General features: G+C 43.6%; 4 protein-coding genes and 2 pseudogenes across 6 annotated transcripts; 3 read left to right on the top strand and 3 right to left on the bottom strand.

Annotated features, from left to right (window-relative positions):
• Positions 1-9,006: 9,006 nt before the first annotated feature.
• ANP32B (acidic nuclear phosphoprotein 32 family member B) lies at positions 9,007-34,157 on the bottom strand. The gene is made up of 7 exons (XM_029203134.1): positions 33,749-34,157; positions 21,968-22,117; positions 18,640-18,762; positions 14,793-14,982; positions 11,775-11,899; positions 10,673-10,748; positions 9,007-9,459 (listed from the first exon to the last, which is right to left on the bottom strand). Exons 1-7 carry the CDS (start codon positions 33,800-33,802, stop codon positions 9,392-9,394), a joined length of 786 nt encoding a protein of 261 aa, XP_029058967.1. The 5' UTR covers positions 33,803-34,157; the 3' UTR covers positions 9,007-9,391.
• Positions 34,158-46,119: 11,962 nt separating this feature from the next.
• Positions 46,120-77,311, top strand: HEMGN (hemogen). The gene is made up of 5 exons (XM_029201503.1): positions 46,120-46,194; positions 67,686-67,811; positions 69,553-69,646; positions 73,765-74,825; positions 77,202-77,311. The coding sequence occupies exons 2-4, from the start codon at positions 67,733-67,735 to the stop codon at positions 74,822-74,824; spliced, it is 1,233 nt and encodes a 410-aa protein (XP_029057336.1). The 5' UTR covers positions 46,120-46,194; positions 67,686-67,732; the 3' UTR covers position 74,825; positions 77,202-77,311.
• A 5,101-nt stretch (positions 77,312-82,412) lies between these two features.
• Positions 82,413-94,557, top strand: TRMO (tRNA methyltransferase O). Of its 3 annotated transcripts, none has more exons than XM_029203087.1 (5): positions 82,413-82,560; positions 88,116-88,290; positions 89,106-89,263; positions 92,191-92,853; positions 94,106-94,557. In XM_029203087.1, the coding sequence occupies exons 1-5, from the start codon at positions 82,425-82,427 to the stop codon at positions 94,363-94,365; spliced, it is 1,392 nt and encodes a 463-aa protein (XP_029058920.1). In that variant the 5' UTR covers positions 82,413-82,424; the 3' UTR covers positions 94,366-94,557. The 3 variants fall into 3 exon arrangements, with proteins under 3 accessions (XP_029058920.1, XP_029058921.1, XP_029058922.1); XM_029203088.1 differs by having other exon boundaries at positions 82,438-82,560; positions 89,142-89,263; XM_029203089.1 differs by lacking the exons at positions 82,413-82,560; positions 89,106-89,263 and having other exon boundaries at positions 88,237-88,290.
• Positions 94,558-105,231: 10,674 nt separating this feature from the next.
• Positions 105,232-106,087, top strand: LOC114884395 (annotated as a pseudogene).
• Positions 106,088-126,259: 20,172 nt separating this feature from the next.
• Positions 126,260-126,656, bottom strand: LOC114884467 (annotated as a pseudogene).
• Positions 126,657-135,580: 8,924 nt separating this feature from the next.
• FOXE1 (forkhead box E1) lies at positions 135,581-136,702 on the bottom strand. Its single transcript, XM_029203799.1, has one exon. The coding sequence runs from the start codon at positions 136,700-136,702 to the stop codon at positions 135,581-135,583; it is 1,122 nt and encodes a 373-aa protein (XP_029059632.1).
• Between the last annotated feature and the right edge of the window lie 7,477 nt (positions 136,703-144,179).

Here is a 144,179-nt window from a genome sequence, read left to right as displayed (position 1 = left end):
GAATATAAGCATCATTTTTATACTGTCCCTGAGCGAACAAGCCCACCATCACACCTGGGGCAGTTTGGGAGGTGAAAGTCACCTCATACTGTCTCCGTGGAAGGATTTTTGACCTGGGATACACAACTTACCTGCCTCCATTTTCCAAATGCTACCTCACTCACCCATCCAGCAAATAATTCCTGCATGCTAGGCATCCCGCCAAGCACGAGGAATAGAAAGGGGAATGAAGAATGTGGCCCTCTTTCTGTAAACTGTATTTTACAGTAAATGTAGTTTACGACAAAAGTAAACTATGTTCACGCACTGCTGTAAAATCATGGACTATAATAACGAGGGCAACGAAGGAAACAAATTGAGTGCTGTGTGTGATTAACAAGGGGACCTTCTTTACACGGGTGATCAGGAAGTGTCTTTCTGAAGAGTCGACACTGAAGCTGAGACCCCTATCCCAAATTCCTTCCAAATGATAATAATCTATTCCCACACTGGATCCCCACAGGAGGTTGAAACAGTATAGTGTCCTGAAAAAATCACAGGGTTTGGAATAAGTCAGGCCTGGGTTCCACTCCCAGCTGTGTTCCTTCCTGCTAAAGAACTTCTCAACTTCCAGCCAATGGAAACAACCACCACCAGAGGCCGTAGTGAGGACCATAGGGGATGAGAGGTGTGAGACCTCTAACAGCCTGGACCTGCGGCCCAAGGTTCATACCCCAGATACTTAGGGAGAAAGAAGTCTCACCCTGAGCTCCGGCTCCCTGGCCTGCTTCCACTGCCTGTGGCTTGGAGGACCTTCCCTATCCTCATACCTCATCTTGACAGTCTCTGCCTGTCACCAGCCTCATCTCCTCTTCATCCCCCACCATAACCCCCTGTCTGGGAAGTCCTGCCCACCCCCTCCCCCCAGTTAAGACAGTGGGTCTAGGGAATTCCCTGGCGGTCCAGTGGTTAGGACTCGGTGCTCTCACTGTGGTGGCCTGGGTTCAATCCCTGGTCAGGGAACTAAGATCCCTCAAGCTGTGTGGCGTGGCCAAAATAAAGACAGTGAGTCTACGTTGTCTCACCTCCTCCTATCACTTTTTTAAATTTATTTTAATTTTTAAATTTTTTTTCCTCCTATCACTCTTAACTTCCAAGAGTCTCCAAAGCTTTAACAACTTTCACTCTTCTCCCTTACGCTGTCCTTGGGAATATCGTCCATTCACAGAGCTTCAAGATGTATGTTTTCATGGGTGACCCCCAGATATTCATCACTAACCCCAGTCTGACTGCTCTCCTAGTTGCCTGCTCGGCTCACAACCATCTCTAGAAACAGCCCCAGTACACCAGAACGCTCCATAGCAACCTGGTCTCAAACATGTGATACTGCCAACCCAAGGCCAACCAGATTGATGCAGACGTGTATTAAAAGATAATATTCCAACCAATAAGCACGTGAAAAGATGCTCAACATCATTAACCATCAGGAAAATGCAAATCAAAGCTACAATGAGATTCCACCTCACACTCAGTAGGATACCTAGAATTAGAAAGACAGATAATAACAAGGATGTGGAGAGATTGGAAACCTCATACACTGCTGATGGGATATAAAATGGTGCAGCCCCTTTGGGAAACAATCTGGCAGTTCTTCAAAAGGTTAAACATGGCATTACCATATGACTCAGCAATTCCACTCCTAGATATATCCCCAAGAGAAATAAAAACACGTGTCCACACAAAAACTTGTACACAAATGTTCATAGCAATATTATTCATAAAAGCCAAAAAGTAGAAACAACCCAAATGTCCATCAACTAATCAACAGATAAAGTATAATATAGCCACTCAGTGCACTATTACTTGGCAACAAAAAGGAATGAAGCACTGATGCATGCTACAACATGGAAGAACCCAACATTGGAACCTTGTCACATGAGTATTCAATAGGTGAAACTTTCAAGAGTATTCATCTGAGATAAATTGTGAAGAAGAGAGTCTGGGGGTTAGGGAAGCCACGATGGACATTGTCAAATATTTGCAAGACTCCATTTAAAAAGCTAAATTGGATTTTTCCCCTCTGCAGCTCCATGGGGCAAAATTAGAACCAAGAGTGTTATAGGAAATTAGATAAATAAGAGCTTTTTAAGTAGACTGCTTATCGAGTTAACAACACCCATGATAATAAAAAATAAAGCTGCCTTACTATTGTGGAGATAAAGAACTTTCTGTTTTTCTAAGATGGTAAATACATTGCCTTATAAAGTGTGAGGTCCCCATCACCAAGGTATCCAACAAAAGTCAGGTAGGCATGTTGCTGAGGGGTTTCCAACATCAGTAGAGGAATTTGACTAGATGAGATCTGGTTTCTTCCTGCCTGGGGATCCTGGATTTCATTGCATTTTAGAAGTTTCCATGGGTGTCTGGAGATACAACTTTGTTAGCTCCAGATTGGTGGGTTCTGATTTTTGGGACTCTAGACTCCCTTCTGTAAATTTGTATCATCCACTGCCATTTTAGCCTTCTGCCCCTCAAAATAAAATAATTTTTCCCAGTTCCAAGTTCAAAGGGGGTGGGGATAATTAATGTGAATTAGTGTAGTTTCAAAGAGCAGTAAAGTTTGGGATAACTGACTTACACAAGATCACAAAACTGGTAGGAAGAGGCAAATCAGGATTTGACTCTCCTCTCCAAATCTGTATTCCTGGGTTCGACTTTTAATCACATTTATGTCCAAACACCCAACTGTGGGGCCTTTTAAGGTCCTGACTGCCATTCTCTGCCCAGAGGTTTTCACAATTCACGTGTTTGGTGTTCTGAGTTGAATTGTGTCCCCGCAAAATGCATATGTTGAAGTCCTCATGCCCAGTCCCTCAGAATGTGACCTTACTTGGAAACAGTGTTGTTGCAGATGAATTAGTTGAGTTCATTAGGGTGGGCCCTAATCCAAGATGATTAGGTGTCCTTATAGAAAAGGGAAATTTGTGCACAAACGCATACACAAGAACCCCACATGAAAGACACAGGGAGAAGATGGCCATCTACAAGCCAGGGAGAGAGGCCTGGAGCACAACCTTCCCTTGCAGCCCTCAGGAGGAACCAACCCTGCCGACACCTTGACCTCGGACTTCTGGCCTCCAGAACTGTAAAACGATAAACTTCTGTTGTTTATGTTACCCAGTCTATGGTACTTTGTTATGGCAGCCCCAGGAAGTTAATACACGTGAGGAAATGTCATTGAGGAAATATGCACTGAGGGCTGGTGGGTGAGGCACAGCAAAGGGACTCAGGCCCATGGCCCTGAGCACTCACTCTGGCAGGGGAGACAAGACAGGGAGCAGAGTAGCCAGTGCCAGGGCCATGAGAACAAGTTATCAAAGTCACTGAATGAGGAACCCAGGGAGGGAAGTTTCCTGTCCGCTGGCCTGCTGGGGAGGCTAATGCCTTTGCACTGGTTCTTGAAGACTGGGATGGTTGGCTTATGCAGGTGGAGGAAGAGTGCAGACAGAGGAGGCAGCATGAGCAAGGTGAAACACACAGGAATGTTCGGATGGCCAGGTAGGGCATATGGAGATTAGGTGCAGGAAGTAAGGCTGATGGGGTGATTTGGGATGTTGTCTGTGTGTGCACTTGGGGGGTGTGTGGCACTGGGAAGTCACTGAAAGTTCCTGAGCTGCATCAGGAGAACCAGGCTGTGGGGAGATCCCTTGAGCAACATAGGGAGGACAGGTCCTGGGTGAAACACTGAGGGGCCTCAAGTGGCCTATGGTGTGGGAACTTGGATTTCCTCAGCCTCATTTCTTCCATTTCCCTCTTCCTCCTGCCGAAGCACCCGCACTGTGGAGTGCTCTGGGTATCAGAAGTTCCCATCCACAGAGGGATCCTCTGAGATGAGCTTCTCCCAAGTCCAGTGGAATAGTCTACTGTTACTAGCTCATCCCTGGCCTTTACCCCGGGATTAGCACAAGGCAGGGAGAGAAGTCGACCTTGCTCTGCACTCTGGGGCCTTGCAACAGTCATCCTGAGCCCCAATTCCCTCATTTGAAAGATGGGGTCAGAATCCTCACACTGCCTCCCTTGAACAAGATAATGGATGTGAGCTATGCGAACTGTAGCATGGTATGGACGCATTGGGGGCCATCATTCTTTTGTCAGAAGTGGGGCTCAGGACGGGTCAGACTGGAGCTGGTCAGGCCTGAGCTTGGCAGAGTGGTTGTAGGTAGGATTTGGACAGGTAGCTGTGGGAAGCACCAGGTGGCTACAGAAACAGGAAAGCAATGGGCTGATGTGCCAGCAGGAGTGAAACCTAATGGCAGATCAGGGACAAGGTAGGGCCCTGACCCAGCACTGGTATGGACAAAGCCAAGGGCCTGACAGGAATTCCTATCCCCAGGGGCTGGCTGGGATCCTGCGGACTACTCGCTTCCCCAGAGTCCATGTCACCCACTCCCAGACTCCCCCAGTGCCAGGTCACCCACTCTGCTCAGATGCCCACCTCTCACCCACCTGCTGCTGCTGCAGCTACCAGGTGCACAGCTGTGCAGAACCCCCGCTGCACGCGTGCTAGCCTAGTCGGCCACTGAGAGAAGCCCATGGTGTAGGCTGTTCCCAGCAGTTCTCCACATCACCCCTCACAGTGTCCAGCACTCTCACACTCATTAGCTTACCACAGCGTGCTCAGGGCACCCCCAATTTATAAGTGGAAAACTGAGTCCCGAGAAGCAAATGGTCTTTTGCCAGTTCACTAAGATGGTTTATGGCAGGGCTGCCTCTCACAATGTGAAATTATTATGATTAAGAGCGGTAGCTGTATTTATAGAGTGCCCACTGTTTGCCTGCACCCCTAAAGCATTTCATGGTTCTCATTCTAAAAACTAGCTCTGTTCTCACTCTGTTTTCGCTCTGTCCTGAGCCTCAGGGTCTTGTGAGCCAACATCTACTTTGCTCCGGAGAAGAAAGAAATAGGTCCACTAACTTTCTCATTAGAACAGAGCCAGGAGCCAGACAGCCCTACGGAGGAGCGTTTGGCAAACAGCAGAAACTGAATTCGGGCAGAGCTGGGCTGGAATAGGCTGCTATTCACTGGCTACGTGACTTTAGAAGCACTTCACCTCTAAATCCTTCAGTTTTCACATCCGTGAAACGAGGATTACAGTTTAGCTCCCTCCCTCTGATTCAGAGCATTAGTGCCCCGCTAGGGGCAGATATACATCCTGCTCATGCTAAGGCGAGTCTGTAATTCTGTCTTCCAGTCTGATTAGTCTGACTAGTAAAACAGATTTACTAGTATTCCTGTTGCAGTTTTTGGATGACACCTCATTCACCGTCAGTCTTGGGGGTGCAGCCCTCATCCAGCCTTGTCCAGGTAACTGTAACAGCCTCCTCAATGATCTCTTGCTACAGGTCTACCCCTTTCTACTCCACCAGCCTAAGGCACAGCTCTGACATTTCCCACTAGCCCAAACCCTTACCTAACTCCTCAGGAGGGTGGGGTAAGTGGAAGTAACGGCATGTAACTAACTACTAGCATGTCTACTGCTGGTTAGCACTTGGAATATATACCCCCATTCCGATTTGTATAGCTGGATCAGAGCTGCAAGCTTGCTTAAGCTTGGGCCCCATATTTTCAGCCGAGGAACTGAAGGTTCACAGAAAGGAGGTGACTCAGGAGGGTCAAATACCAGCTAGTGGCCAGGCTGGGGCTAGAACAGTTCTCTGGGTTCTCTCTGAGGCCTCCCTCACCACACCTCCACTCCTCTTCCCCAGAGCTGGGGTGGGGTGACGTAACGAACCACGTGCTGACCTGGGTCAAGACCCCTTAATCAGACAGAGTAACTCTAAGGGTCATTTTCTTTTCTCTATATGCCCTTCTGACACCTCTGGGACAAGTTATAAAATACTTGGTCAGAGATTACGAAGCTGACCTAATTGGCTCTAGGAAGAACTTCAACACTTGCTTCAATCTTGGTGGCTTTCCTGCAGAGCAACTGTTTGGCAGCTGAAGTCAGCTGGTAACTTGACTCCCTTTCAAACTGTCAACACAGTGGTATCACCAGTCTCATTAAAACTGATGTCAGCACAACTTGACAGGGCTGGAGAAAAGGGAAGGTCATAGCCTAGGGATAGAACCACCTCTGTGGTTCTGTCTCACCCTTCTCTGATGGGAGGGTGGTGTAGGCCAAATAGGAATGCCAGAAATGGAAACCATTGACTCTGCTGTAACTCTGCTCACATGTGTCCTAGTTAGGAGTCCTGGTAGTGGTGATGAGTGGGGGCTAGCGTCTTACACAAGGTGCTCTGCATTTCCATCAGAAGTGTCAGTCACTCTTCAGGGCCTGGATGCCTAAAGCAGGAATAAACTAAAGGTAAGAGCAAAGTTGAAAGCAGGGCCACGTTCTTTCACTACTTCACCAGGAAACCTTGGGCCAGTCCTTGACTCTTTCCTGTGCCTCAGTTTCCCCATATCTACAATGAGCAATAGTTCTAAGCCCTTTTATTTTTAAAAGACGAATGCTTCAAATGCATGCCAACATATCACACAGGAACAGGGCCATTGCTCTGGCTGGAGGGCAGATGTGTGTGGAAGAGACCCCTCTCCCAACCCTGCAGGAAGGAGCAAGTAGGAACCAGTTATCCAGCCCATCACAGCTCCCACCCAGCTCAGACATTTATAACTTAAACATTCACTGCAAAAGCTGGGAGCAAACCCACTCAATGAACGTCTCATTCACATGGGAATTAACTCCAGAAATATGGTCTGCTCTGTGACCTCATCACCAAAAATCCTGTTCCTCAAGAAGTTTAAAATAGTCTTTAGTCAAGAGCAGCTAAGCCAGGGACTTCCCTAGTGGCACAGTGGTTAAGAATCCGCCTGCCAATGCAGGGGACATGGGTTCAAGTCCTGGTCCGGGAAGATCCCACATGCCAAGGAGCAACTAAGCCATGTGCGCCCCAACTACCGAGCCTGCGCCCTAGAGCCCATGAGCCACAACTACTGAGCCTGCATGGTGCAACTACTGAAGCCAACGCTCCTAGAGCCCATGCTCTGCAATGAGAAGCCACCGCAATGAGAAGGCCGCGCACCGCAACAAAGAGTAGCCCTTGCTCGCCATAACTAGAGAAAGCGCACGCGCAGCAACGAAGACCCAACACGGCCATAAATAAGCAAGTAAATAAATAAATATTAAGAGCAGCTAAGCCTCAAGGCCCTCCCAGAGGTCTGAATGTCACAGGCTTCCGGAAAAAAACAAGAAATAGGGCTTCCTTGGTGGCGCAGTGGTTGAGGGTCCGCCTGCCGATGCAGGGGACACGGGTTCGTGCCCCGGTCCGGGAAGATCCCACATGCCGCGGAGCGGCTGGGCCCGTGAGCCGTGGCTGCTGAGCCTGTGCGTCTGTAGCCTGTGCTCCGCAACGGGAGAGGCCACAACAGTGAGAGGCCCGCGAACCGCAAAAAAAAAAAAAACAAGAAAAAGCATGATAGAAATGAAAAGCTGGTTTGATAGTTCCCTAGAATCCTCACTGGCCACAGGTAGATCAAACTGACATTTTGCAAAGTGAATGCAAAAGAAAGGTCTGCCGTTCAAGCCCCCTTGGGATAAGGTCCCAAATCACTGCTCCAGTCTCGCCTGCCATTCCTCTTCCTCCTCATTCTCTAGTCAAACTTGCCTTTTTGAAGCCAAGCGTACACAACTCCCTACCTCTGACCTCTGTCCATCATGTTCCTCTCTACTTTCTCCATTTCTATTTCTAAACTCTACTCACATCCGCACGTGCGCCCCAAATACTTTCCTTTCTAGGAAACTTACCTAATCTTCCCAGTTGAAAGCTACCTTTCCTACCTCTAAATTACTCTAACACTTACTGGACCACTTGTTCTAGGTCTTGGTAAATATCATTCCCATGTGTCTTCTCTTCCCTACTAGCTCCTATGAGCACCCAAGGGCTGGTTTATCTTTTTTGCTGTTTGCAAAAAGCAAACTCCACTCTAAAGCCTAGAGGGGACTTTTAATGTAAAGTACATGATTTGGGGGCTCCACTGACACTAAAATGACATAAATTCAGATTAGTTTCCAATCTTTAACATTGCTTTTACATGTGTAAAAACACACTCCAGTAGCTTATAGCTAAGAGTTACCAAAACAATCCTCAAGTCTTCCACTACAAAAATTGACAATGTAGTCGCACATGTATTAAATTGTTGAGACACTGCATAAAGACCGCAGAATCTTACCCCTCCCCCAAGTCCCTTTAAGATCTGTAAGAACAAATTTCCATCTTCCGCAAAAAAAGCTGAGCTGAGGCAGTGTGTACCCATGCCCCTCCCCCACCCCAGCCAAGCTTTTCACACGTCATTCCTCCTTAGCTCACCTGTCTTGATAACAAACTATACCCTGTTCACCTGTCAGTCGAGCCCTACATGTTTCAGCCTTCGTGCAAAGACCCATTTTTTTCTTCAGACCTTCCTGTCAGAAGCCATTTGGTCACACCTCCTCAACTTTACAGACTGGGAGGTAGTCCAGAGGGCAACACAAGGTCACACAGGAAATCAGTGGCAGAGCCAGAACTAGAATTCAGATCTCCTGGGACTCAGAGTAAGGCCTTCTCCTTTATACTACCTCCTTTACTTAATTCATCTATTATTTGAATCTAGCATTATTTTTACTGGCTTTCAGGGGCTCCAGAGCACTGAATTTCACACATTATTTTTCAAAAGTCTACCTCATTACTCTCAGTCATCAAGAATGAGGATTAGAGTTAAATGCTCAAAGATCCTACATACTTGTGTATTTCCCCTCAACAACCACTAATATAAAAACACCAAAGAAACCAGTTCTTTAGTGTTTCAACACAGGCTTACAATCAAAGTCTTAAATTACAAATGTAAGCATACAACTAGGCTTTACCAAAGAGGAATGTGTTTATTTCACTTAAATTCTTAAAAATACTTTTTTGGCAGTTGTCACATAAAATGTCCTAATGTAAAAAAATTTTCATTAAAAAGAAAAGAAAAGCATGAAAAAACAGACCCAAAATGTTAAGATTTTATTTACAAAGCTTCTTTGTTGTACAGAAAGTAAAAATGCTGTTACAATCTCAGTGTAACTGGCAGCCACAGACCGTTGACTCACCAATCACAGCTATCCACACTACAGCAAGAGTCTTACATGAAAACCTAACAATGCTTACAATTTTGTTGGGGTGAAGTCCCCAAGCTTGGTGGTGGATTTCCAAGAGGGACTAAATGGAGGAAGGCGGAATGTCACAGGAACTATTCTTTGGCTCTTTGGGTGGGTGGGTGTCCTGGGGTTTGTATCACAGCTACTTTTTTTTTTTTTTTTTAAACAGCTACCAAATCCGTGTGAGCAGTCCAACCAGTACTGAGCAGTTCTGTTTTTGCAGGTTATTCGGGGTCTTAATCATCTTCTCCTTCATCGTCTGTTTCTCTCTTCCTCTTTTCACCTTTCCCGCTTTCTTCCTCTTCTGCACAATAATAAAAATTCATTTTGAGACAACTGGAAAGGCATTTACTTTGCCTAATTATTGCTAACAGAGGTAACAAAAATGCATTTTTTAACGGTTGGGAGATAAAAAATGATGTAAGCTTGATCAAATCAACAGGTTGTTAATTAAGAAGTTTTAATTCTAAGAAGCATAAATAGTAGCCACGGAACCAAGAAGGGTAAAATGCACAGCAGCACCTCAAATCACAGCAAAGTTAACTCAGTTTTCTCAAGTTAAGTTGCTGTCTAACCAAATGTTTATTTTTCTTACACTTGCTGGTCACCAAAATCAGACATTAGCAGTTATTAAAATAAATAGCAAGGACTCTGGAGCTCCTTAAGCCTATTTCCTCATTTGTAAAATGGGGACAATGGCACTGACTCCATAGGGTTATTCTGAGGATTAAATGAAATAGCACAAGTATTTAGCCTAGAACATGGCAAGACTCAAACTGTTGCAAGTTTACATTAACTAAAAAGAGATTTCTCAGACTCCTTAAGTATTTGAGACACAGAGACCTACACGTCGTTCTGTTTTTTCAACTAGTAAAAACTCACTGCTACTTTAATGAAATTAGCTAAATCTGCACTAAATTGTGTTCCAAAAAGCTCCCTGAAGGCAGAGACCAGGTCCTAATCATTGCTGTATCCAAAGTAATTTTAGTCCTGTGACTTGCACTGAGAGAAGATGCTGCTGAGAAAGTATGAACCAACAGAAAGCACAGCAACCAACCCAGTACTCTGAAACTTACACAAGCGTTAGAATCTACTTTCTAATAAATAAACAGATGTTTCACTGGTTCTGGTTGTGGTGGGGAAAGGAATAACACCAATAAAAACTAGAAAGGTGCTATTTATCTACCCTGCAAAGATTACAATCCAATTAAGATTTTTTTTAATGAAAAAATTCCAAACACAGAAATCTCATGCCTAACAGTAACACAAACGATGGGGTCTAAAAACACATGTGGGGACTGAGGCTGGGGCCGCCTATCCTCATACAGGCACTACTAACTGCTGTAGAGCAGGTGGGTGAACCAGTACACACACACTGATGGGGCTTTACAAGTGCTTCTGAAGACCACCAGGGCCAAAGGCATTTTATTTTCTTCTCAGTGATTTCAAATTCTAAATTAACGGACATTTCCCTTGATCTTTAACTGAGAGGGACCAAAGTGCATGCAGTAACCCACCTTCATCCTCATCCTCATCTTCATCCTCATCGTCTTCATCTTCATCAACTTCTCCATCATGTCCAAATTCTTCTTCCTAAAGAATGGTAAATAGCATATCATTATTAGATTAATTCTGCCAAGTTAGGAAGTACGAAGAGAAACAAGAACTGTCAATTAAATTTAACAGTTCATTCAAAGAGAAAACTGTAATGTTACTTTTATCTACTTTAATATAGTGAGAACTGCTGGATTTTCTTAAATTAATGAGCTTAATTAAAAATTTTCTTTAAAAATTGCTTTTCAGAAGTAAGCATTAATTAAAGACATCTTTAATTAGTATACAACTTACGATGGGTAACTCCGGAAATAATTTTAAAAACTTCAGAGCATGTTTGGACAAAGACTTCCATATTCCCTTTCCTATAAAAAGCTTCTTTCAGAAACTTTATTTCATTAGACACCTATGAGATTATACAAATGCTCAGCCTTACGTTTGTACTACAAAAGAACATTTTTTTTTTTTTTTTTTTGATGTCTAATTTTCTTGGCCTGTATTCACAAGTCCCCTTTAGGGTCAAAGTCACTCCTTTCTCCTATCCTTCTATGGTATTCAGCTCCTCAGAGATAACTGTTATTACTGCCTGTCCCATAAATTACACTACCTGCCTCTTTCAGAGCAGGACCACATTTTTCTTCAACTTTTCATCCTCAACTCTTTAACACAGCAGGTACATAATGCATTTACTGCATTAAGCTGGATATACAAGAAGTTCAGACTTGGTAAACATACCCTTCACTTCAGTACAACAAAGGGGAGGACATCCCATCAGTTCTCAATGTTTCCAGTTTTCTCACCGTACTGAATGAATACTCAACTTGCTGCTGCCTCCCAAAGTTAAAGGGTCAAAACTTACTGTGCAGAGCCAAGCACTGCCTAGTTAGCATTCAGTAAGTATTCTATTTAGTATTTACTAAAAGGGGGACAAGAGCTAAATTAATCAGATGGCCATTAGTCTATTTACAAGCATACTAATTTCTTCAGAAGACTTTTCTTTTTTAAACAGTCCACACTTTTATTTCAATTACAAATGGGAAGCAGGGCAGCAAGAGGTGCACTGACCTCCCCACTGACTTCATCTTCATCCTCCTCCCCTTCTACATCTTCGTCTTCATCTTCATCCTCTTCATCATCAAACTCTTCTTCCTCACCATCCTCATCCTCCTCCTTGTCCTCATCTTCTCCTTCTGAAAACCGTCCAAAAGGAATACATCAAATACCCTGTGTGTCTCACAAGGTACACCTACTCAGGTGGTGGGGAGCTTTGGGTTGGTCCACAGGACAAATGCTGGGCCACACCAATGTCAGAGAAAACCACGAACCACAGTCACCTCCTTTCTTGCAAGTTGCTGAGGCTCAGTCCCTTTGGCCTGAGCCCCATAAAATCCAGATGCCAGGAGTCCTGGCAGACCAAGTGTACACTACAATACTTACCGATGAAATGACACAATGCCTAGGATTTGCTTCAAAATAAGGAAGGGGAGAAGTGGGTGGGAGTGTGTGTGTCTGTAAAATAATATCAGGCGTGAACAGATCACAGCTGAAACTCAGTAATGGGAAAATGAAAGTTAAAATTAGTTTTACTGTTATTTCTACCTTTGTCTATGTCTGAAATTCTCCATAGTAAAAAGTCACACACACACACACAAAACAAAAAAGACCCACCAACCTCCTCTGGGGTAAGGGTACCAGCACAAACCAGCTGTGCAAATCAGGAACCTGGGAAACACCCATAATAACCCCATGATGGGGATGGGGGTGGGGGCAGTGGTGGTAGCCAGGCAGGCTGAAAGGCACCTGTGTCCTGTGTTTCTACTCCATTTGGTGCAGGCCTCTCATCAACTAGTTCTTACCTCTCCAGGTCCTGGAGCTCGCTGTGCTCTCTCCTGCCTCTGGACCCCACATGCTCTTCCCTTTCTTTTCTGTGTGGCTAACACTGGCTCAACCTTTGAGTCTCAGTTAAACATCACTTCCTCAGGCCAACTTGCCAGACCCCCGGTCTCAGCTCCTATGCTCTCACACACCTGGTGCTTCTCCTTTACCACACACTTTGCTCACCTGTGATTAGTTATTTAGTTATGATTACTTAACATTTCTCTTCTTAGTAGACAGTAAGCTCCAAGGGACAGGAACCATGTTTGTTTTTTCTTAAAACTATTTTTAGTCTAGTTTTTAGATAGTTTTAAAAGCCTGGCACATAGGAAATTTTTTTTTTTAGATAGTTTTAAAAGCCTGGCACATAGGAAATTCTCAAATACTTGTTGCCTGACTGATCTTGCTCTCGAGAACTGCCTTCCACTCTCCAAGGAATTTTCTTTACAGGCTCCTGCACATGGGTGGCTGCTCAACCCATTTAAGGTGGACTTAAATATGGACAACCAGACTGGCTTTTAAGAAAAACTGAGAACAAGCAATGAAGGGACTAAGTGATGTAAACATTTGGAACAAGAGGAAACATCCTATTCAGTGTCCACTTTACCATCTAACATCCCATCTCTTTTTGCCTTGTCTCAAACCTGCTGCAAAACAAAACTGTAAAATGCTTCCAGAGTACTACCCCCCTAATTGCCACCAAGGTGCCTGATGATGTTCTCCACTTTTCTTAACCATTTCTGTCTTATAAACTTTCATCTTTAAAGAGATATTTAAAATAATACTTTAAATACAGTAATGCTGCAAATTCTAGCAACATCAGGAATTCTCGGAGAATAAGTTTTCTTCATGCTGATTGATGTGATCACTCATAGCTCTGCTTCCTCTAAGCCACTCAGGTGAGAAACCTTTTATCCTAAGAGTGACTCAGAGTAAACAAGTCACTGTGCAAGGAAAGCACAAGCTAATCAGGAGGGATAGTTTGGGTAGAAAATATACAAAGATTCTTAAAGATAACAGGATGGGGCTTCCCTGGTGGCGCAGTGGTTAAGAATCTGCCTGCCAACACAGGGCACAAGGGTTCGAGCCCTGGTCCGGGAAGATCCCACATGCCGCGGAGCAGCTGAGCCTGCGTGCCTAGAGCCCGTGCTCCGCAATGAGGGAGGCCACTGCAATGGGAGGCCCGCGCTCCACGGCGAAGAGTGGCCCCCACTCGCCTCAACTAGAGAGAGCCCACGCGCAGCAACGGAGACCCAATGCAGCCAAAAATAAATAAATTTATATATTAAAAAAAATGTCAAAAATAAAAAGTATATTCTAATTCCATGTTATAGCTAGAAATTATTTCCTTTATTAATGAAAAATGGAATCCAACACATAGTGCTTTCAAATCATTACCTTTTAAAACTCTATAGTCATATATCAAAGCAGGAAAGATATTTATATTTGAATGTAAAAACATGTACCAAGTGCTAGGCCCTGTGAATAAAGAGGTAAGAAGATAATCATAGGGACTGCCCTGGTTGTCCAGTGGTTAAGAACCCACCTTCCAATGTGGGGGACGAGGGTTCGATCCCTGATCGGGGAACTAAGATCCCATGTGACGTGGGACAACTAAGCCACAGCTAGAGAGCTGGCATGCCAAAATGAAAGATCCTGCGTGCCGCAACTAAGACCTGATGCGGCTAAATAAATAAATTAAAAAAAAAAAAGAAGGTAATCATAGCATAGTTGGAAGGGACAAGAATAGCAGAGTGACAAGTGCTACGAAAGAGGTAAGCGAGGGGATGCTCTGGCACATACAAGGACCTAGGTCTCCAGCATCATAAAATGCTTCCTGGAAGTGTTGACAAAGCTGAGTTGGTAAGGATAAGCTGGCATTAGCCAAGAAAGGGAAACAGCTAGGAGAAAGGCAGGAGACCTGAGGCAATGGTCCTTTTAGTAAACCATAAACCACAAGTACTTCAAAAAATGGATTGAAGCAGTCTATGATCTCTAGGCTCCAAATTCAAGACTAATGAGCTAACAAACCATTTTCTATTTTGATCATTTGAAGACTTCAATGCCCTAAGAGTTTCAAATTTAACAGAACGCCTACATGCATGGATATAAATTATTTTTCTCAATAGCAAGAGCATTCAGTGGCCTAATCAGGACCTTTGGAAAGCAGAAATTAAGTTCACTGCACGTTGCTTTGTGCCCACTCACCTTCATCGTCCTCTTCTTCATCCACACCATCCACCTCGGCATCTGAGTCAGGGGCTTCACGATCCTCTCGGTCATAGCCATCCAGGTAGGTCAGCTGGGGAAGGAGCTTGAAGACACTCTCTCGGTAGTCATTCAGGTTCGTAACCTCACAGTTAAACAGATCCAGGCTTTTCAGACATTCCAACTTTTTCTGAGGAAAAGGATCAAGAAACATACCTACTAAACCAAAGGAACATAAGCAACAAAACCCATCTCCTAAAGAGGTAAAATTCTAGGCTCTGAATTCAATTAGCTGCTACCTACTCAGCCTTGTACATAGGAAAACATTTCAAGTCCTTTGCAACCTTTATATTAGGTCACTAGATTTTTAATTAGTCCTTCCCTTCTACCTCTATCCTCTCAGAGAACTGTTTTCTTTTGGCAGTATGAACAGTCTTAAGAAATATGAATTTGAAATATTTATTAAAACTGGACCTTTTTACAATATGAGACAAAACAGAGACTTTAACAAATTTGGTTCAAAACTAGGTTTTAATGTTTGAGTAATCAAATGACCAATAAGAACTTGCTGGGTTATCAAGCAGTCAGTCTTCAGTGCTCTGGGGTGGTAGAATAGGAAGGGAAAAAAAATTTTCAATGAAATCAATCAACATCAAGATCCTTGACGTTTCTACTTGGGGACATAGATGGGAAACACTCGAGAACAGAACCTAGTAAAGCACAAAGTGTGGTGATGCAGATATTTTCTGGGAAGACAGGAGTCAGTGCAAGCTGGGGGAAAAGAAGGGGGACTCAGAGTTGAAACTTCACAAGTAGAGAAACTTTACACTCTTTTCTTCTTTTTTAATTTTGGGGGAAAAGGCTGACACTATTACCAGAACTTTCTGAAGTAAAATTCTTCTGATTTTACCATACCTTGAAGTTTTGTTGTAATACCTCTTTGTTCGAAACCTCAGTTTCATCTATCTAAAACAGTTAAGATCTAAAAACTTGGCCCAAGAAGTTTTCTGAGCAGCCAAAGCGAATAGGAAAATGTCCACGTATTCTACTCAGATCTTCATTTGTTATTACATCAGTGTACTAGTATTTCAATACCAGGTCTATTAAGTTTTGATTAAGGGTGAATTAAGAGATTGGGAGGGCAGAGTTAGTATTACAGGCAAGTAAGGAGACAGCAACAGAAAGTGACAACAGACCCTCATATGGAGCAGAAGAGGGGGCAAACCGATAAACAGTAAACACAAAATGTGAAGTACTGTGAGGCCTGGTGCCTTTTAAATAGGGGCTTGGGGGGCATATGGATATACGGCTTCATAAATTTAACTTTTAATGGTTCTGAGTCAAGAGAAAAGTTTGCCATTCTCTAAAAAATTACTGAGAGGATCTCTGTATGAAGCAAGTTGTAAAAAAATAAATGTTGATGTTTAAAGACTTCGATGCTTTATTGGGAAATCTATTTCAACATTCACAAGGACCTGGGAAGAAACAAAGATGAAACAAAACCTTGTCTGCAGGACTTGAGGTATCTGTGTAGTTCTTGGGAGTTAAAAAATCATTTGAAAATCTGTGCTCTAAAGCAGGCCTTGGCAAATGACAGCTGGCTGGCCCACTCCGGCCTGCCTCCCGTAGTTGTAAACCAAGTTTTACTGGAACACAGCCACACTCACTTGTTTATGTATTATGTATGGCTTCTTTTATGCTACAATGGCAAAGTGGAGTAGTTGTGACAGAGACTGCATGGCCTACAAAGCCTAGAAGATTATCTGGTCCTTTAGAGGAAGGGGTTGATGATCCCTGCACTCACAAATCTTCGTCTTCCTGTTCAAAGAGGTTCCCACACTGGTTTTATTCTCACTGAACAGCCCTTGGGAACATGGAGCCAAGCATGGAACACAGAACAGTGTTACAGCAACAGACAAATGTACTCCTCAAAACACCAAGGTACAGTGATCCAAGAGTTTTGTGGATCCAATAATGTGCTTATGTAAGTCAGTACACTGAGGTCTTAAGAAAGCTGTCCCCAGCCCTTCTGATCATAGGGAGAACTGCTTTTCTGTCATGTAGCTTTCAGATTAGGTTCCCTACTGGACAGCCCCTGACCCCCAGAAGCCCAGGGATGACTTCTTGACAAAGAGGGAAAAAAATGCTGAAATACCACCCCAGACAACTGTAGAACTCTTTTCTCTTCACAGAAAGGTTGACTCTATACCAGCTAAGATAGAACCATGAATATATTTAGGCAGCTTTCCCAGAGGCTCAGTATAAATTCTCCACTCAAAGGAATGAGCCATTTACTGTTCAACATTATTTCCTAGGAATGGATGTGCAAAAATACATACAACTCCAGATCTTTAATGCTCAACAGTGCCCCAAGCCCGTTTTCTAATTCTATCAACTAGCCTAGTACACAGGGCCTCCAAGGCTTTCCTGTTTCTGCAACTCTGAATCTGTGACATTTTTTGCTACTTCTTCAGAAAGGACCCATTATGAATAATTCGGACATGCCAAACAGTATGCTAGAAAACAAAGCGAAAGCAAATAAACAACAAAACCCCCAATAACTGTAGGACTCTAGAATTGTTTAAAGCAGTAAAATTGTGCTTTAAGGCCCAAAATACACTACACACAGATTATTCAGGATCCCAATGTAATGTGTAAATACTGCTTAAAAAAAAAAACAAAAAAACAAAAAAACCACAACTCTACCATTTCAGAAATTTGGCCTAAAACTAATAGGCTAGCCATAATAAACATTAAACATTTTATTAACAATAATTTTGCTTGCCTTCTTAGAATTTAGAAGGGCTTTGGGGGATGGTTTGGATGGCCCAGGTCTCTTAAAAAAGGTGTCCAAGGAAGTTTGAATTGATGCCTTCTTTGTCTCTCGATTAATGTCCCTGTAGTAAGCAGAGGCATTCACAATCATTGCATTGACTGTAAGAACTGGGCTCAACGTAGACGGAGTTCAAAATGTATGTGGTTGATGAGGATGAGGATGGTGTTTTCCCCACTGAAGAATACTTTCAGAAGTCAAAATGGACCCAACATTTCCCCCTGCATTAACCCCTGCCTCCAGAAGCTCTTTTCTGGTCACTACAAGTTCCACTAGACTGGACCCCCATTAACACAGCTTCCCAACTTAACAAAGCAAAGTAAGTGCATTACCTTATCTTATTCTCAGAACTCCTAAGTGAGGTAAGTTAGGCAGGGATTATTACCCTTCCTGCTTCGTAAGTGAGGAAACTGAGGCCCAGAGAGAAGAAGCAATTTGCCCAAGGTCACACAGCAAGTCTATAACCCAACTGGCATTTAACTTTCCATAGCTTATCCCAGGATGTAAGACTGAGGAGAATCTGGGGGTTCCCATGCAAAACTTTAGGCAACAGTGATCCAGCTACAACACAAGATCATGAATTAGAAGACCTAAAACTCATTGGAGCTGCCCTTGGTCTGTTCCATCTACAGATCAGATATGTCACCCAATATAAACAGCCTTTTCTGTAAAAGTATAATATAGAACAGTCTGGCCAGTCTGGGGAAACAATTTTAAGATAAATGTTTAAGGCTATAGTTAATATATGACATTTAAAAAGGACAAAAAAGAAAAGAATTCCCCTTTGAAGGAAGATACCACAATAATAAGGGACGGAGAGCAAAGTCACAGGAACACACACGTATGGCTAAAGAGGCCCTGATTCTTTAAAACTGGACTCTTTCTATAAGAAGTACTATAAAAAACCACCATTTTCTCAGTCAGTTATTATTTCCAATTATTTCCCTCACAATAAAGAAATATGAAAATGAAAATGACCAATAAGTCCTGGTTTTCAAATTCTTGATTACTTACCAAAGGTTCCAGGGTGCTGATATCTTTCAGTTTATTTCCACTTAAGTTTAGATGTGTAAGATTTGGAAGTTTTTCTGCTAACATATCCAGACCTCCAAAGATTCTATTGTCACTGAGCTCAAGCTGTTAAGAGAAAATGCACACAGCACACAAACACACACAGAGAAACACATATCATTAAAGTGTTATAAATAATGAATACAGTTCTCAAACACCAAGATCAAATGATCTCTATTTTTTATTAGGGCAGGTGTGTTCATTTTGTTTGACTAAACCCAAATAAGTAGTTTACAGATCCCAGGAACACTTCTGGGAAGGAGAGACATGTTAGGATTAGAAGAGTTGTATTTTCTTAACCAGCTGCTAATTATAACGGTTTGCTGGCCCCCAACATCAGCAAATACATTTTCTAACCTAAAAAGTGGGTCAAAGCAAATGAGAATTCTTTGAGAAGTTGTAATACTCTATACCTGCCAGGAAGGGTAAATGGTCTGCATTCTAAGCGGCTATTCTGTGTGCCAAGCAAAGCTCACAATGCCCACTTGAAACCTAACCTGGTTCTGTTCAGTGTTGGCTCGCCATGGAGTTCTACATCTGGAAGCCACCAGGGAATGTTGCTCTGAAGGCTACAGGAATGGTACAAGCCCTTAAAGAAGCTCCATGACTTTGGAAAAAGGGACTGGGGCAACGGCTTCGAAAGGGCTGACGAAACCAACTCCCCAGAGGACACTTCTTACACAAACCTGGCACCAGCCTTCGTAAGAACCCACTCTAATTTCTTAGCTGCAGGTCAAGTAGCACAGCAAGTGGTATGCCAATGAAGGAACGAGCCTTCACCAAGGAATATTGGACTCTTAGAGTGAAAGAAATTGGAGCCTGGAAAAATAAGATGGTTGAGAGCATCTAATTCAAACTCTTCATTTTGCAGATGAAGAAAACTAAAGCCAGACAGCTAGTTTCAATTCTCTTTTAACTGCCAACAACAATGGTAACTGTATCTAACCCTTACATAGTACTTCAGGCACTGTTCAAAGCACTAGAAATCCATGAACTCATTTGATCTCACAATCACCCTATGGGGTAGGCAGAATTATTACCCCCATTTACAGATGACAAAAATGAGCTATGAAGAGACTATATAAGTGCCACAGATCACACAGCTGTTACATCGGTGAACCTATGATTTGAAGCCAGGCAGGCTAGCTTCAATGTGCTCCCCGCTATGCTATGTGCCTAGAACAGCATGACAACTTATGCAATTTAGTCTGGCATGCAATGAAATGAAGTACATGATGCAGAATAGAGGAACTTTTAAAAATTTAAATATTCGTTGAAAGAATGAGTTTAAAAAACAGTAAGTCTGCTGCTTTGGTGTTATTAAGCATTTCGGAAGAGAAAAATGCAACATTTCAATACATTTTTTTCCTTCTGATGGGACAGTCCAGTAAAATATCTAAAATTTCTCTTGGTTGGTTAGAATATTGACACATGTAGCATTCACACCCTTTCAACATGAGTATCTTAGGGAGTAGAGATAACAAGGCAATCTGCCAAAGCATTTAGTGGCATATTTATTTTGAAATGAAATCAATGTGTAAATTTAGGAAACCTGCGACATTTATACACCAAAATTTCTTTCAGAACCTGTTTCTTGTTAAAAAAAAAAAAAAAAAATCTGTGCTCTGGGGTAGGAAGAAAATCAGCTGTGAGAACACGCAATGTGCCTTTAAGTTTGGTTTACAGATATCTCTATTCCTCCCTCTCTGACCCTACAAGGTAAGTGATTGATAGGACTTCAGAAGGATTTGATACACTGATACACTGTTCCCTGATACACTGACTTTCTGAATAAGTGTGGTAGTACACAGACCATGGTAATTCAGGAAAATGTACCAGGATGCTAGGAAAGCAGAACACAATCACACACAGTAGGGACCTGCTAGCATCAAGTTTATGTAGATACAGGCTAAAAAACCATCAGTTTTTTTATAGGCTTATCAGAGCTTCCAATGTCACAATAACCTATGCAAACATAAAAGGATTACACTTGAACCTCTAAAGGAAATGACTGTCAGAAAAAAGAAAAAAAATTTACAAATTTAAACATAACAGAATTCTTTCTGACAGGAGGGTTGCCCTGAAACTTATGAGGACTTTCTGAGCATTTATTACCTAAAAAAGGCAAGTAAGTAAAAAGCACTTCTGGATTTTAATTCATGTACTTAACCAAAAAACAAGTCCCTCTCAGAATTCAAGCAAGCAAGTTACAGGAACAGCCTACTTGTCCTTTGCCTCAATTTGATTTGTTTTCTATGTGTATCTTTTTTAGATGAAGGTTCAACTTAAACTCCCTAATAAAGAGATTAGGTAAACAGTGGAGAATTCTGCAACACTGCCATGACCACAAACATTTTCGTATGTAATGGAAAAGATACTGGATTAGCAAATAGGAAGATATGGGTTCTAGCTTTGGTTCCAGTACTAACCACTTCTGTGGGTGGCTTTAGGCAAATTACTGTACGTTTCTGTAATTTCTGGGTCTACTGCTGTGCCTGTAAAACAAGGCTAGAAGATCTAAGTTTCTTCCAGTTCTGACATTCTGGGGCTTTGTGACAGGGCAACGTGCAAGGACATGAAAAAAACATTTTCCTTGAGGTTTTTTTGTTGTTTTTTTTTGGGGGGGGGTTGTTAGGGGGGATAGCGATTGGTTTATAATTAGACCAATAAAGCCCTAACAATGGGCCGTCAACTAGGATAGGAAAGTACAGCAGTTTTGTTAAAATGAACTCTTGCAGTCAATCACAACACATTTTAAACTTCCTAGTCATTAAGAATTACATAATGGGTTTGAAATAACATAGACTACAAATTTGAAAGGTCTATACTTCAATTCTCCCTTAATCAACATAAAACACGAAGAATGGGAGGCACCTGTGGTTCTTAAACCAGAGCATACTAAGAACAATGAGTTAACATCATAGCAACAGATTCATAACAAGTAATAAATTATTCACAAAATAATTATTCTTCATAACTACTCTTTATTCAGCACCCTACATGTATTATTTCCAAACATCACAGCAATTCTGCAAGGTCAGGTGGTATTACAAGTTTACAGATGAGGAAACTGAGTCTTAGAGAGATTAAGTAACCTGAGGAAGATTTACCCATCAGGGAAACGTTAGAGCTGGAATTCAATCCCAGATCTGCCCAGTTCCAAAGGCCATATGCTTTCTGCTACACTAAACGCTTCCTTATAGATAGAATCATATATTTTTCCCTTCCGCAGGATGGTTCTCTCTTCTACTGTTAAAGAAAAAGCACTTACCTTTTTCAATTTAGGTAGTTTGGGGAGATTTGAAACTGAAATCAAGCCTACATTTATTAAACTGAGGAACTCTAAGTTCACAAATTCAGCTGTTAGGCCCTCAATTTTCCCATCATTTGATTTGCAATTGTCCAGGACAAGTTCTCGAACCTGTGGGTGACAAAGTGGGGAAGAAAAGCTTTAAAAAACATGCAGAAAACAATGCAAAAACTCCAACCATAAATACCCACCAAACCACCCACATATAGTGGCAGCCTCAACTTAGACCTACATCACACTTATAAATAAATGAAAAATGATTAAGCCTTTAGTAACAATATTCTAATAGATATCAAGGGTGGAATGTCACACCATGATACAAATAAAGATTTAAACTCTATTTTCCAGGGACAGAAGCTACAGTTCTTACAAGATAAGTGAAGAAATGATACCCCCCTTATTCCTTTTCCCATGTCTCTTCCGCAAGGGGCAGCTTTAACTACAAATGCGGAGTGAAGATACCCCACAACCCCTGCAACCCCTTTAGGCCGAGTCTTCCTCAAGGCCCAGGAGACTGACACAAGGAAAAGAGGAAAGCTTCACTTTTCCCATCAAGGTCACTAAGAGATTGTGGCTACAGGTTTCTGGACTATACATTTCTACTTTTGGTCTTATTAATCTTTACTAAGATTATTCTAACACTAGGAAAAGATCAAGATGCAAGAGGCCTTAATTCAAAACAAAGATCATTTTGTGTTACATGTAAGAAAGTATTTCTAGGGGAGAGAACTGTTAGACATTAGGTTCCTTTTTCAGGCAACAAAATCTCCTTATTTGGAGGTCCTGAAATTCAGAATTCAAATCCATCCAAAGGTATCACATCTGAAGACTGTGAATACTAATTATTTAATAAAGCCTACTGTGTGAATATCTACCATGATAATCCCTACTGCCATTCTTGCTCTGTGGTTGACTCTGAAACTTGCAAGTTTTAAACACGTTTTGATAAATTTACACTGATGCAAATTAGTTTTAACTGCCAAAGGCATTCTTGCAGTGAATCTAACACGTTTAATAGCATTAATCAAGCATGTATGAGGAGATGCTGATAGTTCTAAAATGAAAATAGGGGCTAGTAGTATCTTTATTCTCTCATACAAAATCCAAGGATACTACTCTAGCAATTGCTAACATTTATGGAGAATTTACTCATTTTTCTTTGTACCACCATACCCTTCCCTCAGTTACAGAGAAGGAAACTGATTTAGAGTCGGTGACACCCACAACACCACAACTTCTTGCTCGCTTCTTCACTACTTCTCACTACTCTACTTCCTCTTCAGAAGCCTTGCTTTCAGGATGCATACAGGCCCATTATATCTTTTGTTTCTTTATTCCCTTCCTTCCACTTTTCTCTAGCTACCTCGGACATTCTTTCCTCTTCTGATGAAAATTAGCGTATCTGAAAACTTAAGGTAGACTGAGGAGAGCTGGGCTCCAGAGACAGATGCTTAGGGTTGAATTCTGGCTTCGCCACTCACAACCTGTGTGACCTTAGGCAAGTCACTTAACCTATCTGTGCCTCAGTTTCCTCATCTGTGAAGTAGAACTGTTATAGAAAGTAGTGCTTGGGGCATAGTGAATACTGGGAAAGGGTGCAGGAGAATGACAAAGACCTTTGCTATTTACTTTATTCCTATCTGTACTAAGTTTTCTACAAACATGTATTTCTTTTGTATTAAAAAAAAAAAAAGTAGGACTTCCCTTGGTTGCACAGTGGTTGGGAATCCGCCTGCCAATGCAGGCGACACGGGTTCGATCCCTGGTCCGGGAAGATCCCACATGCCACAGAGCAACTAAGCCCATGCACCACAACTACTGAGCCTGTGCTCTAAAGCCTGTGAGCCACAACTACTGAGCCTGCGTGCCACAACTACTGAAGCCCATGCGCCTAGAGCCTGTGCCCCGCAACCAAAGAAGCCACCACAATGGTAAGCCCACACACTGCAACAAAGAGTAGCCCCCATTGCCACAACTAGAGAAAGCCCAGGTGCAGCAACAAAGACCCAACACAGCCAAAAATAAATAAATAAAAAATAAATACATTTATTAAAAAGAGTAAAACCAGCAAATCATTTTTTTTTAAAAAAAGGTCAACTGTAATCACCCACCAACCTAAGTAGTATACTGCACTACAACTAAATGTTTCTATTTGATTTGGGGGGTTTTCTATGACTATATCTGACAGAGAATCCAAAAACGTTATACAGAATGACACCAATATGCCAAAAGCCAAGTAAGGAGAAATTTAGATAGCCATTTTGCCTCCCAGCCCATGGGTGTACCTCTTGGACATTTCTCTCAACTGGTAAAATTCTGCTTTAACTAGAGTCATCAAAGAGTTAGAACAAGTCTGCTGAAGCAAATAGCCGAATAGGAATCAAGGAGAAATTGGGAGGGAAAAAAAGATGTTAAAGTGGTCCAAATCTGCAAATCTAACTGCTGAGTATGAAAGATGATGGAGAGGAATTGAGGTTCTGGTTTAAAGAAATGGGAACTACGTAGCTGGATGGAAATAGGAAGGCACAGCTTTGGGGATGGGGTCGGGGTAGAGGGGGAGCAGGTATATTATGAATACCACAAAGAATACCAAGTTTAAAGTTCTCATGAGAAGTCCAGGTGAAAGTATCCCCAGGCAGCTGGACATGAGGGTCTGGAGTTCATGGGAGTTCTAGTTTTAAGTTCTGATTTGGAAGTCATCAGGGTAGAGACAGTAGTGAAAAGATGGAATTCCTAGGAAGAGAACCAAGGATGGAACCTGGGGGATCCTGCAAAGGTGACTTGAGAAGAATCAGTAGTACCCAAAGGTGAAGCATTAGTTTCAAACACCCAGAAAGGTTTATGAAATAAGGCATAAGAAGTTACCGAGGGGGGGAAAAAAAGGATTGAAAAAAATTAGATAACAATATAACTGTCCATCAACAAAGGACTCATTTCCAGGATACAGTGTATGATGAAAAAGGCACAAAATGTATAAAATGTTTTCATTTATGTCACATATCACACATTCACTTTCTTATATTCTTCTCAGGGAGAGAAAGTGACTGGCTGGGGGACTTTTCCATAACCTTATTTAACATTTCTATGATGAGATTAATCTATTAAAAAAAAATAAAGGTTAAAAAAAAGGTCACTCCTAGGGACTTCGCTGGTGGTCCAGTGACTAAGGCTCCACGCTCCCAATGCAGGGAGCCCAGGTTCCATCCCTGGTCAGGGAACTAGATCCCCCACGACACAACTAAGACCTAGCGGGGTCAAATAAAGAAATAAATATTAAAAATAAAATAATTTTAAAAAAAGGTCACTGCTAGCCTTGAAATTTCATCAAGCTTCATGATGGCAGGGTCATGTCTATTTTAGTTACCACCATACCTCAGGATGAGAAGGAGCCTTCACAACTGTCAAATGCAGAAAAAATGGCATTGGGGTTTGTGTCCGGATTGTAGGGGAATGAGCACATGATGAAACAGAGGAAACCTGGGTATGAAGAGAACCTACTTTCTGATCTTAAGCATAATCACATTAATGCAAAGCATACTGCCGTTTGTCACTTAATACTTTGGGTTTTTTTTTCAGTCTTTGTATATTTTAAATACAGCAAGATGAAACAATATTACTTAGCATATTTTAACAATTATAAATATTTTTAATGGCTAAAGAAATTAAAGTGTATGGATGCACCATAAATTACAATGCTCCCTACTGAACATGTTTCCAAGTTTATTATATATAATGCCATGCTATCTTTTTATGTGAAATTTCTTTTGTAATAAGGATTGTTTCCTCACAATCTATTGCTAGGTGAAAAAAAATATAAACGTTAGAGTCTCTGAGTTTTGAGTTCTTTATTTAAAATGGCAACCAATCCCTCTTAACACTTTTTTGTGACCTTTCTTGACATATGGAAATTCTAGGTATTTGCATATAGTTATCTTTTTCTTGAGGATACTGTTTTTACCCTAAGTGAGGAAAAAACCAAACACCCCAAAAGAAATGACAAAAAAGCAGACAAGCCATAAAAATATAAATCATCAGTAAACAAAAAAATCATTCAACAACAACAAATTATAAAAGATACATATTAAAAATGAGATGTTATTCTACTCTTATTGAGGATGGGGCAGCTCTTTCATGGAGAAGAGATGGCTAGGATGGGTACAGGTGCAGGTAAGTTTGTAAGTGGGAGAGTGAGAAGTCAGGGAACGCACACCTGAGACCTTTAATTTTCTCCTTGAGTAGGAGGCAACACAATGTATTGGGGTGAGTACAGGGAAGGGCTGGGCTGTATGGCTCAGCAGTGAAATCATGTCCCTAGACTTTTCCAGGAAGGCACGTAGTAAAGAAATGGGCTAACCCCAGAACAAAGTTCCAGAGGCACAGTAAGAAGATGAGCCACAAACAAGCACAGAGCAGAGTGAGAAATTACTGCAGAAAGCAGAGACCAAAGGAGGGTCCACTTAGGGCTGTGCCCAAGGATGACAGGTCTGGAAAGCCTGCCATAAGCAGCGTTCTAGCCAGTCTAAAGTTCTAAACAGGACCCTGGTGAAAAGGTGTCTGCTCTCAGGCATTGTGTCAGCAGCACTTGAGATAACTAAGCCTCCCCTCTCCCCCAATTCCTTCTTGAGGGTGAAGGGATCCAGACTGCCTTACAAAGGAAGGTACATGGGGTGGGGGACATACAATGCCATGGCATCCCAATCTAGACCCAGAATAAATGGGAGGCTCTAATCAAGAAAAAGCGGCCCTAGTTTTTCCTCCTTATGTCCCAAATCCTCCCAGGAGGGAAGGTTGCACAGGCACTTGTACATTTGTGGGCACAACTCAGGGAGCTATCTGATCCCAGGCAGAGTTACCAGGCTTTCTGATTGAAGAAAGATGACTTAACTTTGGGGGCCAAATTCACTCTTCTTCATTCCTCATCTTCCAACTAAACTAGTTTTTTCTCAAACGTTAATTTAAGGTAAACACTTAAGAGCTAAAGACAAAAATCCAAACGGTTTCCTATTCAACTTTTGTTTTTGATAGTTATCAGCAAAGCTGATACTCTAGTTTTTCAATGCAAATTTTGAAATATATTGCAACCAAGTTACAGGGATTGGGGCTAGGAGCCCCATAGGAGATCAAGGAATTTTCCTTTCATCCTCTCCAACTTGCTCTCATTTCCTACTTCGCTAGCTACTTTTTTTTTTTTTAATTTATTTAATTTATTTATTTTTGGCTGCTCTGGGTCTTCATTGCTGCACGCGGGCTTTCTCTAGTTGTGGTGAGCGGAGGCTACTCTGTTGCGGTGCGTGGGCTTCTCATTGAAGTGGCTTCTCTTGTTGCGGAGCAGGGCTCTAGGCACATGGGCTTCAGCAGTTGTGGCACGTGGGCTCTAGAGCTTAGGCTCAATAGTTGTGGCGCACGGGCTTAGCTGCTCTGTGGCATGTGGGGTCTTCCTGGACCAGGGCTCGAACCCGTGTCTCCTGCATTGGCAGGCGATTCTTAACCACTGCGCCACCAGGGAAGCCCCCCTAGCTACTCTTTAAAAAAAAAGAAAATAAATTTTCCGTAACTGGTTGAGTGACCTTCCCCAATCATCAATTATAATTGTTATAAGAGGGGAAAAGAAGATACAGAGGATTAAAAATCACTGAGTTATCAATTTTTTGTTAGAAAATACATGATTATTATAGTAAGCGAAATATGTGGAAATATGTCCAAAAATGTGGAAAGTAACTCTTTCTGAGTTAATCAGTCTTCAAACCTTCCACCCTACTATTATTTTAAAATAATGTTTGCAAAATGACAGTAGAATAGAACATTAGCAGTTCTCAAATGTGTTTGGATGGCAGAACTGTTGGTATGAAGGAAGGAAACACTCATACCCTACTGGTGGGGAGAACCATTCTAGAAAGCAATTTGACAGAGATTCACATTACAAAATGTTCATTTCAATACTACTTACAACAGTAAAAAACCTTCTAACCACCTAATGGGGATGGTTAAATTATGGCCTATGCAGGGCTTCCCTGGTGGCGCAGTGGTTGAGAGTCCGCCTGCTGATGCAGGGGACACAGGTTTGTGCCTCGGTCCGGGAAGATCTCACATGCTGTGGAGCGGCTGGGCCCGTGAGCCATGGCCGCTGAGCCTGTGCATCCGGAGCCTGTGCTCTGCAATGGGAGGGGCCACAACAGTGAGAGGCCCGAGTACCGCAAAAAAAAAAAAAAATTATGACCTATGCAGACGTTAACAATGAGGCTGTAAAATAATAAACTGTGCCAGAGAAAGATAAAGATGTTTACTATATTTTAACAAGATATTATATGCATTAATAGTATGATCTGAGTTTAGAAAAAAACATTCTCGTGGACTATACACCAGAATGTCTAGATGGTAGGATGGGTGTGTATGAGATTTCTGAGTTTTTAAATTTTTCCTTATCTATATCTACTATTTTTTTTAGCTTATCTGTATCAAATTTTTCTTCAATGAAGACTGTATTCCTTATACAAGGAAAAGAACCCAATTAGCTGCTATGCAACCGATTAGAATATTCCACGGAGCTCAAAATCACATCACAACAGACAAAATAAATGCCAAAAGCTGGGGGAAAGGTTCTTCTCACGTTGTCTTTTTTTTCCCTTTTTTTTTTTTTTAAGGCTGCACCATGCGGCATGTGTGATCTTAGTTCCCCAGTCAGGGATCAAACCCGTGCCCCATGCATTGGGGCAGTGAAGCGTTAACCACTGGAACGCCAGGGAAGTCCCCTCATGTTATTTATTTTTAAAAGTAATTTTTTTTAGTAAATTGGGACTAAGGAAAAACTACTCTTATTTGTGGGATATGAAATGTCTCAGTCTAGCATACAGCCCACCAGTGTTCCACAGGGGCATTGATTGTAAACCACAGGAACTGCATCACTTTCTCACTTTGAACACAAGACTGGAACAGAGCTAACATCAAGGCTAGATACCCCTAGATTCATAGTTAATGAGGTGCTCGTATCACTGGCATGTTTGGCATAATAGAAAGATTAGGGCCTCACATAAAGAACAGGTATCTTCTCAAATTCTGGAATATATCTAAATTACAAATTTAGATATAGATAATATCTATATCTCGCTACTGCATGTCTCTTCTCACATCTGACAACACCACCAATTTCTGTGGTATACATGGTATGTTCTAGTACTATACAATTTTCTCTCAGTGAAATAACTGACAACACCAATAATATTTTGTATAAAGTATTTCCTATCCTTGCCTATATTTAAAAACAGTGATCACTGTTCTTTTTGAAGATTATTTTAAAATGCCATCTTAAGCCATTTTTTCCACTATGAGAACAAACCTCTGATATAAAGAGGTGCTTTGGACTGAGAAAAAACTGAATTATTATAGTTCTTTATGAGTCACCCCCTTAGGGAAATGAGCATACCGGTTTATAACAGGTGAAATGGAACCTATTATCTTGGTCTGTCTCATGTACTTTGACTAAAGAACACAAGAAGTAAAGTGTTACCAGGGTCTTCTTCAAACCCCAAAATAAAATAAAAACAAAAAAGCCACATTCACAATAAAAGCCCATCTGGGGATTTCCCTGGTGGTTCAGTGGTTAAGAATCCACCTGCCAATGTAGGGGACACGGGTTCGAGCCCTGGTCCAGGAAGATCCCAAATGGCGCGGAGCCACTAAGCCCGTGCACCACAACTACTGAGCCCGTGTGCCACAACTACTGAAGCCCGTGTGCCTAGAGCCCGTGCTCCACAACAAGAGAAGCCACCGCAATGAGAAGCCCGCGCACCGCAACAAAGAGTAGCCCTTGCTCGCTGCAACTAGAGAAAGCCCGTGTGCAGCAACGAAAACCCAACACAGCCAAAAATAAATAAATTTATTTAAAAAAAATTCCACTGAAGAAAAAAACAAGCCCATCTAGTCTTAAAACAAAAACACTGATGATCAAGCCTCCACTTACCCTCCTCAAACAGTCTTAAAGCTCACTTGATGACATCAAGGTCAACCAAGGAATACACTGTGCTGTGCATTTAAGAGCCTCCTGTCATTATACCAATACATTCAATAGAGACAGGGTTCTTCTTCTTTCCCCAAATAACAAGAGTCTGCAGGATTCCAGAGGTCAAGGCTACTCTTTAACAGCTGGCTCCACAACATATGGAGCCATGTGACTAGCTGACTTAGAATCATCTTGGAACTTCTCACTTACCTTAAAGATGATGCTTTTGTGCAAAACATTTTTAAACTCTTATTTTAAAATTTCCTACAGCTTCCCCTCACCCCCCAAAGCCTTTAGTTTAAGGTCAAAGCTTTCCCCTCTTAAGAACCTAACTCCTACTCAGTCTCCCTGTAAGAGTTCCTAGGGAAGCCATTCTTTTTTTTTTTTTTTTGCGGTACGCGGGCGTCTCACTGTTGTGGCCTCTCCCATTGAGGAGCACAGGTTCCGGACGCGCAGGCCCAGCGGCCATGGCTCACGGGCCCAGCCACTCTGCGGCATGTGGGATCCTCCCGGACCGGGGCACGAACCCACGTCCCCCGCATCGGCAGGCGGACCCTCAACCACTGTGCCACCAGGGAAGCCCAAGGGGAGCCATTCTTTACCCCACAATCCTGGCTGGCTCCCACGACACTCTCCCAAGGCCCCCTTACTTGCACAGTGCAACAGGCACCACTAGGTTCTGAGGCTTCAGGACGGAAGGGGCTGCTCTCTGCATTGTTCACACTGCTTTTCCAGGCCCTGCCATACTGTTGGTACTCAAATATTTATTTAATAAAACCAGTGGATTACGAACTTCCCTGGTGGCAGAGTGGTTAGAAATTCGCCTGCCAATGCAGGGGACACAGGTGCGAGCCCTGGTCTGGGAAGATCCCACATGCCGCGGAGCAACTAAGCCCGTGCGCCACAACTCCTGGAGCCTGCATGCCTAGAGCCTGTGCTCCACAACGGGAGAGGCCACCACAGCTAGAGGCCTGCACACCGCAACAAAGAGTAGACCCCCCACCCCAAGTAGAGAAACCCCGCGTGCAGCAAGGAAGACCCAACACAGCCAAAAATAAATTAATTTTTGAAAAAGTCAAGGGCTTCCCTGGTGGCACAGTGGTTGAGAACCTGCCAGGCAAAGCAGGGGACATGGTTTCGAGCCCTGGTCTGGGAAAATACCACATGCCGCGGAGCAACTAGGCCCATGAGCCACAACTACTGAGCCTGCGCGTCTGGAGCCTGTGCTCCACAACCAGAGAGGCTGCGATAGTGAGAGGCCCGCGCACCGTGATGAAGAGTGGCCCCCGCTTGCCGCAACTAGAGAAAGCCCTCGCACAGAAACGAAGACCCAACACAGCCAAAAATAAATAAATAAATTTTTTTAAAAGTCAAGATATTTTTTTTAAAAAGGTCATATATTAAAAAACAAAAACCAGTGGATTACAGTAGGAGAGTGCAGCCCAATACAGTAGCCACCTGTGGCTTTTGAGTTCCTGATATGTGAATACTGCAACTGACAAACTGACCTTTCAGTATAAGTTAAATAGCCTCACGACTCTAGCCTGTTTTGGGCAAAAGGGCAAGGCTTAAACTGATTTCTTGAAAAATTAACGCTTCCACATATATATGTTTTAAAAAAGCAATATATTAGTTATTTCATATAAGAACAAATTCCACATACAACTAGCCCAGCTGTACTTCCCAGAAGGAGCAACAGTGCTCTTGGCTGAGTATTTTAAGAGTACATTATGCACCCTCTAAGAATTCAAATTCCAGATTTTAAGGCACTTTGAAGACCCATGTGTACTTTTCTTTTGGAAAATTTGGCTAAATCTAATTCCTCCACATTCTCATTTGGAACTACGCAGTAATAATTCAGACGTCTTAAATTACCAACTCCTCAAAATGAGATCACAACTCTACAAGGTTTACAGTATGAACAAGCTTAACGGTTCAATATACTAGCACGTGGCCGACACAAAATGTCTGACTGATGGACCGAAGGGACCACTGAGGTCAAACCTCAACCTTAAAAACCCAGAGCACCGAGTCGAGACGCCCACCCCCCGAGGTCCTCAGGGACAAACGGGGAGGCTACGAGGTGCAGCGACCCGGCACCTCATTTGTGAAGACCTCAGGAATTCAAAACCTCATGCACGCAAGGGAAAGCCGGTTGACGAATTCCCACAAGTTGGCAACTTGTTACCCATAGCTCCCTGACTGCACGAAACGCGCCCATCGCCAGCATCGGCTGCCCCAGGGCCAAAAGACGCCACTCACCCGAAGAAGGGGTCTGGCAGAGGCACGGCCTCCCCGCGCCCGGCCACGGGAAGGCGCTCTAGTTCGCGGGGAGGGCCAGGGGAGAAAAGAAAGCCGATTCTTAAACGTCCACCCGCCGCTCACGCAGCCGCGGCGGGCGAGTGCCGGCCTGGGTCGGCGGCCCTCGAGCACGTGCGAGGACAGAGGCCGCCCAGCCCGCGAGCCCAGCCGAGGCCCGCCCGTGCCCCCGACGCTCGACCGGGGCGGAGGCGGTCGCCTGGCGTTGCCCTTTTAAGAAGGGGGGAGGGAGACGGCAGCGCGCCCAAGAGATGAGTCGGCGGCAGCCGGAGCGCGCGGCTCCAGCCAGAGCGAGCCAAGCCCTGGCGAGGCGGGCACCAAACAAGCCGCAGGCTCGGCCCGGGGAGCGGCGGCCCACAGCCACCGCCGGTGCGGACGGGCAGGGCTCGGCGGGCCGAGCCAGCAGGCCGGCTCACGCGGCGGAGGGAGACGAGAGTTCGCCAACATGGCGCTGTGTCGGCCTGTGGCGCGCCCCGGCTGACGCGAGGAGCCGCCGCCGCCCGCCCACACCGAGGGGCCAGCCTCTCAGGCAGGGGCCCCAGGGCTCCGCTACGGCGGCACGGGGGAAGGGAGAAGCCGCCTACGCCACACCGGCGGCCCCGGGCCGAGCAAGGCCCGCCCTGGGAGGCCGGGACTGGGGAAGGCCCGGGGGGCAAAAAGGGAGCGAGAGAAATGCCGGAGAAAGTTTTATTTTTAGGCTTGAAAAATGGCGGGAACCGCATCCTTTTTTCAAACTTGGCCTGGGGAGGGGCGGCGGTTGCGCCACCGACGCCGCCCGAGCTCGCCCCTCCCCCGCTCCGCGCGCGCCAAGCCATGCCCGCTCAAGCCCCCCAGCGCTCGAGGGGACCTCCCGTCCCCCTCAGAGGCCAAGAGCCCCCTATTCGCCCCTCGGCCCCTGCCCTAGCTAGGCCGGCGCCAACCGCGAGGCCTGGCCGGAGGAGCCCCCCCACCCCGCCCAAGCCCCTTCCCCGGCCGGCCCGGGGCGCGCGGAGCCCGGCCTGGCCCGCAATGGGCCCAGCCCCGGCTGGTCGCGCGGCTCCTCGGCAGACCGGGCCTCAGCCCGGCCGCGCGTCCCGGGAGGCTGCAAACATGGCTCCCAGCGTTACACAACCCCCTCCTCCCTCCCTTGCCGCCGGCCACACGCACACGCGCTCCTCCGGGAAAGGACCCCGGCGGGTGAGGAGCTCAAAGTTTGCTTTCCCCACCCCACCGCCTTCCCCGGACGGCCGCGGGGGCCCGTGGGCGCCAAAGAGTTAATCCCCGCGCGCTCGCTCCCCCCTCCGCGCTCGCCCGCCTTCCCAGTCCGAGCCCGCGAGCTGCGCTCTTCCCCGCGCCCGGCCGGCGAACCCGTGGTCGGGGCCCCGCAGGTGGCCACCATTACATGCAAGTCATCGGGGGAGAGGGCGCCCGAAGGGGGCTCTGCTTACAGCTGCCGGGGTCCGGTTCCTCAGCTCCAGGTGGATCCTCCTCTTCATGTCCATGTTTCTCTCTTCCCCCCTCTCCAAACTTAACTTTCCGCGGCGGGGGCGGAGGGGGGAGAGGCGTCCCAGCCTGCGCAGCGAGGGCCGTCAGAAGGGGTCTGCTAGTAGCAGAGGCCGGCGGCGCGGTCCCGGGCGGTGGGCGGCGTGCGGGCAGGCGAGCAGAGCCCCCGGAGCCAAGTTACTCACGGGAGCGGAGAGAAACCATGGAGGGAAAAGGGGGCTGGAGCGCAGCGCTGTTCTCACTACCGCCGCCCCCGGCCGCGGCCCCGCACTGCGCTTAAACCGGCGACGCGTCGCGGGTGGCTGCTCGGCTCGACTCGGCCCCGCGCGGCGCCGCTCGGCTCGGCGGCCGCGGTGCACGAAGGACGGGGCGGGGAGAGGCGCGGCGGGAGAGGCGGAGGCTGGGGGGAAAAAGCGCAGCCGGGTGGACGGGAGTGACTTACTCCCGCCCTCAGATCGCACGTGGGGGTGGCTGATGTAAGGCCCGCCTCGGGAGCTTCCCCGCCCGCAGTTAAGCTGAGACCCCGGGGTCCCTCCTCGACGCGCCCGGAGGCGGGTCTCCAGCCCGCGCTTGGACGTTTGCCGGGAGGGCTGAGGGGGGACTTTACAGCCTGGCTGAGGGGGTACCTAAGGCCAAGTCCTTCCGCGGAGGCTCGGCCTGGCCAGCCCGACACCCGCGAAGGCGGGAGGCTTGTAGAGAGCGCGGGACGAGGGCTTTCGGGTTCACCTCCCGCTCCTCCGCACCGTGTAGGGCCAACAGCCCGAGCCCCGCGTCTCCTTGACCGTGTGGGGCTGGAAGTGCTGCGAGGATCCTCGTCGGGGGCAGAATCGCGGCGGGCCCGCGTTCTACGGCGTGGCACCGGGCGGAGTCGGCCTTCGTGGCCGGCGGGGACACGGCAGCCCCGGCCGCTTGCCCAAGCCACAGGGGAGCCGAGCGTCCCCAAGTCCGGGAGACTCTCCCTGGGTTTTCTAACATTTAAATATAGGCTAGCGAAGGCAGCAATTAGCATCTCTAATGGGGCCTCGGAGTTTACAGTTTCTTCGAAGACTTTTATCTCGTTTATTTTTAAGGGCACCCCTGTGAGGTGTGTGGATTCTCGATGGTCTCCATTTCGGGGATTGGCAGGTAGCCTTTGTAATGGGCTGGCTCAGAGAGCTCCCTGAGAGACAGGGTTAGAGCACTAAGTCGGCTTTGCAGACCTCAGAGAAATAATGTTACATTCAGCTTAAAATAAGTAAATACGTCACGTGTCAAATCAGATACCATCTTAATTCTAGTATGGACAAGAGGCTCCAAGATTGAGAACAATTTATGAAGAGAGAAAAACTTACAATTCTATGCATTAACCTAAGGTTTTCTTCAAGTTAAGAAAGACTGCACTCTTCCATTTCACCTAAGTTCATTTAGTGGCAAACAAAACTACCTATATCAACTTTTTAAATATCGGATGCATTAAAATGTCAAAGCAAAAAAGTTTTAGAAGGATTATGGAAAAAGGCAAAAAAAACCTTTCTAGTATGTTGTTTCCTGAGTCTTGTATTTAAAATGTTAGTCTCAGCAGTCATCTCTGTGACGGGAAAATGATGAGGGAAGTGCTCTTCGGGATGTTACACTAGGTCTGTAACTGTAAGTTTATGAGAACCGCAGGGCCATGAGATGAAGGCTTTTACAAAAAAACTAGCAAATTAGTTCCATGAGCTAACAAGCAATGATTGAGCATCCACTTTTAGGGCTTAATACGTTCTTTCTAATTTAATGCTCAGACGACCCTGTGAAGTAGATTGTATTTTAGTCGTTTTACAGATGAGGAACTGAAGCTGTGTGGCCAACAAGAGGTGGAGCTAGGGTTTAAACCCAGATGGGTATGACTCCAAGGCCTGTGTCTCTTCTGTGTGGAATGAAATCGTAGCATGGGGGTCTGCTTTGAAACAGTAGGTTGGGAACAATTGTAGAGAGGCTTTAATACCAAACAGAGGCTGCAGGCACCATCTTGTAGGTAAAGGGGAGATGCTGAAGGAGACTGGGACGTGGTAGCTCTGTGCTAGAGAGAGTGGGAACCTGGTGGCTTGTGGGGGAGGTGATATCAATCCTTAGGGAGAAAGAGGGCAGAATCTTGGGATCCTGTCCTCTCTTTATGACCAACTCAACGGTATGAGGACTCACAAGATAAATGTGTGTTTTATAAGATTAAGCTACAAAGTAATTAATAAACATAGCCACAATGCGCAGCAAATAAAAAGAAAGCAAAAGAGCCAGAAGAGAGACTACAGACCCGGCACTGTCCCTTCTGACACAGCCGGTGCTGGCATGCACCTCTGTGAACAAAGAGCATGTGTTCCAGTGACATGCTTCTTTGTCAGGGGCTTCACTGCCAAAGGCATAAATAACACAGGCAGAACAGGGTGTGTCTCACTGCCCTGCCAACATCTTCCACTGGACTGTCAGTCCACAGGCCTGAAGGGGCTGTTGTCACAACTGTCCTGGTTGTGAATATTGCTGTACTTAACATCATTCTGTGTATGCATCTGGGTGTGAGAAAGAAGTAGAATATTGAACTGTATCTAAGCTGCAATCGTTATCATGATTTTGGATTTATGGATTTGAAGGACTGGAAGGGAATAAGGAAAAGCGAAAACATCTTAGTTTGTGAGGGAGTCTGAACTATGGGTAAATCCCTTTTACTTCCATTGATGTTAATGTTTACCTAATAAGTAATACAGATATCAAACAATGCCTGGTTTTGGCACTCCTTTGACCCTTAAAACTGCTTGTTAATCAGAATGTGTGTATTCCAGTAAGCTCCAAAATGTCTGAGAACAGTCGGAGCTAGTTTGTAACTCCTTGGATCTGCTCTCCACCCCACTGCCTCAGCAACGTCATCAGATGATCAGAGCCTTCCAGAAACTTTGTGTCTGTGAACAGACTTCAGCAAATCTGAAGATGAAACAGGCCCACTCAGGCATTGGCTTAACTGGCCTTGAAACCAGTTTAGCAGAATCGGCACCTTTTCTCTTTAAGAAAGACAGTATATGAAGGTGATGCATAAGATGGGGTGAAGAAATCATTACTCTAAATATTAAACACTTCCATTCTTTCCCTCCTCTCCCATACATTTGCATACACTGGTAAATCCATCCGCTGAGTCTCCACAGTGTGGTCTGTGTGCCTGTTATAGCAGCTAGGCAACACGTGGGAGTTGTTGAAGGATCTAAATTCTCAGCGAGACTGTGAGCTCATACAAATATTTCTGGATGATATGAATGGAGAGCAGGAGCCTGGGGCCATCTTTAGAACATAGGTGCCCTGCAAATGTGTTATGTTGAAATAATGTCACGTGTACTCAAAAAGATTACCTAGAAACAGCTGAGACACTGAGACAAACGGAGAGAGGAAGGCAAATAGTTGGGTGAAAATGGGTTAAGGAATAAGATCCTGTTAGTCACCAGATGGTAAAAAAAAAATGAGGAGGGGAAAGTGTCAGGTGTGCAGGCAGCTGCAGGTCCAGTAAGGGGCCCCTGCCAAGACAGCCAGATTCCGTTCTGCTCTCTGAAACAGCTGTAGGTGCGTGGCCTTCCTGGGGCAGCAAGGAAGAGCTATGACCACCAAGAGTCGGGTTTAACATTTACTAAACACTATCCTTATGCCAAGTACTGTGCTTGGGACTTTTGTGTACATTGCATCTCAGTTAATCCTGGCACCAGCTCACCGGGACAAGACTATAATTCCCTTTTATTGTTTAGGAAACAGGCTTAGCAAAGCCAAGTGGAACTCACATAGCTAGTAAGAACCTGGATTTCTCTGTCATTAAAATCTCACTGTAATTCATTCTCATTACTTTGATCCACTAGTCTTCACAACTGCTTCTGAAAACTTTGATCCACTGGTCCTCACAACTGCTTCTGAAAAGCCTTTTTGTTTTCTCTGCTTTAAGAAGATTTACATGCTCAAGGAGGGGGTGCAGAGGAAGTTAAAAAAAAGAAAAAACTAAAGAAAATATTAAATTTTAAAATTAGATTCCTACTATTGAAACATATCCACCATTAAGGTGTATGTCCTTGCAGCTTTTTTTTTCTATATTATACATAGTTTTTAAGAAAACAATATTGGGGGGACTTCGCTGGCAGTCCAGGGGTTAAGACTCTGCGCTTCCTCTGCAGGGGGCGCGGGTTCCATCCCTGGTTGGGGAACTAAGACCCGCATGCCACGTGACGCAGCCACAAAATTTAAAAAGAAAATTATGTTTCACGATTAAAAAAAAACAATATTGGGATCAGATTGAAGATTTTTGCTTGAAACTTGTTTTTCCAGCTAACACTATGGTAAGTAATGAGTTAATACTCATGACAAATATGAGTGTTAACTTTGCTCAATGTTTTTCCCTTTTTAGAGATGGACTCTAGTAATGTGGGAATCCACTCCATCACTTACAGGCTGTGTGCTTTGGGACAAACCACATAACCTCTAGGAGCCTCAGGCTGCTTATTTCGGGGGACTGTTATGAGAATTAGACATGATCCTGTGGGTGAAGCTCCTACCTGGCGCTGTGCCTGGCACTCTCTCTGTGCCCCAGTCACAGTTGCTGCAAGGCAGAGTCCCTCCCTTCTAAGCAGAGGCCCAGAGCTTGCTAGCTTCCTCAGGGGTTATCGAAGTTCTGCTGTGGCCATTAGTCTTCCACTTCTGCTCCATGCCCTTCATCTCCTGTAGTTACCTTGCCCTTTTGGCTGAGGGATGGGCTCACCTCAAACCAATGTAAGTTGTTTTATTTATTTATTATTTATTTATTTATTTATTGGTTGCACAGAGTTGCTGGAGGGATCTTAGTTCCCCGACCAGGGATTGAACCCAGGCCACCACAGTGAAAGTGCTGAGTCCTAACCACTGGACCACCAGGGAATTCTCTAATCAATGTGAGTTTTGACTTTCAAAAAGGGTGGACTCATTTTCTGTTTCATGCAGGCCTTGATCTCTCTTGAGTAACTGAGAACATACTCCTGGAAAATATCTGTGTGGCCCCGCAGTGTTGGACATCCCTCTCCTCCATAATTAGCCAGCATCCCCGCCATCTGGGCTCACTCATACCTCACAGGGATTTCCTTGTCCACACAGAACTAAGATTGATCCAAGAGCCCTGCTCCCGCTGACCGAACTCTACCATCTGTTCTCAAGCTTGCTTTGCCAGCTCCTGCCCAGCCAGGGGCCCCTCAGTGGGCATGCAAGGTGGTTTGTGTGCACCCTAATTTGCTAGTCTCTTATTTTGGTAAAGGCCCAAAGTCCCAAATACCGTCACACTCTGCTTCTTCCTTGAAAAGCAGGGCAGCCGGTTTCCTGATTTCTTTATGTTTATTTATGCACGTACTACAGAAAACTTGGAAACTATACTTAACCAGAAAAAGAAAAAAAAGAAAAAGAAGAAGAAAGAAAAAGAAAAGAAAAATCTCAGTTCAGAGCTAAACACTGCTCACGTTTTGGTGTCTATTCTTCCAGTCTTTTCTCTACACACATATGGCACTTTCTCAAGTCTCAGATTGCCAGAAGCCTCATCTCATTAATAACAGCTTTTCAGGCAGGCAGGGAGGGGGGAACCACTACATTAAATATTCATATTGATTGTAAGAGACATTTTTATTTCAGAAATAGTAAGTGGTGGAAAAAAAGTATCCCAGTACCTAGGAAATATGGTGTATATTACATTTAAAAAATTTTAAGTGGGATACTATAACCTGCTTTTTTCAGTTAACATATTATGAAAATATTTCCATACCATTGAATAGTCTTTTACAATATATATTCCTTGAGGACATTCTTCTACAAAATGAAAATAGCTTTTCTTTTTCTGAATATAAAGACAATATATATTCATGTAGCAAATGCATAAAATGCACCAAAAGTATAAAGAAGAAAATACAAGCCAGCCAAAATCCCATTATCTAGCAGCAACCACTGTTAACATTTTTGTTAACAGTGAGCTATTTCTATGAATGTAGATGCATAAGTAAAATATATTAAAGTGGAATACTACTATAAAGAGCACTTTGTAACATGCTTTTATTTTTCACTTAGCAGTAGGTCACAGGAATTGCTCCAAGTCAATAAATCATTTCATCATTTTTAAAGTCTGCATCATATTTCATTGTACAGATGAAATGGTAGCACAATTTATTCACCTAGTCTTCTACTGATAGACATTTAGGTTACTTCCAGTTGTTCACCATTATATGTAACATCTTCCTTGAAATAAATGCCTAGAAGTACAACTCCTGAATCAGAGTACATGTTTTTCAAATCGGATATACATGACAAATTGCCCTTCAGACGCTGTTCCTCTTTTATGCTCCCATTAGCAGTGTGTAAGACTTCCCCTCAGTCTTGCCTAAACTGGGTATTATCTTTTAAAAATCTTTGTCAATCATTTTTCAACTAATGTCAAGGTTGAAAACCTAAGGGTGCCAAGACAATTCAATGTGAAAGAATAGCCTTTTAAACAAAATGTGCTTGGACTCATATAGCCATATGCAAAAGAAAGAAGTTGAACCTCTGCCTTACACCATATATAAAAATTAACTCAAAATGGACCATAGACTTAAATACAAGAGCTGGAACTATAAGACTCAGGAAACCTAGGAGTAAATCTTCATGACCTTGTATTAGGCAAAACTTTCTTAGATATGACACCAAAAGCACAACAAGCCAAAGAGGAAAGAGATAAATTGGACTTAATCAAAATTTAAAACTTTCGTGCTTCAAATGATACCATCAAGAAAGTGAAAAGACAATGCATGGAATGAGAGAAAATATTTGTGAATCATATATCTAATAAGGGACTTGTATCCAGAATAGATAAAGAACTATTAGAGCTCAACAACAAAAAGACAAATAACCCAATTAAAAATGGGCAGAGAATTTGAATAGACATTTCTCCAAAGAAGATATACAAATGGCCAATAAGCACAAAAAGAAGCTTAATGTTATTAGGCATTCGGGATATGATAATCAAAACCACAATGAGATACCACTTCGCACTTACTAGGATGCCTATAATTAAAATGATGGACAACAGGTGTTGGTGAGGATGTGGAAAAATTGGAACCCTTGTGCATTGCTTGTGAGAATGTAAAATGGTGCAGCTGCTGTGGAAAACAGCTTGGCAGTTCCTCAAAAACTTAAACATAGAGCCAGCAGTTTCACTGTTAGTTATATACCCAAGAGAATAAAAATGTATGTCCATATGAAATTTGTACATGAATGTTTATAGCAGCATTATTCATAATTGTCATAAATTGGAAACAACCGAAATGTCCATAAACTGGACATTTTGGTTGTTTATCCATAACAGAATAGATAAACAAAATGTAGTATATACATACAATGGAATTTTTTTCAGACATGAGAAGGAATAAAGTACTGATATGTGCTTCAACATGGATGAACCTTAAAAATATTATGTTAGCTGAAAGAAGTCAGGCAAGATGACCACATAGTGTATGACTCCATTTATATGGAATGTCTAAAAAAAGCAAATCCATAGAGACAGAAAATAGATTAGTGGTCGCCAAGGGCTGGGAGTAATAGGGAGTGACTTCTAATGAGTATGGGGTTTCTTTTTGGGATAACAGGAATGCTCTGGAATTTGATAGTAGTGATGGTTGCACAACTCTCTGAACATACTAAAAACTACTGAATTGTACACTTTAGAAGTGAACTTTATGGTAACTGAGTTACATCTCAATAAAACTGTAAAAAATGTTTATCAATTAGGTAAGATGACAATGATATCTCATCTTTAATTTGTACTTGTTTATATAACTAATGGGGCTGAATATTTTTTCAGGTATTTATAAGGAATTTGTTTTCCTTTATAAGTTACCTGTTTATGTCCTGTTGGTATTTTTAAATTATTTATTAATAAGTGCTCTGTATATATTAAGAATATTAACCCTTAGTCTGACATTCATGTTCAAACTATTTTCCCCACTTGTTGTTTGCTTTTAAAATTTTATTTATGTATGTATATATACATACACAAACACACATACAGGGGAGGGTGATGAAGAAAAATTTCAAATTTTTATTTAGGATAAAATTGATCTTTATGTTTATTGCTCTCATGTCATGAGAGCCTTCCCCACCCCAAGACTATATCAATATTCACCTATATTTTCATCTGATACTTCTGGTTTCATTTTTATGTGAAATCTATAATCTATATAGATTAATATTTTAATGTATGCCTTGAAGTAAAGGTCTAATTTTCTTTATTTTTAATGGTTAGCTACTTGTCCCAATACCATGTGTTAAGTAATCATCTTTCCCCCAATGAACATGAAATGTGACCCTTAACACATACTAAGTTCTTACATATTCTTAAGTCTATTTCTGGACCTCCTTCTCTGTTCACTTATTTTTCTATCTCACCAGTACCCCTCTGGGACAGTTTAGCAAATGGAAAGCCAGTGGACAAATGACAGAAGACCAGAAGTTTATTCTCTGGAGACATGGGCTCAGAGCGGCACTGGACTTGGGGACACAAGGCCCAGGTGAGAGTGCATCTCCATTAACCATGTAGGTAAGTAGAGAACATACCTTTCAGAATGCACAGTGCCACCACTAGTCCTATGCTACCCTCCATATTATCTCCCTCCCTATTTATTATCATTCTTCCCCGGAAGAATACACAGTTGACCCTTGTTTTTTTGGCCTCACTATGCGGCGTGTGGGATCTTAGTTCCCTGACCAGGGGTTGAAACTGTGCCCCCTGCAGTGGAAGTGTGGAGTCTTAATCACTGGACAGCCAGGGAAATCCCCACACTTGACCCTTGAACAATGCAGGTTCGTACTGTGGGGGACCACTTATACGTGAATTTTTTTTCAATAAATACAAATTACAGTCCTATACAATATAAGGTTCATTGAATCCGTGGATGCAGATTGGATGTGGAGGGCCAACTGTAAAGTTATACATGGATTTTCAACTTCAGGGAGGATTGGCAACCCTAACCCTTGTGTTGTTCAAGAGTCAGCTGTACCATCAGTCAAGATGTAAAATGATATCAGAAGGATTTCTGGTTAGTCATGATGGATTTAACTCATATGCTTATCTCCACATCCTCCCAAATCCTTAAAAGGATTTAAAGATAAAGTTGAGGAAATTTTCCCAGAAAGTAGAACAAAAAGGTAATGAAATATACTAAATGACAAATAAAATCAAAGGATCAGTCCAGGAGGTCCAATATCCGACTAATCAGAGTTCAAGAAAGAGAGAAAAAATCAAATGGAGGGAATTAAGTGGAAGTCTACATCCCAAATGGCGAGATACCCCTCCAACTCCCCTTTCCCCACTTAGTTCCAGAATGCTAATAGCTAATCTCCAAAGGCAGGAGATTGGAGGATTCTTTTCTGAGGAAAGTGACTGGTTTATTTTTTATTTTAAAAAAATATTTATTTTTGGCTGTGTTGGGTCTTTGTTGCTGTGCGTGGGCTTTCTCTAGTTGCGGTGAGCAGGGGCTACTTTTCATTGACGTGCATGGGCTTCTCATTGCGGTGGCTTCTCTTGTTGCAGAGCACGGGCTCTAGGCACGCGGGCTTCAGTAGTTGTGGCTCACAGGCTCTAGAGCGCAGACTTAGAGTAATTGTGGTGCATGAGCTTAGTTGCTCCGCGGCATGTGGGATCTTCCCGGCCCAGGGATTGAACCCACGTCCCCTGCATTGGCAGGCGGATTCTTAACCACTGTGCCACGAGGGAAGTCCAAAGTGACTGGTTTAAGAGTGAACATCTAAGATAACCAAATTTCTTTTATTTTAGCTATAATTTCCAAGGGCACTTTTTTGTCTCTATAATTATTCATTTTTCATAGCATCCTGTTTTTATTTCATTGATGTAACATCTCTTCTCTTTGAGAAGATAAAGTTTTATTCTGATATCTGAATTGTCTCCATTTTCTCCAAGTTCCTTTTTACTAGCTCAGATTTCTGGCTCTAGTGTTAGAGTCTGTTAACCCAAAACAATAAAACAGCCAGTTATTTTACCAGCAAAACGAGTTTATTTGGGAGCAGCAAAGAATTGCACCTCAGGACACACAACTATGGTGAACTACGTGCAAGTCTAGTTAAGAAAAAGAAAGGAGACTCTTTTATAGAGAAGGGGAAATTGGGAGTGGCTGTTAAAAACAAAAAGTCCATTGGAGGAAACTGGGACTTTGAAGTATAGCGGCCTTTCACTGGCTGAGCTGTTGCCAAGCAAGGAGAAATCTTTCTTCCTCCCAAGGTGGTATAGTAGTGTCACTTCTTGCTAGAGATGCAAGGTAGGTCTCTACCTGTCAGGATCTCTATGGATGTTGCGTGGTATGTACATGAGAGCTCCCCCTCTGGCCTCCCAGCTCCATTTTAGTGAGATTTCCTTTTGTTAATTTTCACAAGTCTTTCCTGAGTATCTGACCATCCTGGAATGTCCGTTCATATTTACGAGAGAGGGGCTAAACAGATGACTGGAAGCGCTGATGTACTGATAGGTCTTAGAGACTTGTGGGTATCACTCCATGGTGATCAGGAAGCAAGCAGGCATTTCCATTGAGAGACCTCCAAATGCCAGTATTTTCAGTACCTACGGCTGTAAAGGATGAAATTATCAAGCAATAATACAACACAATTCCTTTGGATTTCCAGGTTGAAATGGCCCATCAAGGCATATTATAATGAAAATCAGAAAACCAGAGATCCTGAAAGTGTCCTAAGAGAGAAAAAAGTCACAATGAAGGCTTCCCTGGTGGCGCAGTGGTTGAGAGTCCACCTGCCGATGCAGGGCACACGGGTTCGTGCCCCGGTCCGGGAAGATCCCACATGCCGCGGAGCGGCTGTGTCCGTGAGCCATGGCCGCTGAGGCTGTGCGTCCGGAGCCTGTGCTCCGCAGCGGGAGAGGCCACGACAGTGAGAGGCCCGCGTACCGCAAAAAAACAAAACAAAACAAAACAAGTCATAATGAAAGAATCAAAAATCAAAATGATATGAGACTTAATAGACCATGGGGAGCTAGAAGACAGTGGAGGAATTGATGCCTTCTGAGGAAATTCTGAGGAAAAGGATCCTCCTCTTAGAACCTAACACACAGCCAAACTGTCATTCAAGAGTGAGAGAAGAATAAAAATATTTTCAGACATTCAAGATCTCAAAATATTAACCCTCCACGCACCCTTTCTCAGGAAGCTACTGGAGAATACCCTCCCTTAAGGGTAGCTGTAGTGGGCCTCCAGGACAACCGAACACAGATGGAAACAGAGGACAGGGGCTCCAGGAGGTATGCTGGAAAATAAACATGAAGATTACCTCCTGTGCAGCCGCATTGAGAGGTGACTTTGCAGCTTTGACAGAGAAATGAAAACAATAAAAAGAGGTCATTCTTAACTCCAGGAAAAATAAAAAGTTGTACAAGAAATATAATTACAATATGTTATATGGCTCATCTGTAAACATTATGTAGTCACATAACATAAATAACCAACACCGAAAGGAGGTGGGAAGTCAAAGCTGTGTGGGAGTGAGGACCTGAGAACTAAATCCTTATTTTTCATAGTAGGAAGTCAATATTTAATGTTCAAAAAACATTGGATGTAATATAACCACATTATATAAAAGAAGGCAGACACCAGAGACGACAGCTAGAAGAATTGAAGTTGCTCTCTCTGGAGAAGAGGGAGGAAAGTGGGAGGGGCCAGGCAGGAGCATGCTGTTTTGGTAACAAGCTCCGTAGTAGTCTTTTTTTGCGTTTAAAACTCTCTCCTTGTATTACTCGGAAACAAATGAAATTTAAATCAAAAAGCTTGCGAGCTGTTAGAGGTGGCCCCTGACAGTGGGTGTGGATGCTGGGAAAAGGTGTTCTGCCTGCCTGAGATCTATTCCGAAAGGGCTGGAGGTCCCCAGAGCCCAGAGGACAGACGGTGTGGGAGAGGCCAAGGGCCTTTACGCCTTTTCTGGGGCACTCTGCTCCTGGGATGGAGGTGGGTGTGATAGGGGCTCAAAATTGGGTTGGATTTTCTTCATACAGCTGCAACGTGCACTTTATAAGGGTAGAGCTGTTGCCAAGACTCTGACATTACATTTCTGTCAGATTTTGTACAGTGTTGGGAGATTCCTAATTTCCCGATGTCTTCAAATGTGTTTTATTTTTTTTTAACATCTTTATTGGAGTATAATTGCTTTACAATGGTGTGTTAGTTTCTGCTTTATAACAAAGTGAATCAGCTATACATATACATATATCCCCATATCTCTTCCCTCTTGCGTCTCCCTCCCTCCCACCCCTCTGATGTGTTTTAGAGAGAAGTTGAGAGAGTGCAGGGGGCCACTCAGAAGCCACCGTGTTTGGACATCTGGGTTCTTCTTTCTACAACAGCCTGAGCAGGTCAGCCTCCCTCTCGCTCTCTTTTTCTCCTCTCTCTTTCTCTCTCTCTTAAATTGAGGAGTAATTACAGTAAAATGCACAGATGTTAAGCATATAGTTGGTGAGTTTTAACAAAGGTGTTCACCAACACCCCAATCAAGATAGAAAGCACTGCTATCGCATCCCCCTGCATCCCTTCCAGTGCCCCATCAGAGGCAACACTTGTTCTAAATTATATCCCCAAGAGACGATTTTGCGCATTCTTGGACTTCATATGAATGAAATCATACACCTGTACTCTCGTGTGTCCGACTTCTTTCCCTCAACATATTTTTGAGATTCATCTGGGTTGTTGAATGCATCAGTAACTCATTTCTTTTTTTGATGAGTACGATTCCAGTGTATGAATAACATTGCTATTTATTCATTTTCTTAACAAGTCTCTTCTTTCTCAAGACTGGCCTTGTTTCTGAGCTGGAGCAAGTCTTCTTTACATGACTCTTTTTACTAACACACTAATGAGGTTGTTTCCACTGAGTGGAGTTGAAAGATTAAAATTTAGGCTTTATGAAGGACCAGCATCATTTACCCACATGTTATAAATGGAAATTGGATGTAATACATGCTCATTTAGGTTGAAGCTATTTGTGCACCAGGAGACCAATTAAAAGCCTGTGACAATAACCCAATGTGAGGTAACTGAAGTTTGCACCAGAGTTTTTGCTGTGAAAAGAGAAAGGGAGGAACAGATGGGAAAAATATTTCACAGGAAAACTTGACAGGGCTTTGTGACAGATTAGGTGTATGGGATGAAGGGGCAGGATGAAACAAATGCTATTTCCGGGTGGACATCTGCCTGGTGGGTCCCTCTTCCCTTTCACCTTGGGCCAGTCACTCCCTCTGCAAGCTCTGTCCTGTTGGGAAGTTTAAGGAGCTCTGATTCAGTGGCTCAGCCTGCCTTCCATGCCCACTTGTACCTTTTATACACACCTCGCAGCTATTGAAAGGCATAGTGAAATTGCGGAAAGAACACTGAGTTTGGACTTGGTTAGTTTTTCATTCTTTCACTTGCTTAGGCTCCCTAAGTCTCAGTTTCCTCATAGGTGAAATGAAGGTGAGTAAATATCCCCACCCTACCAGATCGTTTTGAGAATCAAGGGAAGTGACTTCAAATTTCTTATAATGGTTCACAAGAAACTAATAAGAGAAATCACCTGTAGGGGGGTATGAGGGATGGGGGAAGAAGTGGGAATTAAACTTTTAGTGAACACCTTTTTTTTTTTTTAAACCATGTGAGCGTATTACCTTTTAAATAGAAAATCCTAAACAGAATCGAATAAGCTATCTCTACAAATGATTAGGCATTCTAGACTGCTGAAAAGGACAGAGCCTGGCTACCTCCTGTCTGTGAGAATCTTGAGGTCCATTAGCCCAGAAGCCCTATCACTCCAGGATAGCTGACAATAGCAAATTATTTCACCTTAATGACAAAAAATGGGTTTTGGGTTGCAGTGAGAGAACTCTGCTCCGAGAGTAAGGAGATCTGGATCCTGGTCCTGGCTTTTCTGTGTCATTCAGGTGTGTTCCTTCTCTTCTCTGTGTCTTCTATTGAATGAAAGAGTAAGACTGCATGATCTTTGAGATGCTTCCAGCTCTGACATGCTAGAATATAATGCTAACTTCTAAGCAACAGAGGGTCTTATAATGTGATATCTGTAAAGGATTTGCTGGCGACATTTTTGTATCTAAGACAGGAGCAGGGCAAAGAATCACGTGCTTCTCTTTTCACCTTTTATTTCCTTTGATACTGAAGTACCCAGAAGAAATGAGTCAAATGGAGTGTGTTTTCCAGAAAAGAAAATTGAGCTGTGTTTCAGTAGAACCATTGGTGCAATCCCATTGCTGTTTGCTACTGACATTAGCCAAAGGGTGTATCAGTGGTATTTTATGTATACACGGCACTTTATATAGATAAAGTTATATCCACTCTATATGGATAAAGTGGATCCACTTTATATGGATATCTACTTTATATGGATAAAATTCCTATTCAGTGAATAGGAACTCAAAGATCATATAGTTCAAATTCTAACAAGACTCAAACAATGGCCTTTGGGGCTTCCCTGGTGGCTCAGTGGTTGAGAATCCACCTGCCAATGCAGGGGACATGGGTTCGAGCCCTGGCCTGGGAAGATCCCACATGCCGCGGAGCAACTAGGCCTGTGAGCCACAACTACTGAACCTGTGCATCTGGAGCTTGTGCTCCGCAACAAGAGAGGCCGTGACAGTGAGAGGCCCGTGCACCGTGATGAAGAGTGGCCCCTGCTCGCCGCAACTAGAGAAAGCCCTCGCACAGAAACGAAGACCCAACACAGCCAAAAATAATAAATAAAATTAAAAAAAAACAAACAAAAAATCAATGGCCTTTGTTGCCAAGGAACTCATCTCCTGAGGTGCTTCATTCCGTTTTCATCTTGCTCAAATCATTAGGAAACTGTTCCTTAGGTTGAGCTGAAATCTTGACTTCATGATCACTATTAGTGCCAGCTTAGCTCTCTGGGGCTACAAACTACACCTATGTTCTCTCTGGCCAAGGTTGCAAACTGCTGAAATGCAGGCAGTATTAGACCATGACTTGTTGGCTCTTAATAGTGTTCAAAAATATCTCAATTAGTTTTTGACATTAAAACATCATGAGTTTTTTGTTTGTTTACATAAACTGGTTCTGACTTTTCTGGAAAGATCAAAAGGTCTGTGCAGCTGCCTCCCCAGTATGATTCTTCCCTTTTTAGTAAACAATTCAAGGCTTTGTTCCAGTCCCTATCCTCTCTGGCTCAGCCTATGTGCTGTTGGGAGAGGCTGATCCCACCCCTGGTTCTAGAACAGGGCATGCAAACTAGTCCTAATTCATCAGCATAGCCCTACCTTTTGTCACCTTTGTTGATTCAGAAACAAGCACTGCTTCAAGACTGGGTTCCTTGGAAACAGAATCCGAGATGGAGAGCTGCATGCAGAAGGCTTACTGAGGAGTGTCCTTAGGACACACACCTATGGGGACCTGAAGAAGATAAGGGTGGGGGTGGAGAGAAGCCGACCAGCAAAGTAGGTGCAATGTAGTTACAACCAAAGCCTCAGCTGATCCCAGGAACTCAGGAATGGGGATGGCCCTTCAGAGTTGTCCCAAACTGAAGTAAGGGGGCCAGACATTTGTATTCCCACATCAGCCAGTCACAGGCCTCAGGCTGCACCCTGGAAGGGGGTGTAAAACCTTGGGGGAAGTGGTTTCCTAAGGCTCAGAGCAAGACTATTCCCAGCAGCTGAGGGATTCATGTGTTGCCCCAGAAGAGGGGACCTGGGCTGAGCCCCATAGTATTTCCTACAGGCATAAGACTCAATCCAGATTAATAGAGATTTGCTAGGACTCCTGAGAAAGAGGCTTCCAGAAGTGACCTGTATCTCTCTGGATATGGACAAGGAGCTCTGGGACTTGTCCTTAGCCATCTCACATCAAGGTCAGCTTTGATAACACTGGTGCTCTGCTGAATCAAACCAACCCTGAAGCTTAAATTACCTGGACTTTCAGTGTGAGCTTCATCGTTAAGTCAGTTTTCTGGTTGTGTTTTAATTACCTACAAATGAACATACTTTGACACATTCTGCATTGCAGAGCTACATTCCCTGGCAATAACCCGCTGAATAGCAGCTGCCTCCCTTTAAGATGGGTCACTTGGCTTCCAGTTTACTAGTGCCCACTTGGCTTTTAGAGGTGGTAGCCGAGAGCTAAATCCTAGTCTTCTAATAATATGAAGTCAATAGATAATGTCTAAAGTGGAAAAACCAAGACATAGAACAGAGCATGTGTCTATAAATAGGAGGTAAACATCAGAAGAAATAGCTAAAAGTGTTGGCAGCAGTTGCCTCTGGGGAGCTCTGTCAGGGTGGGATGGGACAAGGCACTGCCACTGGTTTTTGTGGGAAGCTTTGAAGGGCTCTTTAATTTGAAACTCTGTGTATCCCCGGTTGCTAATGCATGCCCTGGGGCATCTTGCCCTGCTCTGGGACTCTCCCATCTCCTAGCTCTCTTGCCTTCCTCTGGCCTTTCTTCTGGGTAGGGGGTTTCCTAAATGCTGGTTGATAATCATCTTAAGCAACCCTTTCTCGCCTTATTATCTTATGCATTCTCTCCGCTCCTGGGAGACTTTGTTCCCTACTCCTGATCTCTCCTCTTTAGCTCCTGATCCCTATTTGTTCCACAGGATCACCTTGGAATTCCCCTGCCCTATTTCCAACTTGCATGAGGAGGTAACCAAGGTCTCTCCTAGCCCTAACATGCTATGAGGTCTGAAAAATTATATGGAAACATTTAACAAGTCATAAGAATGGATCTCTTTCATTTACTTAATATCATTAGCCATTTTTTTCTTTTGTCATGTTGACTGAAAAAATGCACACCCTAAAAGTTGAGAATTATGTTTTATTTGGCTAACAAAACTGAGGATGAAAGCCCAGGACGAAACCTCTCAGATAGCTCTGAGGAGGTAAGGGAGGAGCCGGGATATAGAGGAGTATTTGCAGCAAAGAGCAAGGTAGTCAGAACTCCAAAAGATTACTGTTTTTCGTTTTAATGCTTTATTTATTTATTTTTGGACTGTTTTTCACTGTGGTAAAATTTGTATAACATAAAGTTCACCATTTTAACCATTTAAAATTATACAATCCAGTAGCATTTAGTTATGAAACCACCACCACTACTTAGTTCCAGAACATTTTCATCACCCCGAGGGAAACCCCGTACCCATTAAGCAGTCGCTCCGCCTTCTGGCCTCCCCTTACCCTGGGCAGCTCCTTATCTGCTTTCTGTCTCTATAGATTTGCCTATTTTGGACATTTCATATAAGTTGAGTCATATAATTTGAAGTCTTTCAATACTGTGAAAAAGCCAAGTAACATCTTAATATTATTAGGAAAATAATTTTGATCTTATGGACCTCCTGGAAGAGTCTCAGGATCCCCCAGAGATCTGCAGAGCAGACTTTGAGAACTGCTGGTCTAGGTCATCCAAGGTGTGGGGCACCAGCCAGCTCCCCATTACAGCTTCTCTCCCAGCACAAGGTGATTGTCATGTCCCCACGTCCAACCTGAGGCCTCCACACCTCAGCTTCTCATTTCCCGTGAAAACTCGGTCGGCCACTTCCTGCAAAGTTGAGATTACAATGGATTCACATTCAAACTGCCCAGAGGAACCAAACAACCAAATGGGAACAGGTTTTTATAAGTTATAAATCTGAATGTGGTAAGAAACTATACCACAAACTGGTTTCCGGTAAAATTCTGATCACTTCCTGCCACTGTCATTACATTTTATAATCACAGTAGTTACCTTTTACCTGTGATGAGAGCTGTCATGTACTTTTGAATATCAAGCAGCAGCCATGCCATAAATTGCTAGCTCCTTTTTCCTCTAATGATCACAGCTTATTTTATTCTTCAAGTATTCTTCTCAGAGTAATCATCACGCTTATTATACAGCATATTCAAATGTTAATGCATACATTGAACTCATGCTATTGTGAGACCCATTTGCTCGGGAGCTAAAATTGTGTTGCCATTCTGCTTGGTGCTAGAGGTTCTGTGCTCGAAACCGGTTTTCCACATACGAGGAGCCCAGGTTATTTAACAAGAATGTGAGCTAGAATGAGGAGTTAACACTTAGTATAGAACCTGGAAGCTAAATGGGATCAGCATGTATGGGGCCTACACATTTTGAATTAGCTAGCCATCACTGTGGAGACAATCAATATTTGAGCAGACTGGCTTTGGGGCATGTTTAACATCGTTTCTGCAGGGTCTCTACCAAACTCTGCCTCTGCAGGTTAAACTGCCCAAATCACAGCTCTGACAACTGGAAACATTTTCCTCATACTGAGCTGAAATCTGCTAGAGTTTTCGCTCATTTTTAAAAAAAATTTCTTTCCATCTTTCACTCGTTTGTTTTTGCTCTGCCCTCTGGAGCCACTTAAAGCATGCCTGCTTTCTGTTCTGTGACTGCCCTTTAGAGATTTAGGACAGTGACCTTGTCCCCATGGTCTGCTCTTGTAAGGCTCAATTGTCCCAGGTCCTTATAGGACAGGTTACCAGTCCCTTTACCACTGTGGTCATTCAGCTTGTCAATGTTCACCCTTTAAAAAAAGAGTGAGGTGCTCAGAATCTGAAACAGTGATCAACGTGTGGTCTGGTCAGGGTGGAACTGAGCACGTCTCTGTTGGATGTGAATTCTCTTGTTGGATATGATTCTATTAGTGCTTTCCAAGAGGATATTATTGCCTTTCTTGTTATCCGTTACTGATTCCTAATTAGCTAAAACTACCAAGTCTTCTAAGCCATATATTGTTACTTAGGCAATTAGCCATTTAGACCCCAAAGCAGGATCTGAGATTTGTCACCATTACACTGCATCCTGTTAAATTTGGCCCAATGCTTTGGCCTATCAAGACCCTTTTTTGTATCCTGAATCGATCCTTTCCATCCACAGGTGTAATCAATCTATCAATATTGCTATCTGTATATAAATCAAAGTTAAAAAGGCCTGACAGAAAAGGCCTCAGGATGGAGCCCAGAGACCTCAAATCAAAGTATTTGTTCAACCAGTTATAAGCCTCCCTCCCCAGCCCCAATATACACACCTCCATCCTCCAACTGTTCCATCCTCTAACTCAAGCTGTCAGGGAGGGAAAACACCAAAGAATATTTCAGGTTACTAACTAGCTGGTTAAAGTGGCCTAGAAAAGAAACTGAGGAAAAGAAGGGAGGGAGAGGATAAGGCCTGGTGGAGAGCCCAACGTGGCAGGACAGGTTCTCTGAAGTTACTTCCTCTAGGCCCACACTCCAGCACAGGTTGGGGAGGTATTAAGGTATGAGTCAAATGGAAGATAGTCCAGGGTTCTGCTGTGATGAGAGAGAGAGGAAATCAATAATCAGGAAACAGGTCCAATGTTGGAAACTAGAAGATAGTCAATTAGTATATCAACCTGGAGGGACTAGGCAGAAGAGAACAGACAGGCGTGGAGAATGAAGCAAAGAATAAACGTGAGAAACAGAATCTAGGCTTGCTAAGTGGGCTTCAGCGCTGTGCTGTTCAACATGGTGGCCACTAGCTACAGGTGACTATTTTAATTTAAATTCATAAAAATTAAATTAAAAAATCAGTTCCTGGGACTTCCCTGGTGGCGCAGTGGTTAAGAATCCACCTGCCAATGCAGGGGACGTGGGCTCGAGCTTTGGTCTGGGAAGATCCCACATGCCGCAGAGCAACTAAGCCTGTGCGCCACAACTACTGAAGCTTGCGCGCCTAAAGCCCGTGCTCTGCAACAAGAAAAGCCACTGCAATGAGAAGCCTGCGCACCACAATGAAGAGTAGCCACCACTCGCCGAAACTAGAGAAAGCCCGCACAGGGCAACAAAGACCCAACGCAGCCAAAAATAAATAAACGAATGAATGAATGAATAAATAAATAAATAATTTAAAAATAACATTAAAAAAAATCAGTTCCTCCGTCACATTAGCCACATTTACAGTGTTCCATAGTCACATGTGACTAGTGGCTACCATATTGGATCATACAGAAGAACATTCCCATCATTGTGGAAAGTTCTATTGGGCAGCTCTGCTCTAGAACATTCTAGGTGTACTTCTAAAAAAGGGCCAAACCAGGTAGGATATCATTTTAATGTGCTTATTTTTCCTTTGCTTTCTTCAAGACCCAGCTCATATATCAATTCTTCTGGGAATTTGCCACATGTGTGGTCTGTGACGGTATGCTATAGGCAGCCAAGCATTCTGAGCTATGCAGTTCTTTGTGGTAATGCGTGGATCTAGCTAGGACTTAGTATGGAGATCCTGGCATAGCTATTTGTCAATCCTTAACCAAAATGTGGCCTTTCTCTATCTGGGGAAGCCATCCTCCTTGACAAAGCAATTAGCTTTGGGGCAGGAGGGAAAGGAGGGAAACACTGGCCTAGCCAGCCAGTTCTGCTGAATCCACTTCTGTAGCTGTAAAAATAATTTGTAATGAAAGCTTTTGACCTCCTGTCCATAAACATTACATAGGCCATCTCGGCCAGGCCATCAAGAAATGGAAGTCAGGGTGTGACTTGCTTGATACAAGATATCTTGTCATCTTACCTGTGGACCCTCACTAAATTTTTAGTCTGCTGTCTTTCTCTTTCAATTTTCTGTGCTGGAGCTCTTAGAATTTCTCATAATAAGATGTCATTTCTACCTTCTAAATCTCTCTAGAATCTGTGCTTTCCTTTAATACCCTCAGTGAATTTATCTTCTCTCTCCTTTCCCACCCAGACCCCTTATTGTCACCTAAATGCTCTAAGAACATTACCTGATTATGGCATTCTCCACCCTAAAACCCCTCAGTGGCTCCCCATGACATCATAAAAGCCTCTCCTTGGGCCCCCAGCTACCTCTCTGGTTTCAAATCTTTCCATTCCCTGGTGTGAAGCACACATTCCAGCTTCTCTGTTACTGTGCTCAGAACCAAGATGCCTTTTCACATCTCTGTGCCTTTGTATACTCACCTCCCTCTGTCTGAAATGAGCCCCCCACCACCTTTAATCCCCCTGGAGAATTTCTACACTCTTGTTAAGGTAACATTTAAATCTTATCTCTTCTGAGAAGCCCAGCCTGAGCCCTCAGACAGACTTAAGTGATCCATCAACTGTGCCCAAACGCTGTGTGGGCTTTGGTCATAACCCAGTCTGTATATGACACTCATGAGTCTGTTTCTCCCACTAAACTGTGAGGTCTCAAGGACAGGCAGCACATCTGACTCATCTCTTACCCACTGTGGCAAGCACAGGACCTGACTCACAACAAACACTTACTTAAATGCCTGTTAGAATGAACAATAATCTGTGCCATTATGAGGTTCTGCTATGAGGGTCCTCTGTGTGGAGCTGCCGGGCTCCTTAGGGTTCACCCTTGCTGATAGAGGCCTAGGGCCAAGTGGCACTGGTAGCTGAGGATGTGCAGAAAAGCAAAAGGCCTGCAGCTGCTCCCACTGAAAGCCTCCCTGTATGCGTGCAGCTCGTTCCTTCTCAGACTTTGCGACTCGCACAAGCCCATTCCTTGTCTTTCATGAAAAAAACACAGGACCCCTTGGAGAATGTTCCTGTAGGGACCCATCTGTGGGTGATTCTATGGGGGAGAATTATGGGCAAGGGGGAGAAACATCTTAATAGAATGGAGAGGGATGAAACATTGCTACTCTTGCTTAGCATTGGGATGTCGCTTGAGGGGGAATGTAGGAGCTGGTAGCAACACTTCTTATGTTTTAGAAAGTACCCTGTGGTTACCAAAACCTTCCACTTTTATCACCTTCTTGAGCCTGTTATCCACCCTGAGGGGCAGGCAAGACAGAGCTGGGGTTATTTGTAGGTAAGGGAACTAATATCCAGAGAGGTGAAGTGACTTGCCCAAGGTCATGTTTTGAGCAAAGGCCCACAAAAATAAAGTGACTTTCTCGGAGTTGTGAAGTAATATTCAGAACTATAACATATGGGGTTACTTGTAAAAATTTCTGCGGGTTTTAAACTATTTATTTATTTATTTTTGGCTGCGTTGGGTCTTCGCTGCTGCACGTGGGCTTTCTCTAGTTGAGGCAAGCGGGGGCTACCCTTCGTTGTGGTGCGCGGGCTTCTCATTGCAGTGGCTTCTCTTGCTGCAGATCACAAGCTCTAGGAGCGTGGGCTTCAGTAGTTGTGTCATGCAGGCTCAGTAGTTGTGGCTCGCGGGCTTAGTTGCTCCGCGGCACGTGGGATCTTCCCGGACCAGGAAGAACCCATGTTCCCCTGCATCAGCAGGCGGATTCTTAACCACTGTGCCACCAGGGAAGTCCCTCTGTGGGGTTTTCTTTAATAAAATTTTTGAAATCAGAAACATTTTCTGGTAAATTGAGTCCACACGGGGCTTTCAGACATCTCTTGGGAAATTTGACTAGACGACATTGAAGATTTCTTCCAGCGGTGAAATTCTATGAAATTTAGTGTTTACTGTGTCCCAGGTTCATGTAACTCCATAAAGTACAATTACCAGTTTGCAAGTAATTTACAAAACAAAGAGCTCTCCTGCCCAGTCAAGCATCACTGTCTGACTTACTAGAAAGTCTCAAGCCCATTACTTACATATTGTATCACCTACTCGTCAATCTCTTCTTTCCACTCCTACTCCCTACACTGTAGCAACTCTATTACTTGATCAGTTGTTCACTTCCTCTGTCAGAGATAACTAGGGTTTAGAGCTAAAGGCATAATTTCTATATAAGACTAGAAAGCAGAACTGTTGTGTCTTATTGAGATCTTAATTTAATTCCCATTAAAGGGGAATTGAATTGACTGGATTAGTGAAGTTTCATTCTACTCATTCCTCCTCAGAGAGACGACTGAATCCATGTGGGTGCCATATTTGGTAGTGGGATATGGGAATGGAGTTTTCCATAGATCAGGGTAGGGGTAGTATTTTCTAGAAAGGAAAATCTGTCTTGGTTGGATGGACCAAGTTATTTAAATTCTGCCTGATAATTCTGTCCAGTCTCTTTGCATGAGCACAAAGTATTGTACACCCATCTGAACTGGGTAAAAACAGAAGTTAATAGCAGCTCTGTGGAAATAGATACCCTACTTATCTTCTGATCCAAGAGTCCAGGCTCTATCTGCTGCACCACACACTCTTCAGGGTGATAATTGCTCCTATTAGTTAGTGTTTCCTGAGAAGTGAAGCATAGTATCCAATTTTAATAATGAAGGCTATGGCAGTAATAACGTGTAACATCCTATTTTATTTTCATCAAGAAGACCAAGCCCATCAGATAGAAGGATTATGGGTAATTCTGGGTATTGATGGCAGTCTCTGAAGATGGCAATTCTGTCTGGGTTTAATTTCTCTCTTGATTACCAAGAACATTTTGATACTTAAGAATAGATGTGCTTGTTGCTGACAGGGAGGGGAGGGCTCATTACAAAGTGCTGGGGCAGACCTGCACCCTCTTTTCTTCCAGTGGAACATCAGACTTTGCTACATGACTCCCACACAGGTGTCTATCACAGCTGAGCAACTCTGGCTTCCCTAAAATGAGAGTGCTAACAATAAAGGGTGACAATACAGAACATAAAGAAGCACAAAGGAAGTCTTCATCCTCACGTTGAACTTGCCCAGGATGTATGCTGATGAAATCAGATCTGATCACATCCTGAGCTCCATCTGTTAAAGGTGCTCACAGCCACTTAGGAGAATGCCAGGGAAGAAAGACCTGACAATACATTTTCTGCCTGCTAAAGTAACTCCTTCTCTTCTCTCTGGCTAAAAATACAACCAAAGTGTCACTAAAACACACACACACACACACACACACACACACACACAACACAAACCCAAAATACAAGAAAGCCTAACATTTGTTGAACAGATTGTGTCAGAATATCAATTAGCTAAGTGTTTGGTATGCAAACATCCCCGGTGCGAACTCACCCAGAGGAGGACTTGCAGGGGGGGGAACGGAGAGTGTCAGAGAATTAGGGAGCAAGGCAGGCTGCCTCCAAGGGAAAGTGCTTGGAACCAAAGCTCAAGACCTTGTTGACAGGTGAGAATGGTGCAATTGCCTTTTACGTCCACCTAGTGGCAGAGTTCTAGCCAGAGTCATCTCTACCTCAACTGGTTCAGGTGACGACCATTTACTTGGACGTATAATATAACATTCAGCACTGGCGCTGAACCATTTGGAAGGCTGCAGTTCTTCAGCAGTGTTCACTTTTGGGCAGGGACCCATCTAGGTTATGCTAACTCTAAACTTCAAGCCCAGGGGATAGAATCTGCTGGAAGCAGGGAGTTGAAGTTTCCAAATTAATAAGACTAAAGCATCATGTTAGGTTCTAGTACATATTCTATGCCTGAGTAGCTAAAACTCCAAGGAGTGAATAAAGAGCAAAAATAGGAGAGGTTAGCGTTCAAATAGAGACCCTGTGGAGAGTAGCTGACATGAATAACAGTGGGCCAGTGGCAGGCCAGGGAATGAATGGAGTCTTTTGCTCTGTCCCTTTTGAATTATAAAACAGTTCCTGCAAAGGGCAGTTTGGTTTTAGGATAATTTGGACATGATCTAGAAATTCTGTGAAATGAAAAGGATTCACTGATTAATTACATAGGCCAGCATTTTCCAAGAGGTGATATGCATTCATTCCACTTGGGGCAGTGCAGATAATTTCAGATGAAACATCTTTTACTTTAATAGTTCAGTATTTATTTTAATGTACCTTAGAAGAATTATAATTTGTTATACCACAAACCTGTGATTTCACAGGTGATATTGTTGGTTTTCCATTTACATTGGTGATATAAAATTTCCATTTTAAATACTTTTAGGAAAAATGTTTATTTGAAGGAAAACATTAAGTAAATAATAATACAGAAGATGTTATTACAAGAATATGGCAAAAATCATGAAGAGAGAATGTAACAATTGGAAAGTTTGGGAAATACTTCATCAAACCAGGGGACAAGGTAGATCGACTTGTAGACAGAAGAGTTCGGAATAGCAGGCAGGTAAAGGGAAAATGATAGAACTCTCAGAGGATCTGGATTCCGGTTCCAGCTGCCACTAGGCCTGTGTGACATTGGCCCTCTCTGGATCTCCTTATCTATAAAATAACTCTCATGCCTTGCTTAGCTTTATTATTTAGCAGTTCTATTTCACTTACTGTTATTGAGATTATGAACAATCATAATGACAGCCAGAGCAGTAAGGTCTGCTATGTGCCAGATTCTTTCCAATAGTCATCATTCTTAATCCTCATAATAGTCATGAAAGGTAGGTGTTATAATACCCATTCCATACATGAGGGAATTGAGGGTGGAAGATCCTGGCCACACAGAACCTGATTTGAATGAACTTAGGTCTGACTCTGGAGCCTGTGTTTGTTCCTCTGAGCCTGGTTGCGTCATAGTAGTTAATTCCTATTCACTCTCAAAACTAAGCTCAAGATCACCTATTCCAGTAAGACTGCTTTGACCTTATCTCTTCATCTGGGTTAGATGTCCCTCCTCTGTGTTCCCTTAATTTTCTATGTATGCTGTTTTTACTATTTGCCTTTATATTCCCAGCACCCTACACACTTTTGGGACACAGATTATATAGTCAACAAATTGCAGAAAGAGGGAGAAGATGAGGGAGAGGGAAATGGAAAGAAAGGAGGGAGAGAGGATCAAAAAAGAATATATATTGCTGCCTTATTTTATTAAATATGAAAGAAGTAGAATTGAGAGGCAGGAGAGCAAGGAGGTTAAGCATATGGCCTCCTAGATCCAAACCACCCAGCTTTGCCACTTACTAGGTGTTTGACTTAGGGCACAGGTTCAATACCTGTGCTTCAGTTTCTTCATCTACAAAATAGGGATATTAGTAATACCTACCTTAAAAGCTGTTGTAAAGACTAAATGAACTATCATATATAAAGTACTTAGAAGACCGCCTGGAATATGATAAGCAGGTGCTCAATAAATATTGTCTATCATTATTATTTCTGTGAAATTAATAAAAGGGGAAAAGTTTAACACTAGTGTAAAGTGAAAAAACCACATAATACTATTACACACATAGAGCCTCATCATTTTTCCAATTCTACTTGTTGACCAATGCAGAGTGATTTCAAGGCAGTTATGAATAAAGAGGATTATAGCTAGAGGATACACAATATAATATCTTTATCTTTCTGCTTCTATGACAGCAGAATTAAGCACTCCACCTCTATTCTTAGAACATTTGGAAATATTGATGTTAAAATTATCATACTGTATTCTAAATTCAGATTTACTTATTGTCTATCACCCTCAATTAGACTGAGTTCCTTGGAGGAAAGGACTCCTGTTTGATTCTTCTCTATGTCTCCAATTCTTAGTAAAGGGGCTGGCAAGAAATAAATGTTCAATAATGTTTGCTGAATGAACATGATAGAAAAGAAGTGTACATGTGAACAATAAAATAAATATTATGTGATATTTATCATACAAGAGGCTCAGATCAAGTGACACTATAGCTCAAAAAGGAGAGATCACCTCTATGTAGGAAAAGGTAGTAGAAAAGAATGGTTAAATCTGTGAACTTTAGACTCAGACTGCTTTGGTTTTGAGCTCTAACTACGGCACCTGTGAGCTTATGTGACCTTGGGATGTAACCTAACTTCTTTAAACCTTAATCTCCTTATCAGTGAAATGGGGATAATATTAGTTAGAAGAACTCAATGAGATAATGTTTGTAACATGTCAGGTACCTATTATGTGTTTGTAGAGTAGCTAATATATCATCATCATCACCAAAGGCTTTGTGATGGGGGCACTCACCATCTGGATGGGCAGACACAAGTGAAGAGCACTGAAGAGCTAGAAGGTGTGAATAAAGGTACTGTGGGTGTTAGGAAGAATCAAAGCCAAACAGGGAGGGCAAGTGGCACTATTTAATTGGAATATTGGGTATTTTCAGGAAAGTAATGGGAGACAAGATTGGGAAGTTGGCTTTAAATGCCAGACTGACAAGTTTAGTCTTTATTCTACACGTAATGCTGAGACTTTATGGGATTCTAAGTGGGGTAGAGACCAGTTCTGAGCCAGTTTTATGGGGAATGTTCTGGCTGTTTGTGCAGGACAATCTGGGGAAGGTGAGGGGAGATAGAAGAAAATAAACCACTTAGGAAGCTTCTCCAATACTTCCAATGAGAAGTTGAGGTTCCCCTCTGGGATGGTGGTATGGGAAAGGAAAAGAGGGAATAAGCATGTGGGACATTGGGAAGAATAAACTCAGAACTGTGTCCAACTGGATGTGAGAAGCAAAGTGAGGAGGCAGAGGCAAAGACAATTCTGAACTGGATTGCCAATTAGAACTGGATGTCCAGGAACAAGGTGCCACTCTTCTATAGTAGAATAGTTAAGAGTGGCAGAAATAAAGCGTAGGAGAGACTGGTTTTAGGGGGAAGATATATTTGTGTGTTGTTTTTTTTTTTTTCCACTCCGCGGCATGTGGGATCCTGCCGGACTGGGGCACGAACCCATGTCCCCTGCATCGCCAGGCGGACTCTCAACCACTGTGCCACCAGGGAAGCCCTATATTTGCTTTTTGCTATGCTAAGTTTAAGGTGCAGTGGGATATTCAGGTAAAGAATGATATTCAAGAGACACTTGAAAATGTGATTTTTCAACTCAGACTGGTAATTATTTAGAAGATATCTGCATAAAGGTAATAGCTAAAGGTATACAGTTGGGTTGACTGTCTAAGAGTGAGAGAGAAAAGACTCAGAGGAGTCATCCTTGGGAAGTACTTCTCATAGCTAGAGGAGTAAAAGAGAAGTGTGTGGAGGTGCGGGGGGGAGAGGAAGGAGGGATGAAGAACACATTACTAGAGAAGCCAAGAACAGAGCGACAGAAGTGCTCAGAGGAGCCGTGAGCTACAGTGAAGTCACAGAGAGAGATAAGTGAGAAGGGACCACTGGACTTGGCCATTAGGAATCATTGCTGACTTATGAGAGAACAATATGTGGAAGAGAAAACTAGATTGTGGATGCAAAGGAAAGAAAAAGTTATGTGGGGAAAGGAAGCAGTCGACTTGAGAGTACACTGTTAGTTCCGGAAGTTCAGGAAAGTGAGGACAGAGATGTGATGGGGGCTCAAGGTGGGAGCAGACTTGTTCTTCCCCAGCTAAATGACCACACATCAATGTTTATTCAGAGATGCTTATTGTCTATTCATTAAGAAATAGAAAGCAATATTGGTGGAGGAGGCCGGAGGAGGGACTTTGGAACAAACTAAATTGAAAGTCAGGTTACAGCCATTCTAAAGTCATAGACTGTGTTATCTGTATGTGTACAGTAGCATCTGTTTCAGCAGAGACAGAACTTATTTATCATGCATCAACAGGCTGTGAGAGAGAGGGAAACCAGAAACTCTCCTTCTCCACTAAGGAAAACAAAGCATGATCAACTCTTTGAAAATAATTTAAAAGGTTTGAAAAACTATTTTAGCAAGGAAAGAACACTAAGAAAAAAAAGTGTATGATAGCTTCCCTTTCTTGACTTTTCCACCCAAATGCACTCCAGGACAATGCCCAGGTGCATAATTAGAACACTTCTAATAATACTATTAACACTGCCCGAGTTTATGGCATGTCTATCTGCACAGTGCTTTTTATTTTATAGAAAGCTCTCATGATCTCTTTTATCCTCCCAGAATCCCTGGGAGGTATTACTTTTTCTCTGTTTTATAAGGGAAGAAACTGAGAATCAGAAAGAATTGAGAGATTTTCCCCCAAATTACACAGCCAGGAAATGGTAGAGTCCCAAATCCCTTGCTCTTTTTTTCTACACGTTTTCAAATTCCATTCACACGGTCTTCACAGCATAACACTCCATGTATGGGATGACAAACCAAAGTGTAGCAAAGTGAGCGCCCTCTTTTCTATAATTCTATCAATATGGCCTAAAACTACGTCAGTTTGGGGGCACTTTTATTAGGTCAAGTTTCTCACTGAATAGTATCCAGTGCTCCCTTTTCACCCCCATCATAAAGAGCCCCAGGGCAGAAGTTCTTAGGAATGTTTTTCCCTCCCTCCCACATCTGCCCAGTTCAACCAGGCCTCTGAAATGCATGAACAAGGCCTCAATACTTACTTAAACGTGCTCCAGATGGGTCAGGAGGCAGGAAAGCAATTCTCTCCCTCAATATCTAGTTTGGTCTAGTAGGAAGAAGGCCAGACTTGGAGGCTGCAGGCTCAGGTTTCATGCTCAAACTACCAGTCTAGCTCTGTGACCCTAGTAAAATCACTTTACACTCTGAGCACCAGTGCCTTGATCTGAAAAGTGAGGATACTAATAGCTATTTTATAAGTTTGCCACAAAAATTCAGGGAAGCACTTGTGAAAGTGGCCCTGTGATGGGTTTGACATTCTGATATTCTGCTGTAGCTGTCTTGAAATTCTTAATAGTTTTTGAAGGAGGAGCTCTGTATTTTCATTTTGGACTGGGCCCTGCAAATTATATTGCTGGTCCTGCCTGTATGTCCTTGGCCAAGTCACTTAACCTTTCTGGGCTCCAGTCCATAATTAATTAAATTCTTAGGAAAGAAATTGTTAGGAAAATTCTCAATCCTCCTTCTATCTACCTATTAGCAAAATTTGACAGGTTGATCACTCCCTCCTCCTTGAAACATTTTTTCCACTTGATGTCCAGAACACTACACTTTCCTGGTTATTCTCTGCCTCACTGGCTGCTCCTTTGCTGTTTTATCCCTAATCTATTAGCATGTCCAAAACTAAACTCCTGATCATCTCCTGCAAGCCTGCTCCCCCCAGTCTTCTTTGTCTATTAATGGTATCTCCATCTTTCCAGTTGCTCAGACCAGAACCCTTGTCATACTCTTTGATTCTTTATCACTCACTGCATATCCAGTTTGTAAGCTACTCCAGAGTCTGACCATTTCTTCATCACTCCCATCACAGTCCAAGCCTTAACCATCTGTATTCTGCAGGATCCTTCTAACTGGTCTCCCTGCTTCCACCTCCTCCCCTGTCCCCATGGTCTGTTCTTTATATAGAATAATCCTGGAAAATTTGCCAGGGACTTCCTTGGAGGTCCAGTGGTTAAGACTTCATGCTTCCACTGCAGCAGGAGCAGGTTTGATCCCTGCTTGGGGAACTAAGATCCTGCATGCCAAGCAGTGTTGCCAAAAATTAAAAAAAAAAAGGCAGATGGCATCAATCCTCTGTTCAAAACCATCCCACGACTATCCATCTCAATCAGAGTAGACATGCCTACAAGGGGCAATAAGCTACCTCTCTGAACCCACCTCCTACCACTTTCTCACCTCAGGCCATTTGCCAGTGCCTCTCTGCCTACAGTGCCCTCCCAGATGGCAGCCTGGTTGGCCCCTCACCTCCTTCAGTCCCGAACAACTGTCACTCTGTTTAAAATAGCAACCACCATCAACTTTCCCCCCTTGTTCCTTATCCTATCATTCCATGCTCACTTTTCTTTCTTCTTTTCAAAAAATTAATTAATTAATTATTGGCTGCATTGGGTCTTCATTGCTGCGCAGTCTTTCTCTAGTTGTGGTGAGCAGGGGCTGCTCTTTGTTGTGGTGCGTGGGCTTCTCATTGCGGTGGCTTCTCGTTGCAGAGCATGGGCTGTAGGCACGTGGGCTTCAGTAGTTGTGGCACGTGGGCTCAGTAGTTGTGGCTCACTGGCTCTAGAGCACAGGCTCAGTAGTTGTGGTGCACGGGCTTAGTTGCTCCTCAGCATGTGGGATCTTCCCGGACCAGGGCTCAAACCCGTGTTCCCTGTTTTGGCAGGAGGATTCTTAACTACTGTGCCACCAGGGAAATTCTAACTGCTATATCTTCAGCACAGAGGTCAGTGCCAGTGAATGACAGTAGAAAGAGCTCTGGAACAGATGATGGTATTACTAAGTGACAGCAGCATCAGCCCCTCTGAGTGTATAAAGTACTTTCACAGGCTGCACACCCATGAGGCTGGCCCTGCATACAAGAGTGAGGGCGTTTATGGGGACTGCTCTGGGCTAAGCCTCCTACTAGATTATACTGTGGGGATAGAAAGGTGAATCAGGAGTGGTAACCACCCTCAAAGGGTTTGTGGCCTAGAGAGAGGTATTATGTATATATGCAAATAACTTTAGAACAAGGCAGCTTTTGTTAAAAAAATCTGGACTTTAATGCCTAACATCTCACATACTGCTATGGACTCTAGACTTCACTACAGAGGGAAGGGACAGTGAACTATGGCTTGTGAATTTACTGACTGGCTATTTTTGTCCCAGACAAGTTCCTGCTGTGGCCTGCTTATCACAACAGAGACACCTTGCCTGACTTCCAATCTAGTTTGCTCCAAACTCCCTCCACCTGCCCCCTCCACCCAATATTGCTCCCTAATTACTGTTAACTTGAGACCCCACCCTCATATAGTCCCTCCACATTCTGCTCCTAGATATCAGAACATGGGGTGGAATCAACTTAGGCAGGCTGCAGCAGGGTGTAAAGGGTCTAAATATTATTTCCCTCCAATAAAGATGTGCATATCTCTATGGGCCTACAGTACACAGAACTCAGGGACTAACATCTGTCCACCTTCGTCCACCTTTGTAGTCTGACAGCCTTGCTCAGTACATGGCACAGAGGAGGCATTCAGTAAGGTTTGCTGAATCGTTGAACTGGGTCTTATAAGCTTGAAGGATAATTGTATTTAAGAAGTAACTCTGCATCTTCTGTAAGGCATCCTAGAAGTATTCTAAAAGGTTACCTTATTTCATTATCATAAGAAATAACCTAATCAGTAAGAATTAAAACATATCAAATAAAGTGACTAATTTAAAATGCCAGTTTAAATTATAAGACACTCCTGTTTTATAATTTTCAAAGCTACTTTAGTTTGTATTGGAGTTTTTAAAACCCTGTATCTGAAAATCCAAAAATTATCATGAGATAAATTGCAAGTTACACTTTCCATTCCCTATAGGGAATTCTTGGAATAGGGACTCCCTGGAGTTATCTGAATTTTTAGGTAGAGATTAACTTACAAGAAAGACTGGGTAACCGAGAAACTTAAAGCTAGAGCTTAGGATCTAGTAATTAAATACCACATTAAGTTTTGGTGGTAAGCGCCTGAGTGCTTGTTATATAATTCTCAATATTTTTCAGTGTGTTTGAAAAAGCTGCTTCTCTCATATGTTCACACCACACATACATTTTCATACCCAGGTAAGATCAAGCATAACAAGATGACCCATCTTATAGTCAGTAAGATGTGGTGCCACCAGTAAGTAAGAAAATTTGGGGCAGGTAAATCTTTCCCCTCCTTGGTTCTCAATTTCTCTGTGTATAAAATAGGGGGAGGGACTAGATGGTTTAGGAGGAGATGCTAATGCCTTAAGAGTCTATGGAAGTAGAGGGCATCTGTTCACATTATAAAGGTTTTCTCTTTATAAAGGATTCCCTTCAGGTTTTCTCTGAGTTCTTTAGTGCATTTAAACTGTGACTTGACTTACCAAAATCTTGTCACTATATTTTTATTACTAATAATAGCAACTAACACTTACTAAGCATGTTGAATATGCTAGGCACCCTGTATTCAATATGACAGGCACATATGAAATGCATTATTTGATTCAGTCATCCCAATAACCTCATGAGGTACATACCAATATTGTCCCATATTGTAGGTAGGTAAACTGGCTCCAAGACTAAGTGGCCTAAGGTGACTGAATTAGGGAATGTGGCAACACTGGAATTCAAACTCTCTTCACCTCAGTATCTGACTCCAGATACAGTGTTAACCCTGCATCTCACAGACTGTTTGCCTGTAATAGGAGGTGGTCAGTGTTCCTTTCCTTGGTGAACAATCCTGATTCTCTGTACCTCTTTGCCTTCACAAATCGGGTGACCGATTGAAGATGGGTGATTCCTTTGGTTTCAACTTAATTTCTGTGACATAATGTGCAGATATTTTCATTGAGAAATGATTTTTGGGGCTTCCGTGGTGGCGCAGTGGTTGAGAGTCCGCCTGCCGATGCAGGGGACACGGGTTTGTGTCCCGGTCCGGGAAGATCCCACATGCCGCGGGGCGGCTGGGCCCGTGAGCCATGGCCGCTGGGCCTGCGCGTCTGGAGCCTGTGCTCTGCGGCGGGAGAGGCCGCAGCGGTGAGGGGCCCGCGTACCACAAAAAAAAAAAAAAAAAGAAGAAAAAAGAAATGCTTTTTGACCTTCCCTGGATGAGTCACAGTGGATTTCACTAGCTTATCTTGAGTCAATTGTGAATGATCAGGTGAGCAGAAGAGGGTTCAAATTTGCTTTGAATTCCTAATTTAGTTCTTTATGTCTATTATCTAACAGCAAGACTTTCCATTACTTTGCATCAGGTTAAGATGAAAAAATGCCACATGCAGGAAAACAATATAAGATTAATTTCATATCTTCATAATTTTCACATTCATAATATTCACTTTCACAAGAACTGTGTGAGGTGGGCAAGTCAGGAATTATTCACCCACTTTGCAAATGAGGAAGGATAGTCACGAAAAGGGGAAGTGATTTGTTCAAGGACATCGAGCTGGTTAGGTGCTAGACTTGGTGTTCTTCCTATACTATGCCACCTCTGTATGTAAAAAGTAACATCGGACTCAGGTACTTCTTAGCAGACCCAAATGACTGCCATACTGGAGGCTGTGACATACCAGTCTGTGGCTGCGGGGCTGCCTGTATAACTAGCCACTATGGTGGAGGAGGACATAGCACCAGCTGTGCCCCCTGCTCACACCTGTGCAGTATGATAAAGAAAGTAGAAGTAGCCAGCAGCTGTGGTCCAACTAGATAAAACTTTTAGGCAGGAAGTCAAGTGACAAGTGAACTCGGGTATGTGTGTGTTTTTAACTGTTAGTTACTTTTGACATTTTAAAAAAGGGTTCTTGTGGAAGTCAGACCAAACAGCAGGAAGGTATTGCAGCAAGATGGATTTGGGAAAGGACCAGTCTCACTTGATGCTCCATCAGATACCTGATCCTCATCAAGAAGAGAACCATGTACCAGGTAATGAAAGAGACCTTAAGAGGTAGTGGCTGTTGGGAAGGATTGGACTATGATTATTTTCCTCTTTTTATGGCTCTGGCAAAAAAAGGGGCATAATTGGATACGTTCATATATTAGAATGGAAGAATTGGGGCTATATAACTTTCTGAGGTGCCTTCTAGCGCTAAGATTTTAATAAGCCAGAGGAACACAAGGAAATAATAAATAAATTATTAATAATATATATAAATTAAATATAACGAAAATACCCAATACCAGATAGTTGTGGTAAAACAAATACAACCATATACTTCTTTGGTAACGTAAATATAGTGAAACTTTTGGAAAGGGATCTGGCAATAAGTAGCAAGAACTATAATAGTGTTTATTCTTTTGACTCACTAATCTTAGTCTTTGGATCTATCCTAAAGCAGCATTTCTGCTGCTTTTGCAGAACCCTAGGCCTTGAGGCAGTGATTTAAAACTTTTAAATGCCCTGGATCCCTTTGGCATTCTGATGAACCTCTAGACCCCTTCTTAGACTAAGAAGTCTAAATACATAAAATTAAATACATAGGATTATAAAGGAAGCAATTATATTAAGATAAGTTATCAAAATAAAAAACTATGATATAATAATATATGTGCTTATTTACAGATGCATTAAATAACAAGGTCCAGTGGTGGATCTAATTACCACCGTATCAAATCAAATATATCATCTCAAATAAATGATATTTTAAGGTATCTGCAATAACTGTCATGTTATATGAAGAAAATCTGTAATTTCTTTTTGTGACAAAATCACACACTGCTAAAACTACTGTGGTTTGTTACCTACATTCATAATTGAAGGAAATGGTCATTTAAATTAAAGATGGTAAAAATAAAAGTATAATTTTCCCCCATCCAAGTTCACCATTAAGGACTTCTGTCCTAAAAACAAAAGGTGCCATGGTCCAAGGGGCATTTTCTCTTTTGGGGGTCCCGGTGCAAATTTGAAATCATTCTATAGTCTCTAAGAAGTTCTACATCAAAGACCCAACGTTAACTTTTCACAAACTTGGATGGCAACAGAACCTTTCTTGATAATAACTTTAGTATTCCAAAGAACTTGGAGAAACGTCATCCAAAGGAAAAATATACAAAAGAAAAAAAAGCTGTTGTGTACCTGAAATATTTATTATAATTTGATCTACAATGGCAAAAAAAAATAACTGGCAACAACCTAAATGTTCAATATGAGTGGAATGAGTGGATAAATGAGAATACATCAACTCGATTAAGTATCATGCAGCTGCTAAAGTTATAATTATGAGGACGAGATGATGGAATATATTTTTGATGTATCAGGTTAATAAATGATAAAAATGTGGTACGCCATCATTACAACTTTGTTTAATATAGGGACTAGATGAATATGAGGAATAAAATGAAAACAGGTTATAGGATGGCAGAACATAGCTGATTTTTTTCTTTTATGTTTGTACAATATGTACACTATTTTGAAAAAATTAATAGGTTGGTAACACACTTATGTACAAATACTGACCTTTTCATTTAAAAAATGTCGACTGAATGTTTGCTCCCAGGCATTCTTCAGAGGTACAAGAATAAATAAGATATAGTTCTTGTCCTCAAAAGGCTAGGAGAAAAACTTACACACCCAGTAAAGGGATTCTACCATTTTTCTATAGGACTCTTTTCCTGTTAATGCCACAACTCATCACTATCTCCCATAACTTTCATTTTGATCCTACAGAAGTCATTGGAACTTGGAGTTTAAGAAACAGAGAGCAGCTCAGAAAAAGAAAAGCTGAAGCACAAGAAAAGCAAACTTCACAATGGCAATTTGGGTATGGTATTGCTGCAAGGGGAAAAGAACTGATGTTTATCTAGCATATGCTACTTGTCAAGTGGTGCTGAGCACTTTTACACACTATATTTCATCTTTCCAAAAATCCTATAAATTGGGAGCTGTTATCCTCATTTTACAAAAAAAGAAACCAAGTCTCTGAAGGTTAAATCTCTTGCCTAAAGTCTCCCATCTAGTAAAGTGATGGGAACAGAATCTTATTTATGGTCTCTTTTAATTACAGTACCAGGTGATCAAATTATGTATATTGTAGAGAGGACTGGTGTTCAACCACCCTAGTAATATAACCATAGAAGTATCTGTTGGGAGCGGGAAACACCATTGAGAAGACCCCCAAGCTTGTTCTCCAAGCTTTCTATTAGTGAAATTCTTCTTGAATGCGTGTAGTTAACTCTCCATGGAGTAAACCAAAGCACTGTCTGTAAATGAGTGGTGGAAGAGTTTGAGAGTTCCTAAGTGTCCAAAGTCAGCTGTATGTAATCTCAGGAAGGGAGTACATGAACATGACTATAAATCAGGCAGCATCTAACTGCACCATTTAGAATATAACTGTGAAAACAGAGGTATTGCCTGCTTGGAAATAGAAAAGGGGAGCCCAAGGAGCCAAAGTACAGCATCCATCTGAGCCAGGGTTTCTCAACGCTGGTGTTATTAGTGCTGTGGATAGGCGACTTCTTTGTGTGGGAGGCTGTCCTGTGTATTGAAGATGTTTCACAGCACCACTGGCCTCTGGAAACCCACAGGACTCTCCCCTCCCCATCGTGACAACCAAAAATTTCTCCAGACCTTGTTAAATGTCTCCTGGGGTCAGGGGAGAGGAGGTAAAATGCTCCCAGTTGAGAACCACTGATCTAAGCACTCTTCTTCTTTAAAATTTTTTTGATTAAGATTTAGATGTGCATTTCTTCTTTAATGTAAAAATGTTTCCTTCAATGGCAAAAATAACATAGGTATACATTTTTCACAGGGCCGGGCTCTGCTTTGTGAAAAAAACCCAAAAAAACATAGGTAAACATTTTTCTAGGCATCATTTTTTTAAAAAACATAGAGTGCAGATGTTTTAAGTACCTAGTCCCACTGTGGACTGAGTATCGTCTGTTCTGCAACAACACATGTTTCTACAACACCATTTAGCTCACATATGATTGGTAAATATGAGAATGATGTCAGTATAATGTGGAAGTTGTGTTAGTTCATAATTTTACCTACTCAAAAGAAGCCAGAATAGTGGGAATAGAGTTAAAACCTTCACAGGAAAGGAAAAAGCCTTCAGCTTGGCTGATGTATAGACAGGGTCCTTTTCAGCCTTCATCCGGGGCTTCTTCCCCAGAGAAGGACATTGGTAGCCTTGCAAAGATCTCCACATATAGCAGGTTGCACTTCCTCCTGTGCTCAACTTAGCGGCAGCCCTGCTGGCTCAGAGCACCCTTATTTGCATGATCTCAGCACTGAAAGCCTGCATTTACACTGTTGCTTTTGTGCATTTTTACCATCCCCGAGGCAGCCTCCAGCCATAGTCAGCTGCCTGTCTGGACTATCCAAGTTATCTCTCCCTTGTCCCAATTACTGTTTATGCTAGTGTTAAAAAGTTGCATAGGATTTGAATCATTTGCCCCAATTTTATTTTTTCCCCATAAGCACTGTCACTTTTAGTGCATGATTTTGCAGAAAGTGAGGTTTTTCAGGAATGCATATATGTTATAGCAGAAACTTCTGTACTCAAGTCCTCTGACAGGTGACTCTGTTGAAGAACACACAATTAGTTCCCCTAATTCCTTACTCACCAAGCAACCTTCTGATCATTCCTTGCCTTCCCAAGTCTTTGCATTTCTCACTGTTCATTTAAAAATTGGTCTTTAGGTTTACATATCAATCTCTTTGAGCTGGTTGATGAGCTCTGACCCTAGAAATGGAGCTGGTTTCAGTATGCTCGTAGAATTGGGCTTCTGTGCTCATTGGTTTGGCGGGGGGGGGGGGCAAGGCTGAAGAAGTCACTGGAGTAGGTGGAACCTTGGTGAGCCTCTTGGCAGCTGGCCGGCCTTGCTGTTGTGGCACATATCTATACTACTGAGGGCTGTCCTCACTACAACATTCTACACAGTGAAACCTTAGTTCCAGAGAGAAGCGGTAGGGTGTAATAGTTAAGAGCCTGGCTGCTAAAGCCAGATGGCTAAATGACTAGATTTGAAGAGTGGCTCCCTTACTTCTTAGCCATTTCACCTTGGACAAGTTATTCAACCTCTCTGTGCTTTAGTTTTTTCATCTGCAAAATGGAGATAATAATAGTATCTACCACATAAGTTGATGTGAAGACTATATGAGATAACAGAATAAGTAAATTACTTAAAACAGTGCCTGGCACATAGGAAACACCATATATATATATATATATATATATATATATGTATATTTCTGATATTTATATAAGAGTACTAGTTTCTATCTGGATGATTCATTCATATAAGTTATTACATGCAATTCTTAGGACAACCACATGAGGTTGGGCAGATACTATTTACTCCATTTTACCTGTGAAGAAATCAAGGCATAGAGAGTTTAAGTGACTTGCCCATGATCACATAGCTGATAAGTGACAGAGTACAGATTAAATTTTAGGCCACACAGATATATTTGTATCTTTTGAGAAACTACCAGGAAGAACATGGAACATTACTCACATTTCCCTCATATATATATTTCCTCTACATAACAAATTATTTAGGATTTAATTTCTAGGATAATAATGTTGCCTGAAGAATTCACATACATCATCTTTTTAAAATCTGACAATAAGGACTTTATAATTTATCTTGTTACCTTGGTTACTTGGAATTAAACTTCCAAATGCTGAGGTACCATATCATTTTTACCTTCTATATTATTTTTAATATTTATTTTAAACTGTACTATTACAATATGTACCTTTTTAATATTGACTTCAAACTGGTTTTGATGAGACAACCTTTAAAAAAATTTAATTATGGAAATTTTCAAACACGCAAAAGTAGAATAGGGTATACATTTTTTAAGCGTACAAGGAACTGCAAGCACTGCATAGGTGTAAAAAACACCGGTTTTATCTCCAAAGACTGTCTTGTTTACTAAAAGAAATAGGGTTTCTCCAGAAATAACTACAGGATGAGGCAGCCTTTGTTCTTTACCTTAAGCATAATCCTCATAATAAATTCTATAGGAGTGGTAAGCAGGGAGAGCATTTCAGCCCTGTGGTCTGTTGGAGAAGGCTCCATAGGGCAGGTAGCATGAAACAGAATTTCAATAGGTTTAGAAAAATGATGAAATGCTTTTTTATACTATCTTTTTCTTCCCCCAAGTCCATCTATATTAGCCATCTGTATTTGGCTATATCTGCAGTACCTAACAATTTGTCATTGGTTGCAATACCCACGCATATCCTTTCATCTTCTAGATCTTTAGCTATTGGTTCAGAGTAGGTATAATATGACCACTCATGCCTTTCCACCAAGCTGCTTTACCTCAAGGAAATGTTTTTGCAGCTTTGGAGCTTTGGACCCAGCTTTGGCTACTTAGCCTGCTTTACACAAGACACTGTATTAGATAAGCAAGCCACATACATCATTCACCTGCAGGCTGCACAGATGAGGAGCAGGCCTGCACTGCAGATCTAGGAACACAATCATATCAGTTTACCCAGGGTATAGAGAAATGAACTCACATAGACTAGACCCACAGAGACTAGCATATAAACAAGAATGCCAGTCTATTAATGTATAACATCAACAATACATTTTCCATAACCAAACTTTAAGTATATGCTCTCAAACGCGTGCGCACACACACACACACACACACACACGCACGCTACACTCACCAAGAAGATTCCTGTTGAGCAAGGCATCAAAGACAAAAAGTCCTGAGGGTCATTTCCTCTCCCGACAATTGAGAGCACCTAGAACTGCTTCTTCATTTTACAAACAAGGAGACTGAGGCCCAGAGAGAGATTAAGTGACTTGTTCAAGGTCGTGCAACAAGGCAGTGGGAGTCCTGGGACTGTCATTACCAAATGTTTATTTGAATTCTGGAGCCCTGTTGCTGACACTAATTCTGATTTCTCTATAGAGAGAAAAAACATAAGCGGCAGAGAACAGGAAAAAGAAGTGAAAGAGGCAGAAAGAGACAACAAAATACAGAAACGAAGGTGGAGCCTCTGTCACAATTAGAAAAGGAAATGATGGAGAAATCACCAGCACCTACAGAGAAAGAAACTGAACCACCCAGGAGTGTGACCGAAGCTCTCCTTCCGGTAGCCTCCACGCAAAGAGTTGTGCCCAAGAAACATTTTTCTGAAATAGGTCAAGAAAGCATTATCCATCAGGAAAATTCTTCTGAATACCAAGAAACAGCAGTACAAAACCACTCTTCTGAAATACTCCAAGATATGGCTGAATCTGGAGACCTTTCTCCTAAAATGTACCAAGAAATAGCTGTATTTCAAGACCATCCTTCCCAAATGCGCCATGATATGGCTCAGCCTGAAGACCTCTCCCTTAAAATGTGCCAAGAAACCGCTGCAGCCAAAGCCCTTTCTTCTAAAACATCTGAAGATGTAGCTGACCTGGAAGGATGCCCTCTTGAAGCATACCCCAAACCAGATGTGCCTAAAGGCTACGCTCTTGAAACCTACCAAAAAAGAGCTGAACCTGAGGAACACAATTCTGAACTAGGTCAAGGAATAGCTGAGACTGAAAATTTTGTTCCTAAAGCACAAGAAATAGCTGTGCCTAAAGAGCTTTCTATAAAAACATACCAAGAAACAGTTGAACCTGAACACTTTTCTCATAAAACATATAAAGAAATTGCTGTGTCTAAAGCCCCCTCTCATAAAACAATCCAAGAAACACCAGCTCCTGAAAAATATTCACCTGCAATATACCAAGAAACACCTGGGTCTGAAGAATATTCACCTGAAATATATCAAGAAACAGCTGGGCCTGAAGGCTATGCACCTGAAATATACCAAGAAATACCTGGGCCTGAAGACCTCTCTACTAAGACATATAAAGATAAGGATGTGCCTGAAGAATGCTTTCCAGAACTGTACCAAGAAAGAGGTGGGCCCCAAGACCAGGATCCCAAAGCACACCAGGAAGATGCTAAGGGTGTTTATATTTCTCCTTGAGGTAGGTTTTTGGTTTTTTTTTTATTGGGGTCAAGCTAGTGACATGCCCCTTATTTGTGTTCCGTGTTCATAATCAGAGTACCAGATAGGTTTATCTCCCTTGGAGCGGTGATTTATTGCCTTCTTTGACAATCCTGGGTTATCCCAGTTATCTCAATGGGTATCATCAATGTCTTTGGCTAGTTTCAAGTGAAAAATGTTTTTCATTCACCCAATATCTGTTGGTATATTACCATATAATTAAAAGAAAATCATTGAAACTATAAGTGTGTATAGTGGGTACTTGTACATACGGGACGCTTTAGCCAGTGAAGAAAAATAAACCCCATATAGAGTGAATTATGTGCAAAATATTTTAAAGGACAATTACATTTAGATTAACAAGAAAACTTGGTGAATAAAGTTTTTTCTAGAAAATTAAAATTTCCTGGCAAACTAAAGGTAAGTAAATTCATGGTACAAGCTACCGAGGGAGATACAAAGACATAAAATATGATCCTGGTAATAGGGAACTCGTTCTTGTAGGACTTACCAGGCTTACCCCAAACCCTTTCTATTTAAATATTTGCTCCTGAAAAGCTTTCTCCTCTGCATAGCATTTAAGAAATAATGTGACCTTTCTTCAGTTTGACTTGTCTCGGGGACATAACTGAGAGCCTTGATTCTCTTCGTGCACTATTGTACACAGTATAAGAAATGGGCTGTCTAGCGGACCATAGCTATCCCCAGGGAGTTGTGTTCTAAAGAAATCCTTTTGGTAGCTTATTTTCTCTTTCTCCTAAAATATGAGTGCAACAAAAACCTGGGGTTATTGTATTCCAAGTAATACGGGTTTTGAGGAAATACCTTTTAAAAAATTACAGTAAAAGCAGACATATGAAGCACTACTTGTACTGACAGGAGTCCCCTGATGGAGAAGCAGCTCTAATCAACACAGTGCCCGATTCTAAGAGTTTCATTTTAAACCCAGCAAGGTTAAGATGGGCAATTAATTAATGCTTATTTTGTTTTGGGCTTTGTCTTACCAAACAAGTGGAAATATCTACCTTTTTGCTGATTATAAAATTGTCATAATAATAAATTATAATGTTTATTATAATCAATTAAAGCAATATATAAGTGACTGTAGAGTAAAAGTCCCCTATAATACCATCTCCTATCTCTGATCCCCAAGGTCAAGGTTTTGTTTTGCTTTAACAAATGAGATGGTATCAATACAATACATTCCATTTTATAACCTGCTTTTTTTTTCACATACAATGTATATTGTGGCCATCTTAATGACATCTTTTGTAACAATTCTACAGTATTATACGTACAATAATTTATTCAACCAATCCCTATAATGATGAACACTTAGATTACTGCCAAGTTTTACTATTACAGCAATGTTCAATGAACATCATTGGAAGTAACATTTATTTAAATAACATTTATCTGGCACTTTCTATCTGCCAGACACTGTATTAAACATTTCATGTGAATCACTTTATTCAGTGTTAAAAACCCTAGTGGATGAATAATATTATCCTTATTTTATAGATAAGGAAACTAAGGCACTGGAAGCTTAAGTTGGTCTGATTACTTCCTTTGGACAAATCCCTAGAAGTTGAATTGCTGGGCCAAAGGGTACCAGCATTTAAAGTCTGGATACATTCTGTCAGACTAGCCTCCAAAAATGTTGTAGCAATACACAGAAACCAAGAATTTATGTAAGTGCCTGTTGCCCATGCCCTTGACAACACTGCACATGATTGTTTTAATAATCTACGCCTATTATGTTAGGTTAAAAAAAAAACCTAATTGTTTTAATTCCCACTTTTTTATGACTAATGCTGCTAGGCATATTTTTATGATTATTATGAATTCGGTTTTTTTCTTTTGAGAATTGCCTGTTTGAATCCTTGTTCCATTTTATATTTGGGATATCTACCTTTTTGATTGATTTTAAAAATCTCTTTAAATAATAGTTATTAAATCTTTACCTACATGTAAGTTGTAAATATTTTTCTAGTTGTTGTTTGTGGTTTAACTTTGTTTATAGTAGTTTGGCATTCTATATGACAAAATTTTAATGTTCGTTTTTAGTTATTCCAACCTGTCACGATTTTGATTCTTAATGACTCAAACCTGTCAGTCTTTTCCCTTATGGCTTCTGGTCTGTGGTCTGCTTAGAAAGGCCTTTATAATCTTAAGATTAAAGGAATATTCTATTGTTTCTACAACATTTACTGTATCTTAATATTTAAATCTTTAATTCATCTGAGATTTGTTTTTGTGCAAAGTGTTAGGTAGAGTTTTTTTTTCTCCAAGTGGATAGCCAATCATCCCAATACCATTTATTAAATGTATTTTCGTATTTTGTTTTATTTTACAGAAATGAAGGAAAAACCCAAAGCAGAGGAACCAGAGATACCAGCAATTCCAAACGTTCCTCAAGAGATTCACCCAGAAAATGGAATTTATAGTTGTTTTGTTTTAACAATGTGCAACCATCATAGTTGTCCAACAAAATTCACATCTTATTACATCATATGTGTGATTTTTCTCAAAATATGGTAGAAATCTCTACAATATTCATTAATATTTTAACAGTGGTTTTTCCCCCATATATAGACCATATCTGAAAGAGAGAACTAATGTGATTTTTCAGGCTCTACCACATAGACAACATCCTGCTAGTGTGTGTGTGTCTGTGTGCACGCCCACGCGTGCGCATGCGTGTGTATGTGTAGGTATATTAGGGAGAGGATAGTGGTGGGAACAGACTTAACAATTTTCCTGCCCTTAAGAATTAGTCAAATAAATGTTTGTTTTCAGGGGAAAATTAATGAGCCCTTCCTTTTCCCATTTTTAAGTCTGAACAATTAAAATTTGAGGAAGTATATAGTTTTCTTATAAACTTTGTTCAATTACTAATGTAACAATAGCATCAAAATCTTTTTTTTTTTTTGCGGTACACGGGCCTCTCACTGCTGTGGCCTCTCCTGTTACGGAGCACAGGCTCCGGACGCGCAGGCCCAACGGCCATGGCTCATGGGCTCAGCCGCTCCGCGGCATGTGGGATCCTCCCGGACCGGGGCACGAACCCGTGTCCCCTGCATTGGCACCACCAGGGAAGCCCAGCATCAAAATCTTATTCAGGCTTCAGATGGCTTTTAACAATTTAACAATTTTAACAATTCTTATTCTGGGACTCCTTCAAAGATATTTTGGAGTGATGAATGTAGTTGTGTATTTGAATTTTGATTTTCTATTTTTACTTTTTATACACTGTAATTGTGCAAAATGTATATTAAATCATTATCACGTGTTTGTGTGGACAGCATCATGGTAAGCACTGTGAGGGTTAGAAGACCTATAACACATAGTCCTTGCCCACTAGGAGTTTAATCTAGTCTCGTGGGGGAATAAAACAGAAAACAAATAATTACAAAAGAAAATAGTAATGCTAGTGCCATTTGAATTAGAAGATACAACAGAGGGAATGCTCACTTTTTTGCTGGAGTGACCCGAAAAAATTACACATGAGTGGAGCCTTGAAAGATGGAGAGGATTTGTAATATAGGTGAGGATAGCAGCATTATTGTATGTGACAGAGAAAAGGGTGAATTAAAGACATGTTCAAGAGAACTGCATGCAATCTACAGTTAATGCAGGGTGCATGTGGAATAGCAGGCTAGCAGGCTGAAAATTATTGTATTATTGGAGTGTATGGAATTTTGCTTGCCTAACTAAGAAGTATATTATTTACTTAGGTAATGGGGAACTAAGTAAGACTTTTGAACAAAGAGATGGCAGTTTTAGTATTTCAGGAATATTTATCTGGTGATAATGGTCAGGGTTAACTGAAAATGATGAGAGACTGGGGGCAGGAGTAGAAACTATTCTGGGCAGGAAGATGTCTGAAAATCTTCCCTGGTAAGATGTCACGGAAAAGCCCGAACGAACTTTTTGGCCAGCCCAATATTTTTGAGGGGAAGAGGTTTGTTTTCAGTTTTCCTTCTGTTATTACAGAGGACTCAAAATAAAGGAGATTTCTGCAAATGGTTCAGCAAGGGCACAAGTATGCAAGCTCTCCATATAGGCACTGTGCTAGGTACTAGGCTAGAGTGAAGAACACGACAGGATCCCAGTCTCTCAAGCATTCATGGTGTAGAACAGTGGTTCTTAACCCTCACCGTATATTAGAACCACTGGGGAAAATTTCAAAATCACAGTTGCCCAGGCACCTCCCCAGGGATTCTGATTCACCTATCTAGGGTGACATCAAGACATATTTATTTTTTACATTGTTTTTTGCTCTAAATAATTTTTGAGGAATAATTTTAGAATTATATAAAAGTTGTAAAGATAGTACAGAAGTTCCTATATAGCTCTCACCCAGTTTACCCTAATGTTAAGATCTCATATAACCACGGTCCATTTATCAAAACTTAAGAAACTAAGATTGTTACATTATCATTAACTAAACTACAGATATTATTGGGATTTCATTAGTTTTTCTGCTAATGTCTTTTTTCTGCTTTTGGATCCAATCTAGGCTACAACATTGCATTTAGAGCAGTGGTCCCCAACCTTTTTGGCACCAGGGATGGGTTTCATGGAAGACAATTTTTCCACGGAGGGTGGGGGATGGTTCAGGAGGTAATGGGAGCAATGGTGAGTGATGGGGAGCTACAGATGAAGCTTTGCTGGCTTGCCTGCCCACTGCTCACCTCCTGCTGTGCGGCCTGGTTCCCAACAGGCTGAGGACCAGTACCGGTCCATGGCCTGGGGGTTGGGGACCCCTGATTTACAGTATTTTAATGGCTCTCCAGATGATTCTAATGTGCAGCTAGGGTCGAGGACCACTGGTATGGTGGGAGGTTACAATGCTATTTCCCTCCTATTTGCCACACCCTCTCCCACAATAAAATTTCCCCCCTCAGCATATATTAATTGAACAATGATTACTCATATCGCATTGTATTACTCAAGTAACAGTAAATATTGAGGACAGCACACCATATGATAGTCCCTTACATCTGGATGGCACTTCAGAACTTGTACTTTCAAATACACTTTTTAAAATTTGATCTGCACAAGAATCTTTGAAATAGGCTGGGCAGTGATTATCATTCCCATTTTACAGATGAGGGAATAACTGCAGAGAGGATGGGTACTCACCCAAAGTCTCATCTAACTTCCTCAGTGTTCTTTGTGATGGTTTTCAATCTTTGGAAATTTTGTCTCAATTTTACCTGCCAGGGTGGGTCAAGATTAGAGAAAAAAAGAGTAAACTGAAACCTCAAGTTCTAAAAGTGTTTCATTAAGATGAATCTTACGAGATTTGCATATGTACAATGTACAGGGGCACAAAGGTGAAAGAGATAAGGAAGTAGATGATATGAAGAAATATAGTACATTAGAGGAAGAGGGGTCTTCTCTTTCTACCTTTTAGGACCCTTTCTGCTTGCCTTCTTATCCCACTCCCTATATAGACATACAAACTCTGCTTTCTCACTATTCTCATTCAAACACCAGTGTGTGTCTAAAAGTGTTCCAGTTTTCTTCTTGGCTTAGAGCCTTGATGTCATAGAATTAAAATTTTGCAAGAATCCATCTAGCCCTACTTTGTGCTACCCTCCACTCGTGGGTAGAATGGTTGTTCTTTAAAATACATGAATCTTATGATATTAAATCTAATATGATGTGTGAGAAGATCCAAAGCTTTAATTGATATTCAAAGGGGTCCTTCACTCAAATGAAAGATTAAGAATCATTACACTGAGAAGTGTTTCTCAAAGTGTAGACAGATGACCACCTGCCTTGAATCATTCGGGTTTTTTTTAAGGCAGATTCCTAGGTCCTAGCTCCAGAGAAAGGGTTATCTCATAAACTAAAAATAATCGTATATAATGGTTATTTATATAATCATATATCCTCTAGACAGGATAATAGAAATTTCAAAGCATATAATGAAAGGGCTACATGTTTAAGTTCCTGTTTTCCATAAAGAGAAAGTTTTCCTTTAAATGAAGTAGCAATCTACTTCATCAGTGTCTCCAATTCTGCTTTGCATTTCGGAACTTGTCACACTTGGTAATATATTTTTGGTGTGATTATCATTATATGTGTTATCTAAAGCCAGGAGGGAAAATACCTCATTTTCTACAGGAGTCTGTCCACAAATTAAGCAAGACTATCACTTTTAGCAACACCCCCATCTAGTGGCAATTTGCAGCTATTACGGCCTCAGTTTTACAACGTGTATAGTAGCTCAGTGTTTCTCAACTTGTTCTTGTTTCATCAGCTGCCCAGAATTGTTCCCTCCTCGAAAAAGTATAATGGTATTCTTTTCCAAATTTTCACGTGGAAAAAAAAATCAGAGAACACGTAGGTGTATGAATTTTATCAATTTTTAAAGTTTTTGTTTTAAAACCTACAATCTTCTCTATTTTTGTCATGATTTTAAATACACTGACACACTACTGTTGGTTAAATTTAAACATGTTTTACCGCAGAAATTCTCTCACAAATAACCTGCAATAACTTGAAATGCATACCCTTTTGAACACTTCCTTTTCTCATGTATAAATTAAAATGTTTGCTGAATTTCTCAAAATGTCAAAACAAAAAACAAAAACCCATACTCTTCTCTTTAAATCTTTGGCTCCTTCTGATGGTTACTTTCTGCTAGTGGTCTTTTAGTTCATGACAAATGAACAGGATTAGGAACAGCTTTTCATGGTTGTTGAATCTTTTCAATCTGTGGAGTTTTACGGGTTTGAATAATTTATTTTGCAGGCAGTATGTCCCCCCTCTCTCCGTGAAGCAACAGGATAAAATGCTCAGAAGTAGAATTATATATACAGAGGAACTTGATAAATACACAGGTGAGAGATGACGTTACAAGCAAGTGGGTAAAAGGCCAGGCTAGCGGTGCAGGGATAACTGGTCATCGCATGGGATGAAAACTGACTCTTGTTGGCCCTCAACTTTTTAGAGCTGCCCAGAAACAACGACTGCAATCCCCTCAATGTGTATGGCATGTTGACTCAGTTTCATTCTCGCTTCATTTCTCGTGAGGTATGGAGCACAAGGAACAGTCCCCACTTCTTACCCGTTAATTTGGTGTGGGGCTACCCATCCATTAGATTTGAAATAAGGTTTACTTGGGGTTCCTTTCTGACAAAACATCGTTTTTCTTGTGGAAAAATGGGAGCATACAGAGAAGTATAAATGACCATCTGTGTATTCCCACCGTTCAAGAAGAATTAACGTTTAATAACATCCGATCATCTTGCTATGTGCTAATTGTATATACATATTTTTATTTAAAAATTAGCGTCATGCACTGTATATGTAGGTTGCTTATTATTTCGAGAGAGACATCTTTATGCATAAATCTTCATCGACGTGGCCCCCTTGGAAAGGGTGGTAACTTGGAGCTTCTGACTGCCCTGAAAAGGCGGGCAACTGCAAGGGGTCCGCGCGATACAGCATACACACGTTCAGAAGCGGAACGAGGGATCCAGGCCCTAATCGCCACCTAGCGGTGGCCTCCGGCGCCGCCCGCCGCGCACCGTACTTCTCCCGCACTGCGCAGGCGCCATGCATGGAGACCGGAAGCGGAAGGCTTGAACGCGTTGGGTGGGCACCTGTGAGACCACTAGCCATGCGCGACTTGGAGGAGCCCGGCCCTCGACCCACAGCGACCTCGTGCGGGTGCGTGAAGCCGGCTCTGGAGACAGGTAACTTATAAGAGGCTGAAGGTTCCGCACTCCGAAGAGCCCTAAGTGCAGGGAGCCGACTTCACTGCAGGGAGGGACGGCAAATGCGAGACCTAGAATGGACGTGGGTCGTTTTTCCTGGTTATTGGAAGGCACGGGTCATGTGCTTAGGAGACCACGTGATGTGTCTTAGGCGAGCGGGATGACATCATCTCTCCTGTTCTGTTCTTGGTAGCTAAGGTGACGTGGTCTTGGCAGAACAGCCACGTGCAGTGTAGCGGCCTTTGTCTTGGGGAGTTCTCACCCATAAATGAGAGATAGGATATATACAGCAGGTGTTCTGCCGATTCGGGATTAATGCCACAAGAGAGAAGCAACCTGTGCTGCAGGAAGTGTAGGAAATAGTTTTAAACTGGGCATTGAAAGATGGCATGCGTTTGTTTCTCTTTATTTTCACCCCTATTTTTAGGGCAGAATATATTAACTTTAGAAATCCGAGGAAGCAAATGGAAAAAAAGATGAAAGTAGTTGGCCATTACCCAGAGAAAACCACTGTTAACATCTTGGTGTCTACTTTCCATAATAGTTTCAGTGCCTACATACTAGAAACATGAGGTGATATGCGACACCATTGTTTTATAACTTCAAAAAAAAACTTGAGGACTTCCCTGGTGGCGCAGTGGTTAAGAATCCACCTGCCAGTGCAGGGGACACGGGTTCGAGCCCTGGTCCTGGAAGATTCCTACATGTTGCAGAGCAGCTAAGCCCGTGCACCGCAACTACTGAGCCTGCGCTCTAGAGCCTGCGAGCCACAACTACTGAAGCCCTCGCGCCTAGAGCCCATGCTCCGCAGCAAGAGAAGCCACCGCAATGAGAAGCCTGTGCACCGCAATGAAGAGTTGCCCCCGCTCACAGCAGTGAAGACCCAACGCAGCCAAAATTAAATAAATAAATTTAAAAGAATAAAACAAAACTTTGATTTGAATCCCAGCTCTATATTTATTAAAAACAAAACAAAACTTAAGGTTCATGAAAATCTTTCCATGGCAATTAATAATGTTAATTTTGAGAAGTTGCACACTATTTTGTTTTATAGATGTGCTCTTATTTAACCAGTTCCCTATTGTTGGGCATTTAGGTTATTCCTGGTTTTAATTGTTCTAAATGAAAGTTTTGAAACTAAAATCTTTGTGTACTAAATGTTTAACTTGAATTTCTAAAAGGTATTGTTATGTGGTCAACAGTTGTGCCTGTTAAAAAAAAATTGTTGCGTACTGCCAGATTATAGGTCAGATAGTTTTCTTTAAAATTAATTAATTATTTATATTTTGGGCTGCTTTGGGTCTTCGTTGTTGCATGTGGGCTTTCTCTAGTTGTGGCGAGTGGGCTACTCTTTGTTGCGGTGCGTGGACTTCTCATTGCGATGGCTTCTCTTGTTGCAGAGCACAGGCTCTAGGCACGTGGGCTTCAGTAGTTGTGTCACGCAGACTCAGTAGTTGTGACACATGGGCTTAGTTGCTCTGCGGCATGTGGGATCTTCCCGGACCAGGGCTGGAGCCCGTGCCCCTGCATTGGCAGGCAGATTCTTAATCACTGAGCCACCAGGGAAGCCCCAGGTCTGATATTTTGACAGGCAGGAAAGAGCAGGGCTCAGAGGTCTACAGAGCATGGAGTCTGGGAGCTGTAAGTCAGAAGTGTTGGATGGGGGACTTCCCTGGTGGCCCATTGGTTAAGACTCTGTGGTCCCAGTGCAGGGGGCCAGGGTTCGATCCCTGGCCAGGGAACTAGATCCCACATGCATGCCACGACTAAGATCCCACACGTGGCAACAGAGATCCCGCATGTGGCAACAAAGATCCCACATGCCACAACTAAGACCCGGCACAGCCAAATAATAAATAAATAAATAAACAAACACAAGGAAGAGCAGCCCCCCTCGCTGCAGCTAGAGAAAAGCCTGTGCGCAGCAACGAAGACCCAACCCAGCCAAAAATAAATAAATAAATAAATTTAAATAAATAAATAATAAAAATTTTAAAAAAGAAATATGACATCTGTTAATAGTGGGAAACAAAAAGTTTAGAGAGTAGTGAGACATAAGGAACTCAGAATCTGGGGGACTGGTGTAATGTGTTTTGAGGAGGGGAGGGACTGGCAGAGGGAAGACAAATTATAACAAGGGTAATTTAATAGTCCGGGCAAGAGGTGAAAATGACCTGGACATTTCTGTCTGCACAAGACTTGTTGATAAGACTTGGGTACAGAAAGCCTCTGCGTTAATAACTTGTTGGGTTTTTTAAATTATATGGTTAGTACAGTTGTAATATTGTTAAATTGAGGGAAAAGCCTGTCTAAGGGCTTTAAAAATCTCTCCTTGCTGAGCACCTTCTGTTGTACTAGGTACTTTACATATTTTAGTCATCTTTCCAAGATAGGATGATTATCCTTGTTTTATAGCTGAGAAAACTGGATTTAGAGAGGTAAGCAGTTTTGCCCAGGGCCACACAGCTAGTGTTACGGCCCTGTGTTGTTTTTGTCCTTTTTCTCTTTTCATACCAGCCATAGGCCCCGGGGAAACTTCTCCCTCTTTCCATGTGGTTCTCATGCCAGTACTACTCTGGCATACCTGTGCTCTCCCTATTCTGCATGTATGTAAGGCAGTTTGATTTAATTGTTGATTTACTTGTCCACTCTGTCAATGTACTGCACACTTTGATGGTGAGGACTGGCTCTTGTTTATGCCTGTTCCCAGGCACTCAGCACAGTGCTTACCAAATGGTAGGTGCTTAATGTTTTCTTTTTGTTTGTTTTTTGAGATATGAGGCAAGAGGAAGAAGATCAGAATTCCCTTGGGTGGACGTTCTCAGGCCTCCACTTCAAGGAGAGCATTCAAGCAGAATTTATATTTGGAAATTATTGAGCATTTATATTTCATAGCATTTAATATCCCAAGAACTGGGGCACAGAGAATAAATAAGTTCCAGACGTATTAGAATACGGTTAAGTTCCGACGTTTATTAGATGGATAGTTGATATGTTGAGAGTGGTCCCAAACATTTGAGAGTGACATAGCTGAGGGAGTCCTTCCAATGTAGCTCGTTCAGTTCATTGCTTACCCAGTATTATCTTGCTTATGTTCTTATAGAGGTGAACAAACAGGGTTGGAATAAATCTAATTGGTTACAACTTATATTTATCATAGCACATGTATAGCCTGTGAAAAACAGGTATAGACTGATTCAATGAAGTGATAGCTCAAGTTAGTTATAAACTTGTAGACCCCCAATCAGATAGTCAAAGGCAAAAGTCTTTGATCATTACTACAGATAAGACATTTCCCTTGATATTGAAGCATATTGTGAGTTTCTCTCAATCAACTGTTAACTCCACTGTGAAAAGAGTTCTTGTTTTGTATTTTTTCCCCCAAACTTAGCACAATGTCTGGCAATTGTAGACACTTGGAAAGTGTTTGTTAAATAAAACAGAACATAACTGACTAGAGTAGGAGCCCTTTTTGGCCATTTTTCTTCATGATATTTTTATGAACACCAGAGAATTGTTTGACTTCAGTTCCTTCATCTTTAAGATGTTTACTATATCAATTCCACAGAGCATAGGTGAAGGTTTAAAAAAAAGAGTGCCTGTAAATGTAGTTGGAAAAAAATTTAAAGTCATCAAAAACGTACATAATGTCGATGGATCTTAGAATCATAATATTGAGAGAGAGAAAGCAAGTCTGAGAAGATACCAGTTTTTCTAGAACTCAAAGACAAAATAAATGAAACGTTGTTTAAGCATGCATATGCACGTGATAAAATCATATTTAAGAAAAGAAATGAATGATAAAGACCACATTCAGGCTCTTGTTCAGGCACATTCAGGGGAAAGGTAGGGAAAGAGGCAACATAAAAAGATGCAAGTTGTTGGTAAAGCACTAGTTTTTGGGCTGGGTGGTGGTACACAGGATTTCATTTTAACATTATGCTTTATTATATATATGTTGCTTGTAATATTTTATTTGTATCACGTAATTTAGTTTTTATAAGTGAGAAGTCACGAAAGGTGCTATGAAGGACAGGCCTATAGTCTCACTGTCCACCGGTGCTGATAGGATAGATTTAATGGAAACTGAAAATAAAATGAGGTTCTAGAATGTCTTTATATTATCTCTTAAAAGAAGCTAATACAGCCTTCATGAAATGTGAAAAAAAAAGTTACAAATTCAAAATGCTAGTTGCAGATACCTTCTACTTTAAACCTATATTGATGTTGCCTGGCCAGTTTTTTCTTCTTTTGAGTTACTGGTTTAAAACATTTTAAAAATGATTTGTGATTATTGTAAAATTTTCAAATATTATAGAAATTACAGAGTTAAATATAAAAATAATCCAACAATCCCTCCACCAGTTTTTTTTTTAACTCACAGTTCCATCTTTATTACTTCTAACAAAAGATACTAGGATGATACTTTTGTCTCTTCCTTGGTATTTGTCTACTGTATTAACTTCGACCATCCCAATAGAAGAATGTGCCAATAAATTATTGATGACTTTTTACTGTTGCCTGTATGGTGCAGTGATACCAATATCAGAGGGATTACAACCAGCCTAAACAGAAAAGGACACAATTTAAAGTCTCCACCAGTTTTAACCAATGTTAAAATTTTGGTGAATATCCTTCTAGATAGCTTTCTAGACATACATATGTATGTGTTTAGTTAGGTAAATACATAAAATTTTCATAAATAGGATTATGTTACACACATTCTTCTTTCACTTTTTCACTTTCCATTTTAATCAGTTTTGACTTACATAATCCTTTTCTCCATGTAGCATGAATTTTTAAAGTACCTATCCTCTTGTAGGCAAGTACTAGACAATGAGAACGTAGCAGTCAGTAAGACAGAAAAACTCCTGCCCACATAGAGTTTACATTCTAGTGGGGCAGAGAGCTGCTGGAGCAAGCCTAACCTGAAATCTATACTGCCTCTAGATATTTTAGTACTGTGATCCCATACACTCCCTTTATTGCTTAATTAAACTAGTTTTTTTCGTGTGTTCTGTTGTTTTCAATTGAAAGCATTTTAACCTATATACAGTCTCTGTCTCCTTATCTTTCATTATTCTTGCCTTGTATTTTCACACTCCAGCCAATCAAAATGGCTTGTTCCCTGCTTATGCTATAAAATTTCTCATTTAACTTTGTGCAGCTTATTCCCTCTGTTTGAAATACCCTCTTAGCCCTAACCAAGGTCACATAACATAGTAATGGTTGCATAGAATTTGAATTATAGTCATAGTAGGTCTTCTAAAAATGAATTTTTCCTTTCATTCTTTCTTTCTTAGACCAATACTCTTTCCAGTTTATTATCTAAAGGGATGTATTGATAACAATGATGTATGTAATGATAAGGATATTTATATGTATTTTTGAATGCTATAAGAATCTTATTTTATAGTTGCATAACATCTAATAGATTTTAAAACTATGAAATCGATGCATTAAAGAAAACATGTCTTCCTACATCTTTGCTTGACCTTTTCATTAATGATTTCTTATCTAATTTTCTTCTGTAGGGAATCTTTTAACTGAGCCAATTGGTTACTTGGAATCCTGTTTCTCGGCCAAGAATGGTACTCCAAGGCAGCCATCCATTTGTAGCCATTCACGGGCTTGTTTGAGGATTAGAAAAAGCATCTTTAATAATCCTGAACATTCCTTGATGGGCTTAGAACAGTTTTCTCATGTTTGGTAAGTTGTTTTATAGTTAGAAATGGTACTTTGGACCATAACTTGCCCTTGAGTAAAGTACTCCAGTTGGAGGCAACCCTGGAGACTGCCATCCAGACCACCCTTGTCTATTGCATGGGATTTTTGTACTGTATTCATGCATGTGATTGTCTGCATAACTTGGACACCCTCGGGGAAGCTTGGGATCCACTGAGGGGCACATTCCATCTGCAGTTGGTTCCAGTTTTGTTGAATGACTTCTGTTGAGCTGAAATCTGTAGACCTTCTCGATTCTGTCCATGGGTCATTATTCTGTCCTCTAGACCACGGGTCAGCAAGCTATGGCCTGTGGACCAAACCCATCGCATCTTCTGTTTTTGTAAGTAAGTTTATGGGAACATAACCACGTGCATTCATTTATGTGTTGGCCGTGGCTGCTTTTGTGTTACAACAGCAGAGTTGAATTATTTATAGCAGAGACTCGTTGACCTGCAAACCCTAAAATATTTACCGCCTGGTCCTTTACAGAAAAAGTTTGTGGACCCTGCTCTAGACCCATGAACTATTGTTTATTCAGGTACTTGACAAAAGCCTGTTAAGGTCCTAGCATGTGCCAGTCATTGTGTTACGGGCAGTGGATATAGAGATAAGACTGTCTTCTTTCAAAAAACGGGAATGATATTACTCTTTTTTCCCCCACTGATTATATTTTAGTACCATTAGAAGCATTCTTTCTGTTTTAATTTGTGGGGATTAAAGTTTTTTTCTCCCTCAAATCATTATGATAGATTGACTGTGTTCTTTTCTTACTCAGTGGTTTGGTTTATTTTCAATAGGATTTTGTTTGTTTTTCACAAAAATGGTCATTTGAGCTGTAAGGCAAAAGTGCAGCCTCCTAGGCTGAATGGTGTGAAGACTGGCGTTTTCTCTACAAGGAGCCCACATCGTCCCAATGCGATAGGACTGACCCTAGCCAAACTGGAAAAGGTAGAAGGTAATTTGTACTTTCACCACTTTTTCCTTAACCAAAAGAAGTCTTATAAAATCAACATAGTATTCAGCACTGGCTGTTATTGAGACAAGTACCAATGGTGTTAGCCCCTGTGAACCGCCAGACACTGAAGAAAATGAAACGATTAAAAGAATGTCAGCATTGAAACACTTTGGAATAAGCTCTCATAGGATGCTCAGAGTTAGTTTATGTCATTATATTTATCAGAAGTTATTAAATTATTTAAAAGTAACTCTTAAGATTTTATAATCATTAAATTAGTAACCAAATTTTTTCTGACTTGGAATGCAGTAAATATAAAATGATCTAAAAATAACTGGACACTCTCAAAATTTAACACACAGTAACTGGTTGCACATGCATATATGGTCAGCACATCTGACCACAGTGTGGTGGATCATTTCTTCCTTGCAGCCCTGAGGAAATGAACGTGCATCGTGGCTGCAGTGCCGCTGTCCACTGTGATGTGAGGCAGAGGGTCTGGGATGAATACACCATAGGTTGAACATTTGTCAGATTGTGGAAGAACCTGTGTAGAATACCAGATTTAACTATGTGTTCATATATAAACGCGTTACTGAGCCGTTCATTTCTGAAAGCCTCCCATTCTTGAATCCCTTGGACCTGATCAGCACATTTGGGTGTGCTGGGTAACACACAACTTGGGTAACAGTACTGGAACGTTTTATGATCGTTCATGCAACCCACACGTATTTTCTGAGCACTGAATATGTGCCAACCATTGTTCTAGGTGCTGGGGATATAGTGGCAAGCAGATTAGATAAAAATCCCAGCCCTGCAGAGGATCTTAGCATTCTGATGGGGAAGATCAAATCAGAAAGGTGAAAGGCAAACACAGTAGCACTGTAGACACTCTTATAAATAAGCGTTAGGAGGATGACTAGTGTTTGTGTGGTGCTTTGCAGTTTATAAAGAGTGTTCATGTATGGTATCTCACAGTGGCTCGTGGGCTTGATAAGGTAGCAGCCTCCATGTTATGGATGAGGGCACTGAGGCTCTTTGATGTTTGATAATTTACCGAATAGCATCCAGCCAGGGGGTTGTCTGACTTCAAATCCCATGAACTCTCACCTGTGCCCCAGTGCTTTTCTTTCTTTTGCAGACATTATTAGGCATAATCCATCACTTAGAAAGTCCAAAATCTTCTTTCCAAAGTTCCAGGTTCATTCACAATAAGCATGTTTTAGAAATCAGATTCCTTTGTTAGTCATGTTTTTCTCAAATGGAGATAGGATCAAATGTGATCACATGCAGTTTTTGATTCTCACTGGGCCAGTTTTCCAAGGATCAAGTTAGTAGACTTTGCCCCAGTAGAAGGAACTGAATAGCAGCTGTATAAGTGGGACAACAGGGGACCTTTCCTTAATATTTGGTAATGGTGACTTATGTTCTGTTTAATTTTTTTTTTTTTTGGCTGCATTGGGTCTTTGTTGCTGTGCGTGGGCTTTCTGTAGTTGCGATGAGTGGGGTTTCTCATTGCCTCTCGTGTTGTGGAGCATGGGCTCTAGGCACGCTGGCTTCAGTAGTTGCAGCACATGGGCTCAGTAGTTGCGGCACGTGGGCTGTAGAGCGTGTGGGCTTCAGTAGTTGTGGCGTGTGGGCTCAGTAGTTGTGGCATATGGGCTTTAGGGCACGTGGGCTTCAGTAGTTGTGGTGCATGGGCTCAGTAGTTATGGTTTGTGGGTTCTAGAGTGTAGGCTCAGTAGTTGTGGCACACAGACTTGGTTGCTCAGCAGCATGTGGGATCTTCCCGGACCAGGGATCAAACCCATGTCCCCTGCATTGGCAGACGGGATCTTAACCACTGCGCCGCAGGGAAGTGCCCTGTTTAATTATTCAGTGGAGTATTAGATTCCTATTGCTGTGTAACAAATTACCATGCACTATCAGTTTAAACAGCACACATTTATTATGTGTTTAAGACATTACAATGTTTCTATAGGTTAGGAGTGTGGGCACAGCTTAGCTGGGTCCTCACCTAAGAGTCTCACCAAGCTGCAGTGAAGTGGAATGAGCTCTTTTCTGGACGTTTGACTGTAGAAGAATCCATTTCCAAGCCCTCTCTGGTCATAGGCAGAATTCACTTCCTTGCAGTTGTGGTTCTGAGGGTCCTGGCCTCTTGCTGGTTATTGGCTGGTGGCTGCTCCCAGCTCCTAGAGGTGGCCCCCAGTGCCTAGAGACCTCTCGCAGTGCCTTGCCACACAGGCTTTCCCAGCAAGGCAGCTTGCTTCTTCAAGCCCACAGGGAGAGCCTCTCAAGTGAACCTGCCAGCAAACACAGGAGTCTTAGATAACATAACGTAGTCACTGAAGTGATATCAAGTCATACTCAAGAAGAGGGGATTATACACCAGGAGGTGACATCATGGGGCCACCTTAGACTCTGTTTGACACATTGGAAACCATCATCAGTCCCACAGAGATATATTGAGGACTCTGATGTGTCTGGAACAGAGTTAGACGCCCCCAGTGATACAAAGGTGAGATGGCCCCACCTAGTGCTCAAGGACCTACTTACTGTCTAGGGGGAGAGACTCTAAGCAGGTCATTGCTAGACCATGTGACGAGGGCTTCAGGAGAGGTTCGGGCACAGGTACCTCTGTGGAACCCAGAGGAAAGAATGCTTATGTCTGGAAGAGCCAGAAAGGCTCTGTAAAGGAGGTGTTTCGTGAGAGCCTTGAAGAGCAAGTAGGAGTTTGACAGATAAAGAAGAGAATGGGTTTCTAGGTAGAAAGAAAACTGTATGTTGGCACCAGGTATAAGAGGGCCTGGTACATAAGAGAATTGTGAGTAAGCTTGGTGGGGTTTAAGCAGATGTTGTTGATTCTCCAGTTGTTCGCACTGTTCTTCATTGTTAATATTTCTAAGAGGATGTTTTTCACATTACAGGTGGAGCCATATACCTTTCTGGAATTGACATGATTCATGGCACACCTGTACTAGACATAAAGCCCTACATAGCTGATTATGACTCGCCACAAAATTTGATTGAGCCTTTAGGGGACTTTAATTTACAGAATAACCAATGTAAACCAAAAACCGTGTCCCAGTGTGACGGCAAGACTGATAGCTGTGACCAGCAACAGCTCTCAGGGTACGAGGAACCACAGCTCTACAGTTGTACTAAGGAGAAACCTAAATGTCCTGAAGATAGAACTTTGGGAGAAAACAACGCAAAACACGACAACTCAGCAAAAATCCAGCAAAGCTCACCTGAGCTCAGGGAGAGAGCAGCAGATTTGGGTGAAGAATCAGGAAGTGGTCCGAGTCCTAGGGTAGCAGAAGAGCAAAGTGGCCCATGTTGCCTGGAGAAGAGCGTTTCAGAGGAACAAGCAGACAGCAGGCTGAGGAGAGGGGAAGCAGCGGTGGTCGCACAAGGACACAGCACTGAGATGCCACCCGAGGCTGTTCTCTGCCCTTCCAGGGCGGCTGGTGCAGCCCACTGCAGTGCGGTCCCCACCTGGGTGAGAGAGGCTCCCGTGGCCACCTTGGGAGTCCGGTTTACTCCTCATGCGGAGATGGACCTTGAGCACCTCAGCTCAGGTGAACCAGGTACTTTCCATTTCTTGTTTCTGAATGAGAGATGAGCTTTTACTTGGAGGTTTAGGCAAACTTGCTATTTCTGAGGGCAGTTTTTTTTTTTTTTTTTTTTTTTCCTCGGTACGCAGGTCTCTCACTGTTGAGGCCTCTCCCGTTGCGGAGCACAGGCTCCGGACGCGCAGGCTCAGCGGCCATGGCTCACGGGCCCAGCCGCTCCGCGGCACGTGGGATCTTCCCAGACCGGGGCACGAACCCGTGTCCCCTGCATCGGCAGGCTGACTCTCAACCACTGCGCCACCAGGCAAGCCCTGAGGGCAGTTTTATTTAGAGTATTTGTGATTATGACTTGTAAAGAAACGTAGACGTATAAAATCATACTTGGGCAACGTCATCATCTGATGGCTTTCAATCAACAACTGTTTGTTCAGCACAGTGAGTGCCAGGCACTCAGTCAAGTGTTCACGGAGAACGGCTGCTGCCCAGGAATTGGGCCTCTTGTTTGCGTGTGGCAGTAGCTCTTGGAGTTCTCAAACAGCGTTCGGAAGCTAAATTGTGCTTGCTCTGTACCTGTGTAGATCGAGCTTTTTCATCTGTTTCACTATCTGAGTAGAGAAATGTCTCATCTTGTTTCACCTATTGGGTGATGGATAGCTCGACCTCTGTCACAGAGCCCAGGAGTAAGAAGGAAAGAGTGTCTTAGCACAGAAATTGTCCCCATAAAGTCCCAGCACTAGAGGCACGCACTTCACTGCAGAAGAGAGAGGCCACAGGGCTTTTAACTTGGAGCCTGTTTACTCTAATACATGGTTGTTAAAAAACATTGTTATCTGGTTTTTCCAGCCCACAAGCAGATTCCAACCAGCTGTCCAGAGTGAAGGAGAGGCCCATTAAAAAGTGGGTGTGGTGATTCCTGTAAGAAGTAGCCAGTTAGTTGCCAAGGAGATGTCAGATTTCACCTGCCCCTGGATGGTTGTTCTACTCATTCTTTCCTAAGGCTTTATGTTTAAACAGAACATTTGATTTTTAAATCAATCTCTTTATTTTCAAAGTTTTGTTTATGAAAGTTGTTTCATCACTGTGTACAGTTCATGGGAAGAGGAAGGTCAGTTTTTTTTTTGTGTGGGGAGTGGGGTGCGTCCCACACGGCTTGTGGGATCTTAGTTCACCGCCCAGGGATTGAACCCTCGCCCTCAGCAGTGAAAGCGTGGAGTCGTCGCCACTGGACCGCCAGGGGAATCCCCAAGTTGTGTTCTTCTTATTGCAGGTATTGGTCAGGCTTCATTTAAATATTTTCAGTCAGCGGAGGAAGCAAGGTGTGCCATCGAGGCTGTGCTGTCAGCCGACCCTCGGTCTGTATATCGACGGAAACTCTGCCAGGATCGTCTTTTCTACTTTACAGTAGACATAGCACATGTCACGTGCTGGTTTGGTGATGGCTTTGCAGAGGTCTTAAGGATCAAGCCGGCTTCTGAGCCTGTTCAGATGAGTGACCCTGCGGAGTCCTTGGTGCCTCTGGGATCGTGAGTAGCCTCCATCGAGGCTTTAAGGCAGCCTAATTAACTTCGGTATGGCTGTTGGATTTTCTGTACAAGCTAATGATGTGCCTTCTTTGCAGAAAGAAGCAACACTTTGTGATCTCACTGCTTTGTTTGATTTGGGTTGTTCAGAATATTTATTTGAAAAACATGTATTTTAATAAACGAAGAGATACAGAATTTGGAGAAATCGCCATATCATGATCCTTTTTGATCAGTTAATATTGAAGAATCCAAAGGTGATGCTTTATCACTGTTTTCTGAAAGAAGTCAATTCTTCTTGGCACTTGATAAAACTAACTGGGCAGAAGCTGGGGGGATGTGTTGAACAATTCATGTTGGTTTTTTTGTCTGAAAAAGCCTGACCTCTCTGTTTTATTCTAAATCAAACTGAGTTATGATATCTTAAGAAACTTAACAAATCAAAACCAAGTAGTTATAAAGATCTTTAGAGATTAAACGCCTGTGTTTCAGAGACTTTGCCATACACTCACGTATGCACACACGCACACACACGTATGTGTAATATTTAATCCTGATTCCAAAATTAGAGACGCTAAGGTTTCTTTGGATGCCTTTGTATCAGAAAAGAAAGTCACTCTGAGAAGTCCAAGAAAATAACTTAATTACTGGTTTATTTCTTGTTTATTCTATGACTGTTTACTGAGAACTACTGTGAGTCAGGTTTTGGTGATAGAATGAAATGAACAGGATGCAATTCTTGTTGCAGGTCATAGTTGTGGAGGAAGAAGACACAAACACATTGTTGTATTACAGTTAGATAGAGTAATTAAGTCCATACACGATTCCTGTGTAAGCACCACACGGGAAGTAGTTGTAAGAATGTATTGCCTATAGGTGACTTTAAAGATGTGATCCCAGATAACTGAAGGTTTATGATCAGTGTAACCAAATTAGGCACCTGTCAACATGACGTAGGCTTTCCTAATCGCACCTGTAGATCTTAGTAGCTGCTTGGTCATGGTTTTGAAATGAGCCCTGCTGCCTGTGGATACTTGCACAGTCATTCGTGGCTGATGACACTGCACTCCTGAAACAAACTGGGTTTTATTGGAGTTTACTTAGAACCTCTTGGGGAGGTATATTTAATTTGACTTTTAAAAGCTTTTTATTTCTAGATAATTACAGATTCATAGGAAGTTGCAAAAAATAGGGCAAAAGTCCCGTGTACCCTTTACCTAGCTTCTTCCCATGGTAACATCTTACATAACTATGGTATGATGTTAAAACTAGGAAGTTGACATTGGTACAATCCACCCTTTATTTTGATTTTGAATTCTTTTCTCTTAAAATTACTTTGAGACTGAGTCAGGTCTTGAAGCACAAAATGTTGATATTTAATATGGAAAAAATAACTCTTAGGACCATACCAACTGGCCTTCTAGCAAGAGGACTGTTCTGTTGTTTGGGGTCTTAATATACATTCTCAGGATTTTAAAACTAAAATCCTAAATATAATCCAGCTTAGTTCTCTGCCAGCTCACCAGTCTTTTCATTATACCCAGTGTTTGGCCCTCTCTCCCTGCTTAAACCCCTCAGTGATGACCCTTCATGCCTGCCCTGTGTAGCTCATTATTAAAGTGTTCTTTCTTTATATGAGATCAGATCTGTTCTCTGATAACTCCACCCTCTGGCCAGGCCACATAGGGTAAAGCTGATCAGGCTTCCATGTTTTCTTCAGCTGTTTCTCATATAACGTGTTCTTGAGCCTCACCCCACCCTCAATCCTTGAGTCCCCCATGTGAGCTTTTGTCTCTAGGCAAGTGTCATATTGTGAGGAAATTTGTATCTCTGGGTTACGAACTTCCATCCCTCAGCAAGATTAATCATTTGAAGTAAATCTACTATTCCTTTTCACCTTGGAAACTTTTTCAAAAGAAAGGGACACAAATGACATCCACCTTAGAGTTTAGCCTTTGCTTTTTGGTGCCTGTTTGGGGAGCCCTGATAGCTGATTATTTTCACTAGCTTGGAGATAAACTCCGGGAGTTCAAGCTGTTTAGGTAATTCTGGCTTTCGGCCCACCTGCCCCAGCTTTCCAGAACAGTCACTTCCACAAGAAATGCTGATACTTGTCAGTCACATATAGGAAGAGATTAGAAGGATGAGTGCCATTTATTACATTTTAAAATTGTATCCTGGCTTAAGGAGGGGGATGGATTATTCCAGCATGCGGAGGCTGTGCACAACCAGGTAGACTCATTAGCTAAACCCACGAGCTCTTGTTGGTAGTTTTCTTTTTATGATACAGTCCCAAAGGAGGCAGATGAGGACTCAGTAATAATGAAATGTGCATCAGTTGCTGAACTTTTAGCACATCCTGGGCACTGGGCTACATGCTCTCCCTACATTGACCAGAGGTTAAGCGACGTGTTCAGGCTCACAGAGCTGGTCAGCCAAGCATTGAGGATTTCAGCCCACCCACTTGGTCCCAGAGTTGGCTCCCTTCTTAGCTTGGCACTCCTGCCTCCCCCAGTGCAGGTGCAGACGCTCAGCCAACCATGCTGCTTTATTTGAAGCAGCTCCATATGCTTCATAAGCACAGGATGCTTTACTTAGAGTGATGCTGATGGAAATCTAATCACTAAATGAAGAACAGGGAGAGGAATAAGGGCAGAGATGTCCATTCCCACTAGATCTGCTTGGAACCTCCTGGGAAGCAGCATGGGAGATGTAGAGAGCACTGAGGCTGGCCTCAGAAAGTTCAAGCACTCTTTCTGCTCTGCCCTGTGCTTGCTGTGTGCCCGTGGGCGAGTCACTGAGCCATCTCCACCTCCGTGACCTTACAGAGTTGTTGTTACAAGGATAATGCCTGGGAAAGTATTTTCTAAACTCTTCCATGGTCTGTAACTTAGGTCATTTTTTTATTGTGTCTGTCGTCATCAACACCCTTTCTCTGTCACTCTGCTCTGGCTTACCTGGCTGGACAAGCAGACTCAGGAGAATCAAGGGGTCCCTAAAATCCAGTGTATGGAAGGTCTTATTTTATTATCATTACAGAATTTTTTAAAAAAAAGAACTTCTTTTAGCAAGTTATAGGACGTTTTACTAAGGGAGCTGTCACAAAGTGCCCCACCTTAAGGACCCAGCTGACATTTTGCCACCTGCCCCCCCCCCCGCTGGCTTTCCCTCCTGAGGTTGCACATGTACCAGGAACCGCCTTCACTGCCCATGCACACAGTCCCCAGCTCAGTCCCTTTCTCACGCACGATCCTCTTTAGTACCCTTTCTCTCTCACCTTCTTTCCTGATTCCAGCCCAGATATTTCAGGGTAAGTCTGCATTTCTTTTATTTATTTAGCTTTTTTTTTTTTACATTTCTTTTATAAGAAAATAGAATTAATCATGATGTGAAATTATTAAGGTAAGTTCTACCTCTGTGACAGAGAAGAGACAAGTTGTAAGGATTAAAAAAGCTCAATGAAATATAATAAGGATTTTTGGTCATTGCTAAAAATAAGGTTCCTTATCTGGGTAGCCACCAAACGACTCTCCAGCATCCTCTCTGATCTGCTCTCTGCCCCCTCTCTGCCTCTGTGGGTTCCAGGAAGTGGGACTCACAGAGGGCTCAAGGTTTAGGTCAGTGCATGTGACTGTGAGTGACAAGCACAAGAAAAGCCTTTCCAGTACCCACAGTGACGGTAGGGGGTGGGGGGCAAAAACTCAGCGGTACCCTCTCTGTTTTCTGATGGAGGGTGCTACTTGGCCTACGAACTCAAGCCACACAGACCAATCAACTTTGAGTCGATGTATGTTTATGTTGTGCTGACAAAAACGGTAGGGTTGGATGTAATGCAGGGTTTCCTACTTTTTCTACTTTGTAGATAACTTGAGAAGTCTATTCAGATTCTTCACTAATGCTTCATGCAGTTCAAGATGTGTAAAACATTTTTATTCAGTGTTAACTAATTTTATTTTTAAAAATCACCACATGCTAAACACTGAAGAAGTCTAATAATTCTTCACAGTGGTATAGACGTTATAGTTTACAAAGCCATTTAAAATATGTTGACTCATTTGGTATCTTAGCAACATTTTGGGTGGATTTTGCTTCTGGGCACTAAGCTGGGAACCTAACCGCTATTTAGAACAGGGCTCAGCAGACTATAGTCTGAAGGCCAAGTTTGGCCCACAGCCTGTTTTTGTGTCACCTAGGAGCTAAGATTGGTCTTTATATTTTTAAAAGATTGTAAACAAAAGCAAACAGCCCCCAAAGCTGAACCAGTGACAGAATATGGCATGCAAAGCTGAAGATTTTACCATCTGGCCCTTTACAGAAGACGTTTATGGACCCTGATTTAGAACATTATTTCTCTGAAAAGGTGTTGTGAGTTCCAGAAAGCTTATTTATAAAATAGGTTTTTGGGTTATTGCATGCTTTTAAGTCATGGACTCTCTAAATCCTTTTGAAAGGATTTAGTCATGTAGCCATGTGAGAAAACTCATCAATACAACATAAATAGTAAAGTATGTGTTATAATGTTCTATTCATACATGTCAAATGAAGTTATACAAATCCATGTTTATACATATGTAGAAGACTTCTAGGAGGATAAATACAAGTATGCTAACAATGGTTGCTTGGGGGTGGGGGCATGTTCTCTGGGGGCTTATTGGGGAAGGGAACTTTTCACTTTATTCTCTTCAGTATGCTGTGGATTTTTTTTCTAATCATGAGCACATGTTATTTTTATAGGTGGAACATAAGGAGAGTTAAATGTCCTAACTTGAATAAGTTCAATTTATATAAATATGTAACTTTGTCCTCGCGCCCCCCCCCCCAAATCTGGTAAATATAGTTAGAGATATATTTTCCTGGAGCATCACATGTGGATCACAGAAACAGAAATCACCCAGGTCACACATCAGCTGTGGAGCTGAGCCAGTTTGGAGCAGGTAAACTGGCTGGGCCTGGGCAGCTTGTCCCCAAGGATGCACCGACTTTTTCTGTTCTTCCCAGACAGGGTTTTGGATAAGGCATTGGGCCTCCAGGCAGAAGACAGGCGCCTGTGCGGGATGGTGTTGCTGGTAGAGGGCTGAGCTGCTGAGAGCACCTTAGCTCTGTACTTGCCAAACCTGTGCAGGTCGTCCAGGCTAGACAAAGGGATGGGTCTCTGCTTGCAGGATCATTTCACTCGTCAGCTCCTCCCACTGGGTCTCTGTCTGCTTGCATTTAGTGAGCTCACAGGCCATTTGACTGCTGGGGGTTGCTCTCCCTGGATCCCCAGGGCTGGCCCTTACCCACTGTCACAATGGGAGCTCTGAGCTCAGTCATCAGGAAAGGAGAGGCTCAGAGCTGGGGACCGACTATTCCCACTGGATCAGGGGACTGTGCTGAGATGGAGGTGGGGCAGACTAGGAAGAAGGGCAGGCTGGCACGGTCACAGGTGGCAGAGCTGAGCTTGCGTTGGCGGTGGAGTAGGGCTGTCAACAGATTGGAGGCTCAGGCTCTGCCTGGGTTGGGGAAGAGTCGAGGTCAGAGAACTGGCAGAGCCAAGGCAGGACCGAGTCCCAGAGGGGTTAGGCTGGTTATCCAGGGACCTCAGGGACTTCAATTCAGGGACCCCCTCATATCGGAGCTGGAGATTTCTCTTCCTTAGTTCTTTGCCCAGTATCCTGTCTTTGCCAAGATAAAAGGTCACATTCAAAGATACGTTCAATCTAGGAGGACAACATGAGTAAGAAGTGCTTGCAAACAAGGCAAGGAGAAATCAAGTGACATAAAATGGATTGATTAGTGAAGCCATGCACAGAATATCCGCTGGGTCCTCAGGTGGGAGGAGTTTGGTCATCAGAGCTTGCCCTCTCTTCCTCTTGGGACTCCTACTACCACACAAACAAGCCTGAGTTAGCCTGCTTGAGGTCATGGCTGAGTCTCAGCTGATACTGAACCAGTCACCAGACATATAAGTGAAGCCATCCTGTATCATCCAGCTATATCTGAGTGGGCCTAGATGGCCAGCCAGCACAAAGAATCATGAGGGGAAAAAAATGTTTATTTTAAGCCACTAATTTTGGGATGATTTGCTGTAAAACAAAAGCTAGCTTGTACATTTAGCTACCACACTGTTGAGCAGTGGAAAGTGAGTTTATTTAACAGGAGGGGTTAACATGACAAAATCCTTAAATGATAAAGGGGTTTTTAGGGCAGGATGGATTTTTGTGATGAAAGTCATGAAAAAATAGTAATAAATAATAGCTAACATTTATTAAGCACTTCAGGTTAGGTACAGAGCTAAGAGTTTTAATTAACATGGATTATCTCATTATGAGGAAAGGTACTGTTATTTCCATTATACAGTTGAGAAGCTGAGGATCAAGGACATTAAATTACTCTACAAGGTCTCATGGTTAGAAAGGGGGAAGACTTAGGATGTAAATCCTGAGTCTGTCAAACTGCAGAACCAACATTTTTTTATATTGATTTTGAAACTTAAAAAAAATTATTTATTGGTTGCACTGGGTTTTCGTTGCTGCAGGCGGGCTCCTTAGTTGCAGCTCGTGGTCTCCTTAGTTGCAGCTCTCAGGCTCCTTAGTTTTGGCTCGCAGGCTCCTTAGTTGTGGCATGCGAACTGTTAGTTGCGGCATGCATGTGGGATCTAGTTCCCTGACGGAGATTGAACCCGGGCCCCCTGCATTGGGAGCACGGAGTCTTATCCACTGTGCCACCAGGGAAGTCCCAGAACCAACATTCATTTTTTTTTTTTTTGCGGTACATGGCCCTCTCACTGTTGTGGCCTCTCCCGTTGTGGAGCACAGGCTCCGGACGCGCAGGCTCAGTGGCCGTGGCTCACGGGCCCACCCGCTCCGCGGCATGTGGGATCTTCCCCACACGAACCTGTGTCCCCTGCATCGGCAGGCGGACTCTCAACCACTGAGCCACCAGGGAAGCCCCCAGAACCACCATTCTTAAACACTAATAACTCTAGGGTTTCCAGCCTAGGAGAATCTACAAATGGCTATTCCATAAATTCAAATGGAAGAGCCATGAAGTGGAATTAAAACTGAGTTGACCAGGGAACTGAGGGGGAACTGAGTTCCCCTCAAATCACATCTCTGATTTCTGGATAAACATGGAGTGAACCCATGCATTTGTTTCTGTTGCTTGCTAAAATCCCAATAAATTGCAGCAAAAAGAGCAAATTAAACCCAGAGCAGGAATCAATGAAACAGAAAATTTTAAATAAATCAATAAAACCAAAAGCTGGTTACTTCAGATTAACTTGATAAACTTCTGGCTCAGACTGATTAGAAAAAAAGAAAAAACCAATTAATAGTATCAGGGAAGAGAGGTGACACCTCTATTAATTATACTAATATTTAAAAGGAATATTATGAACAACTTTGTGTCAATAAAATTTAAAAACTTAGATGAAATGAATAAAAAATATGAATATACAAATTACCAGAAGTCACTAAAGAAGAAGTAAATAACTTGAAGAGCCTTTATTAAAGAGATTGGAATTGTAGTTAAAAACCTTCTCTCACAGAAAACTTCAGGTGCAGATGACTTCCCTGGTGAATTCTATCAAACAAGGAAGAAAAAATAATTCTAAATAAACTCTTAAAATATTGAAAAGGAGGGAATACTTTCCAGCTCATTTTATGATCACAACATTACCATGATACCAAAACCAGACAAAAATATTACAAGAAAGAAAACTACAAACCAATATCTCTTATTTGCAAAAATTCTAAAGAAAATTTTAGGAAGTTTAATCCAACAACATATTAAAGGATAATATATCATGACCAAGTATGATTTATCCCAGGAATGTAGAGTTGGTTTCACATTAAATAAATCAACATAATTCATCATATTTACAAACTGAAAAAGAAAAATGCTATGTTCATTTCAATAGATGCTGAGAAAGCATTTGACCAAATATAATAGCCATTCCTGGTAAAAAAAAAAAAAAAACAAACAAACTCAAAACCAGGAATAGAAGGGAACTTCCTCAATCTGATAAAGGCCATCTACAAAAAAACCAGCCAGCATCATATTTAGTGGTGAAAGACTGAATACTTTCCAACCTAAGATCAAGAACAAGACAAGGATGTCTACATGTACCATTTCTATTCAGTATTGTACTGGAGGTACTAGCTAATGCAGTAAGGCAAGAAAAAGAAAGAAAAAACACATGGATTGGAAAGGGAGACATATAATTTTCCTTATTTACAGGTGACATGTCTATGTAGAAAATCCTAAAGAGTCAACAGAAAAAGCCACTCGAACTAATAAGTTTAACAAAGTTATGGAATACAAGGTCAAAAAACAAAAATTAATTTTATCTCTATATATTAGCAATGAACAATTGGAAACTTAAAAATAGCATTCATGTAAAAATATGAAATAGGGATAAAATTTATCAAGATATGTTTATCAAGATAAATTTATCAAGATAAATCAAGATAAATTTATCAAGATATAGCTGTACAAGGAAGATTAAAGAACATTGCCAAGGGAAATTGAAGGTCTAAGTACATGGAGAGATCTACAATGTTGTGAATTGAAGGGCATGGTGTTATTAAGATGTCAACTCTCCTCAAATTGATTTATAGATTTAAGGAAATGGAGTAGGCGGACTCTCTGAGGCAAGGAGCACTTCAGTGGGAAAATCCTGAGGCTGGCTCTGCATCTCTACCTCCAGTATGAGCCTCAGTCCATGAGCAAGCTGCTCTTTAAGGCTTGGCCTTTGCAGATCTTGGGCAACCAACACTCCTCAAGGGGGGAGGGAGATTCCTTGGTCACTGGACCCCTTGACTGCTCAGACAGCCATTTAGTTTCTGTGCATCTTCCAGCTCACAGGCTCTCAGAACATCTTCCAGTTGTGGCTCAGGAGCTGCAGTCATCTTGAACTTCTTCCCTGGACTTTTTGGCCTTTGAAGGAATCCCTAAATTAATCTCCAACATCCTTTTCCTAAAGTGGAAAGAAGATGCTTACCTCCAGACCCTCTCCTCCCTGTTCTCTGCCTCTGGGGTACTGCTCCTCTGTGACTAGAGTCTGTTGGGACATGACTCCACTCTCATCCCTTGGGTCATGTCCTGCCATTGTTTGACTTGGAGTGACTCTGGACTGCCACTTTTGTCCCCCATACATTCCCACTCTGCCACAGTTTGTCCATGATGATGGGTGGGAGGAGCTAAAAAGTTTGTTCTTCTCCGACTGAAGGTCTTGTGTGAACAATAACCAACATCTCAGGGCTGTCTGGCCTTCCTTGTTTACAGCTGAGGAACCGGGAGAGGACTATCCAAGATGGAGACTGAACTTTTGTCATCAGCTTCTCTCCTGACCTGCCTAAGGGTTTCTTTCAAAGAGCTAAGCAACCTCGGCTTAGCCACCCCTGAAACATGGGTGGCTGAGAGAGGAAGGTGGACTGAGGAAGGGGCCATGATTGAGTCTCTATCAGCTAAACGGTTTTATGGATTCAGGGAACTTGAGAGGTAAGCTCTACCTTTGCTGTACCCCAAACCATATAATCTGGGCTTCTAGTGCTTGTCTAATGCCTAGATCAAGGAAGGAAAGCTTCCAAGAGGTATTCAGGCAGTGTTCCTGATTCATTGAAGGTGCTGAATTTCCAGTTTCCAAGTGGCCATAAGACTCCCCAGAGGGGGCAGTGTATAGGTGGCAACAAGCCATGAACTACACATACCTACAGGGCTCCTGCTGGAGACATCTACCCAAGTTCTTGTCCAAATGAATCTTTAGGGTGTTTTCCAGTTGCCTCTGGTCTAGGTTTTCTGTTGAGCCCCCTGAGTGACATACCAGGTCACTTTCTGTCTCCTCAGAGTCAGACCCTAGACTCCTCCCAGGATAGCTTTCTAAATACCTGGGTTATTTGGGGGCTCTTCCTCAGGCTATGCACCAGACTCTTTGTGGGTCACCTTGCCTGTCCCTTCACATGGAAATTTCCTGATTGCCTCAATGTCATGTGGCCTAGATTCTTCCTTGCTGCTTTGGCCCCTACCACAGAGGGCTGTGAAGGTTCATGTTTGCCCTTTGGCCAAGAATTCCCTGCTAGTTTGCCCTGAGGCTGTATCTGTGCCAGGTGGGCCCAGTGTTGGATGAAGCTCTTTCAAAGGTGGTGCTCCAGCTGCCGCCAGATCTCATTGATAATAGGAAATTCTCTAGCAAGGATGGAGCCTGGTACTTAGGACAGAGAGGCCATGTTGCACTGAGGAACGTTGGGAGCTAGAGGATGAAAGGTTTCCTGAGCTCTTTGGACCGGAAAGAGTTCCAGCTGTTTCTAGAATAAGTGCCAGTCTCAGGGTTGAATTTCTTTTGGGATGAGAGACTGCACTTCATCCTGGGGCTCAGAGAAGGACACTCCACAGGCCCTATCTGGGGTGACAGAATGGGAGAGAGGTTGAAGGTGGGCCTGAGTTAGGGGCTGGGATTGGGGCAGGGTTCAAGATCAGAGGGGGCTGGGGCTGGGGCTGCAATGGGGATATTTTAGCCTGAATATGGACTGGGCCCATTAGGGAATCCACTGAATAAGGCAAAGGGAGACACTAGTGGGGGTCAGCCACCCAAGACCTGGACAGTAGCCCCAGGGACTCACTATGCAGAGAGGGAACACCCTGGAAGAGCTGGCTCCACTTCTGCAAAGAGTCCCTTCAAGTTTTGGGGTTTGGGAACTGCCGAGGACTGCAGCTGCTCTGGTTTGTCTGTGATGCTCCACAAGGCTTGGGAGCCTGTGGTGTCCTGTGTGTCTGCAAGAGACTAAAGTAGCCCCAGCCCTGGTATGATTCCATCCTTCGCGGCTGTTCTCCGGAACAGTAGTCATTTACCTCCGTCCGCTTTCTCTCCCACCTAAGTGCATGCCACCAACCCATGGAAGATTCGATGGACATGGACATGAGTCCCCTGAGGTCCCAGAACTATCTTTTCGTTTGTGAACTAAAGGCCGACAAAGATTATCACTTTAAGGTGGATAATGATGAAAATGAGCACCAGTTATCTTTAAGAACCCTCAGTTTAGGGGCTGGTGCAAAGGATGAATTGCACATTGTTGGAGCAGAGGCGATGAATTATGAAGGCAGTCCAATTCAGGTAACACTGGCAACTTCAAAGATGTCTGTACAGCCAATGGTTTCCCTTGGGGGCTTTGAAATAACACCACCTGTGGTCTGATGGTTGAAGTGTGGTTCAGGGCCTGTGCATTATTAGTGGACAGCATTTAGTAGCTGTGGAGGAAGCTGCAGAGTGAGAAGATGAAGAGGAGGAGGATGTGACACTCCTAAGTATATCTGGAAAGTGTTCTGCCCCTGGAAGTGGTAGCAAGTTTCCACGGAAAAAAGTAAAACTTGCTGCTGATGAAGATGACGATGATGATGCCGATGACGATGATGATGACTTTGACGATGAGGAAGCTGAAGAAAAAGCTCCAGTAATCTGTACAAGATACGCCAGCCAAAAGTGCACAAAAATCAAACCAGAATGGAAAGGACTCAAAACCATCAACACCAAGATCAAAAGGTCAAGAATCCTTCAAAAAACAGGAAAAGACTGCTAAAACACAGAAAGGACCTAGCTCTGTAGAAGACATTAAAGTAAAAATGCAAGCAAGTATAGAAAAAGGTGGTTCCCTTCCCAGAGTGGAAGCCAAGTTCATCAGTTAAGTGAAGAATTGTTTCCGGAAGGCTATTCAAGATCTCTGGCAGTGGAGGAAGTCTCTTTAAGAAAATAGTTTAGGGACTTCCCTAGTGGTACAGTGGTTAAGAATCCACCTGCCAATGCAGGGGACACGGGTTCAAGCCCTGGTCCGTGAAGATCCTACATGCCGTGGAGCAACTAAGCCCATGCACCACAACTATTGAGCTCGTGCTCTAGAGCCCACGAGCCACAACTACTGAGCCTGCGTGCCTCGACTACTGAAGCCCACGCACCTAGAGCCCATGCTCTGCAACAAGAGAAGCCACCACAATGAGAAACCCATGTTCCGCAATGAAGAGTAGCCCATGCTCACGACAACTAGAGAAAGCCCGCACACAGCAACAAAGACCCAACGCAGCCAAAAATAGATGATAATAGATAGATAGATAGATAGATAGAGAAAGAAAATAGTTGATATCTGGCTGTCCTTTTTATAATGAAGAGTGAGAACTTTCCCTACCATGTCTGATAAATATTGTCCAGGTTCCATTGCCAAGAATGTGTTGTCCAAAATGCATGTTTAGTTTTTAAAGATGGAACTCCACCCTTTGCTTGGTTTTAAGTATGTCTAGAATGTTATGATAGGACATAGTAGTAGTGGTGGTCAGACAAATGAAAATGGTGGGGAGATAAAAATATACATGTGAAATAAACTCAGTATTTTAATAAAGTTAAAAAAAAGTTCTAGAAGATTTCATTGGTAGTCTGCCTCAGTTGCTTAGGAAGTGTCCCTCCTCCTTTTCTCTCTGCTCCATAATTTGGAAATGCACTCTTTTTGTGACTTGTATCTCCTGGAGCTCCTGCAGATCAGGGCTGAGGAAGAGAAGCTACCTCCTCAGTGCACCTGCTTGCCAAGTCCACCAGAGACAGGACTCTGAGGGAGGGGAGCACTCAGGCGGAGGAGCTGTGGAAGGCAAAAGGACACAGAGGAAGCAGCAGCTTCCCAACCTCCCCAGACATCAGAAGATCAGCTTCTACAGTCACTCTATCATGATCCTCCCAGCAGGGATCTTGCCGCAAACTGTTATCATCAAGAAGCTTGTCCAGATGGCTGCAAAAGACAGGATGTATGCTGCAGCTGGGAGCAGAATGAGGATAGGAGGGCCCAGCAGGCCTGGCAGGAGTCATGTTCCCTACATCACTGACTTCAAGATGCTTCTTTTTTTCTTCAAGGAGGGTGCTTCTTTCAACTTCCCTTCCCTATAGGATTACCCTCTCATGTCAACCTCGGCTGCACGGGGGCCCTGCAGTCACAGAGGCCATGCTAGGAAGAGGGGGAAGGAAAGAAGTAGAAGAGCTTCATCAATACCTGCTTTTCCAAAGAGTCAACAGGTCCCATGTCACGTGTGCTCCTTTCTGGCAAACTCTCCAAGCTGGGAAAGAAGGAGATTTGGTCACATGCGGTGAAGGTAGGAGCAAAGGATCTTATAGGAGGCTGAGCAAAACTGTCCTCTGGGGGAGGCTTTTGGGAGACTAGACTCCAAGAGCCCCAAGCATTATTGTACAAGGTCAAACAGTCAGTGACAACAATAGACAGGCTCAGGGATGGAATAGCATTTTATACTTTATCCCATCTGATCCTCATAACCACACTGTGAGGGATGAAAGTCAAGTGTATCTCAAGGAGGAATCTGAGCCTTAGGAAAATTAAACAATTTGTCCCAAAACAGGACCCAAAAGGTCTGCCTCCAGATACCCATTCCACCGTGTCTCACACTGCCACCTAGTGGTCAAAACCCACAGGCCCGCTCCACCATTCTTCCATTCCCAGGGATGGACCTAGCAGGGAACTGGAGAAGTGTTCTTGGTTCTGACTCCTTCCTATGACTCTCCCTGCTGAGAGCTTTGTTTTCTAAGAGTGATGAGCTCTAGCAGCTGACATCCTTAGAGACTGTGGATGTGGACCTGGGTCTTACGGAAAGGAGAGATTAAGGTTAACCCTTGAGAGCTCTGGACTGGATAGGCAGAACCTTACCCACAAAATGCTCCCTCTTTGCTCCTCTTCTTCCCTGCACTGATGCTGCAAAACAAAAAAGGAATGAGGGGCTTGGCCTCAATTCTTATTCTCCTCTCTTTAGGCAGATCATAATTCACGAATAAATCTTTCTACTTTGCATTAACAGAGTTCTAATTTACTTCTCTTTTATTCATTTATAAAGTGGATAAAAATATTATTTTCTTGAAAACCTTGCAGAAAGGTCTTCTGTGTGGGATCCACAGTTGATTTTCTTCAGTTAGTGGACTGACCTCTCCTGAGGAAGGGGACAAAATCTCAGGTAGGATTTGCTCCAGAAGGTGAGGTTCTGCTCCCTGAGGACAGCACTGGGGCTCCAGCATCTGATTAGAAGCTTTCAGAAGGTCAGCATTGCTATTCAGATCAGCCCTAACACAGAGGAACGGCTTCGCCAAGACACCTGGATGGGGGGTGGGGCTGGGCAATGACCGATGAACCAGTGTTGAGGACTCCATTCTTCGTCAGTTTTTCTGAACTCTCTTAATAATCCAATCCATGGCTCCTGAATTGCGTGATTGGGTTTTTTTTTTTCCCCAGACCTCGCTACAACACCAAACAGATGGTCTGTGGGTATTGGATAAAGTCCCTAGATGCTATACTCTAGCTCCTCCCTGCCCACAAAGATGATATTCTCTTCTTTCCTCAGAGTTCCCATCTCAGTTGTCTCTCTGGGCCAACATAATTTAGAAAACTGGGAAGAGGGGCAGGAAAAAAATAAAACTCAGTTACCGCTGGGGGCTCGTCTTCAGTTTCTCTAGGGTGGTGGTGGGGGGGCTGGGGGGACAAAGAGTGTAGGTGGACTATAGCCTCTTAGCCTAGCAGGTCCCTCAACACTTTCTAAATCCTTCTACCCTTCTCTGGGCCTTTTTTATTCTCTACTCCATCTTTTCATCATATCACATATATATCTTATGATATTTCCTGTTTCTTCCACCTAAAACCTAGATATTAACTGGGTCCTTCTTTACCCCTGGGAGATCTCAACTTGAATCTCACCAGTTCCACAGCTTTTGAAACTCTGAAGTTCTCCTGTAATTTTTTGTTCATTTCCAGGGATTTACGCTGAAGTCTTTAACTCCAGCTTCTCCGCATAATCTGTTTTTGCCTTGCATCAACACAGACATACAACTCACCCCTGTCCCCTTCAACATTTCCCGAAAAATCCATTTTCATATAAAAGAATTAGTGAGCAATGCAGCCTTTTTAAAAGATAGTGTGGGAGTGACCCAAGGGAGAGAGGCCCATGGCATACACCATGGTAAACAACTTAAAAATCCTCTCTGATTAATTCCTTTCCTCTCGAAGTCCCTTTTGTGTTGCTCTGCCCCTAAGGGCTCTCAACTCACCCTAATTCACCCCTGCAGTGTCCCACCCTGCTGGTCCTGGTTCCTCTCTCCTCTCTCCCAGGCACCTCCCCTTTCCCCAGCATTATAATGCTTCTCCTTTATTACACAGAGCAATTCCCCTCTCCTAAAGCCCTGCCCCAACCTGCACATTCAAACCCATCCTAGTTTGAAGAGTAGGAGAGGCCTTCTCTTTAAGCTGTTCCAACTTTTAAAGAGAGCAGTTGGAGTTATATATGAAAATATATTAATTTTGAATCATGCCTATGGTTACTTCTATGAAGGATTTCTTGATTTTTCTATCTACTTTTTACATTTCTACCAAACTCTTTATTGAAATCTCAGTATTTTTTTTCATTTGAGATCAGGCATTTCATGTAACTTTTCAAATTTTCTATTTTTTTACAGCTTTACTGAGGTACAGTTGTTTAAAATGTACAATTTGGTGAGTTTTGACGTATAAATATACCAGTGAAACCACCACAACAATCAAGAAGTTGAGAAAATCAACCAATTTTCTATAAAACAAGTAAGTTCCAGTCAAGAAGTCCAACTGATAAGCCATAGTATATATTCCCATACTGGTGGATTCATATGAGATTGAGCAGGTGTGACCCTGCAGAGGCCAGAGGTGCAGAGATGGGAAGCACAAAGTTATACAGTGGACATTGGGACTGACGGTTAGTGGGGCCACTGCTGCTTCCACCCCTTGGTTCCCAGGCCATCTATCCTTCCTGCTGGGGCACACGCACCTATAGGGGGTCTCTGATTTAACAAATGCACTGCATCCTGAAGAATGGCACTCTATTCTTACAGAGTGCCTAGTACATTGGTTGTGCCTTTAGAAGGGCATTTCAGCATTCTGTGAGGCTGGCCGCCTCCAGGTGCATTATGTGATATCAAGCTGTGCATCCCACGACCATGGGCTATTCCCATACCTTGTTTACTGGTCATATGCTGTGCTTGGTGGGATTCCATGCCTATGGATTGGGCAAGTCTCATGACCATAGGGGGTCAAAAGTAATAGGATGAAGATAATGGGAATCGTCTTGAGAAAATAGAGGGTGTCAGTGTACAATAATAGGCAAGATGAGTGGTAAAGCAAAGGGAAAGAAAAAGGATTCTGTAGAACCAGAAAGCTCATCTTGTTCTGTCATCTTGGATAGAAGCTAACTACTTCCGAAGTCTGCAAATTTTGGAAAATTCCTAAGAGTCCTCTGTCTGAGGTCTAATGGAATGGATGGCTTGTAGTCCAGAGAACGTGATGTATGTCTTTTCAGTTGGCAAACACGTATCCAAGGATTAACACTTTGGAGTTTCATGCTATGTCAATTGTTAATAGTGGCTGATGAGACCCTTTCTATTGAGGCTCAAGGGCAGTTTTCCTCTGATGCCTTTCCCAGATATCAAACCTCCATATTTCAGATCATGCAGAGGCTACGTAGGTGGGTGTTTTGGAAATTGCTAAAAACAAAGCCAAAAAAAAAAAAAAGTTTCAGCTACTACCTTTCCTTCTTGTATGCCCGTTTCTTTCACAAATCTCCTCAAGGCGGGGCGTGGGGGCGAGCCATTTCTTAATCATATCTGTCTTCCTTCTATTTCTCCAGAGATCCACAAAGGGCGGGTGCAGGTAAATATTTAGAAAAAGACGTTGAATCTCATGGCATCGTGCCCGCCTTACTAGCAGTGGGCTTGCTCTCAGCCAGCCGCTGCTCGTTCTTTCCGCGTGTCCAGCCTGGTGGATCTGTGCCGTGGCATGCACTGCCTCAGTCCTGAGAGCCTGGCCACATTCCAGGGCAGGACTCGCTGCTTGATGAAGCCAGAGGAATGCCTGCAGCAGATGAGCACGTCCCCAGCCAGGGTGCGAACGGTAGTGAAGTCACTGCCGCTTCCTGTGAGGGGTCAAGTGCCATGACCCCAACAGGAAGATGCTCGTGGCTACGTTAATAGAATCAGATTTTCCAGAATGCAGAGGCCTAGCATCTTACTCTATCCAGGGTCATCACCATTGGAGGGTCGATTTTTTCTCTTCCTTTGACTTCTAACATCGTGAGACTGCATTTGTAAGGAAAGGTTTTCTTGTAGCCTCACGTGCTCAACAGTGGAATGGGCCGCCATGGGGAGTTTGAGTTCCCTGCCTGGGGTGCTGGATACCATCTTGGCAGAGATGTGTGGAGGTGGGGAAGAGGACTCCCAGCCCCCAAGATGCTATGAGTCTCTGGTGCCCATTGTCCCTAGGATGCTGCCAGAGGTACGCAGTCTGATGCAGATTTTGCAATGCAGCTTTGAGGTTAGTGATGCAAGTTCATTGAGTAGAAAACGTGGCTGGTGAGATGGACCCCAGGCTGCTGCTTGGGCTCCAAGGGCCTGACTCACGCCTCACAGCCCCTGCGAGCGTTTCAGACCAAAGCAATGTTGTCTCTCGTTCCTCTTCCTCCGTTCATCCCGTCAAGGTGGGCGGCTGGTCTTCAGCCCTCCTCTCCTTGATTCCACACAACGCCCCTGGGAAACCTCAGCCACACCTGGCTTCAACCCCTGCCTCTGTGATGATAAATCCTAATGCTGTGTCTCCAGCCTTGACCTCATCCCTTAGCGAACAGACTCACGTAACCAGCAATTTATGGGACATCTTCATATCGTCTGTCCTACATCTTAAACTCGATGTGTCCCAAACTAAGATGTCTCCTCCTACCTTCAAACCTGACAACCCTCACCGAGCCAGCCACCCCATACAGGAACCTTCCTCCACCTCCCTCTCAAGTCCACTTCTCCCTTGTGTCCACAGCCTATGTGTTCCACCCTACAGTGCCTCTTTTTATCAGCCTTTTTTATCCCAGTTCTGTTGCCACTGATTTCATTATCTCTTTCCTGGGCTTTATTGCGTGGCCTCGTGGCTGGTCCCTTTGTCCCAGCTCCCTCTTTTCTAAGCACCACACTCTATGTTAGGTGGGTCTGTAAATGGACAAAACAACTTTAGAAAACTAGCACTGTCTATTCAAGTGATATATGCATACCCTATGACCCAACAATTCCACTCCTAGATAGGTACACAACAGATGGATAAAAGCACCCATAAAAGCACCAGAAGTCATGTGCAAGAAGGTTTATAGCCCCAAACTGGAAACTAAATGTTGCCCATTAATAATTGTGATACCTTCATACAATGGGATATTAACATAAAGATAACTAACAAACTACTTTTATGTATAGCAACATGGATGAGTCTTGAAAACATTGCTTTGAGTGAAAGAAGCCAAATGCAAGAAAATAGGGGAAAATAATTTATGGTGTTAAAATCAGGTTAGTGCTTTCTCTTGTGATTGGGTAGTTCCTGAAAGGGGGCCAAAAGGGATTTCTGGAGTTTTTAGTAATGATTTCTTTCTTTAGCTGGGTGCTATTTACACAGGTGTGGTCAGTTAGTGAAAATGTTTACACTTTTCTATATGTATGCTATCCTTCAATAAAAAGTTTACTAACACCCTCCCACCCACCTACACACCAAAACAAAATTCTTTCCATGTTCCTCATAACCAGCAGAAACATTTCCAAACCCTGGCAGTACATTCAGTGTTCTCTGTGGTATGACCCAGGGCATCTCCTTCCTGTCTATGACATGTGTGCCATCTACACTAGGTCACGCCCCGTCTTCCTTGCACGTCTCTGTGCCCTTGCTTTGATAGTTCCTTCAGCCTGGAATTCCTCTCTCTATCTGTCCCTATGCTGCAAGTGCCATCTCTGCGAGGCCTGCCTTGATTTCTCAGGCCAAACATCTCTCCTGGGCTTGCATTCCCATGGCATGCTGCTTTTCCCTCTCTCAGGGCCCTTAGCTCTGTCTGCTTACATGTGTTTCCTTGACTGGTGGTAAACCTCCGAGGTAGTAGGAACAGTGTCTCCTTCACCTTTGTAAAATTTCCTGGAGTCAGTGCTGTGCTTGCTACAGTGCTTGAGCTAACGAATATCGAATGCGTGCTCTGAGTTAAGCCTCAGAGCCTCAGTCTGCGTGCTCTGAGTTAAGCCTCACTGCCAGAAAGCCAAGACATCCAGCTTGCCTGCAAAAAGATTTTGCCAAGAGCCAAGTCCCTTTGCAAGTAAGCACATCCTGCCATCCTTTATTGGCTGCTGACAGCCGAGCAGATGTAAATGTGTTGTGCAGCGTTGTGGGCGTGTCCAATTAGACTCGGTGAGACTGAGCAGCCCCACTAACATGAATGAGCCATGCAAATATGTGGTTAATGACCATGTCGCTCCGTGTCAATTCTTAATCCCAGATAATTAGTAGATAGATAATTGGTGGAAGAATGGGAGGTGCTGATGGATGTCCCATCACTTGGGTGAAGCTAATGATCCTCTATGGATTAAGACCCACCCTCTGTAAGTGTTGATGGCTCCTATTTGAAATGCTCCTTTTGAAAGGACCTAGATCCAAGACTAGGTGTCAGGAACTCCAGAGTGGGGCATTAGCATCAGTACTAATTACCTGGGTTGCTTCCGTGGAAGGTAGGTGGATGGGCCCCACTGCTGCCAGCCTAGTGCAGGCAGCTCAGAGTCCTGTACTGCCCCTGACCTGTTGGGTAATCTTGAGTAGGTCCTTTCTCCTTTCTTGGTTTTGCCATTTGTCTAATGGCAAAGGGTGGAAGGAATGGGGTGGACATGCTGACTCGAGAACCCATTGTAGACGAGAGTCTCCCTACTCTGCTCCTTCTTGGCTATGTCAGAGGCATGGTTAGTTGGTCTGGATGTCAGGGTGCTGTGAAGGGGACGTTCTGGGGGTGAAAGCAGACATCTAAGATGTGTGCTGACAGTATCTTACTGTGTGCATGGTGACCCTGGAGTTGCATATCCTGGCAGCCCTGGGTTCAAGAACTTTTACGTGTAACATTTAACAAACCATTAATGCTCAAGAGAATGGAACTTAAAGGAAGCTCTGCCATGGAACTGGGTGTAGAGGAATGAGCACTCGACTAGAAGTCAGGAGGCTAGTTTTGAGGCTGTTACCGAAGGTGGTTAGATCACAATCTCTCTGAGCTTCAGTTAGTGAGAAATTTATATAGATGTGGATCTAAGACTTCTGAATCCAAGTCCAGTCATCTTTAAAAACTGTTTTTGGCGAAATATATCATCCATATAAAAGAAGGAAGTGATGCACTACACATCATCGTCATCATCAAATGAGCATCCTTGAAGCCACCACCCAGCCTAAGAGATCAGAATAGACCCCTTAGGTTCCTCTCCCCTTTTGCTTCCTAATTCCTCCCCGCCCAGGATAATCACTAACATAATTTTGTGCTAATCATCCCCGTGTATTTCTTTAGTTACAACGTGATGGTATAGAGGACTGACATTCAGCCAGTTGCTCAGGTACAGTATTTCCCATTGTTTACAGCTGGTGTCTGTTTTGGTTGGCTGGGCACCCACTCTGATTGGTTGGTGCCTGGCTGAATAGTCAGCAAATATTTCTAATATCACTCCTATATGTATAGATCCCTAAACAAGAAAGGTATTGTTTAGTCTCATCCATTTAGCACTTTCTATGACTGAAATAATAAGGCATATATTCCTCTGTGACTTTTCTTTTTTTATGTTAAATATTTTGTTTTTGAGATTCACCCATGTTGATGTTTGTAGCTGTAGTTCATTCATTTTCACTTGTAGTGAAATTTCACAAGTAGTATTGCATTGTATGAATAGACCACAATTTATTTATGCACTCTGATGTTGATAGACATTTGTGGGGTTTTTTTCAGCTATTTACAATTGACGAACACACTGTTGTGAAAATTCTTGTACATATCTTCTGGTGTACAATGGCAGGATGTGCTGCATTTATGTTTATGTCCTCTTTTTCCATAATTAATTGTATTTATTTGAGCCTTCTCTCTCAATCTCTTTCCCTTTTGATTAATCTCATCAGGAGTTTGTCTATTTTATTAAGCTTTTCAAAAATACAGATTTTACTTTGTTGATATCTCTATATTGTATTTTTATATTTTATTAATTCTTTCTCTTATCTTTATTATCTTCTCCTTTCTTTGGATTTATTACTTTATGATTTCTAATTTCTTATGTTAGATTGCTTAGCTAATTAATTTTGAAAATGTTCTTTTTAAGGTAAATATTAAGGCTATAATTTTCCCTCTAGATAGCACTTTAGCTCTCTCCCTCAGGTTTGATATGCCATATTTTATTTATGGTTTGATCTTAAATATCTTACTATTTCTATTAAGACTTCTTCTTTGAGTTGTTTAGAATTGTTTTAAATTTTCCAAACATGTAGGGTTCTTTAGTTTTCTTTTTTTTTATCTTTAGTTATTTTTGTTGTTGTTGTTATTGTTAACTTAAGTGCATGGTCAGAGGTTACGGTCTGACACCAATCTTTTGAGGCTTGTTTTATGGGTTAGCACCTGGTCAATACTTATAGATGTTCCATGTGTGCTAACAAAAATGTTTTCTTCTATTGTTGGGTTCCCTATTCCTTGAATGACGTTAGGCTTGTTAATTGAGCTGTTCAAATATTCCCTATGCTTATTGATATTTTTGTTTGTTTGATCTATTATTATTGAGAGAGATGTGTTTACTGTGATGGTGTATTTTATTTTATTATTTATTTATTTATTATTGAAGTATAGTTGAATTACAATGCTGTGTTAATTACTGCTGTACAGCAAAGTGACTCAGTTATACATCTATCTATCTATCTATATATATATACATACACATTCGTTTTCATATTCTTTTCCATTATGGGTTATCACAGGATATTGAGTATAGTTCCCTGTGCTATACAATAGGACAGTGTTGTTTTTCCATTCTATATAAACAAGTTTGCATCTGCTAATTCCAAATTCCCTATCCAACCCTCTCTCACCCCCTCCCCCTTGGCAATCACCAGTCTATTCTCTATGTCCCTGATTCTGTTTGTTTCATAGATAGTTTCATTTGTGTCATCTTTTAGATTCCACATATACATGATATCATATGGTATTTGTCTTTCTCTTCCTGACTTACTTTGCTTAGTATGATAACCTCTAGTTGCATCCGTGTTGCTTCAAACAGCATCATTTCATTGTTTTTTATGGCTGAGAAATGTTCCGTTGTGTGTGTGTGTGTGTGTGTGTGTGTGTGTGTGTGTATATATATATATATATATATATATATATACATACACTACATCTTCTTCATCCATTCATCTGTCGATGGACATTTAGGTTGTTTTCATGTCTTGGCTATTGTGAATAGTGCTGCTATGAACATTGGAGTACATGTATCTTTTCAAATTATAGTTTTGTCTGGATATATACCCAGGAGTGGGATTGCTGGATCATAGGGTAATTCTATTTTTAGTTTTCTGAGGAACCGCCATACTGTTTTCCACAGTGACTGCACCAACTGACATTCCCACCAACAGTGTAGGCGGGTTCTGATGGTGTATTTTAATTCTGCCAACTTTTGTTCTATATATATATTTTTATTGGAGTATAGTTGCTTTGCACTGCTGTGTCAGTTTCTGCTGTACAGCAAAGTGAATCAGCCACATGTATACATATATCCCCTCTTTTTTGGATTTCCTTCCCATTTAGGTCACCACAGAGCACCGAGTAGCGTTCCCTGTGCTATACAGTACGTTGTCATTAGTTACCTATTTTACACATACTAGTGTATATATGTCAATCACAATCTCCCAATTCATCCCACCCCTGCCTTTTCCCCCTTGGTATCCATATGTTTGTTCTCTATGTCTGTGTCTCTATTTCTGCTTTGCAAATAAGATAATCTATACCTTTTTTCTAGATTCCACATATATGCGTTAATATATGATATTTGTTTTTCTCTTTCTGACTTACTTCACTCTGTATGACAGTCTCTAGGTCCATCTACGTCTCTGCAAATGACAAAAATTCGTTCCTTTTTATGGCTGAGTAATATTCCATTGTGTATATGTACCACATCTTCTTTATCCATTCCTCTGTTGATGGATATTTAGGTTGCTTCCATGTCCTGGCTATTGTAAATAGAGCTACAATGAACATTGGGGTGCATATATCTTTTTAAATTATGGTTTTCTCTGGGTAAATGCCCAGTAGTGGAATTGCTTGGTCATATGATAGTACTATTTTTAGTTTTCTAAGGAACCTCCATACTGTTCTCCATAGTGGCTGTATCAATTTACATTCCCACCAACAGTGCAAGAGGGTTCCTTTTTCTCCACACCCTCTCCAGCATTTATTGTTTGTAGATTTTTTGATGATGGCCATTCTGACTGGTGTGAGGTGATACCTCATTGTAGTTTTGATTTGCATTTCTCTAATAATTAGTGATGTTGAGCATCTTTTCATGTGCCTCTTGGCCATCTGTCTGTCTTCTTTGGAGAAGTGTCTATTTATGTCTTCTGCCCATTTTTGGATTGGGTTGGTTTTTTTTTTGACATTGAGCTGCATGAGCTGTTTGTGTATTTTGGAGATTAATCCCTTGTCAGTTGCTTCATTTGCAAATATTTTCTCCCATTCTGAGGGTTGTCTTTTCATCTTGTTTATGGTTTCCTTTGCTGTGCAAAAACTTTTAAGTTTCATTAGGTCCCATTTGTTTATTTTTGTTTTTATTTTCATTACTCTAGGAGGTGGCAAAAAAGATCTTGCTGCGATTTATGTCAAAGAGTGTTCTGCCTATGTTTTCCTCTAAGAGTTTTATAGTGTCTGGCCTTATATTTAGGTCTTTAATCCATTTTGAGTTTATTTTTCTGTATGGTGTTAGGGAGTGTTCTAATTTCATTCTTTTACATGTAGCTGTCCAGTTTTCCCATCACTATTTATTGAAGAGGCTGTCTTTTCTCCATTGTATATCCTTGCCTCCTTTGTCATAGATTAGTTGACCATAGGTGCGTGGGTTTATCTCTGGGCCTTCTATGCTGTTCCATTGATCTATATTTCTGTTTTTGTGCCAGTACCATACTGTCTTGATTACTGTAGCTTTGTAGTATAGTCTGAAGTCAGGGAGCCTGATTCCTCCAGCTCCGTTTTTCTTTCTCAAGATTGCTTTGGCTATTTACGGTGCGCGGGCCTCTCACTGTTGTGGCCTCTCCCATTGCGGAGCACAGGCTCTGGACGCGCAGGCCTGGCAGCCATGGCTCACGGGCCCAGCCGCTCCGCGGCATGTGGGATCCTCCCAGACCGGGGCACAAACCCGTGTCCCCTGCATCAGCAGGCGGACTCTCAACCACTGTGCCACCAGGGAAGCCCTCCTGTTTCCTTCTATATTCACACCCACTTCACTCCCAACTGCACCCTCTCCTTAACCCTTGGCAATCTCTGAGCTGTTGTTCTCCATTACTATATCTTTTTCATTTCAATAATGTTATATAAATGCAATCATACAGCATGTTACCTATTGGAATTGGCTTTTTTCACTCAGCATAATTCTCTGGAGGTTATTCCAAGTTGTTGTGTGTATTGGTAGTTTATTCCTTTTTATTGCTAAGTGTTATTCCATGATACAGGTGTACCAAAGTTTAACTATTTACCCATTGAAAGACATCTGTTATTTTTTCAGAACTTTCGCTATTACGAATAAGCTGCTATAAATATTCATATACAGGTTTTAGTGTGAACATAATGTTTATTTCTCTGGGATAAATGCCCAGGAGTGCAATTGCTGAGTCACATTGTTGTTATATGTTTAGCTTTATAAGAAACTGCCAAACTGTTTTCTAGAGTGGCAGTACTATTTCACATTCCTGTCAGCATTTTATGAATGATCCAGTTTCTTTGACTCCTTGCCAACATTTGGTGTTGTCGCTGTTTTTTTTTTTATTATAGCCGTTGTGATAGGTATGCAGTGATATTTCATTGTGGTTTTAATTTGCATTTCCCTAATGGCTAATGATGTTGAACATCTTTTCATGTGTTTATTTGTCACCTATGTATCCTCTTTGGTGCAATATCTCTTTTGTCCATTTTCTAGTTGGATTGTTTTCTTACTGTTGAGTTTGAGAGTTGTATATATATTCTACATATGAATCTTTTGTCAAATATGTGATTTGAAAATATTTTCTTCTGGTTTGTGGCTTGTCTTTTCTTCCTTTTAACAGGATCTTTCCTAGACAAATGTTTTTAACTTTAACAAAGTCCTATTTAGCAATTTTTTTTCTCTTATGCATTGTGCTTTGATGTCAAGTCTAAGAACTTTTTGCTTGCCTAGTCCTACATCCCAAAGATTTTCTCCCATGTTTTTTTCTAAAAGTTCTGTAGTTTTACATTTTATGTTTAAGTCCATTATCCATTTAAAGTTAATTTTTGCATAAAGTATGAGATTTAGGTTGAGGGTTTTTTTTTGTTTTTTGACTGTGGATGTCCAGTTGCTCCAGCACCATTTGTTGAAAAGGGTATCTTTCCTCTGTTGGATTGCTTTTTTTTTTTTGCGGTATGCGGGCCTCTCACTGTTGTGGCCTCTCCCGTTGCGGAGCACAGGCTCTGGACGCGCAGGCTCAGCGGCCATGGCTTACGGACCCAGCTGCTCTGCGGCATGTGGGATCTTCCCGGACCGGGGCACGAACCCGTGTCCCCTGCATCGGCAGATGGACTCTCAACCACTGCACCACCAAGGAAGCCCCGATATTTCTATATATTACAAAATGATGACCATGATAAGACTAGTTACCATCTGTCACCATACAGAGTTATAATATTATTGACGCTATTATCTTTTTTCTGTTTTCTTGAGGTGGAAGCTTAGGTCATTGATTTGAGATTTTTCCATTTTTCTAATGTATGCCTTTAGTGATATAAATTTCCCTCTTAGCAGTTCTTTTGCTATTTCCCACAAGTTTTGACATGTTGTATTTTCATTTTCATTCACTTCCATTGGTAATTTTTTTTTCCCCTGAGACTTTCTCTTTTACCCATGGACTATTTAGAAATGTGCTGTGCAGTTTCCAAGTATTTAGAGATCTTCTTGTTATCTCTCTCAGAGAACTTTGGAGAGCTAAGTCTGTATGATATCAGTTCTCTTAAATTTATTGAGGTTTGTTTTTATGGCCCAGGAGATGGTCTATTCTGGCACATCTTCCATAGGCATTTGAATAGCAGGTGTATTCTGCTGTTATTGGGTGGAGTGTTCTACAAATGTTGACTACATCCTCTTGTATGATGGTATCACTGAGTTGTTCTATATCTTTGCCAATTTTCTGTCTACTTGTTCTATCAATTATTGAGAGAGGGTTGTTGAAGTCTCCAGTTATAATTGTGAATTTGTTTCTTTCTCATTTCAGTTCTATCAGTTTTGCTTCACATATTTTGTAGCTCGGTTGTTTGGTGCATACACATTTAGGATTGCTAAGTGTTGTTGGTGGGTTTACCCTTTTGTCATTAGGTAAAGTCCTTCTCTGTTCCTAGGAATTTTCTTTGTTCTGAAGCCTACTTTACCTGATATTAATAGAGCCCTCCTGTTTTGTTTGATTAATGTTTTTATGATATATATTTTTGATCCTTTTACTTTCAACTTGCCTGTATTGCTATATTAGAAGTAAGTTTCTGATAGATAGCTATGTTAACTTCCTATAGCTGCTAAAACTAATTACCACAGACTTGGTGACCTAAAACACCACATATTTATTCTCTCACAGTTCTGGAGGTCAGAAGTCCAAAATCAGTTTCACTGGGCTAAAATCAAGGTGTTGGCAAGGCTAGCACCTTCTTGAGGCTCCAGGAGAGAATCTGTTCTTTGTCTCTTCCAACTTCTAGAGGTTGCTAGTATTCCTTGGCTCATGGCCACATCATTCCGATCTCATGCTCTCGTTGTCACATCTCCTATTTCTGTGTTAAATCTCCCTCTCCCCCTCTCTTATAAGGACATTGGTGATTACATTTAGGACCTACCTGGACAATCCAGGATAATCTCCCCATTTCAAGATTCTTAACTTAATCACATTAAAGACCCTTTTGCCATAAGGTAATATTTGCAGGTTCCAGGGATTAGGACCTGGGTGTCTTTGTGGACCGTCATTCATTTTACCACAACAGCATGTAATTGGGTCCATGCTCCCCACTTGGCCATTGTTGGTGTGGGTGTGGGTGGGTCACAGTTTTTCTGTGGTGTTTGACTGGAGTAGTTTTCTGTCTTGCTGGGCTGTCCTTTTCCTGCTTGTTTGGCTGAGGAGAGCAGGCTTTTGGGAGGCATTTTTGTCTGTGCCCTTTGGTGTTTTCAGGTTGCCAGTTTCTTCAGCTTCAAGTCTGGGATATAAGGCAAAAAGAAAATGTGTTAAAAAAAAAAAAGAAACAAAAAGAAACGAAAAACAAACAAAAAAGAAATAGAAAATGCACTTTATTCACCCTTATCCTGAGTATGTATACCTTTGGAAACCCCAACTTTTGTATAGTCTCCTTGTACATTCTCAACCTAAAATAGGCCCTAGATTTTTTTTTTCTTTGGCTGCGTTGGGTCTTCGTTGCTGCGCATGGGTTTTCTCTAGTTGCAGCAAGCAGGGCAACTTTTCGTTGCAGTGTGTGGGCTTCTCATTGCGGTGGCTTCTCTTGCTGCAGAGCATGGGCTCTAGGCGCGCAGGCTCAGTAGTTGTGGCTCGTGGGCTCAGTAGTTGTGGTGCACGGGCTTAGTTCCTCTGCAGCATGTGGGATCTTCCCTGACCAGGGCTCAAACCGGAGTCCCCTGCATTGACAGGCAGATTCTTAACCACTGCGCTACCAGGGAAGCCCCAGCAATGCATTTTAAAAGACATTTCATCCAGATATTTTAGTTGTTTCCATTGGAAAGTTCTTTAAGGGTGTTTGGTGCTCGTTGCTGATGGAAACAGACGTTCCAGTGTTTTTTCCACCAAGATGTCTGTACCCACATCTCAAAGTGTCAATGTTACCCAGGACCTTGATCTTGATACAGTTTGTGGGCCTTTTATAGGGTCAGGGAAATCATTACTCTCACTATAATGGAAAAGATTGGAGGAACGGATTTTTATTTTATTTCATTTTCCCCCCAGCTTCATTGAGATATAATTAACATATAATTGGAGGAACAGATTTTAGAGTCCCCTTGACAAGTCCTGTCGACTTATCCTGGCAAAAGCAAGACACAAATCCCTTTATTATGCTAGCACAGCATCCCTTTCTTTTGATAACATCTTCCTGATTTTGCTTTGTGGAAATCCCCACCCTCCTTCAATGGGTATGGTCGTGATTGGACTATCTGTTGGTCAATATACCCTGTCCCCTGCTAGCCAAGAGGGGTGTGTGATACCAGAGGGATCAGTCAGGCAGTCTCCCTGGAGTTTGAATGTGAGTTCAAATTACTGACAACCTGATTCATCCTGACAGTGACACTCAGAAAAGCTCATCTATTAGCTGCTGCCCTGAATTCTGTCCTTTTTTTAAAAATATATATATTAATTAATTAATTTATTTATTTATTTTGGGCTGTGTTGGGTCTTCGTTTCTGTGCGAGGGTTTTCTCTAGTTGCGGCGAGCGGGGGCCACTCTTCATCGCCGTGCATGGGCCTCTCACTGTCGCGGCCTCTCTTGTTGCGGAGCACAGGCTCCAGACACGCAGGCTCAGTAGTTGTGGCTCACGGGCCCAGTTGCTCCGCGGCATGTGGGATCCTCCCAGACCAGGGCTTGAACCCGTGTCCCCTGCATCGGCAGGCAGATTCTCAACCACTGCGCCACCACGGAAGCCCCAATTCTGTCCTTTTTAAGACCTGATTCCTCAGCTTTCCCTTCTGTTCTGTGAACCTCTCCATCTGTTTTTTCAACTGTGTTTGGACATCCCTCCAGAATGGGGAGTTTTTTATTGCCTGAGCCAGCCAGTATCACCCTTGTCTACCTCTGACTCTTTGAAGCTTCTTCCTTTTATTGACTGAAGTCTGTTGCTACATGGCATTGATGCTATCAGTGTGCCCCTCTTGCAGCATCCCTGTCCTGGAAACTACTCAAGGACTTGAAGAAAGGACATTGTGCTGCAGTCTGACTTTCTTTAGGCTACACAAGCCTAATTCTTCCAAGTGGTCCTCCCAGGACACAGGCTGCAGCCCCTTCCCCATCCTGATTGTCTTCTCATGATACATTCCAGTTGATCAATGTCCCTCAAAAAATGTGAAGCTCAGGGCCAATCCAGACACCCTGAACAGGGCAAAGTCAGGCGGGGCCATCACCTCCTTTCTCTGAGCACTCTACTTCTTTTAATACAGTCTCCAAGTTCATTATTTTGGCAGCTTCATGACACTCCTGACTCATAGTGAGCATAGTATTGGCTAAGCTGTCTTCACACATGCTGCTACCCATCCTGGATTTCCTGGCTGACCCATGTGCTGTTGGTTTGTTTTTAACTCACAGCCCTGCTTAAAAACATGGCCTATCTTGCCTAAGTTTTCCATGGCACAGTCCGAAAGATCTTGCCATGGCGTCATGTAGTTTCTGGATTCCCCTTGGAATCTAAATAATCCAGAAGAAGGGAGTGTTAGGAAACACTGCCTTTCTCTCAAACAGCACCCAGACCCAGCGTGGAACAGAAGTCATGGATATAATTCTGAGAAAAGCCCAGCCCAGACCGGGGTTGGCTGAGGTCTCCAAAGGTAAGCCTCTCGCTTAAGGTTGTAATATGTGTTACTCATTTCCTTTTGGGAGCAATTAATTCTAATCTTAATGTCAGACTTAAAGGCCAAAAGAAAGTAGGTTGAATCTGCATTTATTGACACTGTACATATTCATTGTTCCAAAGGCTGCAGGGTGGACTCGGATATTAACATATATGAAACTTGGCTGGGCAAGCAGGGGTCCTAAGGATAGGCCTAGGCTCCTTGGGGGCAGCTCTTCTGGCCCTCCTTCCCTTTGTCATCTCAAGGGGGCTCCCCAGTCTCTTTGCTTCCTCTGAATGTCAGGAGTGCACAAGAAAAATAAACGGACTTCCCTGGCAGTCCAGTGGTTAAGACTCCATGCTCCCAATGCAAGGGGGCATGAGTTTAATCCCTGGTTGGGGAACTAAAATCCCACATGCCGCATGTTGAAGCCAAAAAAAAAAAAAAAAAAAAGGAGTGCACAAGGCTGGGGGTATCCCCAGGCTTCAGAGTTCCCTCAGCAAGTCTAGGCTGACCTAGCAGAAGTATTCAAATCTTCCACCCCAAGAGGAAGAGGCATTCGTATATGTGTGTGTATGTGTGTCTTCTGGTTGAGGTGGGGCAGCCTGGCTGGAGACTATAGTGGAAGTGAGAGTGCTTCCCATGTACCAGTTATCTGCTGCATAACAAATTATCCCAAAGCTTAGGGGCTTAAAATCATAACATTTCTGATCTCAGTTTCTCTGGTCCTCTGCTTCAGGGTATCTCACAAGCCTGCAGTCATCTCAAAATGTGATTGGGAAGGATTCGCTTCCTAGCTCATTCACGTAGTTTCTGGCGGGTTTAGTTCTTATAGGCTGTTGGACTAAGATCTCAGTTCCTCATAAGTCCCTTGGTTCCTTACCATCTTGGTCTTTCCACACTGCATCTTACAACGTGGCAGCCTGCTTCATTAGAGCACATAAGAGAGTGAGTGCCAGCAAGACGGAAGTCACAGTGTCTTGTAAACTAATCATGGAAGGGACATCTTATAACTTTTCCCATATCCTGTTTATTAGAAGCAAGTCACTAGACTCAGTGGGAGGGGCTTACACAGGCTGTGAATACCAGGAGGGATGATCACTGGAAGCCATAGTGTGAGACCCTGTGGGGCAGGTGGGAGGGACAGGTGGGGTGTGAGGCACATCAGGCCTGGGATAACCGTCAGCTATCTAGAAGGTGAACCTAATAGGTTGTGGACGGAGGGCAGGGACTTGGGGACCCAGGCTATGTCTGAGAACTCTGGGTCTGAGCAGCCTGTAAGATTGGGCCCAGATCTGGGTATGTGCTAACCCTAAGCCCCCCTGGACCCAGGCTGAGTAACCAAGGTGGGGTTGGCTCTCATACTTCGTACTGCCAAGCCACTTTCCTAGGTCTGCACGCTGTGAGCACCCACTACTGCAGGCAAGGCACAATGCCAGGCACAGCATTAAAGTGCTGTGGGTATCCATTCATTTGTAATAATTCACACAGTGTAACTGCAAGAGCACTGGGTCAGAGCCTGGTGTCCCAAGTCTAGTGTGGGCTCCATCGAAATTGCTGGTGACCCCTCTTTGGGCTTTAGCTCCCCATGCTATAAACACTATTGCAGTAAAACTTCCCCCATTTCACTTCACCCCCAATCACTTTGAGGTTGTTTTGAGAACTTCATGAGATAAAGACATGGAAGGGCTTGGAAATAAACTATCACGCTACAGTTTACAGAAACTTTCATATTATGCTATTCCATTCTCATGTTTGTGTTCAGGGGAGGGGGACTCAGATTCACCAAAGCTTATGCTAAAGGGACACCGGAGTCCATCTGAAAACCCCCAGGCACACACATGTACCCAGTGTATAGATGGGACTGCCAAAGGCAAGGGACTCATTCAAGGTCACACACAAAGTTGGTGGCTGTGGAGGGGTGAGGCCCCGAATCTTCTTCTTTTTTTTAATTTTAAATATTTTATTATCTAAAGTTATACCCAAAATTGTGCTTCATTTTTTCCTATACTACACTATACACTTTAACTCAAGGACATTTTGAAAAGCAATACATTTCAGAAATCCTGGAAAGAATTCTACCAGCTATAAGTTATTTAAATATTGCTCATAGAAAGTATTAAAGAACCATGTAAACAGCATACACCTAAAGAGATGAATGCTTAACATGAGCGCAGGGTTTTTCATTCACTGATAATCTAAGGGTCAATTTCTAGATGTTTCTTTGTCTTGTATGCTTCATTTGTTTTATCAGCAAGCAAGGGCCTATAAGGGATGGCTTCACTGCCCCTCAGACTCAGATCCACCTTCATCTCGACTAATCTGGAAGTAGCGAAGTTCGTAAGTCTCCTCATCAGACGCAACCCCCGAAGCTGATCACCAAGATTATTCTTTTTAAGGTATTTCTTGGTAAGATATTTCAAATACCTCTTAGAGAATCGTTCCTCAGAAATGACCATGATTTTATTCTTGAGGGCTTTAATGTGAACAACATTCCCAAGATTTCCAGTTTTTCCTGGAAAAACTTTAACTTTCTCAAGGTAGAAACTGTTCAAGAATTTCCAGAATCAAAAATTCCATCTTCTCCTGGATGAGTAAGATCCAAACTAAACTTCCAGGTTGACTTCTTAGGCCTCTTGTCTTTCTCTGGCACCATCCTGAAGGCCGGCCGTGCCATCAGAGAGCAGCCCTGAGTCTTTTGACTTCTAGCCTAGTGCTTCTGTGAACCAGGAGCCTCACGATGCAAAGTGTCATCACCTAGAAGCTCTGGTGCCCAACTGCCCGGTTTCAGACTGCTCCTACCATTTCTTATGGTTCATGGTCACTATCTCCCAGGGGATTTTGTGGAGACTGAAAAGCACAAGGTAGTGCCTGCCCTGCCAGCTCACTGAATGTTAGCCATTGTGACTGGTATCACAGAGGCAAGGCACTGTTGCACCCATGTTATTGCTGGGGAAGTTTAGGCTGAGACTTGCCCTGGTACCAGAGCCAGGACTTGAACCAGTGCTTTTCTCACGAAGGCAGGCAGCCTCTCAGAAAATAGGAAAGTACCAAACAATGTTCAGATTTGACCATTACTGACAGTATATCAGACTCCAGGTTCCTTTTGTGCATTTGTGTGTAGCCTACAGGGAGTAGTGGGGGCACAGCCCAGGTTTCCTGAGGATGGATTCAGGAGGGAATCTTCAAAATGAGACCTGAAAGCCCCTTGCTGAGAAGTGAGGTGTCTACCAGGGCGCGTAACTCTCCGGCCAGCCAACCTTGCAGTAGCGTTTCGGGAAAGTCGTTTATGTTCATTATAGTTTGGGATTTGGGTGGAAAGCCTGTTTCAGTTCTGGGGTTTCGCTCTCCTATCAGGCCGCTGCAGGCCCGGACGGGCCCCTGCTGGAAGGAAGTCAGCCCTCCTCCCGCCAAGGAGGAAGGGCCCTCCCGCCTGTGGTCGGTGCATTGTGCTTGCTGGATTCCAGGCTGTCAGTCTCACGGAGAGCTCTGGGGATGCTTAGCCGGCAGATTGTTTTGTTAGGTTTCTCCTACAACTAATTTGGAAATTACCCAGCTACCCACAGCCTCTCCCAGGTGTTCTGCAAACTACGGGCCTGCTCCTGCAGCTTTCGCCTTGGTGGGACCAACGCTGGCTGAAGCTGGGAGGGTCAGGGTGGGGTGATAGGAGGGTGAAAAGAGGCCCACAGTGGTAGAGCTCGTTTTAAGCAACAGCCAGTCCCCTTCAGCTTTGGCACTAACCATCCTACTTGGTAGGATCTGACGCAAGCAGATCCACACACTTTGCAGACATTATCTTTAAGCCTCACACGCCCTGTGGAGGTAAGTCAGGGGCGTGTGGAGGATCCACCCTACTTAGAGGCCCAAAGAGAGAGGATTTCCCCAGAGCTGCAGTCAAAACCAACACGCAAGTCTCCTGATTCCCATATCCAGGAAGGAAGAATCCTCACGTTTGATTCATTTTGCTGTGAACTTTGTTACACCTGGGTTGAATCCCTCTCAGGCAAAGGTCTGTGACCTTGAGCTTGTCCTCTTTTCTTGGACCTCAGTTTTCTCATCTGAAAAAAAAAATACACCTGAAACCTGCTACTTCCCAGGGCAGTTGTGAAGATCCAAAGGACAGCATATGTGGAAGCGCTTGGTACACCCTGAACACAGCCTCTCTTGGGTAATGTCAGGGTTACCTTAGTCAGCTGTGCCACGGCTGAGCCACTTGAAGCTGGGGAAGAGCAATGGTGTGGTGAGAGCCCTGGACAAGGGCCTAAGATGTTAGCTCACTGTACAACCGTTACCTTCTCTGGTCCTTGGTTTTTCCTTCTATAAAACAAGGGTGGGACTAGATAACCTTTCAGCTGTATTTTTTTTTTAAATAAGAATGGCAAAGGAAATCTCAAAGGGAAAACCAAGAATCAATTTTTTTCCTGCCCCATAAGGGTCACCTTTATTAGTTAGGATGCATTTGGCTGCAAGTAACACAGAGCCCAAAGAAAAGAGGCTTAAACTTAGAGGACATTTGTTATCGCCCACAGGTATAAAGAATGGTTCCAGGGTTGGTTCTTTCAGCAGCTCATTGATATCATCAGGCCCCCAGGTTATTCCCACCTTTTGGCTCTGCCATCCTCAGCAGGTTGGCTTGTTCTCTTAGGCTGGCACCCTCCGAGCCCAACATGTCTGTCACACTTCCAGGAGTCACACTCTAACAACATTAAGAGGAAGAAAATGGCTATTTCTCTCCCACTATCTCTTTAAGAACAAAGAACTATTTCCCAGAAGCCCTGAGCAGACTTTTCTGGACATCTCATTGGCCTGGAAAGTATCCTGTGCCTGTTTCTCAATAATCACTGGCAAGAGTGATGGAATCATCACCACGTTTACCTTAGACAAATCCAGATTGAGCCGGTGGATACTCCAAGGGGTAAGACTTCCCCTAAAACAGATGACCAACTGCCACCTGAACAAAATCAGGGTCTTGTGAGCAGAGAAGAAGGGGGGCGGAAATGGCTGGGTAGACAGCTAGCAGTCTGGCACAACTTCTTCTTGAATATGCCAGAGAGGGTATTGCTTTACTTCTGTCCAGAGTTGTCCACTATATGGCTGTCCTCAAGATGCTCCATCTGAGCTCTACCATCAAGACCCCTGTGCCCAGTCCCCATGATAAGACATTGTTCTTTCTTTTGAGCACGGGTGCAGGAAAAATGTGGGCACAGCCCACTTCACACAAGGTTAATTATGAAGTGTAAGAAACCCTTCACGGGGCTGCTCATGAACATGCCATGCTCCTAATCTCACTCCCTTGTGCTGAGGTCTGGACCTCTACGCGAGAGTGACGTGATCTGCTGATGTTTGAGCTGAACCACACATTGGCTGCTGTGGGGAATGACTGAGGAGAGCAGTGGAGGGAGCAGGGAGCCCTGTTAGGAGGCCGGTGCTGTGATCCAGGAGAGAGATGATGGGGCCTCCTACGGGGTTGGTGGCCTTAGATGTGCAAGATGGGGTTAGGGGGTTCCTAGAGAGGTAATGGTCAGAGCAAATTCATGGTGACAGGAACACACAGGGGTGTCTGGGAACAGCAAGTGGGGTGTTGGCTGGAGCCTAGATTTGTAGGAAGGGCAACTATGGGAGATGAGGCTGGGAAGAGGGTTGGCATAAGGATAATGGAGGGTCCCAAGTGCCAGGTGAGAAGTTTGGGCTTTCTGTTGCAGACAGCAGGGAGCCTGCTTCCATAGGACTGGAGCTCAGCTTCAGGAAGTGAGGCTGGCAGTGGGGGCAGAATGGAGGGAGGAGGCAGGAGCATCCATGGGGAGGGCTCGGCCAGCTGCTGGGGGTTGAGAGCAGAGGCAAGAGTTAGGCTCTATGAGGCTGTGCTTCTCACACGTTATCTCTGGTTGTTGAGTGCCTCCACGCCTGAAAAATCATAGCTGGGGCTCTGCTCTGCCCACACTCCTGGGAGAAGCTGCTCCAGGTTCTCAGATAGTGAGATAAGCTGGTGCTCTGCACCAGGGCTGAGATCCACCCTGATTCCGCCTCTCAATCCCTTCCTCACCCTGGGAGGGGCTGACAGTTGATCCCCAGGGCCTCTCTGACTACATGCTTCTGCACCAGGTTAACCCTTCTGGGCTGAGCTGGAAATTTGAGCCTCAGCTCTCAGAAGAGGGGCTGTGAGGCTGGCAGAGGGGCATAGGGAGCTCCATAGGGAGCAGTCATCCTTTCCACCCCAGGAGCTCTGCAAAGGCTGGTTTTGGCCTCAGCCCGGAAAGAAGACGCTGGAAGGAGGGTAGGGACAGGCACCAAACTTGTTAAAGACCTCCTATCCTCACTGCACCCAACCTGTTGACCCTTCTTTTCCTTTAGTTCACTGCTCAGTTTGGGCTGAAAAGCACTAATCACACTGCTTTCCCTTTGGGTGGTTCTAAGCTATTTATTTAACTGATCTCAGGCTCAGTTTACCCATCCATACAATGGAGGGCCCTCCCGCAGCTGCACTCCTTCCCCCTCCCTCAACCCCCACCTTCACCACCACCCCTGTCTGATTACTTCCATTTCCACACTGCCTTTTATGAGGGTGATAATCAAATGCAGTCTCCCTTGAGGGAGGCATAAGTTCTAGCCAGGCTTGGACACTATGAGATGTTGGGTAAGTCCTGTGCCCCTTTAGTCTATAGAAGCTCTATACGCACGCATGGTATTCCTATTTATTCCTATTATTGAAAACTCATGTGAGCACTGAGATGAGAGTCCTGGTTCTTCCACTGAGTTGCTGTGTGATCCTGGGAAGAGAGCCCAGTCTGGTACATGCTCCTTATCATCAGGGCCTTTTTTCCCCCGGTTGTCCTGTCATGCCAACCCCCACCCAGGAGTCCGCACTTCTCAGGAGCAGGGTGAGCACAGAGACCACATTCTCCAGGAAGGTGTGGGCATTTGGGGTGGAGGAGGATTCATTAGGATGCCCAGGATCGTACGAGGGGTACTTAAATGCTCTACTGGAGGATCCTTCAGCCCAGATGGACTCAGAGGTGGGGGCCTCTTCCTGCTGAGAAGAGAGCTTTATTTTTCTCCTGAACTCCAACAAGCCCAGACTTGGGGTTGAAGTTGCCAGGTTTCATCCGTACTTGGGCAAATGACCGCTGCTTACGGAGGGTACAGAGACCAGAACCCAAGGTCCCCACAGTGGCTCAGCAGGGAGTCAGGAGTTTGGGTTCCTGCTCTGGCTCTAACTGACAGTCCAGCTTTCAAGATGGTTTCAGATACACTCTCAGTGAATGTCATTGTCATGGTCACCTATCAGACAGGGAACATGAGGTGAGATGCATTCCAAGGGTTAGGATTCCAAGACTGTAAAGCACACCCAAGGGAGGAGGTGAAGGGCTGCACCCTAGCCATCTCTTCTCTCTGCAGCCATCTCTGGTTGGGGTTCTTGCTGAGAAACAGGAGCCTTCTGGAAGTTATTCTGGGGTCTCTGATTTCAACAACATAACACATCCCCCACCCCCACCCCGCTTCTCTAAAGCTCTGCCTCTCTGCCCAGGGTATATGAATCGCTTGAGGTCTTGTTGAATTGCAGGTTCTGGTTCAGTAGATCTGGGTAGAGCCTGAGAGTCTGCATTTCTAGCAAGCTCTCAGGGGATGCCCATGCAGCTAGTCTGTGGCCCACACTTAGAGCTTCAAGGCCTCAGGGCCTTAATGTCTTGTGCAAAACAGCAGGGAGGGCAAGCCTCCTGCTCTCAGCTTCTCTACTGGCACTTGGAGAAGTGCATCCTGGATTTAAATGACCAAAAAAATGGGAGTTTGTGAGGGTGAAAGGGGACCTGCCACCCAGCTTTGTAGATGGTGAAACTGAGGCCTACGCAGTGCCGGAAGAAGCTTGTTCAAGACCTCACAGCATTTTAGTGACAGAGTTGAGACTCAGGCCTCTTGCAAAGGAAAAACAAAAACGAAAACTAGAAAAGATACTCACTGAGGTGTTTGCTGTGCTTTCTCTGGGCGAACTATGTGTTCCTTTGATTCTTCTTTCTAAGTTGTATTTTTTGTTTGTTTTTACAATGAACGTGTACCAATTTTGTAATAAGAAAAAAATTAATTTTGAAAAAATTCTCACAGAGTTCTTAGTAAATGAAATTATGTTTATGAACGTGCTGGATGAACTGTAACTACGTACGGCAGCTTCAAGTCAAGGGTGTGAAATTCAGCCCAAACCCTCCTGAATTCCTTTCAGCGAGGTTACCCTCACTCTGGCGCACGAATCCCCGCGATGAGGAGGAAGGCCAATGCCGTCACCAACCGCCGCAAGCCGATTCCTACTCCCACTTGGCCTCAGCTGTGGGAACTCTTCCCCCAAAGCTCTGGCCGCAGGAATCTTTCCCCTTAAACTGGGGAAGAAATTTCCCTAATCCGTTTTCGTAGTAAACGACCTCGGGCCAAGTCTGCTTTTGTTGCTGGTTTCCTAAGCTTAATTGCGAGCAAAGTTAATTTGAAAGAAAATGTTACAGCTCTGGGGCGAATTCTAACGAGCCTTGGGCAATTAGGGAGGAACGCATCTAATTACTCACAGACCTGGGGCGGGGGGGGGGGGCCTACACACGACGCGGGGGGGCGGTGCAGGGCTCAGAGAGGGGCAAACGATTTCTCTGGATTCAAGATAGGAAGAAAAAAAAGAGAAACGCACCTCCGGTCTCTGAGCCCCTAGACGGGGAGCCGGGGAGATTCTATTTCACAGTTTGGGGATTCGGAGTGTTGGACTGTCCCAAGACGCAGGAGTGAATGTTCTCAATGTCCTAGAGCCACGCGGACTGGAGGGCCCGCCCGGCCCGGCTGTGGATGAAGGGCGGCGCTCCCTCGCCTGTGCAGCGTCCTTTCTGGCTCAGCCGGGTGGCGCACTAGCTTTGGGTGTCGCCGGCCGGCAGGAGGCCGAGAAGGGCTGACGCTCTCTCTTCAACACCTCGAGGGTCTCGCTGTCTCTTCTGGCTCCTGCTGTATACCCAGTTCCCTCCTCGCAGCGTCCTCTTTCTCAGGGCACAGACCCTGGCCGATCTCACCTGTCGTCCCAGTTGACAAGGAGAGTTGGGGGCGAAGACGCGTGCGCTTTCCCTCCCTGTCTTTCTTGTTTCCCCGGCTTTACCGCGACGCTCCAGGAGACTTCCGGATAAGGCGGCGCTTAAATGTTAAAACCTTCTTCCCTCCTGTGCGCTTTACAGTTTACAAAGCGTTTCTATCCCTCTTAACTCGTTTAACTTCAGGTGGACTCTGAGGGAGGGGTCACAAATTCCCATTCACAAATGTGGACACTAGGGAAAGGACTGGATTAACGTTAATGGCGCTGTCAAAGCATTGGACTTGGTAATTAAAACACGGAGAAAGGCTCAACCGCTGCATTAACTGGGTGCATAGACTGCCCTTTTCCAGCCCCAATCCCCCTGCCGGGCTTTAGGAAGACAAGGACAAAACCCCTGGGTGGAGGGCTTTCAATTTCTGGCCAGTGCCAACGAGGCAAGGCATCTTGATTTCTGCCTGGGAGAGCCATACTGTCTAGCTGCACACGGAGAACCTTTGAATTTCAACCTGCAAGGATCCATACAGAGATAAGGGAGGCCTAACACCTAGATTTTTCCAAGGTCACAGGGCTGGGTCTGAAATCTGGACCCACTGGCAATAGGGTCAGTGCTGCAGCTGCCCCCTCCTCCAGGTGGTCATTTACCACCATCAAAGTCAGGAAGGACCAACATCTAGACCTGTACCGTCTAATACAGTAGCCATCAGCCACACACTGCTACTGTGCACTTGGCTGTGGCTAGTCCAAACAGATGACCTGTAAGTGTAAAATACACTCTAGATTTTAAAGACATGGTATGAAAAAAGTAAAATATCTCAACAATTTTTATATCGATTATATGTTGCAATGATAGTTTGGACATTAAATTGGGCTAAATACAATATATTATTAGTTAATCTCACCTGTTTTTTTAAATTAATGCAGCTACCAGAAAAATTTTAATTACACAGGCAGCTTACATTATATTTCTATTGGGCAGCACTTATTTAGACAAATACCCGTCTGGACTGAATCACATTCACATGTCTTTGTGAACAGGATAGTGCAATCCCCAGAATTAAAAATAAAAATTACCAGTGGTTTTCAGTCTTCTTTCTCACCCCCCCCACTCTTCCCTAGCAAATTAACTCTGCAGAAAGAGGCTGCATTTCTCTTGTCAGAACTCACTTGCTCAAAGATCTTTATTAACACAGTTCACCTGAACACTCAGGTTTATCTGAAAGCTGCACACCGAGCCTCTGAAATATTTAATGCTAGAAACTTTTGCTACAGAATCGAAACTTACAAGATTTCTCAAGAGAAAGGTGGGGAAATGGTTGGATTTTTTTTTTCTTTCTGATTTTGGTCAGCTTGTTGCTTGAAACAAATAAAGGATACAAAGCAAAGTTAAACACCAGTTTCTTTCTAAAGCTTACTTACCTGATGGCCCCAATTAATTTTTCTCTTTACTTTTTGCATGAGGAGGCTGCCAAGGTTCGGCAGAGGGTACCAGGGATGGAAGAGCCAGCCCAACAAAATGAAAACTGTCACCAACAGGCTCCCTCGAGTCCTGTCATCCCTTTGAATTTTAGTTCGCCCATTGGGTCCCAGGCTGCTTGATGAAAAGAAAGCGTGGGCAATGGACAAATGTATTTCTACCTGCCTCAATGGAAAACCGCACTTAGGACCCAGCAGTAATAGCTGCCAAGTGATCAGCACATCATGCTCAAAAGATTCAAGAAATTATGATATAACCGGTGCCTGGAGCTAATCCAGAGATGCTTGCCATGAGCTCTGTTTCCATTCCTTGGAATAGGGTTAGGCCCTGGGTGGCCCACCCATGCTGCCAGATATGCAACAACCATGATGGGCCCTTAAAGATCATATGGGGGACGGTTGAATTCTGCAGCCCTCTTGTATTATAGATGGGAAAACTGGGGGTGTGAGTGATGGAACTGGGTTACACTGTGGCGCTGGGGCACCGTCCAGACTCAGAGCCAGGTCTGCAGTTCTCAGAGGCAGGGTAAGGCAGCCCCTGGTCAAGCGAAGCAGAGATCTTTCCCATTAAAAAAATGGTTACCTCTTTTGCAAATTTGTCCTCCTCACCTTAACTAGGAAGACACTATCGGAGCCTTTTATTGTAATAACGTAGTCAAAGGCACAAGAGATGGAACTGTGTAAAAAGACCCGGGTTTTGGTAAGTACGGGGAAGAGTGAAGTCATGTGATTCTCCACAATTCCCTTAGACTCTGGTGTAGACACTATGTTGTGCCTCCTTTAGAGCCAAGGACCCTCCCCGGTAGAATGTCAGAAAGGCACGACCTTTAGAGCTTCGCCTCAGTGAGGGTCCATTGTCTCAGTCCGTGGGCCGAGGATGCCTCTCCCCACTTCCTCCCATTTTCAAAGCGAACCGGTGTGTACACGGTGCACCGGGAGTATGCGCCTGAACCTCCGGCTCGGTCCCTCCCATGTGGCCTTCAACTCGATCCTCTCTCCAGTCCTGTCCTCAGGTTTCGTGAATACTTAGTTCGTAAAGACAGTCGAGGTATCTATGAATTTTCGCCTGTATGCTCGGCTCACATGGCGGACACAAACCGATCCGCTCCGCCTGGATAGGCAGCCGCATGGCGAGCGTGGTAGGCGCCTCCATTGCCCCCTCCGAGCTGCCCACCAGGATTGTAGCAGGGCCCCAGTGCTCCGAACTGACCGGGCGATGTGCGCCCATAGAAGTCCACTGCAGTCTCGACGCCGCCACCGCTGCCACCCGCGGGGGGCGAAGCGGGCCCGGCCAACCGGCCAGCCGCTGCGAAGAGGGCGCTACCGGCCCCTTGCGAGTACGCGCCGTCTGCGCCCGCATAGGCGGCCGCATAGGCGGAAGTGTTGGCAGGTCGGGCGACGGCGCAGCCGGAGGGCTGGTAAGCGGTGGTAGTGGCAGAGGCGCCGGCCGAGGCAAAGGCGCAGGAACCGGAGGGCCCTGACGGCGCGGGGCCCAGTTCTGGGCTGAGCGGCCGCTCAGGCACCAGGCCGAAGACGCGGCACGGGCCTGGGGACGCAGCCGGGTAGTAGACCGGGGGCGGCGCGGCGAGCGACGGCGGGGCATAGCCTGCATAGACAGCGCCCGGGTAAGGCGGGCGCGCATTGGGCACCCCGCCCGGGAAGATGGCGGCAGCGGCGGCGGCGGCGGCAGCGGCAGCAGCGGCGGCCGCGTCGTGCATGTAAGCCGGGTAAGTGGAGAGGTCAGAGCGCTTGAAGCGCTTGCGGCGGCGCAGGAAGCTGCCGCTCTCGAACATGTCCTCGGCGTTGGGGTCGAGTGCCCAGTAGTTGCCCTTGCCCGGGCGGCCGGCCTCGCGCGGGATCTTGAGGAAGCAGTCGTTGAGTGTGAGGTTGTGGCGGATGCTGTTCTGCCACTTTTTGGGGTTGTCGCGGTAGAAGGGGAAACGCTCGGTGATGAACTTGTAGATGCCGCCCAGCGTGAGGCGGCGCTCCGGTGCGTGCGCGATGGCCATGGCAATGAGCGCAATATAGCTGTAGGGCGGCTTCCCACGCTGCAGGGGGCGCTTCCTACGCCGCCCGCCAGCGCCGCGACCCGCGGCCTCTGCCGGGACCCCGGCCCCAGCCTCACCGCGCTCCTCCTTCACGGCCGCCAGCGCCTCCGGCTGCGGCGGCGGCGGCGGTGGCGGCCCGCTCTCCGCCGTCATGGTGCAGCCGTCCCGCGTCCCTGGGGCGTCCCCGCTGCCCGCTGCTGTCGAGGGGCTGGGAGCTGCGGGGCCCGGGATGCAGGGTAACGGGAACCGACGCTGGGGCCCTCTTTAGAAAGCTCAGGGTGTCCTCGCAGCTGGCACCGGGAGCACAGCTTTCGTGGCAGGGACGCGCAGGAGCTTTGGCGCCCGTAGTTTCCGGGCTGGCTCAGTGCGGACAGAGGCTCAAGAGTGTCCCGCCCACCGACGGCTCTGCTCGTGTTCTGGAGCTCGAAGCCAGGCGCCAGCAGCGACGTTGGGACCCGGACGAGGCTCCTGTCGCGGGCTGAAGGGTCCTTTGCGCGCTGGTGCCAGGAGGTCACGGGGTCTGGAATTGGTCCTGGGCTGGGGCGCCTGCATCAGTTCTGGGCTTCCTGCTGATCTGAGGATAACCGTCGAGGTCCTGAGCGCAGAGGAGGCTGCGGGCACCAAGGTCTGAAACGAGAGCAGTTAGTGCAGGCGTGGAGACACTCTGGTGGGGGCCGCCTAGGCGGCGCCCCTGTGGCCGGGGCCGCCGAAGGCGCGGAGGGCAAGGAGGCGAGGCAAGGCGACGGCGGCGAGGTTGCAGCGCGGGCCAGGCGGGGTGGCCGGCGACTGTTCCTCTCCGCAGGGTTGGCCTCAAGCCGCCAAGACCGCTGGCGAGGCGCTTCCCTGCACACACCCGGACCGGCTCCTCCCTCCGCGGGTTTCTCCTCCTTAAAGGCGCCAGGAAGCTTGGGGCGGTGCCCGTTCCCCGCCCGCCCCCCGACTGCCCGCCCCCTGGGCCTCGGCGCACCTCCCCAGGTAGGAGATGCTGTGGCGGCGCGGCGGGTACACCACACGGTCTGAGCATGGAGGTCCCTTGGAGGTCTCCTGGGCCGGTCCTCTCTGCGCGCCGACGGGGAGACTGAGGTCGGGAGAGGCCAGGAACTGTCTCTGGAGACCTCGGCGCCCGAACTCAGCGCTTCGGGACTTTACCAGCCTCTATAGAAGGCTGGGACCCGCAGGTGAAAGGAAGGGCTCGCCTCACCTTTTTTGGCTGGAGAGGGTGAGAATTGGCTGAGGGGCGCTTGGTTCTTGAGGGTGGGGGACGAGGAAGGGAGAAGACGCTCCAGGTGACGGCTTCCAAGGTCTTTCAAGGATGATTTATTTTCAAACCCCAACTCAAGGCTGCCCTGGCCATTCCCCATCCAGTCCCTCCTCCTTCAGGCAGGATTCCTAGGTCCGATAGAGGAGGTGATTTGCCACGGTTCCACCGCGACTTCGCAGTTTAGCCGAACCTCACACCTGCCTGCGTCTCTGGTGGGAGTGCGTTTCCTCGACCTGCACCAGAGGTAGCCACTTTCCCTCGGTGGGTTCCGGGTTCCTCCACTGTACCGAGGTTTTGTATCTCAATTGCTGATATTTAGCGAAAGGCCGCAACACGTCTCCCCCCCGCCCTCCAATCTTTTATCTTTGGGTGGCTCGGGACCCCTCTCTATATGATGTGGAGTGACTCACAGCTTAAAGAGGATGGAGGCTAGGCTTCTGCCTCTCGCGGCAACCTTCTCCTCCAGTTCGCCCAGCCAGGAAGGCTCCAAGTGGCTCCCAAGACCTCCGGGGGCAGCCGAGCAGCCCCTTCCCGCAGCGGGACGGAGGGCTTCGAGAGGTGGGGGCCGGGGTTGGCGGCGTTCTGGGAAGGCGAGTCTCCCGGGGAAGGGGCGGGCAGACGGGACCCGTCCGCTTCGCGGGTGTCCAGTTTCGGAGTTCGTTTCCCGCCAGCTCCCTAAGCCCTGATTCGGCCTTGCTCAAGACCGCCTGCGGCGGCGGACCCGCAGGTCTGGGTTCGCAGGGACAACCTGGGCCTGTCCCTTCCCGGTCACAAGCCCTCAATTTTCTCCTCTGAGAACTGGGGGCGGGAAAGCATGTGCGGATCTCAGGGGTGGGGCGTTCTACCCTTAGGATTTCAGGCTCCGGCCGAGACGCAGCTTTCCGCGGGGCTGCGGGTGGAGGCCTGGGCGGAGAGAGCCGCGAGAGTGCGGGCGGCGGCCTTCAGGGGCTTTAGTCGCGTTCTTCGTGGAGATGAGCTCCGGGCAGGTTCAGCCCCACCAAGCATTGGGCAACTGCCTTCGGAAGAAAGAGGCAAAGAGTTCAGATCCTCGCTCCGGCAACCCGGGTGTGGAAGCAAATTGAACGGTTTGCATAAAGACCTTCCTCGGCGGATTCATGCTCAAAAGACGCGAGAGGCTTTTCACTCGCTCAGAAACCTCCCAGCTTCCTTCTTCTAAAGTAACGAAGCTACGAAAATCCAGGTTGCATCCTGTTACGTTTTTTCAAAGGGAAAAAAAATGTTTTAACATTTTAACCAGATACATTATAGCAATCTTTTAATACTGGAGTTTGTGGTTCTCTGTATTTCCAAGATTCAGATTTCCAAACGTTAAATTTTGGACCACTATCCTAACGTGAATCCATAAATCAAAAAATGTGATTCTGTTGTTCTAAGATTCCATGACCAGAAGTCTAAGTTATTTGACTGTGATTATATTCCTATGACTTTAAGCTTCTGGTCAGAGTGTAAAAGAGTATTCCCCATATCTTAAGATGCTGGGAGTAAGATTTTGTGCCTGAAAATATGATGTCACTACTGGGAGTTGTAGCTTCTCTAGGTTTTAGATATTATTGCAGCTCTAAGGTACATATAACTTAATTTGAGTTCCTGTCTAGGAATGTCTGATTGGAAGATTTGGGTCCTATATATCCACATCTCTCTTCTTATTTAATTCTAAAATATTAGTTCTAGATCCACTATTTTATAACTCAAATAATCTAATAATTCTTATAATATTTGTGACCATATGCTTTAATGACTTTATGATAGAGACTTTTAAGCTCAAATTACTATGGTTAGAAGCCTCCATGTCTCACGATATTTTGATCCTCATTGTTCTGTGACTGTGGACCCATTCTAGAAAACTGATTCCTTTTTCTCAAACTTTGTGGCTACTGAGCTACACCTGTGCAACAGACCAAGCCTTAGCATCCTGAGATTAGATTTATTAAGATTATTATTCTAAGATTTTCATGAACAAAGGATCTTAAAACTTTTATTCCATAAATGTTTTATTCTAATAACACATTTCAAAATTCTGTACTTTGAAGATTCTATGAATCCATGATGTAAAATTTGAATTAAACGATTTGAGTGAACTGGGACAATTCACCCGTTTGGATCAAAACTATCCATAAAGATCCCCTCGGTGCCAGGCCATTTCCTCCATTTCCTCTCACCCAGTCTTCCCCTCTTCTCTGGTGCAGTGCTCCTTAACGTGTTTAGGGGTAACAGACCCCACTGAGAACCATTTGAAAGCTGTGGAGTGGGTCCCAGTCCCTTGGAAATCATTCTTCTAGTCCAGCAGGGGTGGGTTGGTGTTGATGTAGGCGGGTGCTGGGTGATTTCCATCCTCTTTGTAGCCACCTTCAGCCCTGCACGTATCCCCAGCACCTTTTGGAAAAACCTGTCCCCTCACAGGCTATTTTATGTTAAATTTTGGGGGCAGGGGAGGAGTGCTGGTGATCTGTAGAAGATACTGGTAGCTCTTCCCCTAACTGCTTGACTGAGTTTTGAAGTGCCCTCAGAGGGTTTCATAAATATAAAGGAGGGGATCCAAGGAGTCATGGAAAATTCCTCCATATCTCTTGACCCAGATGCCCCTTCGTGCAGATGCAGAGGTAGCCTGCTCTTCTTCTTAAGGAAATCTTGGAAATTCAAGCTGGAAGGAAACTAGGCCCAGATTGCCGAAGGGGCTTGCTTAAAGTCTTGCAGAAGAGGTTCTACACTGAAAGGGAAACTCAGGAAATTCAGGCTTCTTACCTCCTGGCCCTGAAGCCTCTCTGACTTTTTTTTTTTTTTTAACATATTTATTGGAGTATAATGACTTTACAATGGTGTGTTAGTTTCTGCTTTACAACAAAGTGAATCAGTTATACATATACATATGTTCCCATATCTCTTCCCTCTTGCATCTCCCTCCCACCCACCCTCCCTATCCCACCCCTCTAGGTGGTCACAAACCACCTAGCTGATCTCCCTATGCCATGTGGCTGCTTCCTACTAGCTATCCACCCTACGTTTGCTAGTGTATATATGTCCATGCCACTCTCTCACTTTATCACAGCTTATCCTTCCCCCTCCCCATATCCTCAAGTCCATGCTGTAGTAGGTCTGTGTCTTTCTTCCCGTCCTACCCCTAGGCTCTTCATGACATTTTTTTTTTAGATTCCATATATATGTGTTAGCATACGGTATTTGTTTTTCTCCTTCTGACTTACTTCACTCTGTATGACAGACTCTAGGCCCATCCACCTCATTACAAATAACTCAATTTTGTTTCTTTTTATGGCTGAGTAATATTCCATTGTATATATGTGCCACATCTTCTTTATCCATTCATCTGTTGATGGACACTTAGGTTGCTTCCATGTCCTGGCTATTGTAAACAGAGCTGCAATGAACATTTTGGTACATGGCTCTTTTTGAATTATGGTTTTCTCAGGGTATACGCCCACTAGTGGGATTGCTGGGTCATATGGTAGTTCTATTTGTAGTTTTTTAAGGAACCTCCATGCTGTTCTCCATAGTGGCTGTATCAATTTACATTCTCACCAACAGTACAAGAGTGTTCCCTTTTCTCCACACCCTCTCCAGCATTTATTGTTTCTAGATTTTTTTGATGATGGCCATTCTGACCGGTGTGAGATGATATCTCATTGTAGTTTTGATTTGCATTTCTCTAATGATTAATGATGTTGAGCATTCTTTCATGTGTTTGTTGGCAATCTGTATATCTTCTTTGGAGAAACGTCTATTTAGGTCTTCTGCCCATTTTTTGATTGGGTTGTTTGTTTTTTTTTGTTATTGAGCTGTATGAGCTGCTTGTAAATTTTGGAGATTAATCATTATCTTTGATAAAGGAGGCAAGAATATACAATGGAGAAACGACAGCCTCTTCAGTAAGTGGTGCTGGGAAGACTGGACAGGTACATGTAAAAGAATGAAATTAGACCACTCCCTAACCCCATACACAAAAATAAATACAAAATGGATTAAAGACCTAAATGTAAGGTCAGACACTGTAAAACTCTTAGAGGAAAACATAGGCAGAACACTCTGACATAAATCACAGCAAGATCCTTTTTGACCCACCTTCTAGAGAAATGGAAATAAAAACAAAAATAAACAAATGGGACCTAATGAAACTTAAAAGCTTTTGCACAGCAAAGGAAACCATAAACAAGACGAAAAGACAACCCTCAGAATGGGAGAAAATATTTGCAAATGAAGCAACTGACAAAGGATTAATCGCCTCTCTGTCTTTTCCTGACTTCTCAGAGCCTCACTTGTGCTTAAAGTCCTCCTTACAGTGAGATAATGGAAACTCCAGGCCCAGATGCTTGCGAATCAGGTCTAAGAATCTCGGCACAGCCAGAACACAGTGACCTCTGTTTGGATTACTCTGGGGCAGTCAGTCAGGGTCAGTGGGCTGTATGGCCTCAGAGTGCCAAAAAGGAGGTCGGTCCTGTGTCACACACAGCCCAGCCGCTAGTCACAGCAGTGGTATGGAGTGAGAGCTCAGATTACAGCTAGCTCATTTACTGGCCCAACGACTTTGAGCTATCTGCTGCCCTTCTTAGGCCTCAGTTTCCCCATCTGTGACGTGGGGGTCTCCCTACCTGTCGCCCCCCGCTTCCAGGGAGTCAAGAGGATGGAGTGGGGTGCATCACCAACCCATCATTATCTTCTTGTCTTTTAAATTGTTTTCAGGGTGAAACTTGGTTGTGAAAAAAAGACAAGCTGCTGGGGAAAATTCAAGTCCTTCCCACTCATGTGCGGAAATGAGATGCCCCCGCTCAAAGAAGTAGTGGTTGATTAAAGTAAAATGCTTTCTGCCCGCCTAGAAGGGAGAATGTGTGTGGGGAGGGTATTCCAGTCTTCGAGTCTGCGTGGATGTGGCTTTTTTCTGCCCCCAGCGACGCGCAGGGACCCCGGAGCTTGGTCAGGGCAACACAACTTCTAGTGCTTTCTCGCCATTGGTTCACTTAAATACTGTGAACACAGAATTATCATCACCCCAGGACCAGGCAGAGAAACTAGGGCCCAGAGAGGGGATCCTTCTGCTTCCCATCACCCCGCTTAGCTTGCACCCTGCCACCAGACTCCCGGCTCACCTCAGGGAAACTCCCAATCCCTGCCTCAGAGCCCTGTCCAACACTGTTATCTCGCCCCGGAATGGGTAGCTCAGGAAACTGCTGGGACATCCAGGAGCTCCGCGGCTGCGGCGAAAAGGGCAAGCCAACTCGGAGAGGATGCGGACTTGTCCCACCTTGCACAGCGAGCCCGGGTCCGAGCGGGCCCTGAGCCCGGGCCTTACCCCCACCCCCAGGTTAGCTTCTCGGAGCTTTCTCGGGTGCTCAGTGAGCGTTCCTGAGCCAAGGACTGAGGAACACAAGGTAAGATCCTAGTCCGTTCACACCGAGCGGGAGAGAGCCGGGCTGTGGCAGTGGACTCTCCTGGGAAAGCCGGGGTTCTTAGCGGAGTTGGTGAGAGCAGGACCCCAGGAATTCTCAGAGAGGCCAGCAAGTCGGTTAGATTTTAGGACCTGGGGGGCAGGAGCGGTCCTCTAGAATCCTTGGGCATCCTGGTTTCTTGGGTATTCCGAGCTCTATGCGCAGCCTTAGGACTATGAGAAGCAGGGAAGATTGTGAACGATCATTTCGGGCTGCAGAGTTCATGGTCTGCAAGACAATCTCAAAAGGGCCTCTGATTACTCCCTTTGCCCTCTCAAAGGGGAAACGCACTAGACTGGATTCTAGTACCGCGTGAGGTACAGGAAGAGACAGTGACTCGTCTCCCCTCCCCAGGCCAGGCTCCGCCCAGAGCCCCAGGCCTCTGATTCCAGTCCTTGACCCCTCCTCCTGCCCGGCACTGTGACCATCAGGGCACCTCGCCCCAAGCTCAGTCCAGGCTCCCGGGGTTGGGGTGGGGGTGCGGATAGGGGTGGTTAGAGCTTGGTACAGTGCCTCAGGCAGGTACCCAGCCCAGCTGGCTGATTGCTCAGTGCCCACAGTGCCAGGTGGACAATAGCATGGGAGCCCGAAGACACTTGTCCTTGGACACACACGTGCGTGGGCGGCCCAGCTCTCCCCTGGTCTCTTTCCTTCGGGCTTTTTGGGCTCTCTTTCTCTGTTTTAGCCTGAGAGTGTGTATCTTTCTTAATCTCACCGTCTGCCCTTTTGCCTCCTTGGCCTGCATGTATCCTCCCTTTCTGGGCATGTATCCCCAGAGTCACTCGAAGAGAGAGCCTGCACACTTCAGCCAGGGTTGGGCTGCCCATATCAGCCTCTTCTCTCCTGGAGGATGGTGCAGACAGTGGCAGGGCTGGGACAGACGCAGCTTCACCCAGGAGGACCCTGGAGCGTG

The sequence above is a fragment of the Monodon monoceros genome, unplaced genomic scaffold (assembly GCF_005190385.1).
Source record: "Monodon monoceros isolate NGI ecotype Baffin Bay Population unplaced genomic scaffold, NGI_Narwhal_1 Super_Scaffold_5, whole genome shotgun sequence".
In the NCBI taxonomy this organism is placed as follows: Eukaryota; Metazoa; Chordata; class Mammalia; order Artiodactyla; family Monodontidae; genus Monodon; species Monodon monoceros.
The sequence above is the reverse complement of the archived record's forward strand: the minus strand, read 5'-3'. Positions and strand labels throughout refer to the sequence as shown.

Bases quoted from the DNA above. Each gene is read 5' to 3' on its own strand.
- ANP32B (XM_029203134.1), bottom strand. From the start codon at position 33,802: ATGGACATGAAGAGGAGGATCCACCTGGAGCTGAGGAACCGGACCCCG. The intron at 22,118-33,748 runs GTAAGCAGAGCC...TGTCACCCACAG, and splicing joins GGAACCGGACCCCGGCAGCT to GTTCGAGAACTTGTCCTGGA. The intron at 9,460-10,672 runs GTGGGTTACTGC...ATTATTGTGCAG, and splicing joins AGATGAGGATGAGGATGAAG to AAGAGGAAGAAAGCGGGAAA.
- HEMGN (XM_029201503.1), top strand. From the start codon at position 67,733: ATGGATTTGGGAAAGGACCAGTCTCACTTGATGCTCCATCAGATACCT. The intron at 67,812-69,552 runs GTAATGAAAGAG...TTGATCCTACAG, and splicing joins AGAAGAGAACCATGTACCAG to AAGTCATTGGAACTTGGAGT. The intron at 69,647-73,764 runs GTATGGTATTGC...ATTTCTCTATAG, and splicing joins ACTTCACAATGGCAATTTGG to AGAGAAAAAACATAAGCGGC.
- TRMO (XM_029203087.1), top strand. From the start codon at position 82,425: ATGGAGACCGGAAGCGGAAGGCTTGAACGCGTTGGGTGGGCACCTGTG. The intron at 88,291-89,105 runs GTAAGTTGTTTT...TATTTTCAATAG, and splicing joins GAACAGTTTTCTCATGTTTG to GATTTTGTTTGTTTTTCACA. The intron at 89,264-92,190 runs GTAATTTGTACT...TTCACATTACAG, and splicing joins CAAACTGGAAAAGGTAGAAG to GTGGAGCCATATACCTTTCT.
- FOXE1 (XM_029203799.1), bottom strand. From the start codon at position 136,702: ATGACGGCGGAGAGCGGGCCGCCACCGCCGCCGCCGCCGCAGCCGGAG.